The sequence below is a fragment of the Cyclopterus lumpus genome, chromosome 22, assembly GCF_009769545.1.
Source record: "Cyclopterus lumpus isolate fCycLum1 chromosome 22, fCycLum1.pri, whole genome shotgun sequence".
Classification (NCBI taxonomy): domain Eukaryota; kingdom Metazoa; phylum Chordata; class Actinopteri; order Perciformes; family Cyclopteridae; genus Cyclopterus; species Cyclopterus lumpus.
In genome coordinates this window covers 19,163,788-19,266,287 of record NC_046987.1, presented here as the reverse complement: position 1 = coordinate 19,266,287, position 102,500 = coordinate 19,163,788, and the positions used below count along the sequence as shown (strand labels likewise).

Below are 102,500 nucleotides of genomic sequence, written 5' to 3'. Positions count from 1 at the left end.
AGGCCGAGCGACAACACAACATGCACAACAACGTACACAACAACAACAACGAGCCCAAACATACATTATCAGACTCTGAAGCGGTGGATAATCTATAATGAGCACACTTTGAGCAGGGCGAGCACCCAGAAGGGGGGGGGGGGGGGGCAAGGGGGGCAAGGGTGCTGCATCTACTTTTGTGTTTTTCCGTTGCTAGGAGACAGCGGGCTATAACAGGCCTCCCCCTCCCCCCCCCCCCTCCTCCCGGCTGTCGCCAGAGGACGCGCTGTCATTTAATTTTAAGCGTGACGGGACGATTTGATTCTTTGGAGACACTCCAGCCCTCCGTTTACTAAAGTGGGCAGTAGCCTTCAGTCCAGTCGAAGGCCACTTCATGCAAACGGCAGCTTTGCATAAAAGTAAACAGAGCCGTGCCAAACATCTCCAACGGCAACGAGCGGGGAGGCCCACTGGATGTTTTTCTCCGGTCACTGACCTGCCGCATTTCTTGCAGGGGAACTCGCCCTCCTGGCCAGCTGGGGCTTTGATGGCCGCCGACGGGCTGCTTTTGCGTGCGTTGCCGCCGTCGTAGCGGGATTTGGAGGTGGGGGGCTGCGGCGGCTGCGGCGGCTGAGGGGGATGGACGACCCGGGACAGCAGCTGGTCCCTCCCAACGTCCTCCTGGCCTTTCATGAGCAGGACAGTCCCCGGCTGCACACACACACACAAACAGAGACAATAAAAGTGAGGGGTGCAGCTTAATCACGAAATAAACTGTCTCCGAGAGCAATTAGCAAAGTGACTCATGAGCCTGCAGCTACTTTATGAGCACCTTTTATGTGGGATACTATTAGAATGGCATGCACACATGTGGCAGTTAACACACACACACGCAGTTGAGAAAAACAAAAACACACACAACCAGGCACAACGACCCGTTATGTGTGCTAAACGGCGAAATGCAACGCGGTTAACGAGGCTAAAGGTTACTGACGGACATAACGGGGGTTACACAATCCAGGGAGGTGGACATGAGCCAAGTCCTCTCCCCTAAAAACAGCCAGCAGGGGGCAGCAGATCCAACACACCAACCCACCGGAGGGGGACAGACAGGAAGAGTTCAAAAGGTCAAACGTGTCCCCGATCAGGTCAAATGAGGATTTGAAGGATGTTCTTTAGCCTTTGACTCACTTTCTCCCCCACGCACGCGCTGCGCTTTGCCTTAAATTCATGTAAATGTAGGCGTGAAAACAAACTAATAATATTAAAAAAAATATATATAAAAAAAGACTGATGACTCCTATGATCAAAGTACTTTCATGGCTTTTGGGGAAATCGCTCTTTTTGAAGCAATAAAGAGAAAAGCACACCGTGTGGTGATTAAAATATAACCACCGCAGTATTAATTAAACACAATGAAAGTAATCCCTCCGGAGCGCTGACCTACTTTATGATTTTTGCATGGTTGTATTTTTTTTTTTAAATACCATTGTTATTAAATTTTTCATTGTATCCACAACATTAGATATTGTTTTTTAAAATGCGGTGAACCGGCTCCCACAGAGTGTAACATTTACTTTTTCTATTCAAGTTGAATTTATTTTTACTATATTTACACCAACAGGTGTCAGCAATACTTATTTGCTACGTAATACTTTACATTTTTCACTATATTAGTATTTCTAATGTAATCTTTGATCAATACTTGGCACAAAAATGTGGTTTCATCATGTCTTATCTTATTTTCTGGGGGTTTTTTTAGCCAAAAAGTGGTCAAATAGACCGGTTAAAGGTCTGAGAGCGTGTGATAGCAAATGTCACAGAGGACATACATATTTACTGTTCCGCAGACACAAATGAGACCCAGAATGATCCGTCAAGCTGCCAAACGTTACTGCTGACATTCATGATGAGGAGCTCAAAGTGTGTGTGTGTGTGTGTGTGTGTGTGTACGTGACTCATAAAGATGATGAAGCATTAACTGCACCTGACAAACACACACACAGCATTTCATGTTTCACTTTTACGACTGAAAAAGGCTTCAAGGGGGAGAGGACTGGTAGTAATCAGCATCTCAGGAAAACACCGGGTTTTGGAGAAGGTGTGTGTGTGTGTGTGTATGCGTGTGCGTGAGTGTGTGTGTGTGTGTGTGTGTGGGGGGAGGGGGGGTCATTTTATACGGTAACAAGCAAACATGGAGACGAGGATATTTCACTACATAGAAATAATATTTAAAACAACTTTAGAATTTAGAGCTGAAAACAAGCTGATCAGAATCAGAATCAGAATCAGAATCAGAATCCGTTTATTGCCAGGAATGTTTACACAAACGAGGAATTTTTTTTGGCGGAAGGTGCAACATTAGACATGACAAACAACAATCAACGCGACAGCAACAGTGCAATGTGTGTATTAACTTAAGTGTAAGATAAAGATAAAGTGCTCGGACAACAAATAACGTTAAAGTGTTTAGGTGTGTGTTTCAAGTGACATGTGTGTTTAAGTTAAATTGCATGTTAAAGTGACATGTGTGTGGAGGAGGAGGAGGAGAGAGGGAGGAGGAGGAGGAGGAGGAGCCTGAGGAGGGAAGAAGAAGGAGGAGAGAGAAGGAGGAAGAAGAAGAAGAAGAAGAAGAAGAAGAAGAAGAAGAAGAAGAAGGAGGAGGAGGAGGAAGGAGGGGGAAGAAGGAAGAGAGAGGAAGGAGGAAGAAGAGGAGACAAGTAAATAAAAAAAATAAAAATACTTATTTGCTTTCCCATCCGTTCCCATGCAGAACCCGGAAAAATTTTAAATTTCACACTCACATTCTCGGCGGGCTGCGGCGCGTGCGTCGTCGTCGTCGACGACCTGGCGGGGCCGACATCCTGTTTCCCGTCAGCTGACCCTTCCCACTTCCTGCTGTCCTCCTCCCTCTGCGGCTCCGTCCTGTGGTAGCCCTGCTGGCCCCGAGGGGAAGAAGCGTGTGAGAGACGAATGCAGAATAAGAACCGTCGAGTCTCTTGGACTTTAGTTTTGCTCTTTAACGGAAAAAAAACCCCTCAAAACGACATTGGTTATGTTCCCGTGGATGAAATTAATGACACTATCAACGCCGAAAGGTCAACGGAGATATTTCGAGCAGGCGTTATTTCTGAGCCGACACTTTGGTTTTTAGTTTCACATCTAAATAAAAACGCTGTTTGATCCGATGCGCCCCCCAGCCGTTCAGATCGGCCTGTTTCTTCCACTTGACAAAAAAAAAAAGGCCCCCGAAAGGCCCTGTGGTTCTTTCTGGGACACAGAGATATGCACAAATAAATAAAAAAAGAAAAGAAGCGTGTTCTGCTTTTTGTCAGGGTCTAAAATGGCGTTTTGGCTCGTGCGTCTTGATTTATTTTTCATACTTAATATTCATATTTTATGTTTACTCTGTAACCTTGCTTGCTGCTGAAACCACCACATTTCCCCCTGGGGATGAATAAAGTATCTACCTATCTATACATAGCTCTCACTTTCCAGTGCCCCTCCTGCAATGACTGCAACAGATTTGAGGGTGCGAAAAAAAAACTGCACACACACACACACACACACACACACACACACACACACCTGTATCTGCGGTACAGATACTCAACGTGGCACGTCACTGACCTTGTGGTCCGTCTCCTCCTCGGTGGTCTTGCTCTGAAGAGGCTCCACCTCGCCGTAGACCAGCATCCCGCTGCGGCCCATCTTGACGTGTTTCTTGTACGTGTAGTAAAACTCCACACACTGCGCCACTGACTTAGTGGTCACCTGTGAAGCACACACACACACACACACACACACACACACACACACACACACACACACACGCACTTTTAATGGAGTTTTCCTTTCCAACTCTACCTTTAAATGTATTTTATTTCGTGGAGAGAAGACGGAGCACCCTCAGAGGAGCGTTTTTCTTTATTCATCATGTTTTTATTCCATATATATATATATATATATATATATATATATATATATATATATATATATATATATATATCTCGAGTGTCCTTCATCTGTTTTGAGAAGCTTCATTGTTGCACAATGTCCTTTGGCCTCCGTCTCGATCAATGAAAAGCGGTGACGAAGGGAACAAAAATGAAATAGCTTTTTCGAAGTCTTGAAAAAATTAATAATTGTCTGGAAACATTGTTCAAGAGTGACTGGACTTCCTTTCTCAGCCCACCCCATTGTCAGGAAAAACACGGTGTGCAAATGTTTGTTCTTTTTGGGGGGGGGGAATGTTTCTCACATGGAACGGCGAGCGTTTATTTTCCTCGTTTTCTTTTCTTTTGGAGACCACGACATACCTGTTTCTGCACCATGAAGAAGTCCTTCTTGTGCGCGGCGATGCCTTTGTTGAACTGGCGTCGCTCGGCCGCGGTCCAGCTGTCGGATCCTGAGGGAGGGACATTTAAAGAGAGAGAGAGAGAGCCCTTTAAAAACCTTCAAGTGTCTGCTTGCAGACGATATTCTGAATGGGTGGAGACCCTGACAAGTTCAATCCCAGCCCCCACCCTTAAAACCACACGCACACACACACACACACGATAAACAATGGTGCCCCTGTCTTCTGCTTGGGATTAACCACATGCTGTAAACCCCCTCCTTCTCTCATCGCGTTGACCCTGACAATCCTCCACACACACACACACACACACACAGCAGCCCCGACACCCTCACTGGTGCAGCTGCCATGGCTCAGAGGCAAAGTCACTGGGAGATGGATAAATTATTTATTAAGAACGCAAACATCACGTTGGAGTTCACCAACTGCTGAAAATCAGGATTTTCTACTTTTATTATGTGCGTTTGTTTTTTTTCCATCAGATGAGGAGAAAAACATTTTCCGGCAATTTTCTGTGAGAATTTACTCGTCACCGTCACCATGTTGGTGCAGTAAATCTACAGATTATGTTCATATCATCTGGCAATCTCCAGAGAAATGGAAATTATTCATAACAGCCAATCAAATTAATCTTTCATCTCTTTGTTCATTTTTTGACTCCTTTTGTCCAATTTTATGACCCTCAAGAGTGTCGGGATGTGGAGAGAACCTGCAACCATAACTGTACAAAAAGCATGATTTAAGGAGGCGCTTGATTATTATAGTTGTATTGTGTTTAAAAAAATAATATTATACATCACCGTTATTGTCAATAACAATAATTGATTAATCATTTAATTGTTTGGTTTAGAAAATAAAATAAAATTGACCGGTGGGGTCTTCAAATTTCTTTTTTTTTGCCCGCTCGACAGCCTAAAAATTAAATAAAATCATCAATTTATCATCACAAAAACGTACAGAAAGTAAAACGTATTATTACAGGTAATGCCATTCTACCTAAATAGAGAAAAAAAAGAGCCCATTGGTGGACGACTTACCTGAGTAGTGGTAGCTCGCCAGATTGTGAGACTTGGGGAAAAGTGGATTCCTCAGCATCAGGAGGGCCAGAGCCGCCTGAGGAACGAAACGACACTTTAACAAGAAGCAGGAAGGAGGGGGGGGGGGCAAACACAATGCACCAGTGGCTTTCAGGTAACCAGGGGGAGAGAGGGAGAGAGAGAGAGAGAGAGAGAGAGAGAGAGAGAGAGAGAGAGAGAGAGAGAGAGAGAGAGAGAGAGAGAGAGAGAGAGAGAGAGAGAGAGAGAGAGATATAAGCATCATCGCTCTCGGGTGTCCGAAGAAGTCCGATTACACATCGCTGGCGTTGACTTTGTGCTCTTTGAGGTGCATGAATGTTGAAAGACGGCAGTTTGAGGCCGGACTGCTGCAGAGAGTGGGCGCATCAACACCCCCCACACACACATACACACACACTAGTGGTTTCCTTGACAACGATGGACCAGTGTTGGTCGCTATAGGGCCTGAAATCTCCAGCAGCAGCGGCGCCACAAAGCCCTCTGCTGTTGCTCCGCGAGTCAAACTCCGGCTTGTACGTCTTCAATAACGGAAGTATTGATTCGGGAATAACTCGTCTTTTAGATCCACTGTAGCTTCATCGGTATAAAACAGGACTTTAAACGTTATATTCTGGAAGATGAGACGACACCGGTCTCCAAACATGTTTTTTGCACTTGTAAAAAAAAAAGCTTCTACTCGACTTTGATATTTGCCTTCATGCGGTAAAACCCTTCGGGAGCTTTGTTTAGAAAAGTGATCCATCAATAAAGTGTATAATCGTTATTGGTATTATTGTTATCATTAAAGCTGCGACAGGAAATTAATTGGCAACCCTTTACATAGACGTATAATCGTTTGTCATCGTTGTTGTGCCTCGACATTAAAATAAACACACAAAACAAGATATTTATTCTCTTCGGGCTCTTTTGCGAAACAGTTTAAAAAAAAAAAAATTTCATATATTTTTATTATTATCCCAGCATCCCTCTGCTTCTTTTAAATAACAACACAAATTACTTTTGGTATTTCAATGGGGGGGGGGGGAGGGGGGAAGAGCCACTCGAGATGCTGCCTCATAACGTTCCCACAGTGCCCGCCATTTGGCCTCATGGGCACAAACATCACGAGGCCACGTTGTTCATGCGGCGGGCCTTTAATCGATGTTTTCGCATCGGCATGGCAACGGGATTTAAATAGACGTTTCATACAGAGGTCACTCGGCCGTATGTAAAAAAAACATGGTCTGACGGCGAGGCGATAGGTGCGAAGGCAGAGCCAAATCACACCATGAGCGAAGGCGGAGCCAAATCACACCATGAGCAAAAGGCGGAGCCAATCACACCATGAGCGAAGGCGGAGCCAAATCACACCATGAGCGAAGGCGGAGCCAAATCACACCATGAGCAAAAGGCGGAGCCAATCACACCATGAGCGAAGGCGGAGCCAAATCACACCATGAGCGAAGGCGGAGCCAAATCACACCATGAGCAAAAGGCGGAGCCAAATCACACCATGAGCGAAGGCGGAGTCAATCACACCATGAGCGAAGGCGGAGTCAATCACACCATGAGCGAAGGCGGAGTCAATCACACCATGAGCGAAGGCGGAGTCAATCACACCATGAGCGAAGGCGGAGTCAATCACACCATGAGCGAAGGCGGAGCCAATCACACCATGAGCGAAGGCGGAGCCAAATCACACCATGAGCGAAGGCGGAGCCAAATCACACCATGAGCAAAAGGCGGAGCCAATCACACCATGAGCAAAAGGCGGAGCCAAATCACACCATGAGCGAAGGCGGAGCCAAATCACACCATGAGCAAAAGGCGGAGCCAATCACACCATGAGCGAAGGCGGAGCCAAATCACACCATGAGCGAAGGCGGAGCCAAATCACACCATGAGCAAAAGGCGGAGCCAATCACACCATGAGCGAAGGCGGAGTCAATCACACCATGAGCGAAGGCGGAGTCAATCACACCATGAGCGAAGGCGGAGTCAATCACACCATGAGCGAAGGCGGAGCCAAATCACACCATGAGCGAAGGCGGAGCCAAATCACACCATGAGCGAAGGCGAAGTCTGACAATCAGCCCCTATACCCCAAATATTCACTTTATTATCGCACAAAAACAAACGAAAAGCAGATCTGAGAAGCGGGTAGAACGTTTTTGCTTGAAAAACTTGACAAATCCTTTAAAAAGGTTTAATGTACCGTCGATTGTCTCGGCGATTCACACCTGACTGACGGCGCGTGCGGCGCAGCGCAGCGCAGCGCACACTAACCAACCGAAGCGCGTCCCTATCTCGAGTCATCTCAGGCCACCGCGCTGGTTTCAGTACACAAAGCATACCGAGAGTCTGCAGATCGCATCGCTTCCCTTCGGTGATCATCGAGAGCGCAGACAAAGACATTCGATCACTGCATTTACAGACACCTGGAGAGTGGAAGGTATCGAGTTCAGGCAGGAAGTGGAGGGGAAGTGGAGAGGAAGTGGAGAGGATGCGAGTCGGCGCGCGGCAACAACCCCGATTGCTTTAAACGTGCTGCTGGTCTGTGAGATGTGAAGCTACACTTTGACTCCGGGTTGGATTTTTTAAAAATGTAATTACTATGGATACAAGGATGCACCGCTATGAATAATGATCCTCTTCTTTTTTCCAACACCACTAACTTGGAGCATTTGCACGTGTGCAAAAAAGAAAAAAGAAGAGTTACTGAGGTTTTATGAATCCCAATTAGGAAACTAAGCGTGACGATATGAAACACGAAGAAAGCAGGTTAGAAATAACAACCCAGTTACTTAAGTGCATATGAGCGATCTGGTGAATTGCCGTAATTTGTTTCAAAGGCTGAAGTCTTAATAATGGAAATAAAGAATATAATTATGTTCACAAGGCTTTACTTTTCATTAAAGACGGGAGTGCTTTTTGAAAGAACGAATAATTCTTCCATTTTTAAATGAATTATACGTTAACTTCAAAATCATTCTTTAAAAGATATAACATTAACTGACTATATGAACAATGTGTATGCATTGAGAATGTTACCACTCAAAAATAAGCAATTTGCACATCAGCAGATTTGATTGACAGCGTCCAAACGTGGCAATGACATCACCTTTTTTGTCCCGCTCGCTTCAAACCAGCGAGAAGAGCGAAAGAGGTTCAATCTCTTACAGAATACATAAAAACATCCAATTAAACGTGCAGCTCCTTTAAGTGCGTCTTTCCAAAATGGTAGACGTCTCAAAAATCTTTAAAAAAAAGAATCGTTCCGTTGTGCTCACCATTATCTCCCCTTTGCACTCGTACAGACAATGGTGGGCCAACTCTTGGTTGGTTCCTCCTCCACGCAGAACGCTGGAGCAGGCCAGGTGCATGAGGTCTTCCACTGCAAGACACACAGACCAGGATTGTGAGCACAGAAAGACGGTTCGGGGGGTCTCCGTTTGCGTTCAGCGGCGACACCATTTTATTTATAAAAAAAGGGGAGAGAATTAGAAATAGAAGAACATTTCATGCAGTGACAATTAAATTTATTTTACACACATTAAATGGCTTTTTTTTTATATCCCCGGAAAAATTAAAATGGCCTGCATCTCCTCACTCACGCATCTAAAACGCAATATAGGAAAAAGTTATTTGCCGCTGGAGACATCTTGAAATTGCCACAGCTTTGGGTCATGAATTATTCAAAGTGATAACCACAAAAAAAAAAAAGTAAAGAAATCCCTCCACAAAACAAGAAAATGCTAATCTAGAAAGTCTCCCTGATTTATAAACAAAAAAGACGACAACAAACTAATTCTTGGAACCTCACGGTGAATAATCAGCACATCCTGCTCCTGTCAAACCCGCAGTCTGCCTGGCTGGTATTTATACTTTCAGTTTAAAAAAAAAAAAAAAAAAAAAAAAGGTGATGCAACAACTGTGACACTACCTCTCTGCTGGAAGTCAGCTTTTTCCTCCCGCTCGCTCAGCGGAGCCCAGACCAGCGCCGCTCGATGATGATCCAGCTCCACGGCCGACCGCTGCCTCAGCTCCGGCACCTCCGCCTGGTACCGCGACCCGATGTTTATCCGTCTGGGAACAGGACGTCAACGTGAGCTCGGAAAGAAATGTGCGCGTTATATATATATATATTTTAAAAAAGACATCATATATCAATATCAAGATTAGAGCTCTCTGTTTTCATTTCCCTCTCGAGGTCACATTTTGATTACTTGGCTGTGATCTTTAAATAGCAACCGGGGGAGGGGGGGGGGGGGGGAGATTGTTGAGGCTCTCCGGCTCTCATTCCTCGCCCTGTTTTGATTCCTAGCGTGTTACTCAGCTCTCTTTTGTCCTCTCAGCAGAAATGGATCAAAATGCAAATTCCTTTTTTTCAATTTTCTTTTTTTTTTTTTAATTTAAAACAAGAGTGCACTTCTTGAATTCGCTGCAGCGAAAGTAAATGGATCCTCATCCGACTGTGGGCGCAAAAAAAGGTTTGCGTTGGAGTAGGAAAAGCAAAGGCTCCACAATTCAACAAATGCACGCATCTCTGCAACTGAAAGCAGACACCTCCGTGTTATAGTGCGCCGAAAAAGATCATGCTGCGTTCTGTACACGGACAAACTCTGTTCCAGCATGCCCCCTCCCACCCCTGCATTTCCAGTAGGCCTGCAGTATTTCCAGCTGAGTGTGTGTGTGTGTGTGTGTGTGTGTGTTCTGGCAGCCTCCATCAGGGGAAGGTGGGCTGCTAAAAGTTGAACTGCGATGGCTCTCGTGTGTTTCGGGAGTACAGCAGGAACGGCTGAAAGCATGATTTATGGGAAGCCTGGCTGGCTCGTCCCTGAGGGGTGGGGGTGGGGTGGGGGGGGACAGCTTGCACAATGCAACCGGCAAAAAACTGCTCCTCACTTTGTTGATGCAACTCCAAAAAACAACAACAACAGAGAAGTATTTCTGGGGTTGTGGTGCAACAAACAGATGCGTCAGAGGGCCATGGCCTCCTTTTCCTTCTCAGATTAGAAACTCGGGTACGTCTGGATTGTTTCCCCCAAGTAGCCAGATGACGAACTTTGAAAACAATTTTTTTTTTAAAAGCTGACTCGTCGTGTGACCCGGTGGGTTTCTGAGTTTGCATTTTCTTCCTCTTTTGCGCTCTCCTTTGCTCTCGCGCCTGCAGTTCAACCGAAGCCTGCGATTGGTCGGTACAACACATAACTGTATTTCCTCCTCCTCCTCCTCCTCAGCAAGCTCGCTGGAATCAGATTGTTTTTAATTAAGAATTGTGAGCCGATGTGTCGTACAACTTTATGACCAAGACGACATCCTGTTGTAGCATGTACTCTGATGCACTCGCTGCCATTAGCTTTCATTTGACAGCGAACATGGAGGCAGTTATATGACAGGATGCACTTCTACTGAGAGAGACATTAGACCGCGTGGTGAGATCAGAGGACGGCTTTAGTATTTCAAGAAGTCGGTGTTCTCCTTCAAGACATTTTCATGATTCATCCCGGTGTCACGTTTGAATAATTCATTGCGGAGCTACGACTCTGGCTTTGGTAATAATGCATGCTTTGAGTGCCCTCTGAAAATGACACACTGCAGCCCCCCCCCACGAAAAGGTGATATTTTGGGGATGTCGAGAGGGGAAATACTCACGGCTCTATGCTGACTGGAGTGGCCTCGCTCATAGCAGACAGAACCGGTGGCGTGATGTCACAGCTGTCTAAAAAAGAGCAGCAAAAGAAAATCCACTCATTATCAAATATATATATATATATATATATATATATATATATATATATATATATATATATATATATATATATATATATATATATATATATATATATATATATATATAAAAAGAGCTCAGAGCTAAGCAAACTAGAATATCTAGTCTGGCGTGATTCTAATATTTATACAGCAAATACATACACATAGATTGTTAATGCCAGACGCTTCTTAAAAAAATAGTGTGCCGAGCTTCATATTTGATGTCAACCTCGGGGAGGCCTCTGACTTACTGGAGCGCAACAGGCTGCGTGTTGCCGACTTGGGCGTCGCGGGAGGCGGCAGGCCCGGGCCGCCGGCCGCGACGGAGGACAGGAACGTGGAGAAGTAGAGGCCGGAGCCCTCGCGGACGGGGCTGAGGATGGGCGGTGGCGTGTAAGGTGGGATGAGACAGGACGAGAGCGGGTGTTCGGCGAGACGGACGGGGGACCGCAGGTGGCTCTGGTAGGGCAGGATGCTGCAGTAGACGGGGGGGGCGATGAACAAACCGGGTTTGGGCGGCGGGATGAAGAGGGGTTCCGGCCGCGGACGCCGCTTGGACTTCTTGCCCTCGTCGTCTTTCTCTCCTTCGGTTCTTCCATTCTGGCGGGGGGGGGGGGGTAGATTCAATCAAAGTGCATTGTGACACGTGGACCGACAAATACTCCACAACAACATGCACGCAGTTGTCTTCCTGTGCATTTATTCTGACAAATCCTAAAGAGAAAAAGAGAGAAAGAGAAAGAACAAGCCCCCCCCCCCCCGAGCCTCTACTGTACGGTACACAATGTACAGTATTGCAGCGCTAAACCCCGGATAATCTGCTTGATCTGGGACAGGGCAACCAGTTCACTAAATCTCCACCCCCGCCCCCCCACACCCCTCCGCAAATAAAACAGGGAAAGGGAGAAAAGTGTGGAGCACTGGAATGGGGGCAGGGGAGACACAGAGCATGATGGGGGGAAGGGAGAGTATGACGGCGGGGGCGATGTGGCACGAATGGGAGGAATTAAAAAGACCGAAAACCGAACGAGGAAGACGGTTGACACCAACGCACCGCCTTCCCCTTCTTTGTCAATTAATTCAAACGGTTTATGACATATAATGTCTTGTAAAAGTATGACAATCTACCCATAAATGCCATCAAAGAACACCAACAAGCAAAAGAAGCACCGATGAGTGAGTGTGTAGCTACCTGCTCCGAGCTCTCCGACAAAGGGTTCCTGAGCGAGCGTCTCCGCGTGACGATGACCGAGGGCTTGTGGCCGGGGTCCAGGGGGTGCGAGGGCCTGGGGGGCCAGTCGGAGGCCAGGGCGTCGTCGTCGTCGTCGTTGTCGTCCCTGTCCGGAGAGCAGGGTTCCTGCAGTCGCACCGGGACGGACACGGGGATGACGAGCGGCAGGAGGCTGTCGTCTCGAGGCCGCTTGGCGTTCAGACCCCTCGCTTCACTGGGACTCCACGGCCTGCGGGGCTCCTGGCGGTGGGGGGGGGTGAGGTGTTACAACGCGTCAAAATAATTGAATGAGAGGCGATCGCATTTTGCAGACAGTAAACTAGAGAAAATACCTTTTGGATTTCTTGTCAGACAAAACAATAGTCGGATTCATTGATAATAAAAATAATGGACATATATTACATCCTCTTGGAGGCGAAGCACCACAAATGGGGGGGGGGGGCTGATTTGAAGCAGTTACCAAAGACTCTGTCATCTGTTGCTGTTTGCAACACTTACTCACAAGCGAATCACATTAAGACCCAGCTGACACATTTTGAAATGCATCAACTTGTGTCATGTATACGGGGCAACAGGTGCAACATTATTATTGTAGCTTAGCTTTTCCAGCTTTGCACAATGTATCCAAACAAAAACAAAAAAGGTCCCTTTATGGTTAGGTATAGAAAAAAAAACCTTGTTCCTTACCTCACGCTAAAAACACAGAGCGTACATGAGGTCAACACTAAAATGGGAGTGTTAACAGATAGTCAATAAAGTATGAAACAAGCCTGGGAAGCAATTATTCCTAAATTGACAGGATCCCAAAACAAACAGTGAACTCTGAACATAAAAAAAAAACACGAGTCAGTCTTATCAAAAAAAGCATGTAACTCGACACAGTGCTCAAGTTAAAAAAGGAAACCGTGCCCCCTCTTTCCTTTGAGAAACCCTAATGAGTGGGGAACGAGCCGCCCTGGCGTGCTTTGGAGCAAAAAAAAAACAAAAAACTTCAAAAAGCCATCTGAACCACCGCTCCATTGAAGTCAGATGCATTCTGTCACTGCACAATGCATCTCCGTGGGCAGGGAGGCATGCGGCAGCAAGCGTGGCCACGCTGCATCTGTGCTGATTACCGCGGGTGGAAAACTCCAGTCCCTCCACCAGAGAGAGAGAGAGATTCTGCTGAGCACTGCAGGCAGGGCAACCCTGCACCCCTCCCTGTATAGAGGGGGAGGAGCGGAGGGGGGGGGGGGAGAGCAGCCGAGGCCAGGCTGGAGTTTCTCTCCTTTGATGGGATGGGGGGGGTGCAGGCATGTAACCAAACAGTGTCTGCGAGCGCATTGCACAATCGAGACATCCAGCACCCTTAACACAGAGGCGTACGGCCGAGGTGTTTCATCAGGTCCGTTCTCCGGTTCCTCTCGTGTACATATTTACCTAGCGACCGGATTCGACAATGGAAGGTCTTTGTTTCCACAACAGACTTTTTTTTCCAGCGGCACCTTGTTCCTCCCCGCGGTGTAAACGAACGTAAGGGCGTCGATTACATTTCGGGCTTCTCTTCTCTTCCACACGTTAATCACGAAAACGACACACACAAAGTTTCTGGCACAGCTTTTCTTAACTGCCCTGGCAGTTTTTGTTCCAGATTGCCGCTGTCGTTCAGGGGGGGGGGCTGTTGGGTCCCACTGCAATTATTACACTCGGATAACACTAGAAAAATAGTTTGGCAGAGATAATCAAAATTAAAGGCTCGCGGCTCGTAAGGGAGGAGTTGAGATATGAGCTGATATGCAATCATAGGGATTCAGAACACTCAGTCCTATTAAAAGGTTATCTCGCTCGAGAGGAAACAGCTGAGAAGCACATGGGAGCACAAAAGAACAAGAAAACAAGACAAGGAACAAAGAAAGAAAGAATGGTTCTCTTATATTCAGAGTACATACCTTCACTACATGCGACGGTAGAGACTCCATTTCCGAGGCCTTTTGAGCGAGAGTCTCCAGGTTGACCTCCTGGGACACCCTGCGTTTCCTCCGCGTGCTCTGGATGACGCCCGTCGGGGCGGCCTGGACGTCTCGGGCGCCGTTCTGGGAGCCCTGAGCCGGCACCGGGGCGGCGGCCCGCTCCGGGGAGACGGAGAGAAAAGGGTTGTCCGACGGCGCGCCGCCTTCCTTCGAGAGCCGCCGCGATTTGCGCCGCTGCGCTTGGGATTGAGTTTGGGGTTGTGACAGGACCTCGAGCTGGAGAATGGGCGGCAGCAGGTCGGAAGGCTGCTGGGGTTCCGGGGTGATGTCCTGGATGATCGGTTCCTGGAGGTTCGGGGGAGCTGGAGTCGAGGACTCCTGGGAGTGCACCGCCACGGGCTGTGGATGCGGGTGTGCATTTTGTGCGCCGGGGTAATAGTCGAGCACATGAGGGTTTTGTTGTTGCAACTGCTGATGTTGCATTTGCTGCTGAATTTGAAGCTGCTGCTGCTGCTGCTGTTGTTGCTGTATCTTTTGTTGCTGCTGCTGCTGCTCGTGCTGCATTTGTTGCTGCTGCTGAAGCTGTTGCTGCACATGCTGTTGATGCTGAATGATTTGTTGCTGCTGCAATTGTTGATGGTGCTGCTGCTGAATTTGCTGCTGGAGTATGTGATGTTGTTGTTGTTGTTGTTGTTGTTGCTGCTGCCGTTGTATTTGCTCTTGCTGCTGCAACTGGTGTGGGGGTTTCGCCTGAGTTGGGTAGTTCGGTGGGTTCGGTAGGGTCGTCCTGTTGCCTTGAAAGGTCTGGTAGTACGCTGGCAGGTGCTGCTTGGGCTGACCAAAGGCCAACTGGAAGGGCTGCAATACCGAGCTCCCTCCTGGGTGGGATGTGCTGTGCTGCTGGGTGTTCAGCGCCCCGGGCTTCAAGGTCTCCTGAAAGGCCTGCGACTGCTGCTGCTGCTCCCAGTCCAGTCCCCGAGCCTTAACGGCATACGCGTCGACTGCGGGGTTTGGCCCCAGCGGTTGCTTGTCCGCAGCTCTGCTCGGGGGCTGTTGGTGCGGCTGTAAGCCAGAAGTCTCGTGCATTGGCTTCGCGTACGCGTTCTGGGTCCTCGAGTCCGTTACGTTGACTCCCCCGATGTAATTAGCAAAGTTCTGTCCCCAGCTCGACACGGTATTCCAGGAGGCCGCCCTCTGCTGCTGGGACAGAGATGGCTGCTGCTGACTGGGCTCCTGGTGGGCCCATTTCATGGGCACAGTCTGCTGATAGTGACCCCTGTTCTGGTCACCTTTGTCTGGGCTGAAGATGACCGAGTTCATGTACATGTGAGGGGCTTCTGGATTGGAGGTCACGGTACTTGCAGCCTCGCTCTGTCCGGGGTCTGAGGCGGGGCCACCCGGGACGTAGTAGGACCCCTCGGGGTGTTGGGAAGTCTCCTTCATCGCAATGCTTTGATCGTTGAAAAACGTGATGCGTTTGCCGGTCCGTTTGGCGGTGGGTTTCTGCTGGGCAGGTACGCTCATGACGGGCATGAAGAAGCCGAGCCGGGTGAACGTTCTCAACCAAAACCAGCGAATCGATGCTCCGCTGGATCGCTATATAAAAAAAAACTACATTGACATCAGAGATAATCTTCTCTTCGTGGCCCACTCAAAGGTCGCGGGCCCGGGTCGAGCGGATCTGAAAGGAGTCCGATTGTTTTTCTCATTCACGGGCAACAACCTGTATAGAGAAAAATGAGAAAGAGGTCAAGCACCAGACTAAAGAGGTCCCCACATCACCCCCCCCCCCCCCCCCCACACACACACACACACACACACACACACACACACTACCCCTCGCCTCAGTCATGTAAAAAACCTGCAGTTTGCTTTTTTTTTAAACAATAGACCTCCTCTGAAAAGGTATCGTGTGTGAGAACAGAGGAGGTGAGGCCGAAGCGGTGTCATCATTCACTGAGCTCACGTGATGGGGAAACGGTGCAGCATTCAGGCCGCCGCGTATTCCAGTCGTATATATATATGTATATATATATATACATATATATACACACACACACACACACGACTGGAAGGTAGTTTATGGAGATCGCACACTCCAATAGTTCCCGGAAATATCACTGCGCCGCGTTTAGTGATGGACCTCGACATCCGAATTGGATGACACACATTCACTGACAAAAGGACTGTTGAAGGCCTGCTCAGCTGACCTGTAACATAAGCTCTCTTTTCTCCACCAACCTACAGGACTGGTTGAACGTGATGAAAACCTCTTTTTTTTTTTTTTTTACAACTGTGTGACTCATAAGAGGAGAAGGAAAAAGAGGGGGGGGGAAGAGACGCGTGCCCTTTGCACCGCGGCTGCAGACTCCAAAAAGGAAAAAGGCAATTGAAAGTGAGCAAGCATGACTCATGATGAAACGATCCATGAGAGGGAAATAAAAAAAATTAAAAAAAGTCAAAATGGCCTTGCAGGCTTTGATAGCTTTGCTTATTGACAATTGCCATGGTAACCCGTGGCGATTATCAAAACTATTATCGGACGCCGTGTTTTTTGGAGCAGAATTGTTGACACTGTGCAGTCTGCCAAGCACACAGATCCCGACTGTTTCTGTTAACATGTAAAACCCCGCTCCGTCTGTATACTATTCTTTTTTTAATTAAAGTGCAAACACGGGAACACATTAAGACTTTTTATTCGCTGCAAGAAAATGTAAACAAAATCAGCATAATCTGCAGGACAAAAACTAAAAACTAACATGTCATGCTGAAATGCACGCTAGATTCTCTACAACGTGGACATCTTCTGGCAACCTAGGAAGTGCATGATAATAGTCACCCTTTACTCTGGTGGCCTAGTAAAATACAGGCTTCCTAAAAATAGGACAGCTGCAGCTGTTCGGATCCTGCACTGGCTCAGGGGCATCGTTTGCTGAGGAAGCTGGATGAGCATGCTCTGCGACTGCGTGTGCAGTGTGTGTGTGTGTGTGTGTGTGTGTGTGTGTGTGTGTGCACCAGCAATGCCACGCGGAAGTTCCGCATGCCTATAGCCATGTTGTCAAAACGCATGAGACATCCTCCGTGAAAAAGGTGCACATAAAAGCACGCAGTCTCCTTGCAGAAAGAGCCACAGACAAACAACAACAACAACAACAACAACAAACTGCAGGAGCCAGCCTCTCTGTGCATTGAACACAGTGGACTCCATCCGAGGTGAGGGATCATCATCGTGACGCATCGCAAGTGCATCCGATAAAGAAAAGCAACACGTTTAATTGGCTTACGAATGCACCGCGAGCTCCATCAGCCGCCCTGATCCATCGCCCCGTTTCCCAATTTAAACCAGCCCGCGTGCAAAGACACGACACACATAGACACATATGGGAAGGAGAACATGCTGAGGACGCTTCCCCCCCCCCCCACACACACACACACATCACTTTCTGTGGTCAGCCAGCTCAGCGCTATTTCCAAGGAGCCCTTTGTTGCAGCCTACAGATGATCCAGTCAGTGATGCCATGTCGCGTCGCAACAAGCGGCCAACCGACGCGCTGGCCGCGTGCACGGCATTCGCGCGCACGAAACCAATGCCGCGGATCGATTCAACTTGTCAACAAGGTGGAGAGAGAGAGATAGAGGGAAGGGTGGGGGGGGGGGGGGGGGGGTGTAAACGCGTCACATGTTTCTGTGCAGTCGATCCGCGCCTGTTGCGACACGAAGAAAAAAAAAAACATCCTTCAGACGCGGCGCGAGGTAAACAAAAGTTGTGTGTGTGGGGCAACAATAACACGGCACTGTCGACAGCAACAACAGCAGCAGCAACGCTCACAGTCACCCGACACCGCGGCTCCAGCCCTGTCCGTCCCGATACTTACTGTGTTTGTCATGAGAGCGGCCACGAGCGGCAGCTCCGCCCGCAGGATCGCGCACTGGCAGCGGCGTGCGGCCAGCAGCAGCGGCGGCAGAGGCCCGCGCGCTACAGACACGCGACGATGACTGCATGCATCCCCCAAGGTTGACTCATGCTATGGCTGCTGACCTCACTCGCGAGTACTTTTTCCTCTTTCTCCCCTCCCTCCTCGCTGTAAAAAGTGAGGAGGAACAGAGGAGGGGGGGGGGGGGGGGGGGGGGGGGTCGATGCGTAAACAGCTGAGTCCTTCGGGAGCGCTAATGCGCGGAAACGTGGGCGCGATGCCGCCGCTGTCTGTTGCACATTATTGCATTGAGATTGCACACAACAACAACAACAACAACAACAACAACAACAAAAACTCACACTGGCAATGCGGCCTTTTTGCTGTGCATCGACTCTCTCTCTCTCTGTGTGTGTGTGTGTGAGTGTCTCTCTGCTCGTCTTGTGATTGTCTCCCCTCCTCTGCACAGCCACCAGCTCCATGGCCACACCCACTTCCATGCCCATAAAAGGCTTTCCTCTGACACGCAACGCGCTGTAATTTACGGGGCAAGATCCCCCCCCCCCTTCCTCCCTCTCAGTCCATGCGGGAAATTCCAACACACCAGGAGGACCTCGGAGATTAAGGAGAAGGACTACTTTCCTTCTTCACGTCCCCTTCTTCCTTCAAAGTCACACACTTGACCTCACTCACGGAATTCCTCTTGAAAAAAAAAAAAGAAGCATGCGCGGGTATGTGCGCGTGACACAGCAGGAAGAAAGCTATAAAAAAAAGGCCCCGTGAGAAGAAAGAAAGAATAACGGCGAGAACACGTTGTTGTTGTTTTCATGCTGCTGGTGGTATTTCCAATTAATTAATATTAATTAATTAATAATTGTTAGAAAAAGGCCTTCCTCAATTCGTACCACACTGGTTTTAGAAAGACATTTAAACCTGCAGATAAACAGCAAATCCTCCCATTGACCCAGATAACGTCTGCTATCTTTGAACTGACAATACAAGATATTGTTAAATAAACACAACATGTGTCACTGGTTATAGTTACAGACGGCCTTATCTGAGCGTGAACTGGCCTCATAATAAAATACAGAGTGAATCCTTAACCGGACCCCAAAATGTTGCAAGGTGACTGACTATACTAGGGTGACGTAATGTCAAACAAATACAAATGATGAATGAATGACTCTTGATGAATGGCCTTTTTTGCGTAAATAAATAAAAAGCAAATCGGGAACCAACCCATTGTTATGGTTGTTGGTGCCTTTCCTACCATGACAATGCATAGGGGGGAAAAAAAGAGCTCTTACACTGGGCGCTGCAGTCTCTCTCTCTCTCTCTCTCTCTCTCTCTCTCTCTCTCTCTCTCTCTCTCTCTCTCTCTCTCTCTCTCTCTCTCTCTCTCTCTCTCTCTCTCTCTCTCTCTCTCTCTCTCTCTCTCTCTCTCTCTCTCTCTCTCTCTCTCTCTCTCTCTCTCTCTCTCTCTCTCTCTCTCTCTCTCTCTCTCTCTCTCTCTCTCTCTCTCTCTCTCTCTCTCTCTCTCTCTCTCTCTCTCTCTCGGCCCTTAAAATAACGTGCAAAAAGGGCCTGAAAACATTCACCGATGTCGTTGACAAGAAGTCGAGTCAGACTGACATGTCTGCCGCTGATGACACTGCACTGGGAATTGGTGTGTGTGTGTGTGTGTGTGTGTGTGTGTGTACACACTGTGCAAAACAGCCTCTTTTTCTAGGCTGCACCAGTATGCTGATATACCAGTAGTTCTGGAAGGATTATTTGATTCACGTCGACTGTCAGATGAGTATATAGCGACCGATTGGATCATTTATTATAAACGTTTTTACTACAATTCTCTCTTGTTTTATTTAATTGTGAAGAGGATGCAATTTTTAAATTTCCCACCCATGGCCCCTTCATTTTTTTAGTCGGACGGAGCTCGCCGTGACGCCACTAAGCCAAATCATGAAGTAAGAGCCGCGACCGTTGGCGTCAAGTGGACTAACAAGTGGACACTAGCCCGACGGGAAAGTGTACTTACATGAAGCTCGGTCCCTCCATGGCGCACACGCCTTCATTCCCTTTGCGTTGACGATGTCGCGTTTGCAGCTACAAATAATGATTAAAAACAAACACTCCCCACTAAACTTTTTTTTTTTTTTTTTTGTTGCAAGATTCCTCCACAAAGCGTCACTTCCCAGTTTGAACCACTTTTTCTTCTTTTTTTTTTTTAAGCTAGCGATCGATACTGCAACCCCATCGGTGGGACCTGCCTGCGTTTTACCACCTCGGATGAGCAGCGGTCGGGTTGCATTGTCAGCATCGATCGTTGAAGTGTCGTCAGATTCGCTGTCAAATGGACTTAATAGCTGCACTCGAGTGCTGATGAGCTGGATTAACAATAAATAGGTGGCTCTGAAGGGCGCGTTCCGTTTCTGATTTGCTGTAGCTGCTGTAACGGCTCAACGGGGCGCTGCAAAGACGAGCGACGAACGGCGAGATGGTGAACCCCCCCCCCCCCATCCGCTATACCGGAACTTCGGGGGAACAATGGCGCATCTGCGTTTTAATACTATTTTTAGATCTTTTTAAACAAGTTACAGATAACTAGTTAATGGTGACTCATACATGACGTCGGTGGATGTTGTATTAAGCGTGCACTGAATGTAACGGGGCGCCTGTTGATTTGTATTAAATTAAATTAAATTGAAGATATATATATATATATGCGGTGGATGTCAGACGAGGACGTCTCTATCCTAATTAAAATGTGTTTAAAAAAATATATAAAAATAGATACAGAATCAAATATGAGACGCTAACTGACTCCAGCTACGGAAGATCGGTCTAACTGCCTGACGGAATTTTAACGTAGCCGGAAGTTGGTAACGGGGAACTATCTTGCCGTGCGCCGAGTGGGACCATCACGCTGCTGTGTTGACTTTCTGCTAACTAGCTCAGAGCGAATTCAGTAAAGTAAACACGGTGTTTTAAAAAAAAAATTAGTTGGCCATTTTCACGAGGTGCACGCACATTTTAATACCGAGACTTAAAACGCACTTAAAGCCTGACGTGTGTTGCCAGGTCCGGTTATACGAGTTAGATTTCAAGGCTAACGTTACTTTTCCAAGGATGCAGGTACAGAAGGTCGTCCTCAACTCACGACCGGGTAACGAAACGTACTATATATATATGTTATTAATTTAATAACAGAAGGTGGCGTTGTTCTCGTGTCTCGCGCTGCAACATTACGGCACACGTGTCGCTTTACGTTTAATCAAACTACTTATGTATGCGTAAAGGTAATGACGGGGCGCCGGTTCCTGGAAACTTCCGTCTCGAGGAGACGACTTTGGCACCTGACCTGAAAGATGGGGAGGTCCTTGTTCGGACGCTTTGCCTATCAGTCGACCCTTACATGGTATGAATCCTCCGGTCTGTGGCGTTGGTACAGTCAGAATGGACATCCATTTTTAGTTATTGCATCTGCTCGTGCATGAATAGATTCCAAGCTCAATAAATGTTTCAAAACAGAAACAAAGGTTAAGGGAAGCATTACAAAATATTTCCATCGCTCTCACTCGTCTTCATGCTTCTTTTTTTTTTGTTTGCTCCTCCAGCGATGCAGAATGAATGAAGACACCGGCGTTGATTACGTGACTCCATGGCAACTGTCTGAGTGTGTGGACGGCGGAGGCGTCGGCGTGGTCGAGTCCAGCCTCTGCAGCACCTGCAGCGAGGGAGACGTGGTCACTTCCTTCAACTGGCCTTGGCAGACCAACGCTGTCGTGAAAGGAAGTGCCTTGCAGAAGGTGTGTGTCAACAACATTGGGATGCAGATTTGGAAAATGCTTTTTGACCTGCATGTGACAAGCAAGCCTGCTACGAATAAATACCGAACGTGACGCTTTCCCTCCGTCTGTTGCAGGTTGATCCGCAGATGGTCGACGGGCGCTTGTCCTACTTTTTGGGTGCGGTTGGCATCACGGGCCTCACTGCTCTGTTGGGCGTAAGGGAGAAGGGTAATGTGACCAAAGGGGCCAATCAGACCATGGTGGTGAGCGGCGCGGCCGGGGCCTGTGGCTCCGTAGCCGGACAGGTAACTACAGCACAATGCAGCCTTTAATGTGGTGTAGTTATAGCTATCTGAGCTACTCGCAAAATGCACAGAAACATATACATTTTTGGATTTGTTTTGTTTAAAATGTAAGAAAGATAAAGGCAAGGTGGTTGGTGATAACCACATAAACCACACTGAAGGTGGCAGATCCAATCCGGCTCACCGTAAATAGAGATTAGATCACAAAGAAGAGGATGTGACTCGTATCGCTTCAACTCCGCTTTAATTGGTTTCCAGATCGGCAGGCTGGACGGCTGCGTGAGAGTGGTCGGGATCTGCGGTTCGGACGAGAAGTGCAAAGCTCTGGTGGACGAACTGGGCTTTTCTGCAGCCATCAACTACCGCCGAGAGGACGTCCCCACAAGGCTCAAGGAGTGCTGCCCCGATGGGATAGATGTGTACTTTGACAACGTGGGAGGTGCCATCAGTGATGCTGTAATCACACAGGTGCTGCTCTGCGTGTGCAGAACATGATCTAGTGGATGTTGTACTTGTACGTTGTGCAGAATCAGAAGCGCCCCCCCCCCTCCTGATCTCCAACAGCGAGTGTTTTGTGTCCCGAGAACTCGATCGTCACACATTTGACCTCCGACCCTCCTCTCAACTCCAGATGAACGCCGACAGCCATGTGGTCCTGTGTGGGCAGATCTCACAGTACAACAAGGACGTGCCGTATCCTCCGCCCCTGAGCGACGAGATAACGGAAACGCTGCGACGGCGGAACGTCACGCGGGAGCGATTTACGGTGCTCAACTACATGAACAAAGCCGAAGCGTCCCTCTGTGAACTCGGCCAGCTGGTTCAATCGGGCCAAATCAATGTAAGGAGGAAATGGATGACGATGCGTCGAGTATGTGGGCGTCCTTGTTCGTTGGCTAAATGGATACCTCTTCGCATCATTTAGTTGTGATTGTGCTTTCACTCCGCAGGTGCTGGAAACTGTCGTTAATGGCATTGAAAATATGGGAGGTATGTAAGCTTTAATTATTCCATGTTCCTTTTTATTATATGCCTTTCTTTTTTTTTTGTTAACTGGTCAGAAGTTGAATCATTTACATTTTTTTTGGTCATTTTCTTGCAGATGCATTTTGCTCCATGATGACAGGGGGAAACATTGGCAAGCAAATTATAAAGATATCGGAGTGAAAGAAAATCCTCCTGTTCTCACCTGGAAGGCGCCTTGGGGAAATTAAACCTCCAGTTTCTATCACTGCTATTAGCTCTAACTGAATAAACTCAAATGAGATATTGCATTAATTAGCCGATACCAGTCGATTGCAATTATGAACCATGAATGAAAAAAGTCACACAATCTTCGTTTGAAATTAATAAATGTAAAGAGCGCTCGGAGGTTATAACTCTGGAATTTTAATACTTGTTGATGTAGACTTTTGGATATTGGTGCTGCAGTTTAATAATGTAGAGGACAATATTGTAATATTACCTCATGATATTAACCGCCTTTCTAAATTGCAACAGTACAGTCATGGTTTTTAAATCTTCCAGTGGAGAAAACAACAATAATTAATAATGCCGCAATAAGAAATCAGCAGATGTTTTATTGTATGGAGCCCCAAAAAGACAAAATACTGTAAGTGTAATAATTAAAATGGAGTTTCAAAGGAAAAGAGTTGAAAAGAACAATGGAGAAAACTGTCAAGTTAGCTTTGAACTGAAAACACGTAGCAACTAGCTAGCAAGCTAATAATAATAATAACCCAAGTTAGCTAGCTAAGCTAACACTACTTTGAAGACGCTTCCACCTTTTTATAACGTCATTGTTATCCTAAAGTAATGTTACATTCCTATTATCTTCACAATGGAAACAATACTTTGGACTTCTATTGTGTAGATGTGATTTTTTTTTAAAACTAAATAAAATATCTTGAAGTAGCTTAACTAGCTAACGGTGTGCACTAGCCGGCTGGCTAAAGTGCTCGAGGAGTTTATCCTGAGCAGCAGAATGCACATAATTAACATCACAGGTTAAGTTTTAGGAAGAAAACCACTTTATTGCGTCGTCCCTGTGTAGACGTGACCTGATGTCTTCCTTTTCATCCTGTTAAACTTGTGATTGCAAAGCAGCATCAGCTTAAAGTTTAAGTCATTTTGTTTGCATGAGCTACAAAGACAAGAGCAAAGCTTTCGCACTACAGACGATAAACTTGTTTGGGAAGAGCTTTAACTGGCAGGAAAGACGACTTCATGTTTCAGTTAAGCTACGTGCCAATAGCAAACTCTTTAAATGTGTACCAACATCAAACAAAAAGAATGAATAGTGCAGCTGAAATATAAAGCCTATCTTTTTATTTATCAACGACAGCTTTTATTTTCTTATTCTGGTTCACTCCCTTTTTGTAACATCGTGTGACAACATGAAGACAAACGCAACGTATATGATTTACTGTAATGAACATTTTATTCCACGGCACTATAAACCATTAATAAAATAATTTTTAAAAAGTGGTTTGCTCTATTTTCAGTTTGTTACCAGAAAAACACGTGGCAGGGGTGTGAAATCATCAACTTTTCATTCATAGAAGAGGTTGAACACAGGAGGGGATGCAGAATAATTCAATAAAGTGAACAGTGGGGGTTGATGTGTTTTTCTCGTGAACATTCAAATCAGTGTACAGAACAATCACAACCAGATTCACAGTTAAACATAATGAGAGAGAATTGATAAACTATCGAAATTGTCTCATCCAGATATGGTATTGGTGCTTTTTTGCACACACACAAATAAAAAAATAAATAAAAACCTGTTCATGCATGATTGAGGGTGCAAGTGAAATGCAACTCGATATCGCCTCCTTGTGGACAGATTACAGATTACTCGTGAGAATCTTCCTGCAGCAACAGAAGTCCATCAATCATTATGTTGTACTTTTGGAAGGGCTCCCATACAAAAAAAAATGATTTGAGGAGTGGGAGGAAGTTATTAAACCATTGCCAGTAAGAGTAATTTAATCATTGTCTAGCAGCTGCACTAATATTAAACTGTGTGACTTATCACGGCACTGAGCATTTATTTAAATATATATATATATATATATATATATATATATATATATATATATATATATATATATATCTAAAAAGAAAAAATATATCTAAAATAAATATATATATATATATATATATATATATATATATATATGTCTTTTTTTAGATCAGTTTGGCACCTGCTACCTCCGACTAGAAAGGATTGAATTAAAAGTGCAACAGACACAGTTTTTTTTCACACAGTCACAAAAAAAGGATATTGGAGGGGGGAAATAAATACAGACAAACATTGTCTTTTTACACACAAAGCTGTCAAATTAACTTCCAACTCAAGGGATGCCCTTTACCAGTGCAGATATACATATATATATATAACATGAAAGGGGGGGGGAGGAGCCACCAATTCGAAAAAATAAAACTCAATTTCATTTCACCACATAACACACAGATTAAAAAAAAATTTTTTAGCCACCACATCTGGATTGTTTAACATGGATTTTGAAATTCACTGAGCTACGATGGGAGTATAAAAACATTGTCCTGAAATACTACTGGGACCAGCCTCTTGTTCAAGTGCTCACATTCCTGAGAAACAAACAGCTGCTTTCTGTCGTGGGAGAACCGGCGTGGCACTTCAGAACAACGGAGCCCAAAGACCGGCTGATGACCGACGACATGTAACGGACGGGAGGGGGTTTGAAAACGGGGGCGGGGGACAGGACCCCATGAAAGATCAGTTCAGGGGGACTAGGATCACTGGACACAATGGAGGAGCCCGCCCTCCGAGGCCCTCATCATTCGAGAAAACGACGACAACAAGCCCGACCCCGGGAAACGACAGTGTCTGAGGAGGCGGTTGTCGCGAGTTCTGTTGCGAGTCCGTCAACGCAGACGAGTCAGGAGGCACGACCGGTGATCCGACCCCGACGCCTCAACTTCCCTCGCCCACAAAAGACCGAGAGACCTTTTTAAGCTATAAAAGGTCAGTAGCAATAGCAAGACCAGCCCCGGCAGCATCACCTAATCACCATCGCATCCGGATCAAGCTCCATACAGGAGCCGTCACGTGAGGAACTGGGTGTTCTGGTTGAGGATGAACCCAAGAACATGCCCTTCAAATCTCTCAACATGGAGCCGATCATCCTCAGGCCCCCCCCCCCCCCACAGGAGGATACGGGGGTCTGCAAGTACGGACCCGACCTCGGGACTCAAAAACATCTTGCGTCTTCTAGGAGGAGCCGAGGACTGGAATCCAAACGTCCCCAAGAAATGGGTTGTAATGGGAAGATTCCAACGTTACCAGATTTCCCCAGCGGGCAACTTTCAGGCCTCTTGAGCAACGCGACAGCATCGGGATCCGTCGACAAGGTCAAGACCATAATGGCCTTTGGCTCATGCAACCGGGTCCAGAAGACGAAAGGAGACGGAGTGTGTAATGAATTTGTCTAAAAAGTACTAAATTTACCACTGAACAGTTATCCCTGCTCACCAGGGGGCCTCACTTGTATCGTCTCTAAGGGCACAAACAAGGATCTCCTTAAACAGACCACATTTTATATCCACATATATCACAGGAAAAATTAAACTAGCAGCTTTTTATGAGAATATGCCAACCACTGAACAAATACCATTTATACAAGAGTCCACATGGACCCCCCCCCCCCCCCTCTACAGGTACAATTACCAAAGGAAGTTAAGGTCCGATTTAAAATACATATAGAAAAAAAAAAAAAGGTTTTAAAAAAATCACCGCATACCATCTAAATCGCAAGGAGCAAGAAACTAAGGCCCTCGCAGGATGAATAATCAACAAGCATATTGTGATTAAACCGGCGCAGCGCCATAGTGATTATGAATAGGCAGCAATATTTTGTGGGATGTCGACAACTCGATGATTAATAAAAAAAAAATACGATTCGAAATGGGAGGAACCGATCTATTCGAATACCATCCCTATAATCCCCCCCATAAGAATCCTGCAAACATTATATGGAAAGAAATTCATGAACTTTAAAAGAAAAAACTATATTTGATGGGTGGCTCAATAGTATATTAAATCCTCTCTCAACCTTGCCTCCTAGTTACCTCAAGGATACCACTTTGTAGACATGGTGGAAAAAAAACTTCAGTCCAGAGAACTCTATTCTATTTACTATAAATATTGATAGTTTATATATTAACATTGAAATCACAGAGGGCACACAGGCCATTAAAATGTATTTCAATTCTTTAAGTTTGGAAGGAGCTCGTTTTTCGTATGACTATTAAAATGCAAATATAAAAAAAATAATAATAATATTTGGCAGTTGTGCGCAATGGAGTTCATATTTATTTAAAAACACTTTCAGTCCTCGACTACTTGTTCACAGATCAACTACATTGTTTGATTGATTTGTATTTTTCCTTAAAACCTTTAAAATATAATCGTCTAGGTGGTATTTTAAGTCACGCCGCGGGGCGGTTAGGAAAGCTTACAGCGTACAAAATGACGTCTTCTCTCATCCACATGTGTGTGTGTGTGTGTGTGTCGGAAGTTAAACACGAGGTCGGGTTATTTGTGAATGAAAATGATTTTCAGGAGGAAATAATTTCTTTCTTAATCCATCCTTTGGCAGTGGTGAAGTGGCATTAACTGTGGGTGCATTGGACTACTCCACTTAGCTCAGAGAGGCTATTTCACCCCCCAATGGATCCACGGTGTCGTTTCTTTTTACACTGTACACATTGCTATGAATGTGGCCAGAAATGTGCTCGACGGTGTTCTACAATAACATGCATATTAAGCAAACAATACCATCTATGAACAGGATAGTGAGTGGTGTACTGTGAAGTGGCTATTTGAAGGAGGAGGAGAGAAAGAAAGGAGGTGGGGGGGGGGGGGGGGCTGCCGTCTTGGGGGGAGGGGGTGGATAGAGACGGCAGAATATATATATATCTGTGAGTCAGGCTCGAGGGGGGAGTCGTGATGGCACAGTGGAATTACTGTCAAGAGGGAGAGACGCTCTTGCTGTTGTCGCGAACGGAAGGGGCGGGGCCTGTCCAGGCGCGGTAGACCAATAGCAGGCTGAGCGCCAGTGCCCACGTGCGCACCGGAGACAGGAAAAAGGCTATCAGGCCGTAGGTCTCCAGGAGGAAGTAGCAGGAGTGCGCCTGCCAAGTGAGCAGCAGCAGCATGAAGAGGTGAACCGCCAGAGTCCGCCAGCGGCAGCCCGGCCGCAGGAAGTGGGATCGGAAGGTGTTGCCGCGGCAACGGTGGTGGAGGCTCCAGCAGAGATAACAGGTGAGGGGCATGTTGAAGAATAGAAGCTGGCGGGAGGGAAATGACTCCGGTTAGATGCGATTAGTCCTCGATTAACAATTATTATTATGGTTAACGAGAAAATACAGAATTTAATATGAATGTGTAGTTATAAACCATGTTAATGTCAAATGTATGAGTAAAGTACGAGGCCGTTTTAAGACAAGACATATATTTTGTCTGTGATCAAACAAAAAAGGGATTTTCTTTTTAAATGTTGAAGAGATCAAAATATTCAGTATTTTACAAGAAAAAAGCAGCTAAAATTTGAAAAAAAAAAAGAAAAAAAAAAGCAGGTGATGGAATAGTAATAATGTATGTCATCGGAAAATATAAAGCAAAAAATAATATATTCATACAACCTTCAATAGATTATTTTTTGGGGGCTGTGACCACTGACATATTACCACCTTTCGCCTTCCTGTTAGAAAACGGTTGCCTGAATAAACAAATACGTGCTGAATAAAGTGTATTTTCTTACTTGAACGACTCCAACAACGTAAGTGAGGCTGCCCTCCAGGAAGTGTCCATCGACGAACACCCCGAAGGCGAAGCAGGCGCCACTGTGGCCATCTATCAGCTCTCCTATGAACCACGGACCTGTAAAAGGGAGAGAGGGAGCGAGGCGGAAAACGGCACAAGAATTAAATTACACAGGAACAGACGCAGAAGAAAACCAATATTGTAACTATGTCACATGGTAGATTTGAGTCTTGAATTTCAGAGGAGTGTGTAGATTAGCTAGAACAACATTATTCTAAAAATAGGAGGCACGTTCTGCCTGAAGCGCCAGACAAAGAGAGGGGGGAGGGGGGGGGACTCGTTGACCCACCTAAGGCTGTGCACAGGTTAAACAGCAGCAGAGAGTAGAAGAGGGAGTCCATCGTGCTGACCAGGTGGAGCGACATACATGCTTGAGAGGTCAAGCCTGGAGACGATAGACAAAGCAACAAATGCACGACTATGTGAAGAACAGTTGTTGTCATTTAAATAATTACGTACGCCTATATTTATTAAACAGAGTCTGATTATTGCACCGCTCACCTCTCCCAGAAGGAACAGGCAGGAACCTGAAGGCCAGCAGCACCCCGACGTTCAGCAGCACCGTGGCAACGAAGGCCGCTCGGGCCAGGACGTAGTGGTCTGTGAGGAGGATGAAGGACTGCGCGAAGCCGAAGCTCGGAGTCAGGTCGTCCTCCAGAGTAAAGTGCTGCTCTCGCACCGACGACCGGCCTGCCGAGTCCTGACTCGCACACAAGCGATGAGAGGTTTTAATACCGTAAGTGTAAAAAAGAAAAGAGCACATTTAAAGCACCAGAGAGCGATCGGTCAACTGAGTCGTACTCTCAGAACACTTTGATGGGGAGATAAACGAATGCTCTACTGACCTCCACTTTAACCCTGATGGTGTGCAGCCCAGTGAGGTAGAGAGACGGATCCCACAGCAGAACATAGAGGGGACCTCCAGCAGAGTGGCCGTTCCCCAGAGGTTCCCCGTCTACGCTCACATGCACCGCTGTGATCGGGGCCTCGGAGAAGGCCAAGATCCTGTTGAGAGCCACGGAAATTAATGTTTTCATGTTGAAAATTAGATAAAAAGGCAGTGTTATTGTGCCAACTTGTAAACAAAAAAACACTTTCTGATGAACTTCTGCCAAGCATATATATATATATATATAAAAAAAAGTATATAAATAAATATATATATATATATATATAAATAAATAAATAAATATATATATATAAATAAATATATATATATATATATAAATAAATATATATATATATATATATATATATATATATTATATACTCAAAGTAACAGCAGTTTATTCAACAGTGATGTAACAATAAACAATAAACATTGCAAGCTGGGTATAATACGCATCAGTGCCAGGTGCTCTCTAAAAATAAGTGTTGTGCATCATGTGCAGTAGATAGATGTTTATGGTTCAACAAACAGTCAACACACACTGAACACACACCGTATGTGTGTGGATCTGCGGATGCGACCCAGCGGCTCCAGTCCGGGATGCAGGTACTGTGCGTCCTTGGGGTTGGTGATGAGCACCGCGGGCCACTGCTCAAACCTCAGGTCAGCGAAGCTAAGCAGGTCGTGGTCTAAGGCCAGAACCCTGTACCTGGAGACAGATGTGGCACAGGGTTTGAAGGCCTTTTTAATACCACGTAAAGTGCGATTTATTACCTTTTTCACAGTATGAAAATGAAATGTTTTTTTTTTTACAACACTATTTCCTACTGATACAATGAATGGGTCACCTGGATTTGGATAAAAGGCTAAATCAAAAATGTATCAATACATTTAAGCTAATCCAAAAAAATAATATTTGTATCTATATAAATAAATACATAATCGTCTCATTCTAATAATTGTGGTTGCAGTTTTTATTATGGTAATGCCAAGAAATTGATATATCCTGAGATTATTATTATTGTATCATATAAAATCTCATACCATTACAAGTCTATTATATTAGAAAATATTTTGTGAATTAAATTAAAGACTCCTACCTTACCTTCTAAGGTCCTTTTTGGGGTGAACACAATTCAATGCTTTTTAGAACTGTGTGTGTGTGTGTGTGTGTGTGTAATATGTTGCGATCCTGTTGTTTTTCCGTACCTGCGGTTGTCCATCCAGTCGCCCAGCTCCAGCTCCAGGGTGCCTTGAGGATGTCGGCTGTGGAGGACGGGCATCAGACCGCCGAGTGTGTGCAGGTGGCCGCACAGATATGCAACTGCAGATCTAAAAAAGGCCCAAATGTCAGAGGACTGTGGCAACACCGCCGTAATATACCAACAAAATACTTTTGAGTGTTCCTGAAAATGCAAAAATAAAAAGGAATGTCAAAATGTCACGTCACTTGAATTTAAATATATTTAACACTTCTAACCGTTTGGTTTCCTCGTTCCAAAGATTGTGCGCTATAAATATGGTTTGCGTGTCAAAGGAGAAGCCCGTCGACTGTATTTCACACACCTTTAGCAGCTTTTTCTTACCTCATCACGTCCCGAACGCCCGGAGACGGGGAGACGACGGTGGAAGTGGTGTAGTGGCCAAACCAGATCGACTGGTTGCTCTTCAGACTCTCAACTCTGAACGTGTCCAGCAAGTCCATTTGAGTCTGTCACATATTGAGTAAAAATATATATATTACATATTTCCTTTGAAGACACATTTACAGCAGTTTATCATTTAAAGTATGAGGATATTACAGATTCAGTGAATGTTTATGTCTGTGTCACGAGAAGGCGATCGACAGTTGTACCTGGTTGAGAATACCAAAGAAGTTGTACGGCCTCTTGGGTCCTGGAGTCAGAGTGGCATCCGCACAGACAAAGGAGTAGTTGCCAAATGGTGTTTCGTGGACATAGTGGAAGGAGCCTACTTTCTGATTAGCAGAGTATTTCCTGGAGAAAAAAAAAAAAAAAAAGAGGCAATGTGAGCAACAAGATACAACTTTCTAGAATGGATCCAGCAGCTCCAATAGATCCCCGATAAACTTCCATGCAAATCAATAAATCAGGCTTGCATAGGAGACATAATTTGTCTGGCAGAGGACGACCACAACATTAAGAGAATTAAGGAGGTAAAAGATCAATCGGCATTAACGGAAGCAGCAATGCCACATAAGACATTTGTGTCAAGAGAGAAAAGCGAGTCAGCCTCTGTTCGTGCAGATTCGGCTTCTATTTTAGTCCTCAGGAAGCTCAAGACAGCTCGGATTATTGTCAATAAATAGTTCTGCAGCGACTCATGTTTCAGAGGCATTGAAGTTGCTCCGATTCCGACTTCGCGCTCGACTCGCTGGAAGACACGCAGGAGTCGACTGTGACTGGGTGTAAACCAGGCACTGTTGACCCATTCATACTGACCGGTAGTAGTTGTTGACGCTGTCCAGAGACATAATATTGAAGGCATCTGTCAGAAGAAATAAAAATTAAAAAAATGGTGAGATTAAGCAGAATACAATTGATAAAAAAGAGGTTACTGAATGTCTAATGAAGAAATTCCCAGTAGAACGACACACATTTATTTCCTTGCGTTACAGGAAGACATAGAACAACATCTGTTGTTTACGATAAAACCCACAAACAGTTAAACTGACATCAACAACTACGATCAATGAACGCAGAAAATCTCCAGACCCAATAACTAGCTCTCTCTCCCCCCCTGACAGTGACAACGTAAAGATATCTCCTTTCACATCTCATCTAATCGAAGAGCTCGCGAACCAATAACAGAGGCGGCAGTGAAGAGGAAGGGTGGTGGTGGTGGTGGTGTGTGTGTGTGGGGGGGGGGGGGGGGGGGGGGGGTGAGCGCGCCGCAGTTAATGGATTCTCCAGAAGAATCTTAATTGTTCTCCGTGACGTTTCTATTGGGAGAGGCCATTACGATGACAAAGTGCGGCGGTTAATCACCATGGTTTCCACGGATGTCTATCCACCTGGTGCGCTCCATCACGCGCGACCTCTTCAGGATGTTGTGGTAGGCCTGCCACTCCACCTCGTGCTGGAGGGAACCCACCTTGCTCTCGGTTTTGGCATCCGTCAGATCCCCTGTGGAGTGGGAAAAGATTCATCTGAGAAAAAAAAACATGGCCACACCCATAGCCTCATTACAGGACTCTCCAAGTGACTTTGGTTAAATATGGGGGGTGGCAGGTGTACCGTACCTGTTGCGAGCACTAGATCTGGTTTGATCACTTCGATTGTGTCAGTGCAAAACTTTTCAAAATCTGGAATGCGTCTCGGGTCATGAAAGCGGCTAATGTGAATGTCAGAGACCTTGAAGCAGACAAACAAACAGAATCAGGGATAAATAAATACATGTATGTTTTAATGGGTCTTAAATATGGCTTTTATATAGCCTTAGTGATTAGAGTTGTAAAAGAGAATGGTACAAAGTCTGACTACAATTTACAGTGTTGCTGAACCACCTTTTTTTTTTTTTTTTTTTAACCTGACAATGACCCAGTTCTGTGGTCACTGACCTCTTTCTGTCAATCATTCACAGAGAGTTCAGCAGGTGAATTACTACAGCTGGCTTTGCAAAAACCAAAAAAAAAAGGTAGGTAATCCCAGATTTATGTAAAATGTAAGACTCAAAAAATAAAAATAATTCAGAGAGCATCATCACCACCACCAAAAAACAAAGCTAGCCCACCTGTATAAACCAGAATATATTGTCCAACTCGCCGCCGGGGAATGGAGGAGACCTCCCTCTGGATTCGTCTCCGACAGTCGGGTGCCGGACGCTCCGTTTCGGGTGCCACGCCGTGTCATAGCTGTCCAGCACCCAGGAGGTGATGCACGCCAGGGCCAGTCCGAGGAGAACCAGCGCCCCGAACAGCTTCAGCATCCTCCCCCTGTAGCGACGAGAGAGGGGGCTAGCCGCCGCCGCCGTCGGTCCCCGCGCAGAAGAAGAACCAGCTAGCTAAACAAACCGGTTGGAAATCAACCACGGGGGGACGAGAATCACACGCAGATGCCGTGAACCGTCTCAGACCGTGTCTGTCGCTGCCATCGCGGCCGCGGGAGATGCATTGAGGCGCGCGGGCAAGGTGGGAGGGGAGGAGAGGGTTCACTCAGCTGCCCTTCTGGAGGCGGAGGAGGGAGCTCGGCAGGTTAGCCAGCTGCGAGCTAGCTAGCTACCAGCTACCGACGCGGCACACTGACGGGGTTGGATTGTGGGACGTCACCCGGAGAGAGAAAGAGAGTGTGTGTGTGAGTGTGTGGCGGCAGAGGTCTCACACTGACAGGAAAAAGAGAGTGTGAGAGGTGGAAGAGCGCTCAGTCTGACAGGAAGAAGAAAAAAAAATGCGTGTGTGTGCGGCGAGCTAGGTCTCACTCTGACAGGAAAAAGAGTGTGTGTGTGTGTGTGTGGCGTGCGAGCTCTCACTCTGACAGGAAGAAAAGAGCGTGTGTGCGGCGGGCTAGGTCTCACTCTGACCAGAAAAAGAGAGTCTGTGTGGCGTCAGAGCTCTCACTCTGACCAGAAAAAGAGAGTCTGTGTGGCGTGAGAGCTCTCACTCTGACAGGAAAGTGACGGTGCGTGTGTGTGTGTGTTTTGCGCAAGAGCTCTCATTCTGACAGGACAAAGAGCGTGTGTGAAGCGGAGGAGCGCTCACTCTGACAGGGTTATCCGGGCACTAAAATCGAAGGCAAAGGCAGCTGTCATCGCGAGGAGTTTCGAGAATGACGAAACGGCCCCAACCTGGCGGAGTGGTAGGTTTTTAAGGGATTAGTTGTTGTTTTTTTATGAGAAGAAATATATTTTTGAAATAAGTATTATATGTATGTTATTAATAAATCATTCATTAATATTGCAATCAAATTTGTTATCTTACTATACACACCATATCACATTTGTGAAAGTGTACACATACAGTATGGGATATATATATATATATATTACACTTTAAAACACGTTTGAATCGACTGATAGATAGAAAATGAACACACTGAAAAGTGGATTCTTGTTTTTTGTGTGTGTTTTTTTGTAATCTCTGTGAAGACGACGCCATCAGTTACATGCGCCATATTTAACTCAATGTCGCCACCTAGTGGTCTTTGTGAGAAGTCCCATATTTCTCTGTGTAATTATCTAAACAAAAACATTAAAACATTAAAAAACCTTCAGAGGGCATTTAGGAAACATGTCGCTTTGTCTATTTGATATAATATTCGACTAAATGTTAAAGCTGTGGGGGAAAAAAAACAACAAACAACCGATCTGTGACAGCGCGCGCGCGTCGCCTGCGAACGAGCTTCTTTTTTTTTTTTTTTTTTAAAGACTCCGATGCGCGCTCCCGGGGCTTGTTGCGAGGGGCGATCGGATCGGGCTCGCGCGCGCAGGAAGGCTGATGATCATCACAGAGAGAGAGAGAGAGAGAGGCGTCACGTCACGGATCCGCAGCGACCGATAGAGAGAGAGAGAGAGAGATGCTGAGGTGACAGGCAGAAGGAGAGAGAGAGAAAAAAGAAGGGGGGACGGCAGATCGCACTCGGACGTGTTTCTCCCACCGCTCTTTTAAAAAAAAAAATATATTTATTTATTATTTCTAACGACAAATAAAACTCTTCTTCATGGCCGGTTCGCCATTCCGCTCGACGTCGTCCCCGCCGCCCTCCGACGTGCAGGCTTTTTTGTAACCACACCCGGCTCTCCTTTTGGATCAAGGATCGGCAGCAAAAGACCACCCGAGGTAAGGATTCAGAAATCCGGAGGCCGACCCGTGCCCCCCCCCCCTCTCTCTTTTCCCTTTTCCCACCCACCTATAAACACCAGACTCGCATGCTCGCGCGCGCAACCTGCAACATATGCGTTGAGTTCGGTTTAACCTGCACACGCCGACATGCTTTACAGCGTTAACCTCCTCCACGGGGGGGGGTGGGGGGGGGGGGGGGGGGGCGAGATGAGGGTCGCGTGGCCCTGTGTGCACGGCCAATGTGCGTGGACGCGCCTGAGTAAATCTGCTCTCGCCGACCGGGTCCCGTCCACTGCGGGAGGGGGGTTCACGTTGGACCAGCGTGACAGCTGGCTTTCACGCATGCACGTAATAGTGCTGCAGCTTAGCTATACCTGTCACATCCCATTGGAAGCAAAGGACCAGAGGGTTGTCTTTAAAAAAATAATAATAATAATAATAATGTTATAAACTTGCATCTAAAGGATTTAGTGCACATTTAAAGCTGCTCTTTCGATAGCAGCCATTATGCCAGATACACTCACACTCGTCCTTCACAGATTCTTCAGGCTGGATCGGTTTCATCCGAGCTGGGACTGGCTGTGGAGGGCCTCCCCACGCTGGCTCCTCTCCAGGGCTGCAAACAGAGTGGTCGGACCAGACACTCATTCCATCCGGCAGCAGCCCAACAAAGCGTCTCTCCACTGAGCCGCACATCACTGGGATCAGGCAGAACATTAGGCACACGTTTTGATTTTTAACAGTTATTTCTAACTCGACAGCCATGTGGGTTGCTTTTTCTGGGTCAGTGCTTTCCCTGTCAATATTTACAGAGGAAACATCTCCAGGAGCAGGAGCTAGTGTGTGTGTGTGTGTGTGTGTTGGGGTGAAGGGTTTTCACTCATTGACATTTCATGATGCTTTACGAAGCCGTGGAAAAAAAAAAAGCTCCCAGCGGACCGATATATAAAGGGCAAGAGGCGACCACGAGCTGCAGTCAGCAGATGTAAAAAAAGAAAAGAGAAAAAAGGCACTGCAGCATCGTCGGCGTGGAGACGCAGGGGGTCAGGAAGGAAGTGTGATTCATCATGATGAGCCGGAGAGCCGGTTGTCATGTAGATGGGTTTAATTTCTGGTCCCAAGTCTGCTCCTCCATTTTTTTTTGTTTTCTTATTTATTCATTGATGGTGGTTCGTACGGAGTGGGAGGAGGAGGAAGAGGCTCTCTGTGAGGTGTGAGATTAGTCACAGTGTGAGGGAGGCCTGGCTTGTGCATTTAGGCGTGTGTGCAGTCACGCGATGTGTGTTCAACCTTGTGTTTTTGAGTATGTGTGTGTGTGTGTGTGTGTGGCGGAGAAGTGGCTTTTCGTGTGCAGTCTGTATATGGGCCTGATTGGCAGGTCGTATCTCCAGCTATTCGGACGCACATGGGCTTTTTTTTGGGTAAAAATAAAATAAAAAAAGAGCTATGTAGGAGATGGCTTAGACTAGACTTTTGACCTAAAAGAAGGAAGCAGAGACCTTTCTTCTCCATCTTCCACTTTTTTTCTGTCAGGAGGCTTAAGCGTTTCTCACATTCACAGTCTTAAGGCCGAGTAGAGGTTAAATGTCGCCTCTCCCAAACGACTCACTCGTCCTTTAAAAAGAAGAAAGGAATGCCTCATCGTGTTCTGATAGCGCCGACGTGACAGAACTCATATTTTTCTTTGTCCCTCATAAGAAGAAGGAAAACACTGGAACGTGGGGTGACCTTGAAGTTCGGACACCCGGCTCAAAGCAGAGGTTATTGAACAGCGAGTCTCCCTCATCCCTCATGTGGTCAGAAGGGCTTCGTACGGCGTCTGTCTTCTGAGGTTTCCACTGATCATATAACATCAAGAATCCCACAGGACAGAGCTCACTTTGGTTTCCATGCGTCTGAAAAAAGATTTGCACACGAGGAGAAAACGGGTTTAGTGACATAAAAAGACTTTTAAAGGAAGTTTGGTTCAGTTTTGGCCTAAAAAAAAAAAGAGTGATTTAATTCAATTTCTGTTCCTCGTGTCTCATCTGGGAATGGTCCAAAGTGAAATGTCTGAAACGGGAAACTTCCATCTATTCATGATCCCCAGAGGATGCATCTTATTGATCTCCTCATGTTTCCTCCAGCACCGCTGTGTGAATTTGAGTGAAATATTTGGATATATATATGATGTGGATTGCTATGAGATTTGGTGCACGCCTCCATGTTCTCCATACGATGGAGTATATACACTTTGGTCCTTTTTAGCAAGTGTCGTCAGGTCATAATTGTTGGTTTATTTGCCAATACCCATTCAGCCTCCACTGTTCCGTTAGCTAGCATGCTAACATGCCAAGCAGTGTCCTTGGTAAACATTAGCATGTTATTGTTATTCTGAGCATCGTGCTGACGTTAGCATTTAGCTCCAAGCACCGGTGTCCCTCAGGAGCAGAGCTGCTAGCATGGCGGCATATTCTAAGCACACGATCTTCATCAGTTTCTAAAGGAATTTACACATATTGTGCTTCTTTTTTTTGGAGTGTGTAACTCTCTTAATGTTTTTACTGGTTAATAAAAGGCTCGCTGTTCTCAAGGTCTCATCTGAAACTCCACTAGAATAACACGAGTTCAACTACATTGTTGCCCAAAGAAGGGAATATTCTATTATTTAAGAAATATCTTGATATTTGTTCATAGTCGCACACATCTAGACATTACGACAGTTCAGAGACTTTTTAGAGTAAAAATACGTCCGAAGAATGATGATTCCTCTCGCCCAACGGTCTCAGCCGTGTGTTCGAGTCCACCTCCCGGCTCTCAACCCCCGGGGTCACGTTTCATGCTCGTCGTTTCACTGTTCTCTAACCGCGCTTCGCTCCCTCTTCCATCTCCCAAACGTCGCCCTGGTGCATCATGGGATTGATTGCTCTCCTTGATGTTCGGGGATCATGCCCCGTAACCAAAATAGCAGGTTTGAAGGCCGGTTTGCGTGACCGTAGATGACAGAATGATGAGTCCAAGTCTATGTCATGGATGTCGTATAATACGTATATTAATACGGGAGCATACGCAACTTTTGCATGGGAAGCTCCATTTGATCCTCTCTGTACAGAACCACATGGCAATGAACGCATTGATAAGTGTGATAAGACACCCTTTAATAAGGGTTTGCAAGTTTAAACTAATGGCGTTATTATTATGAACAATTTACTAATGTTTTAATAAATAATAACAACGTTTGGGTCGCCAGGTAGCAAATAAATCTGCCAGTAGGACCGATGTCTTTTTAGCTCTTTTTAGTTACTCACCTTTTGGAAAAGAATTACGTTATTACCAATTTATTAACATATTTAACTGTGGACTCGATGCTCTCTTGGAGACACCATCTGGGGTTTATAGTTTATAACGGATCTAAAAAGTGTTAGTACATTATTTATTAACTATTAAACAAACCATTAAAAATGATTAGCCAACCTACAAACCTTTTATAACAGACTTTTCAAAAAGTGGTACCAATTTTATCTTTATCTTTATTTTAAGGACGATATTTGACTTGAATTTAGAATACAAGTAAAACTGAATGCTGCAAAACTCTTATTTGAAGCCAACAAATGAAACTTAATTCAGTTCAATAAGACGAACATCAAGAGTATTCCTACGAATAAATTATTATCATGATATAAAATAGTGATAACTAGAGCTGATGCAACATTAGCCGTCGTAAAACAGCCTCATTATATTTCTCTATACTTTCTCCATAAGACCTGGTCCTCGGTTGTTGACACAGAAGACAAACGGCTTTTTAAAAAGGATATCGAGATGAAGCCTTTTTGTAATTCAAGACTTTGGTGGGCCGAGTTCGTCTGCGGAGGCAGCTGCTGGCAGCAGGTGTGGCAGCTGCAGCGACGGTCCAGTATCACAATGCTCCAGCCATTAAGCCGGGGGGGCTTTAACTTTGTCTCTCAACTGGGGACACTTTCAAACGTTCACATGGTGCACACACACACACACACACACACACACACACACAAAAAACAGGCCTTTTTTGTATGTTTTAACTTTATAAAATCTCCTTGTTCAACACCCAAGAAACATGATCTCAAGATGATGCAGATGAGCGTCAATAACCGGATGTCCTTGAAAGTCGTCCCAATAATTTCTGTTTTGTGTGTCTTCCCTAGGGTTCTCCATCAAGGCCCCAAATGCCCGGCCCAGTTTGAGGTGTGGGGGGGTGGGGGGGGGGGGAAGCAGTGAGGACAGCGTCCCTGGTCCACAGACGGGATGAGCGGCGGAGTGGAGCAAGTGGACATCCTAAGCGTGCTCTCCCTGGTCAAGGAACGATGGAAAGTGGTAAGCGACCCCGTCACATTCAGCGACAATGGGGCGGTGTGTGTTTGTCCGGCCCCGTCGCCGACCGCCTCAGGCTCGGCCTCCGCGCCACAAACAACAACAACAACAACAACAACCCCGTTGTTCAATCCGACAATGCCTTCCCCGCGCGTGAGTCCCGCTTCCCTCGGTCCAACCTGTGTTACGGACAGGTCGGGGGCTGTGTGCCTCTCTCTGTCCAGGTAGGGCTGCTGCAGAACAGGAGATCCAAAAATAGCCTGTACGGCTGCGGCAGCGGCGGCGGCACCCCGGGGGATCAATGCCTCTCACTGCTGTGCCAGCCCCCGGGTGCCATGTGAGGCCGCTTATTCCTTACTGGCAACCCGGTAACACTTCCTGTCTTCTGAGGAGCGGAGTTACATAAGAACGCTGCAGCTAATCCCACGACTTTAGCTTCCTCTCGTGCGACACAAGACTGTGTGTGTGTGTGTGTGTGTGTGTGTGTGTGTGTGTGTGTGTGTGTGTGTGTGTGTGTGTGTGTGTGTGTGTGTGTGTGTGTGTGTGTGTGTGTGTGAGAGAGCATGGAGGACGGTGAAGGACACGTGGGAGAAATTAAAGCTCCGCTAGTACGGAGAGGCGAGAGTTAAAAGGTAGAACTGTTTGGGGGCATTTTGAAGGAGTGAAATGAAGAAGAAGGTTGATCGGTGGAAGCTCGGGTAGAACTGAAGCCATAAATCAATTTATTGATAAGACGGAAAAATTATCCGCAACTATTCTGATCTAAAAATGTCACCACAATACTTTCTGCTTCTCAAATGTTTCATTTCTTCTTTTGTGATGGTACACTGAATGTTTTGGATGGTTTATGATATGGACAACTTTCTTTTTTTTCTGGCATTAAACATGTCAAACCATTCATAATAATAATACTAATAGAAAATAGTCGTCGAATTAATCTGAAATAAAGATAACGTTTTTTTGTTGCAGCACCTACTGTTAACCAAAAATGGAAGTTTCACAAAACAGCATGGTAGTTTTCTTAAACAATACAATCTGGATATTCTCATTCAAACTCATTTTGCAGGAGCTTCTTATAACATTTCAACATTTTAATTTGTTTAATGCAATGACAGTAAGAAGTACATAAAAAGATTTTTTGTTCTAACGCGGCGTTCCATCGTCTTCCTCTAGGCGAAGAAGATTGGCGGCGGCGGGTTCGGGGAGATCTACGAGGCGGTGGACCTGCTGACGCGGGTCAGCGTGGCCCTGAAGGTGGAGTCGGCCCAGCAGCCCAAACAGGTGCTCAAGATGGAGGTCGCCGTGCTCAAGAAGCTCCAGGGTGAGTGAGTCGGAATAAGAATACGATTCGGTGGATTCGGTTACGTTTCTGGAATCGATTGACCCCCGACCCTGGCCCCCGTTGACCTATTGAAAACCGGACAGAAGCACACCAATCCAGGAAATATGATGCTCGTAGAACATACAGGGACGTTCTTAGTGCATTGATAGCAGGGGATACTCTTCTATAATATATATATATATGCAGTGCAACACACAGCGTTTAGATTCGCTGCACATGTTCTTCATCTCGTGGTTTAGGAGTCTTGAATGCAAGATGGCAGTGACAGAGTGCGACAGGAAGTACATGTTAGTGTACCCGGACACTCCCAACGTCTCACAGCAGAGACACGAGAGAGCTCCTCCATGAGGGGGGGGGGGGGGTTGTGTAGTTTTACTCCGATCTCTTTTTTGCCTCCCCTCTCCCTTCCTGCCTTTTGACCACGACGCCTTTTTATTTATTTATTTATTCTCTCTCTCTCGTTCTCAACCTCCCGAGAAGAAAATCAATGCACTGGGATCATGTTTGCCGTCTAATGGCCGCGGCCTCGGGGCGCCGCGGGTTTGTTGCTTCCTGAGGGAACCGGCATGTAACTTGAGACGGGCCGAACTCCAGCCTTCCCCCCCCCTTCCCCCACCCCCCAAACATTGCTGACACTCGCCCAGCTGTGAAGAGTAAACATCAACCCAGGGCCTTATAAGAAGTCTCATATCGAGCTAATAATAGCTTAATCTTTCGTGTTTCATTTTCTTTCTTTTGATTGGATCGTTTTTCGGGAACGTCGGGGAGGAAAGTACATCGATCTTAAAAAAAAAAAAAAAAGTAGCGTTTTTAAACACGGAAGGTCGTGATGGAAACGGTTTGCATGCGCTGCGAGTTGATGGGTTCTGGGGTGCGGCCGCAGCCCGGCTGCCAGTGCAGCAATGTCCTTTCATAGCACACACACACACACACACACACACACACACACACACACACACACACACACACACAGACACAGACACAGACACAGACACAGACACAGACACAGACACACACACACAGACACAGACACAAGGCAAATTCATGCACATGGTGTTGGGTGCTATAGCCTATAAATCAGTGGGGTAGTCGTATGGTGATGCTGTAGAGGGCTGTGGGGAATATGAGCACGCACGTCATCATGATTCACACAGTATGAGTAACCTCATCTCCTCCTCCTCCTCCTCCTCCTCCTCCTCCTGAAACTCTTCTTTCCTCTTTCGTCTCTCAGGTAAAGACCACGTGTGTCGCTTCGTGGGATGCGGCCGCAACGACCGCTTCAACTACGTGGTGATGGAGCTTCAGGTCGGTCTAAATGCAGAAGGCTGGGTGCCTCATGAGCATGCTGACTTTCTAACTGATTTCCCAGCCGTACGAATCATTGAAAAACAATTGTGATGATTGATGAATTGTTCAAGTAAATCTATCAAACGTTTGCTTTTAGAGCTGCGGCAATAGAGACTAATTGATTAGTCAAACGAAACAAGTGAAATAGCCTTAAATCTTTTCTAATGACCGATTAATTTCTAATGCAAAAAAAGGCAGAAAATTGTAAATTGCCTGCTTTCTTTTATTTTTCTTAATGAATTAATTATTAAACTGAATACACTTGGGTTTCAGACTGCCACAACGAGACGTTTAAAGACATCCATCTTGGACTTTCAGAAACTGCAGATAAATAGATAAAATAATCATTGGTTGCATCCCTAATTTGCTTGTTGTAGTTTCTAAAACTAGGAATTACAACTTTCCTCTGTTTTGTATAATTGTAAATGGAATATTTTTTTTGGGGGGGGGGGGGTTTAGAATTAACGTTGCCATCCCATCCTGTTTCCATGTTTAAAAATATGTAAATCCATTATCTGGGCTTGGTACAGTATGTTGGTGCACCGCACCATCTGTTTTAATTATAGATGAGCGGTCCAGCTGAATTTATATATTTCTTTCTCACTGTTTTCTGTCCACTCAACAGATTCGGCTGCCACTTTCAAACATTTCAACCAGTGAAACTTTTAATATTTCTATTCCTGTAAATCCGTCTTTTTTTCCCTATATTTTTGTGACATGTTTAAGACACACAGAGGTCCCCCCCCCCCGCTGTGTGTCATCGGACTAACTCGTACATGCGCTCTCTCAGGGTCGCAACCTGGCTGACCTGAGGAGGAGCATGACCCGGGGCACCTTCAGCATCAGCACCACCCTGCGCCTGGGGCGACAGATGCTGGAGGCCATCGAGAGCATCCACTCGGTGGGCTTCCTGCATCGCGACATCAAACCGGTGAGTCGGCGGCCTGCTTCTTATTTTCATTACTGCATATATTCCCCCCCCCGACACATTTATTTGTATTATTCCGTTAACCGTCGCTTCCTTGTTTTACCGCCGCAGTCCAATTTCGCAATGGGCCGCTTCCCGAGCACCTGTCGGACCTGCTACATGCTGGACTTTGGTTTGGCTCGTCAGTTCACCAACTCCTGCCAGGAGGTCCGACCCGTAAGTGTCAAATGTCCTCCTCCGCTACCGAGCTTGAAGCTGCACTGGTCAATGCCGATGACATCGGGCCGGGTGATAATTCAGTATGATTCGTAATGATTTCAGTGATGAAAACATGCAGAAACACATCGAGGATACACAATTACGTTGTCTAAATTGAAAAAAAAAACAAGCACATACAAACTCAAATTTCTCATAAAATTGTATCAATCTCACTCAAATCAAACTATTTCCACATACGATGTATTTATGTTATAGTCAGTCACTTGAAACGGTTTGAAACACTTTGCTCTAAATAAAAATAGAAAATATTTTAGTGTTTCACTCTCACAAAAATATCATGTGATAGAATGCCAAGAAACAGTGAGAGGTTTGGTGAAAATACAACTAGTTTATTTTCATTTCGATGTTATTTTTTGGCTGAAAATCTACAATTCAAATACATCTATATCAGCATTTAATGCTCGTTTCTGTCTTTGTTTGTCAGCCCCGGCCAGTGGCGGGGTTCAGGGGAACGGTCCGCTACGCATCGGTCAATGCACACAAGAATAAGGTCAGTGATGCTGTCCATTGAAGTGCTTTGTACAAACCTTCTCTTTATTTGTCAGGATTTGACCATTTGAATATGATTGATTTTTAATATTAACTCAACCCCCTCCCCGATGTAACTCTGCAGGAGATGGGTCGCCACGACGACCTGTGGTCTCTCTTCTACATGCTGGTGGAGTTTCTGGTCGGTCAGTTGCCGTGGAGGAAGATCAAGGACAAAGTGAGGACGACCAACAGTCGCTGATGTCCTTCACGGAAGCTAAACAGCCTTGTCCGTGCAGCTGTAGATGATGAGATGTGACAGGTGTGTGTGTGTGTGTGTGTGTGTGTGTGTTTGCTCCCAGGAACACGTGGGGAAGCTGAAGGACACCTACGACCATCGTCTGATGCTCAAACACCTGCCGGCAGAGTTTGGCGTGTTCTTGGAGCACATCTCCAGCCTCGACTACTTCACGAAGCCGGACTACCAGGTGACACATGGCTCTAATTTTGATTTTTGAGGAATTAATTAATATGTGCAGCATGTTTCGACAACCGTTTGATTGATGAAATTGTGCAACGCGCGATCTAGAAAATGTCTTCGCAAGTCGATGTGTGAGGTTTATTTTTTAAATACAATGTGTTCACTTGGTGTCGTTGCAGCTGCTGATGTCGGTGTTTGACAACAGCATGAAAACCTACAACGTTGTGGAGAATGACCCTTATGACTGGGAGCGCACCAGCTCCGATGGCACTCTGACAATCATCGCCGTTGCCACGACGCCGCAGCATCACACCCGCCTCACCCCGGCACACATGGGGTACGTTTGATTCAAATATTCTTTAGCTTATATATGTAAGTATGGAACGTATAGCTGTGGTTACAATTCCACACTTCATAGCCTCAAAAACAATCTTCTTTTCTTGACTCAGTATGGCAAATGCCTCCCTGATCCCCGGCGACCTGATGAGGGAAAACACAGAAGAGGTTCTGCAGGACGAGCAGCTCAGCGACGCGGAGAACAACCCAGCTCCGGACCGCCTGCCGGGCTCTCCACTCCACCCGCACCGCAACCAGGAGGCTGACGTCTGGGAGGAGCTGGACCGCAACCGCAACCGCATCCGGACGGCAGTCTGGAAGGTAGCCTAGTTCCATCACCTCAAGCGCTCTCGGGGAATCGACACCTTCATTTAAATATGCCAGTTTATTCATTTGTTTTCCACTGCTTTCCAAAGGCGACGACGGAGGAGGAGCACAGCAACAACCAGGGCAACCAGGGACACCAGAGCCCCTATCCTGGGCCAAGCCTGGGTTCCCCGGTCAAACTGCAATCTGAGGTGGTGGCTTCAGACCGCGACGGCCCCCTGCTGAGGAAGCTCCGCAACATTCACAGTTTCGAGCTGGAGAGGAGGGTTGCCCTCGATGCCAAGTCCAGTCCGGAGTGCTTCCTGGAGGCCTGGTATGTGTCTCTAGTAACCGATCTGCGTTAACATCTCAAATGTTCCCTGAGGTTAGAACACAGTGTTTGCATCCGTCTTGTGTCTGCGCAGCTCAGGGAAGCAGCCGCTTGGCGCCCAGCACCAGGAGAAGGAGGCCGACGGTGACGCAGTCATCCCAGTAACTCACGGTCAAGCCGAACCCGTCGGGGAGCATCCCGAGAGGGTCTGGCACTATGATGAGGAGTTCTTGTCTGGTGGTGGTTCTCCTAAGCCAGCCTCCTGTGGGTCTCTGGAGCACGGGGAGGGGGCGGCCAGCAGCGGGGGCTTCGTGGCCCTCAATCTGAGCTCTGGGAGGCAGGACATTGACTCGAGGGAGTGGGTAATGGTGGAGCGGCCCAGTGACTCTCCGGGAGCCAAGGTTACCAACAGCCCCTCGGCGGAGGACGAGGAGCCAGAGGGGCTCCGGCCAGGGTCTCCTGGATGGGAGCGGGGCTACCCGAGCGCTAACCCTGGCAAAGCTCAACAAGAAAGCACGGCTTCCTCCAAGGGAAGTGCAAAAGGGGACAAGTTGGAGCTCAGCGTGGGCCTTGTAGGGGCTCTGCCCCCCGTCACTCCTACCAGCCCAGCTGAAGCTCTGGCTGAGGGCGTTCTCACTCAGGTAAGCCCCTTTCACCTGAAGGCCATCTCACAACATGGCATACATGATACTGACTGTAGTCAAAGCTGTACAGAGTCAGACTTCTAGCTTCAAGTTCCACCAGCGGCATCTTGTTTTAAAGCTAGATGTTACTGCTCAATGTTTTCTGGCTTATTACGCTTGTTTATTGTTAGTAAAAAATATATATTTGTGTCACAACTGCAGACCTTTTTTTTAAAAATCAGATCACAGCATGGGGGGGGGAAGAAAAGAGAGCTTATGGCTTTTGAAATGCACATTGATTTGCGTTAAATATCATGCAGAATTTTGTATCTTATTTGCAGACATTTGCTATGTGTTTGGTTGGTTTTCTTTACTTCGCAAATTCAATAATTTGATTGCAAAACATGGTTTTGGTTTTCTTTAGTTTAAATTACTTTTTTTGCTCCTTTTTTTTAAATTATTTTTTTATAACCTTCAATCAGCCCTTCGAAAAATCATCATAAACCGCCTTGAACCTGTTTTTGAACAGCTTGTTTACACTACAGGAGGAATAACCTTCCCCCCTCATTCTCTCCTACAACCAGAACAACTGCCTCCAAGTTGATAATGTATACGGCCTTCCCAAAATCTACCCACCTTCCTGCCTAAAATCATCCCCGTGTATTTATAATCCCCCCCCACCACCTCACCAGTCGCTTTACCCGTTCAAAACAACTCCACATCGGGCTCCCCACCTGCTTGTCCTGCCTCAAAGCACTTCCGCCATACCTTCTCCATCTTCTCAGTCCCTCACCAGTCTCACGACCCCTCCTCTCTCCACTTCCCATGTCTCTCCTCCCACCTCTTCCAGCTCCCCACCTCTCCTCCATCCCTGCCCGAGGAGGTCGCGATCCGGACATGCGGCCCCGCCCCTCTGCGCTCTCCCAGCCCTCACACACTCCTCGCCACCTTGTCGGACCCGTTGCACCTGCGCCACCCGCCGGGCATGAGGCGCAGCCAGTCCGTCGACCCGCAGCGGCAGGAGCGCCCCTCGTCTTCCTCCTCCTGCCACGCCTCCCTGCCGCTACCACCAAACCCCGCCCCCGGCACCCGCTCGCCCACTCGCAGGAAACTGCCGGCCATCCCGGCGGGTGCCGCCAACGCCAAGTTCCCCTCCGTCATACGCATCACCCGTGCCCAGCTTCAGCAGGTGATGAGCCCATCGCGATCTCCTAAAAGCCTCCATTCAGCCTCCTCCTACGTCAGTAGCAATCCCTCCCCGGCTGTCGACATTTTATTATTTTGTTCTTTCTTTTTTGTTGTTGTTTAAGTTGCTTATTTTTGTCTTTCTTTGTTTTCCGTTGGCTTGCTTATTGTTGTTGTTGTTGTCAGGCAGCTCTCTCCATAAAACCATGAGGGTGGGGGGGGGGGGCATTGTGTGCAGGCCAGACAAGAGCATGGGTCAGATGTGTCCTTGTGTCTGGACATGTGTCCTTGTGATCTGAATAGAGGGGGCGTGTGTTTGTCTGATTGTGGCATGTGTGTTTTTTGGAATGTCGAGTCATGACTTCAGGTTGCATGGTCTCTTTTGTTTCAGATCGTCTTTGTCCTCTCTATCTTTCTCTTTCTCTCTCTCTCCCTGTATTTGTTCCTCACCCTCTCTTCGCTGAAGCCCCCTGCGAAGTTGCGTGAACGTTTCCTGTCCTACTTGCTGGTTTAGTACTCACAGCTTGACTGACACTGCCATAGCACTTGTGTGTGTTTCGGTCTGATAATGGTAGCTATGGTATTGCATGCTGTTGCCAACCTAATCACCATTTATTACCCCACATTATAAAATACTTTCTCTTTTCACACATCTGCATCAGGCTCTTGCTACAGAACTACAGCACAACTCGACATGTTGTAGTCTATCAGCAACAGGCTCTTGACAATGAGAATATTATTCCCACTCTTAGTATGGTTGATCTTTTTTTAAATAACACCCCTGTGTCTTTCTCTTCCCTCCCGTCTCTCCACCTCCCCCCCCCCTCCCTCCTCCCCCCTCCCCCCCCCCCCCCCCCCCCAGTTGACAGCTCAGCGTCCCTCTGGGCTGTCCTTCCAGTCAGGATCAGACAGTGCGCCACAGTGCCTCCTGCTGGAGAGGCGTAGTGAGGCTGAAGCTGAGGCTCAGCTGGTCCAGGAGCGCACAGCAGACATCAGCTCCCCTCAGGACCATGTCCTCACCCATCCAGGGACACCCACAGACCCCCTGGCTGAGGTGCTGGTCAATGGAGACATCCACACCAAAGCTCAAAGCCCTGTTTCAAACCGCGTGTCTTCCCCACGCTCCCCACGCTCTCCTCGCTCGGTTCCCCTGCGCTCGCCTTCCTCTCCACGCTCGCCACACTCCCCTTGCTCTCCTCGCTCTCCTTGCTCCCCTCGCTCTCCTCGCAGCCCTGTGTTTGCCAATGGCCACCTCTCCCCTCCTGGTAACAGCCAAAGGGATTTAAGTAACGGAGCGTTCCCCAGGCTGAAAGACCCCGAGAAGGATTCTGGCCCGACCCTCTGTGCCACAGAGCCTCTGCTAAGGGGGGAGGTTAGTAGAGAAGTGAACCATGCCCCAGATCAGACCAACGGACCAGTGTCCTCCTCCCCGGTTGCCCCCCGTAAGGACCCCAGCCGGAGGCACAGTCGCATCCCAGTCCTGGAGCCCTCCAGCCTGCTGGAGCTCCCTCCTGCAGGGTCTGCTAAGGAGAAACTCCTGCAGAAGAAAGCTAACCACCCGGGCCCGGCCCCCTCTCCCACCGCCTCGCCGTCACTCTCAGATAGGCGCGGCCCCATGGTGGCCTCCCTCGCTCGGGACCCGCTGTCCTCCACCTCTGACCGCTCTCAGGACGACGACTCTCTCATGGGCTCCCGTTCGGACCGCCAGGGAGACGACGCTCCTTCCCTCTCCTCCTCCTCCAGCCCTTTGTCCCGCAAGAGCAGGATCCCTCGTCCCGTCCATTCAGCTTCTTCGGCTGAGCAGCTGGCCGCCCAATTCCTGCCGCGCCCGCCGCCCGGGAAGCCACCGGGCCGCTCCACAGCGGAGGGCAGGTAATTTGGTCGAATTTCATCTTTTGCTTTTGAGAATCAACATTTAAAATTGTACTTGCTTTCTTGTAGATAGCGAGAGTCTGTATGCTAAATATGAAACCAGAGCCAGCATGGGTATTAGCCTAGTTTGGCACTGGTTTCCAGTCTTTATGCTAATGACCCTCTAATATCCCCCTGTTTTCTGGTCCGCTTTGAAATGCATGACTCGGCTGTTATTTATTACCCACTTTAGGCTTCGGCGTTTCCGCATCCGAGCCGGCAGCAACAGCGACTCGGACCTCCTGACGTGCCTCGCTCAGCTGATGCACGGCTCCCGGGGATCCCCGCTTCACCATCGCTCCTCGGCCCAGCACGGGGGCTCCAGGACGGGCATCTGCAGCCTGACGAGCTCCCCGCACCACCACCGCAGCTCCAGCGCCTCCCCGCGCAGCTCCTCCTCCCTGCAGCGCTCCGTCAGCTCCTCGCCATCCCGCCACGATTACCGAGGAGGAGGAGGAGGGGGAGGAGGGGGAGGAGGAGGAGGAGGAGGAGGGGGCGGCTGCCTCGGCCGCAGCCGCTCGCCTCCCAGCTTCTCGGGCTCGCCTCCTCCCCGCCGCTTCCACACTCACCACCAGGATACGTGCTGCAGCCGCCAAGCTCGCACCGGCCCCTTCCACCTGTCCAGGGGGAAAGCCTGTAGCCGAGAGGGCAAGTGCTCCAGCAAGCTGAGCAGATAGTTGCCCTCCTCCCATGTTGCGCTGCCACGGCAGAGGATGGAACGACTCTTATTGTGATAGGGTAGACCGCAGTGTCCTTCCTGTATAGGTTTCCCCTTTTTTTGTTTTCTTCGCTGTCAGTCGGAACCTTACACTCGCTGTTTCCCCACAGTTCCCGTTCACTTCCTCCTATTTGCACACGGGTGTATTCATTTATGTTACCCAGCTTTAAAAAAGGGGCACTCCGGCCATTTAGTACCGCACTTTCCATAAAAGTCGTTGGACTGAGAGACAGATTTAAAAAAAAAAAGAACGATTAAAGAATCTGTGCGAACAGAAACGGAGACGTCCCCACTTTTAGTCCGTTAAGCGCCAACAAATGTTGGTTCCTCCATTTCCCAGAATGCAACTCAAGAGCATAAGATGCCAACTTTCTGTTAAAGTGCGTCGCCCAGTCTGAATAGTCCTCTTTGTGACGAGGCAGCTGAACCTCACTTGGAAGTGGAGTGCCCCCTTTTTAAGGGAACTTATTAGACCATCGATATTGACATGGCGGGGTCCTCCATTTTCTTTACATCATCATGTTGTAGAGTTAAATAGTGCAGCTGCTAATGCAGCCGGTACTGTGATATGTAAATCAATAGCAAGTCAGGCCTGTTTTATTTATCTTCATGCATCCCTTACCACGATATAACAGTATACTTATTTATCCCCGGTGTTGAAGCACTTGGATGATGCTGATGGAAATGTCAGTCTAGCTGAATCACAACTAAATTAAATATTAGCCTTGGGGGGGTTGACTCGGTTGTCTCCCCTGCATTCGGAGATTGCAGGCAGGGTATGATATTTACTTTTAAGGTGAATGCAAAAAAGCCAGAATTTGTGTGTACAGTTGTATTTATTGAGATGTTTATTTTGATGCTTCGCGAAACGCTTTTCGACTCCCACCCTCCTCCTCCTCCTCCTCCTCCTCCTCCTCCTCCTCCCCCTCCTCCTCCTCCTCCTCCGTGTGACTGTGGATGTGTGGTTTCGTGTCACCCCCTTGTCTTTCTTTTTTTTATACAATCAATCACGTCGAGTGCGTGAGGACGCACGCCTTTTTGTGCCTACCGTGTTGCCGTGAGAGGGAATCCAAACGTCCCGATTGGCTGAAGGCTTTACAGGTTGTGGTAGATGGTAGCGGACGTAAGCTTAAGCAAACGCAAAGGTATACGTTACTGACGAGTAATGTTCAGACACAGATGTTTGTCTCAGCGTGTGCCTTGGCACTTTGGGCAGCTTAAGACAACAAAAAAACAACAACAACAACAACAAAAGGAGCCAAAAACAGCGGTTTTGAAAACGACTTCCCCCCTTTTCACCGGTATTCTTTCAATGTAGAAAAAGGTAGCAACACAACAAATGTTTGTTAAATCAAACCTGCAATTTGAGCAACAGTACTTGAGTAGCTATTTGTAATCACACACACACACACACACACACACACATACACACACAAAAGAGGAAATAGTTCAAGTGCAACCTGTCTTTGCTGCGCTGTGTGTGTGTACATAGCACACAGGTCAGTGTTGGAGATGCAACATTTTAAAAAAACCTTGAAAGAAATGTGAATTTCAGACCTCAAACAACATCGTTTGGCCATATATGTACGTATATATATATTTCTCGCACCAAAATGATGTTCCATGCTTCCCATGTGCAGGAATGATTCTTTATTTTATTTTATTTTTTTGTTCCTCAGAACCGCAGAATGTCTTTTTTTTTAATATATATACGATGACAAGAATCTGAGTATTGTTTGTGTTTTGATTTTAGTTTAGGATTCCTCACTGAGACTCTGTCACAGCTCCAGCTCCCAAGCTGCGTACCACTTATTTTTTATATTAGTTTTCTGGAGCTTCCTGCACTGACCCCCCCCCCCTTCTTGGTATTTATTTCTGGAATATGACACCCCGTATTTAATTTAATTTTTTTATCAGCGCAATTGACAAAAAGAATTAACCAGAAAAAGAAAAGACTATGCTGAGTTTTAAGCACTTGTATATCGTACAGGGAGACGCACCAGTTGATGATATAGCGGCTGCAAATATTGCCAAATATTTTGAATATGGGGGGCGTATAGTGATTTTGAATGGGCACGTGGCTTTGTAAATGTATAAAGTATACAGATATAATACCTAACACCTGCAGCTATGATGACTCCTCCTGAAGGCAGACAGCGTTCAGTCAGTCAGCCGCCTTAATGTCTCCTCTCTGCCCCTCCGTGCGTAGCGAGGGATGACTGAGCCTTGTCTGTGTTGGACATCGTTGCACCATTCGTGCAGCATTCGAGGTGCGTTTGTATTTGTGATAATTGTATGCACTCTACATGTTTCGCAATCAAAATCTTTGACTCCTCCCTCATTTCTAACTCACTATTTTAAAGATATTTCAAGCTTTTCAAAATTGTGTGCAAACAAGTTGTGCAAACTTTTAATATAAACCTGTAAATGAAGTAATTTTATTTAAAATACAATAATTATTGTAAACACCCATGACTTTTACTCTTAACAGGCTTTTCAGTGAAAAAGGGGGAAGGGGCAGACATTAAACGGTGCTGCTGGTTCTAAAAGATAATCAGATTTTAATCATTATTGCACATGCGTGGTGTGAAGTTGTTAGTACTAGTGTTACCCTCCAGATGAGATTTTTGTTGTTGTTGTCACTTTTTAAAGTGGCCTGCTCATAGAAAAAGTGTCATTTTTATAGTAGCTTGCTGGGTGTTAACAGACACCCAGAGGCCAACGGAACGAACACAGCTGTTTTATTTTATTTTGAAAGGTAAGATGGAAACTAATTAAAGCTTTTGGTCCTCATGGCATAACATTGAATTCCTTGTTAGTAACTTATAAATACTTGACGACAAATATTTATTGTGACATATGCTAATTTCCCCATCCATCATTTTGACTTTAATTGTCAGGATTTTTTTTTTAATGGTTGATATTTTGTGTTGTACTGTTTTGTCATGTTTTTTTTGTTGTTGAAAATTTAACTGTACAGTCTCAAGGAAAGAATGTAACACGTGGGAGTTTTGCATTGTATATAACTGTAATTATTTATGTTCATTCTATCATTTGTATCATATCAACAACGCCTTGTACAGTGCTTTTTTTTCGTTTTTGTTTTTAAATTATTTTGTATTTTATTTTTATAAACTGGTTATAAATAAAATACTCATTCCGCATGCAGACAGAATCTTGTGAAAGGTTTCTGTTTTTTTTTTAATGCTGAAACGTTGGCCGCTGGACAAGGACATAAAGGGTATAATAGTCAGCTGTTTAGTTTTTTTAATTAATTTACTGCAACTGTTAAATAGTTAAAATATCAGATTAAGATGCAAAATTAATAAAAAAGATTCAACCAAAATACCTCAACATGGCATAATTTCAACAACAAAAAGGATCTTGCATGTCTTATGTACATTTTGTTGTCAATTTATTCATTTATTAAGCCCAATTTGCATCAAGGGACAGAAAAAAAACTCATTTTTTAACGTAAAAATGGAAGAGCATTATGCCCAAAAAGATGAGGCACATTTTCAGGTTTGACCTGTGCAAAAAGTCTTCATTTCTAAATGAGTTTTACATTTCTTGAGGGTAAAACCTTTGTATAATCTTCAAGGAAACCTCTCTAATCTTATCCCTAATACGTAATATGTGGGCAATGAACACACCTTTTATCCAAGGGACATTCTTGGCCACGTTACTCCACTAAACAAACATCACCATGAACAAACAGATGCCTCCAGCTTTAGATAAGAGGACACGTCCCCAGGGAGAGACCTCTGAGTAACCAAAGATTACATTTATTTTCTACTTTTTTTAACAATTTAAATGGATTAAGACATCTGTCTTGTTCTGTAGTTACAAGGGTGCTGGAATAATGAACTTTTTTCTTTGACAGGCATGTCATTAATATGATATCACTACTTTTTAAGGCACATAAGTTACATCTGTTTAAGTTCAGAGACGTTATGCTTTTTTAAATACATCAATAATTGAAATTGCTGGTTTCACCTGTAAATAATTTTTCAAGAATAAAGTTGTCTCACCTGCCAGTTTGCTTAATATAATATTATGCTATATATAATATTTCTACCATCTCAAAATCAGCTCCCATTGGCTGCACACGTTGGCTCGGCATACGTCGTACGCGCATGCGTACGCGCTAACCCCGCCCCCTTCCCCCTCCCTCCCCTCAGTCCTTCAGCCGCGCAGAATGGCGGCTCTTTTGGAATCTCTCCTGTGGAAGAAAGTGGACCTTAAAACGGTCTTGGACTGGCTGAGGAACGACGAGGTACGTCCGCAACGACCACGAGCCTCGTGCGCGAGACACGTTATACGCCCTCGCCCTCGTGTCACGAAGTTTTAAGAGATGACACGGCGCACAACTGATTGTAAACAAAACTTTTAGCCGTCGGGAGAGAGAGAGCTAGCGAGCTAGCTTAGCTTTGGTACGGATGGGACTTCAGACGAGCCGCTACGTGGTCGACTATCTTTCCAGAACATGTAGTTTTAAAACGGGAGTTTACCGTCGTAGTGTGGCTCCGGTTGTAGTTCGTGTTACTACCGGAAGAAGGCTGCGGATGTGATGCATTGTTAGCTAATGTTGGGTCAACAGGCTACTTTCTGCAGAAATGACCTGGAGCTGACCAGCAAAGCATGCATGTCGTTACCTGTACGTTGGGTTCTTCGTGCACGAAATAAAGGGTGTTAATATTTTCAGTTATTTTAGTTTTTATTAAGTATGTATATCGGTCACAGTGCATTGTTTTGCCACACGTGTGTGTCTCTTGTCAACAGGAAGGTGAGAGGCTGGCATTCAGAGGACCCGAGGTGACAGTTCACAAACAAGAGTTCGTCTCATTCCTTCTGAACTTCCTGAGGGAGCAGAGCAGACAAGCACTAACTCATGGCCCCGCCACTCCGGCCAAGACCCCGAGACCCGGTGCACAGACTCAGTCCTTCACTGACAGGAGGAGTTGCCGGTCCGCCGGTGGTGCGGCAGGTTCTCGGAGCGCCAGCCGGGTCCAGCTGTTTTCCCCTTCCCCCTCGAGGTCACCCGGGTCTGAGCAGGATGCTGCCGGGCAGTCGGGGTCCCACTCTCTGAGTGGAGTCGACGCCTTCAGCAGCCCCTCCTTCGCCGCAGGATGGAGCCCCGCCTCCAGGCCTTCAGGCTCCGAACGCCGGGCTAGCCAGAGGGTCAGTCTGGGGGACTACATGGTTTCTCCTCCCGACCTCCAGAAAAGCCCCAGCTCCCAGTCGCAGAAGGGTCGAAGGAAAAGCGCTGGCAACATGGCAGTAGGGGGACAAGGGAAACATGGAGGATGGAGGGGAGGACATCACAGTGATGAGATTGGACGATGGGAAAGTGGAGGGAAAAGGTCAGGTAGAGGAGGAGGAGGAGGAGGAGGAGGGAACAGTAGGATAAGCGAGCAGGTTTCACCGCCATCGGTGGGGCAGCTCAACTTCAACAACTTGGAGGACTTCCCTCCTGTTGGATCACCCATTTCACCTGCGTAAGTCCAACCAACTCTTAGGTTAAACAAAAGTCAACCCTGACTCATCATTTTATTTTTTATTTTTTTTTAGATTTGTCTAACGGTTTCCATTAACCTCCAGGGTATCCAAACCATCGAGAAGAATAAACCCAACGCCAGTCAGCGCAGAACGGCCTCACTCCAAACCAAAGGCCTGCTTCACCTCCACCCCATTCAGTGAATCTTCTAGTCCCTCGTTAGGTGGTGAGAGTCTCGATGGGTCGATGACGGTGGGCAGTCCTCTGAGCCTGCAGGAAGAGAGGGAGCTACTAAAGAGAGAAAAGTAAGTGTTCTACGTATATGTACCAATATATATATATATATATATATATACTTTCTTTTTTTTCTCATTCATTATTAAAGCCAGCCTCTGCTGTTTTGGGCTCCGCTACAGCGTTGCTTCAGTCTGTCGTTTCATAATCGGAAACTTCTGGTTATTAGGACAAAGCGTGCTCAGCAGGTTGCCGCTCCTCCGCTGTCCTCTCTGGAGCCTTGCACCCCCACCAAGTTGGGGCTTCGGACGGGATCTAAAGTTACACCAGATCTGCAGACGCCCAGTCCCGAACCATCCAAAGTCACCTTCTCTTTGGAACTGGATCTCCTGGCAGAGCTGTACTGTACCTGCATTTCCGGTTAGTGACCACAAGGTGGCGGTAATGTGCTACGTGGGAGGGAAAAACTGTAAATGTATTTAAAAATATATATATAACACTTAATATAATGAAGATGTTTAGAAGGAGTGTAGCACAAATAAATTGCACAAAATATATGATTTAAGAAGTCAGACCTAAACTATATGCTTTAGGAGTAAGTAGACACATGTATCTACGATGTAAGATTCTAAAGATCCAAAGTTTGAAGAAGTATTTGTTTTCCAGAAAACCTGGTGCCGAACATCTTCCTGGAGCTTTTCTTTGTGGTGCAGTTGCTAACATCTCAGTCACCTCCGACTCATGATGATGACAAACAGGGAAGTTTGTGTGCAGTGAATTCAGGTTAGTGAATTAATATTTTTGTTACTTTAGCATCAAAATATTAGGATTTTTTAAAAACTTTTTGTTTGAACTAAAATGTATATTGAACCCCCTTTTTTTTGTTTGTTTTTTTAAAACCCATTTTCAGAAATTTTGGAGAGATGTTACCTGAGACAAGTACACAACTGTGTGTATTTTGCGGTGAAGGTTCTGGAGAATCAGTTTCAGTGAGTTGTTTCATATCACACGGACTTCGTGAATTTGCCACATTACACTAGCAGGAATATATATATATATATATATATATATATATATATATATATATATATATATGCTTATCCGTCTCCGTCAGTTGATTCCTAAATGTGTATTCTGGTCAGGTTGGTAGCTCAATTGGACAAGTGTACCTTGCGCCTGCTGGCAGAGAACGAGCGGGTGGCGTCTTTCTCTCCGGATCTCAGGCAGCACCTGACTCAGGCCCAGGAGGGAAGCACAGCCAAGGTAACACACCGCTCTGTATGGTGCTGCCATACAGGCTTATTAGTGGCTGAGTGTCACTGAATATGATACAATATTGGTATCAATAAAAACATTTAAGATGACACCTGTTTTCAGATATTTATATTTTTATTAGATGGTGTTATTAGTGTTTAGAGCTGGTTGAATAACTGATTTGTCGATCTGCGTAACATCAATCTGCACTTTTTATTATAATTGATATATTTTTTGAGTCGTACTTTACTTATTTAGTTGAATATCTTTTGGTTTTGGTATGTTTTTTTTGTGGCTCTTAAAAAAAAAAAAAAAAAATAGAAATAATAGTAGTTATTGCTATGTCAAAGTCAGCTTTATTGTCACTTCTTCCATTTGTGCAAACATACAGAAGATCTGAAAGTACGTTTCTCTCGTCCAACATAAAATGAATGTAGTAATAATAACAATAATAATATAGTTACAGCCCTATAAATGTTTCATCAATATATTGCATGTGCCACAATATGTGTGTGTGTGTGTGTATATGAAACTCTTCTTGTATAGTTAACATGTTTTTATTCCTCCATGTGTTCCAGCTCTCTCCTTCAGTCTCCACTTTCATCCACTCGGTCTCATTCCAGCCTGCGACCGACAACCGGTCCAACTTCATCAGTGACAAGGCCTTCCACACCTTTAAGAAACAAAGGTATATCGTCACAGTGTGTTTTCATTCTGTTGCACAGCTGCCCTCTCGGCACATGTCCAGTAAAATGAGTTCATTATTGCAACCGGGGCTTCGGGCTCGGCACTACAAGAAACCGCTGAATTAGACTTTTAAACACATTTTTTTATCATCACTGTTTTTTTCATTTTTATGTTTTTTTTCTTTCTCAGAGATATATTTTACGAGGTGTTACGAGAATGGGAGGACTTCCACAAAGATCAGGGGTGGAACTTTGACGCTGCTCTCGGCGGCAGGATAAGGCAAGTCCAATCGACTCGTGTTGTTGTTACTATTGTTATTGTTATTTACATGTCTGTCCAATGCATCTATCTGATCTATTACTTTATTCTTCTTTTTAGAGGAATGATGAGTCAACTGACCGCTGCAGGAAACCATTCACATTTCGCTCGTCTGTTCCTGAAGCAGCTTGTTCAGGTAGACCGGCACCTCCTTCTCACCTAAACTGTAGTTCTTAAATACTTTTCATTATGTCAAATGAGCTTTTTATCTACAGTGATAACATTTCTCCTTTTTTAAAACAGAAGAGTGGCACATTGGTACACTAAATAAATCCAGCTGTGTGTTTTTTTTTTTGTAGATGTGTAAAGGCCCCCGTGTGAACGGCTCTCCTGGAGATACTCCCGACGCGGACCTGCTCGGCATGCTGGGAGCCGACAGCCTCGGGCGTCTGAAGCGTCTCGAGGAGCGTCTCATTCAGCCTCAGGGAGTCGTCGGGCCCTGCCCGCCACCGTCCTTTCCTGGTCACCAGGAGTTCTTCAGGGACTTCCTGCAGACGGCGAGTTGGTAAGCAAACATCATAAATATAGAATTGACACCTGGCCTTTTTTAATTTAGAGCTACTTAACTTAACAAGCCAGTTAGGGTCCAATCTCACGTTTAATTAGTTTTTTTTTCATCCTCTAATTATTAACCATCCAACGTTTGCATATAGATAATAACTCATTGTGTCCTTTTTTTCATAACGGCGGTAATTTTCCCACAACATATTGTTTCCCAGCTGCCAGCTGACCCAGCACTTGCAGGACAGCCTGTGTCAGCAGCTCCTCCAGCTGGACGAGGTGTCCATCCTGAGTCCTCCGGCTTCCATCGCGGAGGTACAGGAGGAGGGAGACGGGGACATGGAGCAGCAGGTATGCCCTCTGAGTCAGACAATGGGATGCTATTGGGTGCCCTGTTAGTTTGGAGCAAGCTGACATACCAGATTCAGAGAATCTGACCAACATGCTGTTAATTATTCTAAAAGACTTCGTCTGTCCGTTCCATCCCCCTCGTCAGGATGAAAAGCAGCGGTTCACCTCGGTGCTGCTCCTCGCGCGTCTTCTGGCGAAGTTTCTGGGATTCATTTCCTTTCTGCCGTACCAAACATCGGAGAGACCCTCCAGGGAGATACAGGACACCGCTTTAGCCCTGCGGAGCAAGGTGAAGGGAACTAAATAATGACGCTCCTCTAAGTGTGCACGTTGTGTCTCATTCACGGAACTCTAAAATGCCCTCAATGATGTTAAATGTGCATATTAATTTCATTAAATCCCTCAGAGTGTTCCGGTGCTGGATGTGTGCGCCGTGCTGGGTAACAGCATGAAGAGGAGGCGCACCGTCCTGACTGTGCCCTGGCTGGTGGAGTTCCTCTCCATGATGGACTTCGTCGGTCCCCTCCTGCTCTGCTATAGAACGGCATTGGGCAAACTGCTGCTCCTGTACAGGTCTGCACATTTGTCCCATTAAACGTTTGTTAAAGAAGGGGCCAGCCATTGTAAAATAACGATTAATTCACCTCCAAGAAGCACTCCTCTGATACTGTATTTATACTTTTCTAGGCATACTTATGTGCTTAAATTGTAGCTACAGTAGACGTGCACACTGAAAATCACTAACCTGACATTACCGGACATTTCTATATCAGAAACACGTCATAAGAATCGAGGCGAGACGTGAGCGGCGGGTCGACTAATCCGCACCGACTCTTCAAGTAAATGTCTCTCGTCGGCCTTCAACATGCTGACTGACGGCAGACGTTCACCGAACCGGAGAGGTTTTCATCTCCGCTCCACGGGAGGAAGTTCACAGTGTATTTGTAGCGAGTGAGGGGAATCCGCCTGTAGTTTAACAAGCAGCCCTGATCAATCAATACAGATTGAGTTAATACTTTCAGAACACATTTGCAGCAGGATATTTTTAAAACGGCTGTCTGTGCAGATTACGCGTCACTAAACGCAACAAAAATGTACTTAAAGTGTAAAAAAAAACATGCGTCTCACAGAGACGGTGTGGATTGATGCATTTAATATAATAGGAGCAGATCTGACGACTGTCAAAAATGCTCTTAGTGGAGATTGGGTGTAATATAATATATATATATATTTTTTTTATTTTTGTTGTTGTTTGACCTTTTATTTCCTTCCTGGTTACTTCTTGTGTGCTTGTAGGCGAATGCTGCTGGGCCGATGTGGAGAAATGTGTTACCTGAACAAGCTGCTCATGGTGTCTGTGTTGGGTTGGCTTTTCCAGGTGAGGCTCGACCTGTGGATCACGATCCTTCGAGTTTGTAAAAACTCACTGCAGCCGAGAGGGGAAACCTGAAGAGTGCACTTTTGTGTTTGTCTGATATTCCCGTTTTCAAAATGGTAAACTCTCATTGTAGATCCCGGTGATTCCTGAGGATATTTTCTTCACCAATGAGTTCACTGAGGTGGCCAAGCTGGACGACGGAGGCACCACGAGTGCTGCGGGCCTCGTGAGTCAAATATTCATTTCAGTAGCTGTTTGTGTCCCCCCCCCCCCCCCGCTGCTTTTTGTTTTTTTCCCATTTACATCGAGGCGTCTCTTGATCTTTTGTAGGACTGTATTCTCCTGGTGGATCAGCAGCTGCTCTACACGTGTTGTCCATTTCTTGGTGAGTGGAATGTGGAAAGATGTCTTTAAGGGCACGATACCATTTTGTAGTTAAGAGTTAAGAGTCTTCTCTCCAGAAGAGGTAAAAGCCTGTTAATAGTTCAGCTCATATTTGGCGTGTTTTCTACAAGTGAGCCGTAAAGCAAATTTAAAGCGCTTATTAACAATGTGTTTTGATGTTCTTCCTCGTTTCCATCGGTCCAGGTGAGTTCCGTAAGCTCCTCGCTGCCTTTGTGTCCGGAAGCGCCGCCAAGAGCGGAGGAATTATCCGCAAGATCACTCCCACGTCTGCCGAGCTCAAGGACCCAGCGACCGCCAACAGGTCGCAGCAGAAGCTACAGGTGAGTCCACAGGAGAGAGCATGCGGCGAAGGGACTATAGGTGATGACCCCCCCCCCCCCCGAGTATTAAAACCCACTTAAATGTGACCCAGGTGGATCTGGAGCAAGCCTTCTTTCACAACCAGCCTCCGTCGTTGCGTCGCACCGTGGAGTTCGTGGCCGAGAGAGTCGGATCCAACGCCGTCAAGCACATGAAGTTAGTGTCACTGGACGGTTGGGGGTGAGGGGAAGTGCACAGGAGCACATTTCTAAATGAACCGTTTCTTTTCCATTTTTCCATTTTTTTCTTCTTCAGGGCCACATTAGTGAGCGAGTTGGTGGAGCGAGGGGAGAAGATGCTGCGAGATGGTCTGAAGTCGCCCAACTCAAATCCTTCCAAGCTGAACGACTCCATCTGTGCTCAGCTGTGCGTCGCAGGGTTGGAGGCCCTGGCAAAAGCCACCAGGTATGAGCAACTTATGCATGCATGCATAAGTGGATTGTTGGAAGTAGGGTTGCTCAACTGCGTGGTAATCTCAATGTGGTTTTGCAGATTTTGCAGCGAGAAGAGTCCAGAGGCCGTACGGATTCTGCTCCCCGATGAGACGTCCCCCGCTGTATGTCCCGTTTTTAAAATCACTCTGCAAAAAAGGATTCCTAACAAGGTTTTGATTTTTCCATACAAACTAAACTTGTGTTTGTTTGTTGTTGTTGTTGTTGTTGTTTTTTGACTCGCTCTACAGGTCCTGACCACATCTGAAAACATCACCAAACGTCTTGCAACAGAAAAGGCCTGCAGCTGGCTCTCCGCCAACATCACAGGTAGCTGCTTGTGTTTTTACATGTTTTCACTGTTAAAATCATGGGCGCTCTAAATAGATTTTTTTTTACATTTTCCAACACACGGGGGCAATCTTTTAGATTATTTTGTATTATTATTTGTAATAATTCCCTACTTGACTGTAGAGAGGTACCAAGCCAACGTTTTTCTCTGGATTCTGACACCAGGACAGTCCGATCCAATCTTTTATCACACATCACACAAGTCATTAATATTTAAGGCAGCAGGAGGCCAGGGATCGCCGTGACTGAATGAATGTACCTGATGGCAGAAACACGCACATTGACAAAAAATGTATTCGCAACCCGATCTGCTTTTACACGGTCGCGCAGGGGCCAGACATTCTCTGCGTTTCGGTGTCAGTGGATCCACATTTTGATATCACTGCAAATTGATTTTTCATGCCACAATGAATAATAGCTGCTGGCTTTCATAAAGACGGGAGAAAGCATTTAGTTATCTAAAGTAAAACACTGTTACATGCCTTGGTTCCAATGTAAAACTAAAAAATATTCCCTTTTTTTATTTTATTTTTGCAAGCACTACAATTGCACTGGACTGAATATATTCTCTAAGGGCTTATTTTTTTTTAATTTCTTGTTACTGTATGAAGTGAACATGCACAAACTCTGGAATTATCCAGAACCTTAAAGCTCTCGGGCGTTGCTGAGATCTCGTTGCATAACATCAATGACATTGTAGATGAAAGGGAAACCAGCGATGCGATTTGAGGTTCCCTCAGGACGCCCATCTAAGATGTTTCTCTCTGTTTTCTCCCCAGCCCTGATAAGACGAGAGTGGAAGAGCAGGTGTGATCGCGTGATGAAGGCTGTGGGGGGGGTCCCGGTGGCACCGGACTCGCGGGAAGCGGAGGGGGGTGCCACGCTTGAGCCGGTCACCAAGGAGGAGCCGTCGACTACTCCCAAGAGGAAACAAGGAAGCGAGAGAGCGACGTCCTGCCCTCCGCACTGCAACCACAGCGCGTCACTGCCCTCTGACATCATCATCGAGATGAAGGTATTTTATTGCACGAGAGGAAATGCAGATGCATGTTGGGGGGGGCGGGGGAGTCGCACTGCACAAATGGTCCGCTTTGATTTTTGGAGGTTTTTCCTTGATGTTTACTCATGAATAACTTGCATCTTCAGAGAATTGGCTCACCATTTTACTGGAGTGAAAGTGAAAATTCTGAATTTTCCTCCAGGAGTTGCTGAGCATCGCGGTCGGCCCCCGGACCGACGGCGAGCTGCTCACCGGCTCTCTGGTGCAAACGCTGCTCCAGAGAGTGGTGGACACACTGGCCTGCAGAAAGGTACACAAAGCAACGCGGGTGCAAACGAAACAACAACAACGTGTGTGGGATTTAATGATTTCTGCCAGTCGTCGTCGTCACACCGTTGTTCTTTTCCTCTTCTCGTAGTTCTCAACTGTGGTGTCGGAGCAGATGCTGCTGAACGCTACTGTCCTGCTGGCCTGCAAACTGGGTAAGAGAGTCGGTGAAGGATAGACGTGTAATACCAGGGGGAACGATGAGTTCACTGTTTAACTATAAAGTGGTCAATCGCAACGTCAAAGTCTAGTAGCCGCGTAACAGACTTGCGTACCTTTTGCTTGTTTCTGCTCAGTGTCTGCAGAGCTGCCCGTGCTGCCTCCGTCGGGGGCCAGCGGAGGGGAAGGGGTCGCTGTGGGTGCTGGTTCAGGATCAGAGCCTCCTGTCAGAGCGCTGCTGGAGCAGCTTGCCGAGCTGTGGCGAGGAGACTGCTGTGCCTCCGCCCCCCTCCACCTGCTTTTCACCCCGCTCACTTTCACCGCGGTGCTGAAGGCCAGCGACACTGAGGTTTGTCCGACTGATGCACACGTGTATTAATAATGCTTTCTACCTTTTTTTATATGTTGATAGGATATTTCTCTCAAATACCTCACTACGTACTGCATGTGCATGGCCATCTATACACCTGTAAGCATTACACATTAAGCAACAGGTGTTGCGAAACACTTCAAATTATGTCATCGTCTGTGTTCAAAGCATAATATATGAATCTTTAAAAAGTGATCTGACATCGTTATGGCATGTTTTGCCCCAGATTTATTTTACATATTGAGCTCAACATTAGATTTTTTTTTTTTTTTTTTTTTTGTGATATCATTTTCAAGAAAGGATGTGCACACTACACATAGATGCACAGGCATATAATCATACAAAGTAAAGTATAAATAAAATATATTAATATAATTCAACATTAGAGTTTTCTCCGTTTTTGAGATGAGTTATTTTCATTATTTTTTTATTTCCTATTGCAGGTATTTTACATTATTTATCATGACAACTTGTGGACTGCTGATTGTAGAGAGACAGACAAAAATAGAATATATGCAACAAAAACCTTTATGCCATCAGCATGCTCCAACATGTCACATCTCTTTTGATGACGTTAAAAAAAAGGTTAAATTTCACGAAACATGACCCTAATTTCTTTTGAAAGTGGCTCGACCCTTTTGGAACACATTTCTTTGTCTCTTTTCTTAGTGGAAGAACTACCTGTTTCTGGTGAGGAAGCTGGTTGACAGACGAGTCTTGAGCGAGGAAGAGGTCGCATCTCATTGGAGGAAGCTAACAAACTTGGCCTTGCCAGCGGTGAGCGGTTTCGCTGCATTCTCGTCGTCTTATTATTCCTCAGGAAAATTAATTATCTTTGCCGGCGATTTGACCCCTTTCAACTCTTTCCTCTCGCTCACTTTATCCTTTCGTTTCCGTGTCCATTTTTTTTTTTTAGGAGCAGATAGAGAATTTCCAGCTGCAGTCGCAGAGTATTAAACCCCCGTCGCCTCTGGCGGAGTTGCAGAGCCACTTGGACATGCTGCAGGTCTCACAACAGACGGTAGAGGGAGCTACATGACAACAATAATACCACCCGGCATATCCCGCTGCATCTTTTTCTGTTACACCTGTGTTTCATGTCACGACTTGTCGGTGTCAGGAGAGAAAAAGAGAGACCGATCTGGGGGACTTTTTTTTAGTGTTGACCTTTTTTTCTTTTCTCAAATTGCCACTGCACAGCTCTTCAAAGTCGGCCTCAGCACAGGCTTTTGCAAGCTCCAGACTTTTTTTGTTCTCCACATGTGAAGTGACAGCAGCCTTTTAGTGAATCCCTCTGCTCTTTTGCTAAGGTGCCAGTGAGAACCAGAGAGCCCTGCCTGTAAGAAGTAGCTCGGGGACCTACGCCATTTCACACCTTTTTTAGTTTTGTTTCTTTTTTAGATCTGTTAAACTTTCCCCGCAAGCAATCCTGGTATATGATTGTGTCCGAAGGGAAAAACTAGTACAGTAGATGAAAACATTTTCAAACAGTCGAGATTTGGCAGAGACATAAGACGGGTCGGCATCAAACTGCCTAAGTGACTCAAACTGAGTTGCTTCAGTGTCACCTTTTTAAAGACACGGTAAATCATTAAAATATGCAATTACCAATTGTTTTTTTTTTAATGTAAAATATTCAACCAGACGAGTTGTAGATTTTAAAGAAACACTTGGTAATAAAATGGGAGGTGCAGGGACAAAGTCTTCATTTTAGTATAGCACTTTCACACACTGCCTTTGACCGCCACGACTAGTGATTGCATGTTTGTTACATGAACGCGAGGCTGCGTTTGTGATTGTTTTTTTTAGTTCATGTTGAACGAACGCCGTATTCCCTGCTTTAAATCGAAATATTTTTTATGTTGCCTTTTTAAAAAATATAATAATAATAAAGAAGTATTCTGCTTTAAATGTTTTTTTATTTGTGTCATTGTCATTGTCATACAGATTTGTATTATTTCTAACGGCTGGGGAAATGTATCGCTGACATAATCCACTAATCGGATTATAATTATCAGACAACAAAACAAAGTATAATCTCCAGTGTAACACTTTAAATAGTGGAATTAAATAACAAAACAAAAAGAGGGCGGGGGATTTGAATGTCTGGGAGGGGGTGTGTCCAGCAACATCGCCCCGCCCCTTTCTGTCCAGCAGGAAGTTAAACTTCGGTTTGAGAGTTTAAACGCCCGTTGAGACGCGGCGCGCGCGGTTGAACCCGCGGCCAGCCGTTAAAGACATGACGTGAACGGCTGGACGGTTGGACGGATTTTAACGGGATTTTACGTTAATATGCAAGAAGACGGGAGCCGCTAATTTCACGCCAGCTCCGAGTTAACGTTAGTTCGACTGTTGGAGAAGTTTTTTTTTTTTTTTTTTTTTTGTTCGCCATCATGGCAAACGTTAAAGTTGCCGTTCGAGTCCGCCCTCTCAACGCGAGGTAAGTCGCCCGACGTTAATTGCGTTCTTCTCTCCAATTAGCGCTAAATTTACCGTGGTTCCGAGTATTTTAGTCGCCTCCGCATCTCAATTCATAAGAGACCTGTTGTTGTGGCCGGCAATGAGACTTTCGCTGTGGCTTAAATACCCGTACTTACACGCTATTACGCTTCTTGTGTCGCCTTTTGTATAAAGTTCGCTGGTTAACATTAAACTAGCTAGCTAGTTAGCTGGTTAACGCTAACTAAGCTAACAGCTCGGCGCAGTGGTGCACATGGAGGGTCATAACAACTGTGGCTGTCAGTACTGTTGTCTGACTAAGCAGCTCGTGTGGTGCTGACTAATGTACAGAAAAAAGATGGAGCTAGTTGAGATTAGTTAACTTTACTCAACAACCATTAAGATAATTGGTACACTTTAAAAAAAAAAGTATATGTATGTATGTATGTATATGTATGTATGTATATATATATATATATATGTGTGTATATATGTATATGTATATATATGTGTGTGTATATGTATATATATGTGTATGTATATGTATATGTATATATATATATATGTATATATGTATGTATGTATATATATGTATGTATATATATATGTATGTATATGTATGTATATATGTATGTATGTATGTTGATTTATTCAAAACACCTTCGCTATCTCTTTATGTATGGCTGCCCCTTGTTTTAAGCAGTACTGGTTAAGTTTTTTTAAATACAAATCAAGCACGTGTAAATGGTGTTTTCCTATTGTTTTTTTCATTTCATAATCTGTAACAAAGGTCAACAAATGCTGTTCAGCCATGTGGTTTATGTGCTTCTTAATGTATTCTGTTGTATCAACCAGCTAATGAACTCTGTAGTCCTACTTCTACACACATTTCGATACACAAAACTGACTTAATTCTAATTTGCTTTATTATACTTTTAAGCTATTCCCATCGTTAAGTGAGAGGCATTTATGGGAAAAACTTTTTTATAGTGCTGTTTAAGTTGTAACTCAGGGGGGTTGTAAAGTTACTTGGCTCCACTGAAGCGCCCCTGAACATTAACAGGTAACTTGCTATATCTGGGCCTGGGCATATAGTACATATAGAGTATAGTAGTACATTGAGTTAAATTGAACTCCTGCAGGATGTGTTGTAGGGGTGCTTACTACAGTACCATAACAAAGCATTATTCAACCTATGAAGGGTTGGACAATGATCCTTTCAACCAGTCTTCCTGGCATTTTTGCATAACAAAAGCATTTCTAATAAATAATCTTCACTGTCCTGCAAATCTCTGCATCCTGATTCTGTCGGTCTCACTTTCCTCTTTTCTGAAGGATGTATTTCCTTACTTCTTATGTCTGAATGAGCGTCTGCTGAGAGACAGAGATAATATTAACACCAGAGTGGTCAGCTACATTTGAAGTGTGTTGCCTTTTTTGATTGTTGGGCTCATGTGTTAAAAAAATAAAAATTGGTCGTCTTGGGTTTCCATCAACACACATTTTTATGAGGTTTACTATTTTTCCACTACCAACCCTCCTCATCCTTCATGCTACTCGTGAGATTTGAAGGGTTGGTGGTTTTTGGGTTGGGCCACTGCTGGGGTTGTCAAAATGAGTCATGGTGAAGCACGATTCCAACAGCGTCCTCGTCTACCCCTAACCCACCGCATAGCAGGAGCGTTTTGCACTACAGGCAGCCTCCGCCATCATTATCGCTCCTGGAGATCGAAACATTCTCTCAGCTCCATGTTGCGATTACTTCCAGTTGCACGTGTGTTGCATCAGATGTGCTCGGTCCAGCTGCTGGAGCAGGCAAAGCTGGGTTGACCTTGTTTTACACATATGCAAGGACACACACGCACGCACGTGCACGCACGCACACATTCAGTGTCAAGTCTCCGGAGTGTGTGATTGTCCGTTTTCATTTGAATCTGAAACTGGTCGTTGGCGATTTCATGGCTCACACACACACACAATGATTCATTGTGTTTAACTGTCATGTGACGGCCTCAAGTCAAGTGGTCTAAATTGATCTGAACACCCTTTCAATTGCATCTGCATCGGCAAAAAGATTTAAAACCAATTTGAATCTGTCTGCAGGGTGTTGAGTCCAAAGTGAAACCTTTTGTTACGTTTGGAGTCTCCCATTTGAGCAGGAGACACTGATTAATACCGATGGCGTGCCCCTGGACCCCCTCTTCTCTATTGGAAAGCATGTCTTAACGGATTCTCCGATCCGATCGCTCTCACTTCTCCTAAAGATTTGTCACGCCTCTTTATGTAATGTGGATGTTTACAGAGTTGACTGTTGTCTTCTTCTTGCTCACAGGGAGAGGGCGGACGAAGGACGGCTAGCAGTTCAGGTGGAGGACAAGCTTCTACGGGTCAAAAATGTTAAGGTGAGTATTTTTTGGTGTGAAGATGTCCCAACCGCTGCATTATATATATCCAATATTGTTATTATTTGCCTATCTTCTGTTGGTAGGACCGGGTGAATTGAGAGTAGTGTGTCCAGGGTATCCATCACAGCAACAGGATGTTTACAGCCTTGAATCAGCCATTTCCTGCTTGATGTTACTGTTGTTTATTATATTGTGTTGCGCTCACACATACACACTGATTGAGAGACTCTTTCTGTCAAACACGTGCACGCTGACATGCTGCAACCCAATATAAACAGCAACAGCAGACTGAATTCCTTTCATTATTTTTAGATGATGTAAACCTCACAAAGAATAAACTACTGTAAATCAGATTTCATGTATAATAGCTTTGATGTAAAGTTAGGGTTTTTTACCGGGACTTTTACCGGGAGCAGTGTGAAAAGTTGTTTTTATAATGTATTTAAGCTGAAAACGCTAGATTTTGGTTTGCTTTTTGTTTTGGTTAATAGTTTAGGTTTCAAGGACACATTTGGAAATAATTATTGTGTGAGTTACACATTCTTGTAAGACGATACTTTCTCTAATTTACCAACCTGCTGCGTCGGCTTGCCTCATTGGTCGAGCTGCATTGCCTGCAGAGCGCATGGTGGTGTCGCACCACATTTTTCCTTGTGTTTGCTTTCGCTCACATTGATGTGAAACAACTTTGTGTGCTTGTAGTGTTTACTATGCGTCTTGTTGATTTCAAAAGACTCATTGATATATATCAAAATGTCCATCTCTAATGTCAACAAGCAAACATAGAAAAGATAAAAGGTCAGTTTGCACCTCAAACTGAAAACTTGAATTTACTTAGAACCTAGTCACATGTATACAAAGACCTTTTTTTACAGTCTGATGTATAGAGGGAAGTTGGGTGGGGGAGGAGAAAATCTGTTACAAATGATGTGAAGGAGACAAACCACATATGGCCTCTCTCTGCCATGGAAAAGGATCAAGGCCCTTGCTCATGGGCTCATTGGAGCCTCATGGGAATAATTATTTATGGCAAGTGGGACAGTTTTTGAAGATCCAAGACAGAAATAATTAAAAAAAAAGGATTTTTAAAGCACAATAAACATAAAGCTAAGTAACAAACCGCAAGTAATGCATGCTATAAAGAGCTACTGAACTTGATTAAAGGGTGTGAAACAATAAATAGACTTCAATAGAAGTTATTATCAGTGGTTGGAGCCGAATTATGCTCTCTGGCAAACAAAAATGATACCCAGCGATTAGTGTTGCCTCATGCTGCAGTCGGAGAAAGGAAAAAGGCTATTTACACGATGGCTGGGTGGATTCATCGTTTGGATAACGAAGGAGTTAATTGACTGACTGCTTGGTGACAAAATAACGTGTTTTCCAGCCCTCTCCTTGGCATGAATCTGCCACTGAAGTGTACTTGAGCAAGGCATTTAACCTTTCCCAGCTCCAACGATGCTGATTTAGCAATTATAGTAACATAATAATCTCTTATGGTAAATATGGTCAATGTCAAGAGTCTTTGTGCTATTAAACAAGCGCTTTGTGATTGAATACTTTGACTTTGATAATGTGATGGTGTCCACATACAACCTAACTAAGTGGAAGCTGTTTAACGTGCACGTATCACATGCACGCCCCCACTGCTCGCAAAACTTGTTTACCCAGAATGAATTCTTCTATATGCAAATAGATGAGGTGTGTTTTAGGTACAGTGGATAGACCTGATGAGATTTATAACCCTATGTATATATTTAAAAAAATAATACATTGATTGCCACAAATGGAAGGTGACAGCGTAACAATCAGAGGGCGTTCTCCTCAAAGTCAGGAGCGCTCAGGTGAGACGATCTGATTCAGGAGAATCGTTTAGATGCACTTCTGTTTTTCCAGACTGCTGCGATGTCTTTCCTCAGTTCAGGATTCACACGCAGTAAACAAAAAAAAAGGTGTTTACTGTTAATGCAGTGAGGCGATCACCGAACCGGAGAACTGATTGCGTTCTTTTTAATGAACGGAAACCGCTCGCTTGCAATTCCACCCGCAGAGCAGTTCAATAAGCAATATTTTCTCGTCATTAAATGTAAGCAGGTTAGGGATGCCACCTCGTCAACGGGTAGTTTGTTTAAAGCTTCTTCTTTTTTTTCCATCCTTAATAACTTATTTCTGAGATATTCCTGTTTTTATTTATTGTACTTACCAAATTAAGTAATTGTGCTGCATTTCCTGCCTTGTTCTGCTAGGATGTTGACTGTTATGAGATACTTTAAAAATAATCCCTGTGTGCTTTCTTTCCCTTCTGCTTTCCTCCCTGAAGCTGGATGGACGTAGCGACGGGGCTGTAGATTCCAGGGAGAAGCTTCTGGAGTTTTGTTTTGACTACTGCTACTGGTCGGTGGACCCGGCAGAGCCTCACTATGCCTCGCAGGAAGAGGTAACGACCTACAACTTGACCTTAACTCTTAACAAGAGAGACTATTGAACTATTACAAAATTCCCATAATTTTCACATTTACACGCTATAATGGGGGCATAGCCTCAATAATGACCGAAGGGGGCCCCTCCACCGCACGTTACAACACCGGCCTCAAACCCAACTGCTCTGTGAGGTCGTTATCTTCGAGGAAAGATGGCAAAATAAACATTGCTTTGACAGATTCTCTTTCAGATGGGGACATGAGTGCATTGTGAAAGGAGAACCAGAACCAATAGGGTTCTCCTGGGGGTTTACGTTGCATTTTCTTAATCTGACTGTTTTCTTGAATGATGCAGTCAGTAATAATTATGAGTGAAATTATTCTCCGCTTTATGTCCTTTTCTAATGGATGGGTATACGTGCGAACAGTTTGACACGTAGCCATCTGTGCAGCCCTACCTTAAGTTGTTTCTGGCCTCAATGCCATGTTATATTTCCTCTTGAGTGTGTGCCAATCCAGACCTCTGTACCAAGTAAAGAGCCCAGAGGAAACTCAGTCCTTCTAGACAAACCACAACAAGACGTGTGTGTGTGTGTGTTGTGTGCGTGTGTATTTGTGTTGTGCATGTTTTTACACAGATGGCCACTCGTGGGATATGATATCAGCTCCATCTGTTACCCAGAAGTCTCTTTGCCTCGGACATGGCATGGCTAGAGTCGGCTTGCTTTTCATGTCCTGGCTCTGATTGGGCTATTAGATATCTTTGTGTTGCTTTTGATTGGAGGGTGTAGCTGGAACCTGAGACGGGCTCCAGATCAAGAGGAAGTGGTCCCCAAGTCCAGGACAGGAAATCTCTCCAAAACATATTCATATAGAGTTTTTTTTCTTTTCTTTCTTGTTATTAATTTAGTTTTTAATTTGTTTTTCGTTGTTCAACACGATAGCTGCGCCCTTAGCGTTACAGTCACTTTTTCTTCTCCTCTGCCACTCCCTCACTGCCGGTCGCTCCTCTTGTCAGAGATGCCTTTGTATGTGTTTGAGAAAGAGCCGGCTGTGATGACGGCCTACACACGGCTCACAGCAACAAACAACACAGCACTTTCTTCTTCTTCTTTTTTTTTAATTCCTCTCTCGCTGGCTCTGGCTGCCTGCTTTCCTCAGCAGAATTGTGTCCAGTCACAGTGGCCTGGTTGCCACAAGACATTCCTCTGTTGTCCCCGGGGGGGGGTGAAAGGACAGAGGATTTAAATCTGACCTTTTTTCCTGCCCCAGAATGCAAAGAATTGCCTCTTTAAACAAAGAATCTCGTAGAGGACCATGTCAGCCGTTAACGGATCGCATCACACTTGAATTTATTTGAATATACGGCATTTCTCTGGCGGATGCGCTTGATTTTTAAAAAAGCAAGTGTTTGTGTTTTGTAGGGCGGCGAGCCAGATTAATGGATCACAGTGGCAGGTGGACACTATAATTCAAGAGCCACTCTTAACTATTTTACCAGACAAATTGCTTTTTTTTTAATAGTTTTTTTTAGTCTAAGTGGCAGTGTTGAAGAGGCAGATTTGTTATTCACAACCCAAATTGTACAGCAACGTTGGGACTTAGTGTTAATTTGCCACACTGTGTTGAGTCGCCTCATTTCATGCGGCACCATTACGTTTAGGCGGAGATCCAACCGCACATATTTTTGAGTTGATGCCAGCACTGGATTTTCTCACGGTTTCTACTTTCAAAAATATCTTTTTATCATGCTTTTTGTTTTGTTGATCTGAGACACGGGGAACATGGAACTTAACTCTTGCTATCCTAACACACCCAGCGCCACTCAAGAGCCTGGCCGCCCAGCCCCCTTTCTGTCAGTGATGCGTGTACATGTCCATGTAAAGCAGATACCTGTGAGGCTACCTGGTTACAGCAGACAGAGCAGACGGTCATGTGGTATCTAACGATGTGTTGTGGGTGCGGACGGGGTTGCATTCTTGTCGCTGGAAGCTCCCCCGCGAGAACAAAACATTAAGTTGTATCTTTTTGAGTGCAAAAAAGTTTCTGGTAGAAAGTTGAGCAGAGAGGAAGGTGTAGGGCTCAGCCAGGTGAGAAGGAGTAAGAGTTTTGGAAGAGAAACATAATCTATAATGGGAGCCAACTGTTGGGACCGTTTGTCTAAATGCTGGCCTTTTTGTTTTTGTTTTGGGGCTGTATATCGAGCTAATAAATAACTTTTTCCACTATTTATTACCACAAACCCCTCGGCTTGTTTATTGCTTCTGACGGTAAAAGAAACATGGCGGAGGAAAGTGAGAAAGCAGCAGAGGATTGAGACGAGAGAAACTGATTAGGCTCAAAGAGAGAGTGCAAAATGTGAATTCCTCGGGTAGAGGAGGAGCAGGAGGAGGAGGGGAATGGGCTGGGGAGCCTCTGCAGCCCCCCAAGCTCGCGCCTGCCAAACTCACAGCTGCCTCGCTAAGTAATTTTTCACAGTTAAATCTCAGCGCAAAGACGTCACTGCTGAGGATTAATCTCAGAGCACAGCGCTGGTTTTTTATTGCCAAAGGGAGTCGGCTCGCTGTTTTGTCCCCTATTCTGTGTGTGTGTGTGTGTGTGTGTGTGTGTTTGTGAGATTTGATTATGCTCACAGTGTTTTCTAGGTCTGTGTGTCAGTGGTACGACAGACTGGAGAGAGAGAGAGAGAGAGAGAGAGAGAGAGAGAATAGCCTCTCTGTGGAGGAGAAGAATCCTCCAAACACACACATGTGCATTCGCTCCCCCTCAACGCAGCCCGGCCTGGTTTGAATTAACCACAAACGGGTCACCACACGACACATGCGCTCGAGACAGAAATACGAGAGCTCCACTATATGGATACAGGAAAAGCACCTGTGATTTTAATTATTGACTTACTGCTTTTTATCAGTGAAGACGGGAGGACAAAGGGAGTCGTTGCAAAAGAGACTGAAAGTGGTTAGATGGATGGATGTTAGAAAAGTGTATTTAACTCCTTAAAAGAAGAGTTGAGTCTGCACATAATTAGGGCTTGGACTGGAAATGTTTTAACCTCTCGAGATCACAAACATGCTTAAAACACACCAAACCTTTTTGGAAAAATGTTTTTTTTTCTTTCTCAAAACGAATAACAATACAAACAAAATCCCCCCCAAAAATCAATGCCCGTAATTAAACTGAAAGACCCACGTTACGCAGCGCTACGTCGTCTATCTCCGATAAGAATGGAGAAATACACCTCGTCTTTGCCATCAGTGATAAGAAACCACCTTTCGATGACCTCCAATTTGTTTTTGTGTTATATTTTTATAGGAAGGAGGTTTTTATGTCCCGTTTGACCAGATCTCAGAAGAATGTGTATACAACATGACACATTTTGATAGATTTGATATTTTATGGAGTAACTAATGGGTGTGGGCCCTCACATAACACTCAAATAGTGTAAGAATAGTAGTTGAGTGCTTGCTAATCTATCGTAATACTGCTCCAGTGTATCCCCCCCCCCTATATGGTACCACTGGACCCTATGGATATCACACACAGCTCCCATCCGTCTGAAGTCATTTCCAGCGTGACATGCAGCTCCACTCTTTGGCTTTTTTTGAGGGGGTGGGGGGGAGCAGCAAATCCCCAAAGTCTCTCCAGATATGGTGCTGTGTATTTGTTTTTAAGTCCGGCCTTTTGAGAGCGTGTAGACTGATGAATGGAGAGACTTCTGCTATCATTTTCTTTCACTTTCCAGATTTCGGTTTCTCTTTTTTTTCTCCCCTCTATCCTTCATTCCCGTGCGGAGGAAAGTCCTGAGTAATGGAGAGCATGCCTTGCTCATCGCCGTCTCTCCCTCCTCCCTCTCTTTGCCCTCCCCAAACTAATTTGACCTACAAATTCCGTCCTGTGACAAACGAGAGCGTTGTTGAACTCAAACGGCTTCCTCTAAGTCTCTTCTTTTCTGCTCATGATTCGGTGTCCTCTCTACACATGTATCCCTCTTTCGCCTCGGGATTCTCTAACCCACGTTTCTAGCAGGAAGTCGGGACATGGATCTCCATTTTAACAGTTGTTTGTATAACCCAGTTGCAAAGCGTGGGACGTGAACCCAGGGACCCCCCTCGCCTCTTCCCTGCAGCTGTCCGTCGCTGGACGTGGAGGAGAGTGGAGGGGAATCGTTGTACAGCAGTTGATAGTCGTGTTTGGGAGAAAGTCGCATCTCCTTTTTGCACATGTTTCACTTCCAGTCTTAGTTTTTTTTTTGCATCGAGCTCAGAGAGGTCCTCCCCAGTGAGAGCCGTTGCATCAAAACCTGGCAAAAGCAATGAGAAGCTAACGTTTTTTTTTAAAAATGTGGCAAAGCGCTTCGCTGTGCTTGTCTGGCCTTTTGCCATCACCCCTGACAACATGTTACACACGTTTTCTCTCTCTCACACACTCGTGCACACTACACATTAATACTTCTCCAGGGTTTAGTGTAGAGCAGGCCACATAAATCCAGACCAGAAATTGGCCTTTTCCACAGCCAGTGATTACAGCACTTGCCTCATTACAGAGGCATTACATCATTACTTTTTCACTCTCGTCAGCCGGTCCTTTTTCGTGCTGTCCTTCTCTTTCACTATTGCCGCTGTTTTTCCAACATTTCTCACCCACTTTGCTGCTTTTCTCTCCTCTTTTTTTTTTCCCCCACCAACAACTAGGCTGCCACTTTGGTTTCTAGTTTCTATTACGGTGCAGATGTCTGGCATGAAGACCTTGTTTTCCTCAGAGAGGTTAGTTAGAAGTACATGACATTTCAACAAGAAGGATTTGACAAGATAACGGCGTCGGTTTGTATGTCACCACTTTAATTCATGTGGCAGAATAACCTGCTCTCTTTCTATCTCCTGACATTGCGTCGCTTGAAATATGAATCTTCGTGGGAGACTGGCGATTGTTTTGTGTGCTGTGTTTACAGATGAGAGTATTTTCCAGCCAAATATCTCTGTTAATGCATCCCTGCATGCCTTTTTTTTTTTTTTAAATGAGGAAATGCTGTACATATGGCAGCAGCCCCGTGACATGCTATACAATAACATCTCTTTTCTCTGAATGCTGTTTTTCTACTTGATTATATGGTTTGTATCGGAGAGAGGCAAAGATGGAAGAAAGTGGGTGACTTGTGCAAAAGGTCATGTTTGAATTATAACCTCGTATACACACACAGCAGTATATGTCACTCATGTAGATCTGACCCTTCTAACTAAAGCGTTTTCTAATTCTTCCGTTTCTCTGTTTTGACCGGATGAGTTTGACCTTCACTTCCTGCAGAAGAATGACATCTATATTCTGCTTTTCCTCTTTACATTGTTAGATTTATTTTGTACTTTTTCTCAGAGAGGGAAGCAGACTCTGACGCTTTTGTCCTTGTTGTGGACGTTGTTTCCTCTTAAGTGGCTGAGACACACACACACACACACACACACACACACGTGCAGCGGTGTGCTGATGACTGTTGCCTTCCTGTTAATGTAGGTGTTGGGTCCGTCCCCTTGTGTGTGTTTTGAGGCGACCAACCAGCCTGCACGCTTACTCTGGCTCTGGCCCAGTCCCTTTTTTTTTTTTTATCTCCAGGCTGTTTTTCCTCCTGCTTCATTTGATCCTGGAGTACATTTCCATTCCCACAATGCAATCTGCCTCCTAACTCAACTGCTTTGTTCATCCAAAAATACCTCCCCAATGCTGCAGGGGAAAAAAAACTGTGAAAGTAGGTTGTGGCCTTCATGTCCATTTGGGCCGTTCGAGCACAACGTCACAAAATACACACTTCTGCTATTGTTGGTGAGAGAGTGATGACAAACAATAGCATTGTTTTATGACCGACACAACCTGACCTAGACAAACACACACACACACACACAGTTTGAATTCTCTCAACAGGTTTATGCTTCTTATTGTGGTTTTGTTCTGCGGTTATTTAAAGTGTTTTTTCGGATGTTTTGATAAAACGAAGTAGAAACAGAGAAAACCAAAGAGTCAAGTCCAGAGACGGAGCGCGCGGTCTGGTCCAAGGGAAGTTCCTGGTCTTTGTTGCTGAGCCTGGAGGGACCCTCAGCCCTGTCGCAGCACGCAAAGAGTGAATTTAAGAGGGGTCACTTTTAACAAGGGCTGTATTGATTCTCTGTCTTTGATGGAGGAGAGGCTGTCTGTCTGTTTCTGAATAGTAGGATGAGCACAAGACTTCTGTTTTGTCTTCATGTAAAAGCCTCCTTTCAGCCGAGAGGCAGGGGGCTACTCTAGGTGGTCTGGACTCCACGGGGCGGCACACTTTACTATTTATTGGTGTAAAAGAGTAACTTTTCTTTTCTTCTTCTAGAAAATTGTTGGTTAAAATTCAGGTTTTCTCTGTCCAGGTTTATGTATGTAAATAAAGGTAACAGCAGTTGGTTAGTTATTATTATTTTAGTTAATCCAAAATGAATCGGCAATATTTGTCGTTTTTTTTATGAATTCAGTCACACTTTCAGCAAAAATAACCCAAACAATCTTTGTTTCCAAGTCCTGAAACGTGAGCATTTCATGTCTTCATGTTTAATGGTAAATGTTTTATCTTTGGGTTTTTAAACTAAACTAGAAAACATTCTTCTGATTCATCAATAATTAATATACTTAGTTGCAGTCTTTCACACGGTTTTAAAAGGTATTCCATCCGGAGGAATGATGTCGTGTCGGATGTCTTTACCGCAGTGCCTTCTGGGTGATTTATAAGGTCATTGAGTAAGACGGCACTTTTACTAGTTACACGTGGCGGGTTGTCTGCACATTGTTGCCTAGGCTACGGGACAGTACTTTTAAAAAATAAAAGATGTGTCTGTTAAGCTGCAGCTGAAAGCTATTTTCTGTGTTGATAAATCTGTATGGTTCTTCTTTTTTGGTAAATAGGTTAGACTTTTAAACTGTCAGGAAGCGATGAAAAATGTTTCCAGAGCCACAACTGCATCTTCAAACGTCTTGTTTTGTCTGCCCGGCAGTCCAAAAGACAAAGACACTCAATTTACAATGATGTATATACGTGTAAAGGAGAGAAGTTGCACACAAAAACCCAGCATAGAGTGTTTGGTATTTTCTTAAAAATGAATTACCTGCTTTCCTTTTCAGCACTAAGAAATAAGAGAAATGTGAAATGATGCCAGTAATCTGAATGCATGAAAAGCAGCGCGTACGTTTGCTGATTTTCTTAGTCTTCTATGAAAAATTGATTTGAATATATTTTGGTTTTGGACAGACGTCGTCTTGGACTCTGGGAATTTTGTTATGGACATTTACCCAAAGTTTTAAAGGCTAAACACCAAATCGATTAATCAGCAAAAATAATCTGCAGACTAATTAATAAGTAGAATAATAGTTAGTAGCCCTTACATGGACAAACTGGTGTTTCAACTGCATATTCTCAGGCTTTTGAAAGCAAAGTGACTAAATAACATAAGTCTCTGTACCAACCTCGGCTGTTGATCTTCTCACTGCTTTTTGCTTCATCAGCTGCGGTGAGATAAGACACATTGTTCCTGTGTTTGATCTGTGGTGGTCGTGGTAGCTTTGAGATTATTCTGTGTACTTACCCACCGGTATCCGTGGTCCAGGCCTGAGGATACCCCTCACTGATCCCCCAGGTGTGTTATGCTTCTGGGGAGAATGTGCTGCGTCTCAGTACGATCGAGATCAAGTTGCTGCACGTGTGTTGCCTTTGGACTGAGCCGGTGGGGTCCACATGATGAAGCTTCATGCTGTTCATCAGTATTGAACAATGGATCATCGCTCTACGTCTTAACCGGGAACACATGCACACACGTCTGTAAAGATTCCTTGAGTAACTCCATAACTAAAGTATAATTTAAGGCCACTAAATTATAATAACTTACCCAGCGACTACAGCTAACTATTGCACATTTACATTGAGGTGGGAACTGGGATGTTGATCAATGTGAATACATAAATGATGGATGCAAATTATCTTTAACAAGTCTTCATTTTTAAATAAATTATCGGGAAACCAGGATGTAATATGGCACCTAAATGCACTACATTGCGTTAGTTTTGACGGATATTATTCTTGCATGCAATTCAAGTAATAAAATGGACACCAATTAGTTATTCTGTCTATTTTTCTCTCTTTTATATTTACTAATTGCTTCTTAAGTATTTGATCAGATTCCTTTATTAATTGGTAGAATCCTCGATTACTCTTCACTTCTCATCACGAGATGCTCGACTGCCCAAAACCGGTTTGCTGACGCTGACACGGAGCACTTAATATGCAATGTGAATTGGCTCCACATTCGCCCGCTGGCACCAGTGAAAGTGGTTTGACTCTGGTTTCAGTTCTCCATTTGGCACCATTCGTCAACAGCCCCCCAAAATGATCCAGAGGGGATTCAACACCCTTCTGAATTACAATTGTCATTCACTGCAGGACTGTTGTATTGGACTCCATCAGTAGTACATAATAATAATAATAATAATAATAATAATAGGCTGACAACTCAGTGCATATTCCAGTAAATGTATATCTTAATTGATAGGAATGCATCATTTAACAAAATAGTACAACTACCTTGTCTATAACACTGACTTTGATAATATCCTCATCTCTATATGGCAATTAAAACACGCAGCACTTTAATACTTTATACAAAACTAATGTGATAAATATGCCGTCGTGACTGATCGGTGACGAGCATCATGAGTTGCTGTATGATATTGCGGTGATAGTTTTGTTATTGGTTACATTTCATATACGCTATCCAGCATGGGCTTCATCCTAGTTAACGTTTTCATAAACACGATAAGTGTTCGTGATAATAATCTCCAGGCTCCGGCTCTCGGATGCATGCGGAGAAAAGGAAAACGAGAGGCCTCAGCTGATTGTTTTCAGTGGGACTCTCCCTGATCCCGTGTCTTTATTTTGTTGACTCAGTCACTCCACAAAGTCTTTTTACCCTCGCGTTTAATTTAATTTAAGTTGTTTAGCCCGAGTATTAGCGGACCTCCCTGCTCCTTACCCAAACACCTCGGCAGGAGGCAACATTACCTCCCCGCCACTGGCCCGGTGCCACGGCATTGTTATCCTGAAACCCTGGTTTAAGTCTACACTTGAGATCAAGGCCTTCGGCTTACGCCGTGTGCACCCCGTCAGCCCGCGAGAGCGCCAACTTTACTCGTGAAACAAGCCTTCGTATGCGTTTGCAGGCATTTCCAATCCTCCTGAAAACACTCGTATTGTTAACATGTATATTTGAAGTCCTTAATCAGCACCCTTGTTAATTATCCAGGAATTTGACTCCACCCATTTAGTTACAGACCTCTGTGAGTCAGTCTTTCTTTGTGTATTTGTGATTTCAGGGTGTGTGTTTAATGTTCCTCAGGTGTTCCAGGACCTGGGTGTGTCGGTGCTGTCCGGAGCCTCAGAGGGCTACAACGTGTGTCTGTTTGCATACGGACAAACTGGATCTGGAAAGACCTACACCATGATGGGGACCCCGGTGAGCAGGAAATCACTGCATGGCGTTTGTGTACATACTCACCAGGCAACGCAAAGTATAAAACCCCAAATCATGCTGCACGTGTACAATAAGCAACATTCATTGTTTTGTTTTTTTCTTCTGTGTGATGTCAGGACTCCATCGGCTTGACCCCTCGCATCTGTCAGGTATGTCCCTGGATTGTGTGATTTCAATGTGGAGAGCGAGCACACTGGTGATTCAAGTACTTGCGTGTCGGTTGTTGTCGTGTGAAGTCATTTGCATTTCTCCGTTCCTTGCAGGGTCTCTTTAGGTCTGAAGACACTTTCCCCGATGAGCAAAACTCAAGCAGGGTGGAGATCAGGTATTGTGTTATGAATGCCCGACTGTGTGTGTGTGTGTGTGTGTGTGTGTGTGTGTGAGACTGTCTTTCAGTTGTTGTTTTTATCACCGCAATTTTAATTTGGTTTCTGATGTTGACATTCACATTACACGGGTACTTACGGGACAATTATGCTGCAAAGCTGCAGGCAAAACAATGCAAATCAAAAAACTAAATGTCCTTGTCGACGTCGGAGGCATCCTCCACTTCTCGAAGGCATCCTCCACTTCTCGAAGGCAATGCTAATTTCACAAAAGCAGATATTATGCGTTATGTAATTACCATAGCAGACTGTGTGGACCAGCACAAACCCAGACCGTGTAACCATGACGATGACCTGGTTCACATTAAGCCAGGGTGTCCTGATGGCAGCCTGTTGTCTCATCCCTCCGGCTCTGCAGCTTTCTGGAGATCTATAACGAGCGTGTGCGAGACCTGCTCAGCGGAGGAGAGCAGAAGAAGAGAGCCTCCCTGAGAGTTCGAGAGCACCCTGAGAAAGGACCCTATGTACAAGGTTAGTGTTCAGCTACCTTCCACCTTCTTTTGTGAAGCGGAAGACGGCAAAGACGTACCGTGCATCCCAGGGTTGAACTCGAGAGGCAGCCTTTCTTTGCTATTTCAGTGAGAATAGGAGACTGAACTCTTGGCCCCAAAACAAAGTTATGTTTTCTTTTATTTTTTATCAACTTTACTTGTTTACTATTTCTGCATATATCTACGTATGCGTCTATACTCGAAACAAACCTGTGCAGAAAAGCTAGAGAGCTAAGAGTATGTACAACGACATTTAAATGAATTATAATTTTAATGTTTTTATCCAAAACATGACCCTGCATTCCCAGGTGTGTGTATATATATATATATATATATATATATATATATGCTCAAAAATCAACAGATCATTTAAGATTTTTGTCTTTTTCTCTCCGTCTTGCCGATCTAGAGGCTTCAAATGATCATTATTGGGGTGCTTTTTACTGATATTAAAATAAGATAACATCCGTCTCAGACATACAGTGACACTTTGCATATTTAAATCGTATGATCATTCTTAAGGGTTTCCTAATACACCAATTGTTAAGTGTCCAATGACCAAATGATTAAAGGAACTGAGCAACGGATAATTTATTCGAAGACTTAAGTCACTGGTATGTGTTCAGGGAGGGACTTTTGATGTCTTCATAGTCTCTTGATCCGATGCAGACTTGTCCGTCTTGGCTCTAAACCCAGACTCTTCTTTTAGCTTGTCTTACTCTCTCTCTCTCTCTTTCTCTCTCTCTCTTTCCCCCCTCAGTCTCCTCATCCCCCCCCCCCCCCCCCTCTTTCCTTCTCTCATCCGCCCGCGTCTCTGTTTAAACATCCAGTCATTGTCAGTATCTGGAGAAATCCCAGTGGACCAAAGGAAGTGAAGTCATTTCCTTGTGGTTCCAAGGAGAGCACAAGGAAATGACAGCTTTTACTTCTTGTCCATCAAACAGTGTTTCACTGTCACTCTCATTCTTTTGAAATAACAATAAACATTTATGTAGAATTTTCCTATTAGAACCAGAATAAGTAACCCCGTGTTGTAGCACCATGCAGCTCCTTTGGTGATCTGTGTGTGTGCATGTGTTTAACAGCCTCTTAAAATTCATGATTCACACGTTCAACTATGTGCAAACGACGATGAGACACTTTTCCTGTTTGTGTTTTCAAAAAGAATGAATGATTCTTCACTAACAATGTTAGCTTTGTGTTTTGTTTATTTTTTCCTCAGAGCTATCTCTACACTATGTTTTACAAAAAAGTGTCAGATGATCAATGTTTTATTTATTTGACCAATTCTACCTTGTTGCTCTGGCAGTCATACAAAAGAACCTAAATAAATAAATCTTTAGAAGATTCTGTAACAGGACATCTATTTTTCTAATTCCCAGCTGTTGTATATATATAACAAAGTAGCTGGTCTTATTCTTAAAGAATACCAAGTTTCACACAAATTAAGATTTTACAGTCGATATAAAGCTTAACTGCTCTCGGTTTATTTGCTTTATATTTCTCTCCAATCAGACCTGTCCCAGCACGTGGTCTCGGACTGCAAGCAGGCCATGGACCTTTTGGAGGAAGGCATCGCCAACCGAATCACCGCGGCAACACACAACCACGATGCCAGCAGCCGCTCCCACGCCATCTTCACCATCCAGTACACGCAGGTCATCATCTCTCAGCTACGCTCAATCTGTTAATCAGTCCCATCTGCTAATTATCCTCTTTCTTACTTGTGCCAGTTATATATTCAGTCAGTATCTATTTTCAAGTGCAATGTTTATCATTACTTGCACATTCCTGTCTGATTACTCTTGTCTTTTTTTTTTTTTTTCCAAAGGCAAACCTAGAAAATAACCTTCCTTCAGAAACCGTCAGCAAGATCAACCTGGTGGACTTGGCTGGGAGGTGAAACCGTCATTTCCTTACTGCCCCCTAGTGGAGTTTGGCTACTGCCCGAAGTCAAATAGTTTCTTTATTGGATAATCTGTGTTTTTAATCATTGCAAATGACGTGAACCTCATGTTGTTGTTTTTATGTTGTGTCTGACAGCGAGCGAGCAGACTACCACTACTGCAGGGACAGACTGACGGAGGGCTCCAACATCAACAAGTCGCTCGTCACTTTGGGCATCGTCATATCTGCTCTTGGTAAACGGAGACAGTCGAAAATTATAATCTAATATCCTGTTTACCTTTCCACATCTTGTTGATCCTCGCTGTGTTCCCTTCTTTTCCCGAAACACTCTTCGTAAATCCATCAACCCTTTTCTTTGTACGTCTTCTTCAAACTGCCTCCGCAGCCCAGAACTCCCAGATGTCCAGCAGCTGTCAGAGTATCAACAGCATGGCCTCTGAGGGCGATGGCAGCACGGTGGGAAGCCACAGCAGCTCCCTGTCTGGAGGAGGAGGAGGAGGAGGAGGGGGAGGAGGAGGAGGGGGGAGGAGGCACTGCTTCATCCCCTACAGAGACTCAGTCCTGACCTGGCTTCTGAAAGACAGCCTGGGCGGCAACTCCAAGACCATCATGATTGCAAGTCAGTGGAACAGATAGCAGAAAAGACGAGGGCTGGGATTATGTACTTTTTTTTTTATTAACTACAAATTGCACCCGTTTATATCTATGAGCTTTTAACTGAAAATATAAAGTTAAATGGTTTGCAATCATGAGCGGTTTTAATCAGCGGCTTGAAACAAAACGGTGATAAAGATAAATGTCTGCTACATTTAAAAAAATCTCTTTAAATCTCTCTCATATAACTTTTTTTTGTGATGTGTGTGTGTGTGTGTTTTTTATTGTGTGTTTGTGTTGCAGCTGTCTCGCCCTCCGCTAACAGTTACAACGAGACCCTTAGCACCCTGCGCTATGCCGCCCATGCCAAAAATATTGTCAACAAGCCTCGGGTTAATGAGGTCAGTGGCCGTTTGGAGTCCAATGCCAAGACTTCACGTTTGATCCACATGATTTTTAGGAGGTTGATGTGTGTGTGTGTGTGTGTGTGTGTGTGTGTGTGTGTGTAGGATGCCAGTGTTCGGCTGATCCGGGAACTGAGAGAGGAGATTGACAGGCTGAAGAGCATGCTGCTCAGCTTTGAAATGGTATGGGCACCTTTTATCATTAAAGCTAACGCTCCCTGGGGTACACCCTATGCCACCCGCGCCCCCCCCCCCCCCCCCCCAGAGAAAGAAAAATCCCTCTTAGTGCTGTACGGCTTTGAATGGAAGAGATCTCCACATTACATGTTTTTGTAGCAAAGGCTTAATACAGTGCTTTGTGACGTTTTTTTTAATCCCCCGGGTGGTAAAGATTGTGTGATTTGCATTGTAACGCATGTCACAATTTTTCTTTTGCACAGTGTTTTTTGACTGATCAATTTTCACCCTCCTTGATTGACAGCAGCGTAATCCCAGTCCATCCCTGAGCGACGAGAGGGATGGAAATCTTTCTGACATCGTGCTACAGAACGAACTAAAGGTAACACGGGCTGGACACACACACACACACACGTAAATGTGCATGATATAGACTTAAAACGTCAGTTCATACATGTTACGTGAAACAACTTCCCAACTTCTCCCTTTCCGTATCTAAATAGCTTTTTCCCTATCAATGGTAGATAAATAAATAAAACAAACCATAAACAAGATTCCATTCACCCCTGTTGTATTGGCATGGCAGCAGAGGACATCATAAACCTGTGTAAGAAAATAAGTACATATCTTATCGTATTTACCACCCTGGTTTCGACCTTCCTTCATCCACGTCTCCTCCTCAGGTGGAGCAGCTGACGAAGGACTGGACGGAGGGCTGGAGAGACAAGAAGGAGCTGCTGAAGCAGTACAGCGTGGACATCAACCGAGACCGGGCCGGATTCCTCATCAACTCCCTCCAACCGCACCTGGTCACCCTCGATGGAGACGTCCTCAGCACCGGGGTCGTCTTCTATCACCTCAGGGTACGACGATGATGAGATAGAAGCGCTGTGTTTCATGCGGCGTAATGCTTTCTTGTATTTTGGTATAGTTTAATTGTCCCGTCTTCTATTCAATTCTGTTACTGCTTTTTTGTTGTAAATATTGGAATACACAATTGTTGAGGATTGCAATTCCCATTTCAAGCGTAGCGCTCAATATCCATATTGATGGTGTCATTCATGTTGGTTGTATTGTATTGGATGGTGTTAAGTATGAGCTTTCACTCTGTCTCGTTCTTTGTACATTTCTTTTCATCCCCGGCGACGCATCGCTCATTTGAACTGATATTCTTTGCATTTTGCTCGACTTTTTTCCAACTCTCAAGTTACTGATTCGTCAGCTGTCTCGATTAAACCGATCTCTTTTTTTTCCTACTAGATTCTTCCTCCTCCTCACACTATTTCTCTTTGTTCTGCTAGAAAAACTCTTGAGAAAAGGTGCGTTTCTACTGTCTTTTTCTTTTCTCTCTACCCTCCAACCGTCCTGTCGATCTCCCATCTCTCTGCGTCTGTGTGTCTTCCACAATGCATAAAGCTCCGGTGGATAAGAGGCTCTTAGTTCTGAGGCTAGGACTCAGGGGAGCTTAGGCTGTCCTGATTCTGACAATGACAAGCATACCCTCAGGCCTGACAATTACACTTTCCTGCATGTGAAGAGCCGAGGCCACCTGGGAACGCATGTGGTCTTGACACTATATAAGAAAGCCTTTAATCCCATTTAGATAAGACTTCAAAGTAAACAAATTATATGTTTTTCTGTCGGCTAAGTGAGGATTAGAAGTGAAAGGACAATAGTTCTCTTAAGATCATGGAGTAACATTATTGTCATTCTATCCGCTATACGACCAGCTAATATCCAGAATGCACAAAAGATGTTTTTTGTTTATGTAGATTTTAAATACAGCTGTCATGTTTACAAAAATGCCTCCTTTTTCTTTTTAACAGGAAGGAGTTACCCACATAGGACCTCAGGAACAGTTTGAAAAACCACAAATAGGTATTAATTATTCATTGTTCTCCATGTTTCCTCATCCAGCTGCACATATTTCACAATATCTTTTATTGGCTGTTTGTACATTATGAGAGTGTATTATCCCAGAGTATACACACAGCAAACTGTGCAGCTTTAGACAAAACATACAGTACAACACATGGCAGAATGCATGATAAAATATTACACTGTATATCATGAAATGGACTGTTTACTTTTAATTAAATGCTGCGCTGAATGTATTTAGAAGTACGGTGGCCGCGCAGCTTTCTAACTCTGTACGTGCGATCGTGTTCCTAGTTCTGCAGGGCGGTGCCAGCTGTGAGGTTGAAAACCACGGAGGTGTGGTGACGCTCAGGCCGCTGCCGGGTTGCGTCTGTCTGCTCAACGAGCGAGAAGTCGCCGAGCCCTGCAGGCTGGCTCAAGGTCAGCGCCTCCTGTCCTCGACTAACCTTGTTCACACCGTCTTGTTCCCACTGCATGCTGCAGTCAAACTTAAATAACAAAGAGAAGAAAAAAAGGTTGTAGCCTGTTTTTTAAAGATTCGAGTGTTGCTGATATGCAGGCATGAATATAGCTTTTGTTTTACTGGTAGTTTGACGCGTATCTGGTAGTTCTTTCTTTTTTTTTTAATATATCCTGAGGCAACTGTCACTTTCATGCCTTTTTTTAAAGCTTAGTTTGAGTACAACAATAGAAAGAGAAAGTTATGATATTGTATAATAAATGCCAGGGGGGGAAAAAGCATAAAGTCATGTGATTGTTGCACTGTATGTATGTATGTATATGTGTATATGTGTATATATGTGTGTGTGTGTGTGTATATATATATATATATATATATATATATATATATATATATATATATATATATATATATATGTGTATGTATATATATATATATATATATATATATATATATATACACACATACACACACACACACACACACACACATATGTTATACATTAACATATATATATATATATATATATATATATATATATATATATATATATATATATATATATATATGTGTGTTATACATTAACGTGTGTGTGTTAATGTATAATTAAATACTCACAATGAACAGAATATATTTGATTATTGGCAATTAAAAATATGCACACACACACTTAAAGGTGAAAAGATAGATTCTTCCCAAGGGTAAACGTATAGACTCGTATACACCCGCCCCCACTCCTCCACTGCACCGCGTACACCCAGAATGAGGACAGCTCGTGATAAAGGAGATGTCTCTCGGTCTCCAGGGACGGTGATCACCTTGGGAGGAGTGCACAAGTTCCGCTTCAACCACCCAGCCGAGGCAGCCGTCCTCCGGGAACGCAGACGTGTGAGTGCCGCCCGGCTGAAAAATGAAAACGAAGCCGTCGGTTATGACGACGGTGGTGATAATATTGATGATGAGCAGATACACGAGATGCTGTAATTGACATACTGTTGAATCTAGCGATGCACAATATTGCTTCAGATCGTTGAGCACAGCTGATGTTTTTTTTCCGGTAAATATTAAAGTTGTTTCTTCTCTAAAATGTCCGCAGGCCAGTGAAGGTGGCATGACCTGCACCTACATCGACCTTTGCCCCGCGACCCCTGACCACAGGTAAACACTGCCACCAAAAATATATTCACATAAAACTATATTCACCCAGGGCGATGAGGCCAAAAACGTCTGTCACGATATCAGTGATTAATATATAAAAATATATATCACAATATAGCAGGTTTTCTGTTAATTCAATAAAATCAGTCTATATGAAATCGCCACCTGGTTTTGTATACTTTGCTTTGTGTACTTTTGTATGAATTAAATACTTGACACTTGAACTTTAGTATAAAATAATCAGATTTTCAGAGGAATTAGATATCCTTATATAGATGTATCGTCCTGCCCTATATTCATCCCTCTGTGTATACTGTGTGTTGTGCACAGAGAGCTTTTTTTTCCGCCAACATGCAGCATCCATATTTTATAATTAGGTACATGCGTTGTCATATTCATGTTGCAGAAATAGGGCAACGCTACATGCGTCTTCCTGTTCAGTTGTCGAGATGACATGTGTTTCTAGTAGCCCCCTCCCTCCTGAACAATCCCAGTTAGCTGTTTACAGGACGGGCTCAGCCGTTGCTTGGTTACCGAGACGCTGAACTGAAAACCCACAACAGTTGCATTCACATCAAACCCGCCACCACCTAACCGCTATATTCTAGAAATTTAAATTGTACCGAGGTGAGGTGAAAATGATTTATTTTACTTTCTGGTTTTCTCTTTGCATCACAGTTGCCCTTTTAAAAAAAAAAAAAAAAAAAAAAGTACTTTTTTTTACACTGTATCCATGTATCTGTTTTACAGTGTCGACGATGTGAAGCTCCAAGGCCAGCCGGGTGCATGTCTCTCCCCCAGTGACCAGCCGACTGCGAGGCAGCGTCTGGAGGAGCAGCAGCGCTACGTGGAGAGCTTGCGACAGGAGATTCAGGCTGAACAAAGGAAGGCTGAGAGAGAGCTGGAGAGGGAGCAGGCCCACCTCCAACAGCAGCACACTGAGAGTACGTCGTCTTTCCATTTCCACACCAAAAAACGTTATCTCTCATGTCAACTTTACAAATCCAAGTCAACATTATAGATGGTTTTATTTAACATTGGATAAGCTCTTCAGAATGAGTTGAAATATGAATAAATGTTGTGCATTTGTAAAATATCCATACCTAAATGATTCCCTCCTTTTTTTTAAAAATCCTAACCCAACAGTCCAGCAGTGGATTACGCAGGAGAAACGCCACCTAACGACTGTAGAGCTGAGAATCACCCACGAGTCCGGCGTTCAGACGGACCGCATCCCCTCAACCCTCCCGGAGCGAGAGGCAAGTCGTGTGTCTGAGGATCAGGAAGGTCGCGCAGTGGTGGATCAGCCATCCCGGGTGGTACGGGCCAGGAAGAAGGCGGTGCAGGAGGAGCTGCTCAAGCACCACGCCCTCTGCCGATCCGAGAGTCGCATCCGTCGGAGGCAGTTGCACTACCAGCTGGAGAGAATTGCCCGCAAGCGGCATCTGTTGGAAGCCAAGAGGGAATTGCAGCAGCTGGAAAGGGCCCTGCCTCCAGGACCAGACAGCCCAGAGTCTCCTGATCTGGGCTCCCCTCCAAAGCTCAGAGGAAGATCGTTTGTTCCTCGCAGACACTCGTTCTCGGCAGATCTTCTGTCCCGGCTGTACCCACAGAACACTCCTATCTTCAGGTAAGCACATAGACACACGTCTGCAGAGTTAATAGGGCAGGAAGCGTAGAAAATATATATTCATGTGTGAATGAGAAGGCGTGTCCAACATTTGACTGGTACTGTTGATATCTTCTTCTTCAATTTAGATCCTTTTCTTTCTCTCTCTCCGATAGACACTTCCTCAAAAGGAACAGATCCACAGAACTGACGTCGAATTCCTTCACAGCCTCCATTTCCATCGGCAGCAGGAAGTGGGTTTCAGATGAGTGTATTCCTCGGGAGAGAACCCAGAGTTGTTCCGGTTCGCTCTCCTCGGGACAAAGTCAAGGCAGCCGGAGAAGAGTAAACTCCTCTGAAAACCTCAGAGCGACGGCCAAAGAGGAGCCCCAAGCTCAGCCCTTCCGGGAACGACCAGAAAGAAAACCTCTGCTGCCAAACCGAGAACTGTCTTTCAAGAACAGATCGGATCAGAACTCTTCGGTTACTCTGAAGTCACCGCTCGGAACGACTCTGCAGCCAGTCTGCAAAGAGATTATACAAGGAACCACAACGTGCACAATCAGTTCTCAGATTGTCCCTTGCACGAATGAGACGAATCAACCCCGTGCAGGTAACAACGGACTGGAAACCATTAGGAAGACTTTCGCTTCTTCTGTTGGGCCCAGGCTAAAAACAGCTCTGTCCAAAGTGTTCAGGAAACCACCATCAAGTGTGAGTGGAGGACGAAACCCCAAACCTCTGGGGAGGATGGCAAGCAAATTTCACTGGAGACAAAGAAGAGGCCGCAGCCTTAAAGACGCCAAGATGAACCAAAGCCAATGTGCTGTTAAAGCAGCCGTCTCGTGCGAGGAGCTCGACCAAAGGACCGCGCTTGAGGACCTGAAACAGAAGCGCTGGCATAGTGCCGAGGCACTGATGAGCAAGACCAGCAGATGGGTAGAGAGACAGCGGGGATTGAAGGGATGGGAGGAAGAGCCAGAGGACGGAGATGACGTAAGGTCAGACTGCGAGAGCCTTTTCTCTGTCGACTCTCTGTCCTCTGCTTATGTGACGGCCCTCGCCAAGCAGCTGAGACGCGAGGAAGCGGCTCAGAGCGAAGCCGAGAGCGAAGGCAGTCAAATATCTGAAGACTCCTTGGCTGTGGAGAGCGGTGGGAAATACTCAACAGCGGAGAAACTTAGCCAGACTTACTCATCGGTGACAGAACGCTCCCGTTCACCCATGCGGCACCACGGAACAGCAGAGATCAGTTTAGACTGGGACGGCAGTCAGAAACCTCAGGTAATCCCAGTTGAGACGCACTGGAACCAGCAAGGTTCAAGAGACAGTGGTGCCACAACGACGCCTCCTTCCCACAAGTCATTAGCAGCAGATTCCAGAGACAAATTGACAGAGGACTTTGGGAAAATGCAATTTGGCCCACGCTCCCTGAGCAGCTGCAGCGTGAGGGAGCCCGACAATGCGCTGGCGCTCGCCGACGCCTGGTCCTCCGCAGGCGTTCCCAGGACTCACTGGGATTCTCTGCCTTTCCAAAGAATAATAATGTTCAGAGGCGTACAGAGCAGCAGCGCGACGAGTCCAATCGGCATGAACCTCTCGGACTGTCGGAGTGGACGTAGCTCTTCATCCACCAGCACCGAGGGCGTAAACGGTTCAACGGGTACATCAGAACTATTAGATTCTCAGGTTCTAACACCAGAGGAAGCCCTGAAGCAAGTAGGATGTTGTGTGGAGCAAGCGGAACCAACAGGGAACGCTGTTATGTATTCTCCCGACTGCATCAAGGGTCCAGCACGCTTACTGAACGTAGAACCTCAAACCGCTTGCGTGTCACCCGCTGAGATCTACTGCACTGAACAACAAGCCCCACAACTGAAATTGCTTCAGGTGTTAACGGATGCACCTGACATGGCGGTCGTTTACACCGCAATGTCCTCTGACACTAACATATGCACGTCGGGTTGTCAGTCAGTAATGCAGCTCTCTAATACTAGCCAAGGTCAAGTATTAAAATGTATGTCTGACCCTGTAAGTGTCCTCAACCCGTCTACTGGAGAGGAAGTACCATGCGGTCTGGATGGTGCGACAGAAAAGTTGAAAGATATGAACCAATATGAGTTTGGGAACGGCGAACATTTATCTTGTACGCGGGACAACATGTCGGATGAGGCTGAAACCAAAGGAGCTCTGATTGAGCAGTGCATTGCACTACAGCAGGAGCTCGTTAAATCGGCTTTTAAAAACACCAGGAAGAGGAACCAAGACCAGCAGGATGTGTTCACGGGCAGCTCGAAGATTCCAAAAAGGAGCAACGGCAGAGACATGGTAACTTTCTGCTTTGCGGCAGTTGACAATCGGGAAGATATTTGTCCCGGTGACTCAAAAGGAGAACGATCTGCCGTGGACGCTGACGGCTCCCGATTTGAGTCCGTTTGTGACGACGGTGGCATCAGACGAGACGCGGTGGCTTCAGAGGCGTTGCCAGTTTCTGATCCCATGAGAAGGCGACTTGGACAGATCTTTGAGGACTCTGAATGTGGTGACAGTGGATCCTCTGCAGGAGAGAGGAAAGTACTTGGAAAGGGAGATGTAACAATAGAGGAAGCGGCTGCAGAAACAAAAGAGGGCGAATTGCCATTTGATGAACCCAGAAAACATCAAGAAAGTAGAAAACACATATGCAAGTCGGATGCCATTTGTAGCGCCATTGACCTGAGAATCTCAGAAGTGGTCAAAGAGCACGTGACATTGATTGACAGGAAGGGCAGGAGTCAAAGCATGTTTGCCTTGTCGTCCTCCGCGTGTCATTTCAGCTGTAAGAGCGATGAAATGGGACGGCAAGAACAAAAGTTGATGGATGAAATGAGCGAACAGGGAAAAAAAGGAGAAATCCTTGAAGCACGCCTTGCACCTGAAAGGATGAAGCCTGAAAACAAAGTGGACGCCAGTGAACACCTGGCATCCGATCTGTCAGCTGAATTAGGAACCAGCCACGAGAGCGACGCGCTTCAATCCGCTGACGTTACACAGAAGATGGAGCGCGTGCATAACTTTTCTGCCAAAAACAACAACAACGTCCAAACAAATATGACACTCTACAACAGAGAGTCTGAGCACTCCACTGGCAACGCCACTTTGTCCTCGATTCCTGGTTCCTCCATTGATCCTAAAGGAAAGGCCGTGGTGAACGATGCTTCGTGTCAAGAAACAAATGGTTCATGTAAGCAAAAAGTAACTTTGCACCTTAACGCCGTCATCCACGATGCGTGCTTGAGTGAAGTGGACACGCGGAGCTCTCTGGACGCCCAAGTACCCAGAGAAACGCCTCCCACCCTGGGTGACGCAACAGAAAACCGTGGCTGTAAACGTGAAGAGGACGTCGGCGTGGAAGCCGCATCTAACGCTCAAGATGATGAAGATTGTTCGCCCGGGCAGAACTTCCAAAATAGTCCTCGCACATCTGGTGCCACACAATTATTATCCGATGGAGGAAGATGGAGTATTTCATCTAAAAAGGCCAAGGCAAAGAGGTTGAGGAAGACTAAGATCCAGACTCATCCCATGTCCTCCATCGAGTCCTCTCCCAAGTCATCGGATGAGGACGAGGAGAACGACGCGACCACCCGAGTGCATCACGGCCGGCTCTCGTCGAAGTGGGTGAAGCTCGGCGCTCTGAGTAACGGCAAACAAGAAGTCAGACCGGTCGGGAGTGAAGATGCAGATGTGTCGGTGAGCACATCTAAGATGAAGAGTAGAAGTGAAGTCAAAGCGAGTAGAGATTACGCCCCGAAAAGACACTCCTTAGGAGTTATGTCGCAAAGGACAAATGTAGAAGATATCGTCTTGTGTGCAAAGAAAAGCGAACCGCAGCGGGACTCCCCGATGCATTTCGCCTCCAGCGACATCAACCCTTTCGTTCACCAGCGGCAAGGCGAGGACTCAAACCCACAGTGCTACAAGAACCCCGCGTTCGGGAGTGCCGCAGACCTGTCCTGCAAATCTCCACTTTTGAACAGCGCCGAGAAGCAGATAACGAGATGCTGCAGCGTCGACAACGGTTTGAACGGGCAGAACTCGCCCTTCTGTTCCCATCTGAGCACTTACGCCACCAGCAAGGGGCTCTCCAGTACGCTCAGCAGTATGGACGACGACGAGGAACAAGGGAACAAAACCTCTCGGCTCTCGAGTCGACAAGCGTCTGTCGGTCATTTAGAAAATCTGACGGCGACCGACGGTTCTTTAAGCAACAGCTGTGGCTCCAGTCGGATGAATGAAGTTATGCTTGCGTACACGTCTGAGAAAGAGTCCCAGGGAAGCAAAGTACCAGCTCAAAGGAGGAGGACTTGCGAGTATGGCACTCAAACTGAGCACGGCCTTCAGACGGTAACCGGCAGTGGTGCTCCACAGAGGAGAGAGCGGCACAAAAGGAGTAACACTGATGTACCCGCTACACAGAAAGCCAGAGTGGGAATAAAAGAGTCTCCGACGTGGGCCAGTATGGAGAGCATGTCGGCTCACCTCTCAAAGCTGATTGGCAGCACCTCGGACCTGCTGGGGGACGTCCAGGAAATGAGAACGGGCGAAGTCTCCAAGTCCAGTCCGAATCGCAGCGTCCACGCGTCGAACGTCGGCGTCTCTCACAGCGAGTCTGGCGACGACACGCAGAGGGACTGCTCAACGCAAACGGCCGTCGACGTCGGCATCCAGACGTCGGGGTCTTCGGCGCCGGCCGCGGAGGGAGTCGCCGCTCATCGAACGCCCGGCGAAAGGTCCAACTCGCACGAGGTCAATGTGATCGTCAAAGTGATCGGTTCTGAGGTTGTCGACGTGTCCCGAGACAAGACCGCGCACCGCCTGAGTACAGATGACCAGATGCAGAGCAGGCCTGACCTGAGCTTCAACACCTCTGCCTCCCAATCGGAGAACAAAGCACCTCCCGTGAAGACGCCGGGCGAATGTCAACGACACGTAAGATCTGCTTCTTCGCGATGCTCGAAGCAAAGCACGCTCGAGCCGCCGCCGGGTCACAAAAGTGTTCCGACATCCGAAGTCTCTCGCAGGTCGTCGCAAAGCGGCCACCGAGAAAAGCCCCGTCCCTTTTTAAGAAGCGACCCGACGCTCTGTTTAAAGAAACGAGCGACGTACACGGACCGCGCGTCCTCTCCCATTCGTACTGTGGGAACAAGTTTACGCGTGAAGCCGAGAGGAAACTGCGAGTCTGAGAGCGACCGCCTCGCCGCGTCTTCTAGCAAACGATCCGCTCGCGCAACCGCCTCAGAGGACGAGCAAAGACGCGATTGTGACGCGTCCTCTCGTGCATCAGAATCCGTATCACTTGAGAAGGTGAGTGAAATGAGTTGCTCTGTGAGCGTTGGTGCATCACTGGGTAGATACACAGACACTGATGTTGCCTATCGCGACTCCAAACGCCAGAGTTCCTCTCAGCAGTGGAGGACTTCTCCTTCAACAAATGGTTTCACTATGCGGAGCCACATCTCTCCCATCTTAAGACCAGCTGACGTGCACAAACCGCAGGCTAAAGCCACACATGGAACAACGTCAAGCTATTCCCGGCGTGCAGTGGATTCTGTAGATCGTTGCGTTGACTCGCACAATCCATCCCCGGTGAGCAACGGGACAGTTGAGCTCCAAGAGGACGACGCGGTGTCACTGGCGCTCAGCGAGTGCAACACGGACGTCCTGATGAACATCGAACCCGTCACCGGCACGGCGTCCCCGTCTCAACGCTGCCGAGCGGCCCCGGAGGACCTGCCCATGCACAACAAGTTCACCAACTGGTCGGGCGTCAACCTTCAGCGACCGAAACACCCCAACAAGCCGGGCACACATGACGACGACGACGACGAGTGGGGCGAGACGGAGAGTTCCGGCTCGATCGTGGAGTCCGACAGACGGGCCAGAGAGATCGAGAGGCTGCGACAGGAGAGGGAGCAGGTGATGGCAACGGTCAGCCTCAACGTGAACCCGAGGCCGCTGACTGTGGAGCTGACGGAGGCCAAGCTCCACTACGGCCTCGGGGAGACGGACACACTGTTAAAGATGCTGTCCCCGAGGACCAGAGGCCGGCTGGAGGCGCCGACCGCCGCGTCTACAAAACAGCGGCTGTACGATAAGTGAGGATACGAATGATCTTTATTTGGATATGATGCAATTTGTCTTTCTGATTATGGTTTGGTTTTATTAATGTAAATACTGACGCAAAGAGAAAGATGAACAAGCAAACCTTCATGTCTCAGTGCATCGGTGTTTAAACACAAAGACAAAGTTTCCTACTTTTAGATTAGAATGTAACTTGACCTTGAACGATCTCTTTTTGTATTTATTGTGTTTCTTTTGAATCCCTCCTCTCAGACACCGCAGGAGCATTGAGGGTTTGAGGCAGGAGAGGGAGGAGCGTCTCCAGACTCACCAGAGAGCTCGGAGTCTGAGTCCCGGCCAACATCCTCGCTCATCTCCACAAGAGGCGGGTTCCTCCTCCGAGGTGTCTGCCGCCACACCCGGTGGGCGTAAAGAGTACCTCCAACAGCTCCGCCAAGAGGTGATCGATGGCACCAGGTAAGACTTCATACCCGTGTTAGCCCTACACTTTAAACATGAATGAGTTTTCACTGAATTATCCAAATGACAGAGTACCAGACCCCCGAAGAGGAGAAGGCCGCTGTCCATCCGACATCGAGCAGCTGTTGCGGGACTACGGCCGAGCCCGAGAGGAGGCCAGGACGGAGATCGCAAAGGCAAGAGAGCGACTGCGAGAAAGGACCGAGCAGGAGAAGAAGAGGCTCCAGCAGCAGTCCCTGTCTCAGGAAGTCACGGTCAGTTCTTTATTTTTCAATAAATCAATTCGTTATTTGTTCTCAGCAAAAGATAACTTTCGTGAAATAGTTTTTTTTTCTTCTGACCAACATTTAAAAAAGGAAAATTCTTTAAATTTGACTTTTAATCCATACGACACATACATTTTTTTATTTTTTTTATCTACGACACCACTGAATCATCTTACTAGTGTCTCCCGTTTCCCCGTGTGGTCAGGAGGACCTGAGACATCGGACAAGAATCAGCAGCAGCACTTTGTGCACCGGGTCCAGCCTGAGTCTTTCCTCCGGACCGACGTCGGGGTACAACAGCGGAAACACGCTGCAGCGCGGCAACAGACCGCTCCTGACTGGACAGGTCAATAGATTTGAATAACTGAAATGGAAATCCAGCAATGTGTGTGTGTGTATATTCGGTGTGTGACTTGTGTCGTCGTTACCGTTTCCCTCCAGATCCCAGGGTTCCAGGACGAGGGGCCGAAGGTCAGGACGCGTCCGCCTGTATCTGGTCCTCAAAGTGTGAAGTCCCAGAGAGCCTGGCTGTCTGCCCACGGTGAGGACCGCACTTTATAATTTCAAATATAATATAAAATATTGCCTATCGCGACTCCAACGCGACATTCTCTTTGTTGACATCGCATGTTAATATCTAATGCGTTTTGCTAGACGTCCGCCTCGAGCCTCCTGTCGCCTCGTTCGAGCCCCTGATGACTTCCTCTCCGTCGCCCTCAACTCGCGGGCGTCAACGCACCGCCTCCTTCGGCTCCTCCTCTTCCATATCCACGACCTATCAGGACATCACGTCTAGTCTCCTCGGCCGCGCTCTGGCTGAGGTAACGCAGACCTAGAGTCTAGAGCTCAGATACAGAAAACATACATACAGTTTTCAGCCTTTAATTGCCATTGTTATAGTTTTTGTTCTATACCTTCAAACATTTGTATCGGGTTGAATTGCAAATGTCTTTGTCGACAGGTGCGACTGGCTTCTTCTGGGGATTTGAGCAACCTGCTAATGAGCAAGACCACAGCAGGCTGGAGGTGAGCTCAGTCCTTCTCTTGAATAAACTCATCCAAAAATCATCTCCCCCCTCAAGCCACTGTGTCACTGTCTGAGATCAATGAGCTGCAAAGTGACACGTTAACTTAAAAAAAAACACATGATCACATTATATCATTAATTTGCTAATGCTGTCGGTTTTTCTTTTAGTTACCAGGGAGAAGAGCGAGGCGTACGGGCTTACTACAAGCCCTCCTCCAGCCCGTCGGTCCATGGGTTCCTTGGAGCCGGGGAGCTGGACAGACCTCTGGACGGTCTGTGGACCGCAATCTGCCGGCTGTCCAAGAGCCACATGTACAACCGGTCCGTCCGTTCTGTGTGGACGCGACCACTAGATGACAGCACTCAGCTGGGTGAGGCCAACGCGTCCTCCTCACATGGTTTCTTTACGCCACCTGTGGTGGAAGTTTTAGTCAAGAGCTGTACTTTTTTTTTTTTTTTCTCCATCAAAATGTAGTCACTACTTTTATAAATTTTGATTTTACGTAATAACATAATGCATATTTATGGATTAAACTACTCAACTGGATATAAAATAGTTGAATTTAGTTCCAAAAGTAATACTTTATTCTAGTTTTCTACATTTAACATTTTAATTGTTCATACTTTTAGGTACATTTAGCTTGTTTCTCGCATCCTACGTAACATTTTTGGATGCAGTTGGAGTATTTTTACATCGTAAGAATCTGACTGCCTTCTCCACCATGTTGGTACACGGTTGCTGGAGTGCGAGACGGTGCGTGCTAATAATGTTGACTTTAGCAGACCTGAAACATTAAAATAATTTATAATTATTATTTGCAACGGCAGCTTTGCGTGTTTGGAAGAGTTTACCTTGCAAATATTACTTGTATTGTTGCAAGAATATAAACAGAGGAAAAAGCATTTCTATTTTTTTTGTCATTTCTGCAAAACTATTTATACTTTTGCAAGGATACTGCAAATGTATTTTGCTTCAAATGATGAGTCTGCATTCACCAGCTATGTATAGTACAGTAGAGTACACATTCATCACTGATGGCTTGTTGTGTTTTAGTGCACCACCAACTCCACTCTCACACCTGCAGCACGAGGCATTTAATACCTTCGCAACATCATCGGGCCTCACATGTTCATTGTATTATGTAAAATGTTCCTTTTATTTCCAGGTTTTCATCTGACACATTGTCTTTTTGTTGTCTAGTTTACGTACTAACGGATCCGTCCACCTGCCACCTCAGCCAGCCGCGGGACTTCTGCTGCATCAGCACCGAGTCCAGACAGGTACGAGCGCAGCTGCAGAATCAACCACCCGGTCCACGGTGATCACTGCTCGTACGCGGTTCGCCGAGCATCATTTTTTTTCCAGCGTGCTCGTTCACAAAGAACATTTTCCATTTGCTGTCAGATTTTAGTGCTGCAGTTAAACCAGGATCAGACGGTGCTTTTTAAATGAATTCCCACAATTTATGATGAACGGCGTTTGTCATCCACGAAATGTAAACCGCGTACTATTTTTTTCGACACTACCTCGTGAACAACGGCGAGCGTAAACAACCCCGACCTCGATGCGGCGTGGGAGAAAACCTGCTCGGTTATCGCTGATCAAAAGGCGGCGGCGCCTGTTTTTTAAATTTTTTAAATTTCTTTTTCTTTCGCCCCTCCGCCTCAGGCCGGCTTGTGCGTGCTGGCCATGCAGTCCGTGTTCGAGGAGTCTCTGCCTCGTCCCAGCGTGGATGCCGTCCGCGGGGAGATGATGCCCAGTTGCTGGATCCTGCAGCCGATTAGACGCGGCGGACGGGACGCCACCAGGGTCGTCTACCTGCTACAGGTGAGAATAACGTCTCATACATCGTAGTGTTACTGCCACTACGGTAATGGTCAGTTTATTTTTTAATTCCACCTTGAAACGTCTTCTCCAGGTGGACTTGGGAACTCCGTCCTTCCCTCACCGACTGTCGAACACCGTCGCCAGAAGACACGCGGCCGTCATCGCCGATCTCGACGTTTTACTCGCCGAATCCACGGGAGTCATGGCGACGCATCAGCAGTGAGCACTTGGACTGAACTGTCTCCTGCACGGAGTTGGTCTGTCCTTTTGAATTTGCACCTGAAATTCATTTACTTGACTTTTTTATTTTATTTTTTATTCTAAGAGCACTGTTCTATTATTTCCCAGTAACAAAGATGAAGCTTTTTCTTTTTTTATATATATATATATATATATATATATATATATATATATAAAGATATTTTTTGATAAAATATTGAGACTGTATTTTTATATTTGCGATGTACATGAATACATGTAACAATCATAATCCTATTGTACCAAAGATGAAGTCCAAGGGAATGACTTGCTGTGACACATTTAGTGTTCTGCGTTTAGGTTTAAACGGCTTAATAATTAATTATCCTCGACCGCAAAGCGATCCCACGTTATCGCTTCATCAACGTGACGAAACGGGTTTAAAATAAATTGAGTCGCCGCCATTTAAGTCCATTAATATTGCTTTCTATATTGTTATGTGGACAGACAAATATGTCAACGTCAACAAGGTCAACATCACAGCTGGAAAACCTTGTTTTTTTAAAAATAAAATAAAATTTAAAGAGTCCCATCAACAGATAATAAAAGTTGCATTGATTTGATGTGTATTTACTACACAAGTGTGTTTACGTTCTATCTATCTATGATGGATGGATAAATAGATGCAGCCAGCTCTGTTGTCACGGTGACGGGTTATACAAGAGGCAGTAACACTTTGTTCCATATCTGGGTCAAGCAGGTTTTTTTGCAAATATTTGCATGTAAATGCTTCGTTTCATCCTACTTGGATAGATAATGAGGGGGGGGGGGGGGGGGGGGGGGTTGCCAAATATGATTATAACATTAAAGCTGGAACACTGAGATACATGGGGGAGTATTTGAAGGTCAGTTGAGTTTATTTCATTGTTGTCCTGACGAGATGAACCAAGTCCAAACATTTGAAGGAAACATTTGTAAACACAGTTTAACCCCCGATTGGTTCGGCGTGTGTGTGTGTGTGTGTGTGTGTGTACACGTCTTTCCTCATTCACTGCTTATTCTAACCACCCAAAAACCTTGATAAGATGAAGAAAAGGTCAAATATATGTGAGGGGACTGTATGGGGGTTACACTTTGAATTTAATTCCAGGCTCTCTTTGCAATTTACATGTGTGTTAATTGCATAAATTGTCACAATTTAAATACTTTTTTAAAGGTTAAGAGGAAATATGAAGAACCACGGGGGGGGGGAGGGAGGAAGTAAAATAAGGTTCCTCTACTCCCGATAACCTTTGTGCAGTCCCCGCTGGATCGGTAATGTGTTGCGTTGAAGGAATCTTGAGGATGATTAGGCTCCGCCTCCTCCGCCGTTATTTGTAATGTCATCTGAAACCAGGAACCCAAACCTTTTTTAAAAAAAACCTTTTGTAGCAGAACAGGGATTTTAGGATAGAAAAAGTTGCCAAAGTGTCCTTGAGCAAGATGTTCTCACCTGTTCCTCAAGTGTGTGTGTGGTATTTATTTGTGTTCCTCTTGCGGTCTGTTTTTAAAATGCCATTCAATGTGTTTTCTATTTTCTATTTAAACGCGCGTGTGTGTGTGTTCACGGCCGCTTGCACGAAATCGTTAATGCATTTATTGAGAAGTGACTTTGTTTTTTTGTTGAAGCTATGCAGGCGCTGATCAAAGGACTGCGCTCCACATATGAAGCCATATTATTTACAGTAGTCGGATTGAGATTTAAAGACGTTTCCGGGGTAACCAAAGAAGACACAGATACGGTGTGAAGGAACATACACAACTTTTTGTACTGATTTTTCCTTTTTTTTAAAAATATGTTTCTATATATTTGTACATGTTCCTTTTTCTTTCTTTTTTTTGTAAGAAAGCATTGTTATTTATGTTTTGATGACGTGTTGTAAGTATTTTATTATAAACACCCTGCTTCCCGATGCTAATGAGATGTTATGTGGCCCGTGTGTTCGGCCGTTTTTTATATGAATACAATACATATTTAAAAGTGAATTGTGTGTTTTTGCATTTTTTTTTGTCATCTCTGGTCCCAGAATTATTCTTAATCCTCAATTATCATTTGCAATTAGACTAAATATGCTTGGGAATTGAACCTCCGTGTCTAAATGTGTCTGAAGAACAAGAGAGTATTGAAAACAGTCGAGTACCAAAAGCTCAGATTTATATCTTCTTTTACTTTCTTAACTTTTCTGTAAGGAACAAAAGTATATTTTTTCTTTGTTTTGGTCTCTAAACCCACAAACACCCTTCAATGAGCCTCTTTTTTTAATACGGGTTTATTTGTATTTACATGTATCTTCTCTGTGATGCACCTTCACATAACACTTTACCAAATGAAGCACTCTTTGGGCTCATAGACATGAATTTAAACAATGCTTTATATTCAATTCAGTTTATTTTGTATAGCCCAAAATCACAAATTACAAATTTGCCTCAGAGGGCTTTACAATCTGTACACATACGACATCCCTGTCCCAGGACCTCACATCGGATCAGGAAAAACTCCCCAAAAATAACCTTTCACAGGGAAAAAAGGGAAGAAACCTTCAGGAGAGCAACAGAGGAGGATCCCTCTCCCCGGATGGACAGAAGCAATAGATGTC

At 45.5% G+C, this 102,500-nt stretch overlaps 7 protein-coding genes across 13 annotated transcripts in view; 5 read left to right on the top strand and 2 right to left on the bottom strand.

Moving 5' to 3' along the window:
• The window catches only part of mideasb (mitotic deacetylase associated SANT domain protein b), a 21,960-nt gene extending 1,231 nt beyond the window's left edge, over nt 1-20,729 (bottom strand). The window contains exons 1-13 of one of the 4 annotated variants that reach the window (XM_034563194.1): nt 18,620-18,824; nt 18,219-18,425; nt 14,323-16,066; nt 12,356-12,634; nt 11,415-11,763; nt 11,047-11,113; nt 9,335-9,477; nt 8,682-8,785; nt 5,374-5,449; nt 4,299-4,387; nt 3,610-3,753; nt 2,784-2,918; nt 476-690 (exon numbers count right to left, since the gene is read on the bottom strand). In XM_034563194.1, the coding sequence (XP_034419085.1) occupies nt 476-690; nt 2,784-2,918; nt 3,610-3,753; nt 4,299-4,387; nt 5,374-5,449; nt 8,682-8,785; nt 9,335-9,477; nt 11,047-11,113; nt 11,415-11,763; nt 12,356-12,634; nt 14,323-15,876 (3,155 nt within the window). In that variant the 5' untranslated portion in view covers nt 15,877-16,066; nt 18,219-18,425; nt 18,620-18,824. Of the gene's footprint in view, nt 1-475; nt 691-2,783; nt 2,919-3,609; nt 3,754-4,298; nt 4,388-5,373; nt 5,450-8,681; nt 8,786-9,334; nt 9,478-11,046; nt 11,114-11,414; nt 11,764-12,355; nt 12,635-14,322; nt 16,067-18,218; nt 18,426-18,619; nt 18,825-20,291 lie in introns of those variants that run through there. The other 3 variants (XM_034563193.1, XM_034563196.1, XM_034563195.1) reach the window with 3 other exon arrangements.
• On the top strand, nt 19,873-24,836 carry ptgr2 (prostaglandin reductase 2). 2 transcript variants are annotated; one of them, XM_034563198.1, is made up of 8 exons: nt 19,873-19,922; nt 21,553-21,671; nt 21,871-22,062; nt 22,179-22,349; nt 22,608-22,817; nt 22,981-23,190; nt 23,300-23,339; nt 23,452-24,836. In XM_034563198.1, exons 1-8 carry the CDS (start codon nt 19,889-19,891, stop codon nt 23,514-23,516), a joined length of 1,041 nt encoding a protein of 346 aa, XP_034419089.1. In that variant the 5' UTR covers nt 19,873-19,888; the 3' UTR covers nt 23,517-24,836. The 2 variants fall into 2 exon arrangements, with proteins under 2 accessions (XP_034419089.1, XP_034419088.1); XM_034563197.1 differs by lacking the exon at nt 19,873-19,922 and adding an exon at nt 20,734-21,419.
• Nucleotides 24,837-27,685: 2,849 nt separating this feature from the next.
• Nucleotides 27,686-34,054, bottom strand: tmem62 (transmembrane protein 62). 2 transcript variants are annotated; one of them, XM_034563048.1, is made up of 13 exons: nt 33,860-34,054; nt 33,369-33,480; nt 33,115-33,252; nt 32,569-32,614; nt 31,962-32,103; nt 31,693-31,817; nt 31,316-31,438; nt 30,660-30,815; nt 30,063-30,222; nt 29,719-29,917; nt 29,507-29,602; nt 29,156-29,274; nt 27,686-28,682 (listed from the first exon to the last, which is right to left on the bottom strand). In XM_034563048.1, the coding sequence occupies exons 1-13, from the start codon at nt 34,052-34,054 to the stop codon at nt 28,362-28,364; spliced, it is 1,932 nt and encodes a 643-aa protein (XP_034418939.1). In that variant the 3' UTR covers nt 27,686-28,361. The 2 variants fall into 2 exon arrangements, with proteins under 2 accessions (XP_034418939.1, XP_034418940.1); XM_034563049.1 differs by lacking the exon at nt 33,860-34,054 and having other exon boundaries at nt 33,115-33,275; nt 33,369-33,482.
• A 6,059-nt stretch (nt 34,055-40,113) lies between these two features.
• Nucleotides 40,114-53,659, top strand: ttbk2a (tau tubulin kinase 2a). 2 transcript variants are annotated; one of them, XM_034563045.1, is made up of 15 exons: nt 40,114-40,232; nt 41,403-41,550; nt 42,803-42,876; nt 43,709-43,849; nt 43,958-44,062; nt 44,550-44,615; nt 44,739-44,831; nt 44,956-45,081; nt 45,254-45,411; nt 45,524-45,731; nt 45,827-46,050; nt 46,142-46,688; nt 47,521-47,859; nt 48,718-49,727; nt 49,960-53,659. In XM_034563045.1, the coding sequence occupies exons 1-15, from the start codon at nt 40,164-40,166 to the stop codon at nt 50,441-50,443; spliced, it is 3,792 nt and encodes a 1,263-aa protein (XP_034418936.1). In that variant the 5' UTR covers nt 40,114-40,163; the 3' UTR covers nt 50,444-53,659. The 2 variants fall into 2 exon arrangements, with proteins under 2 accessions (XP_034418936.1, XP_034418938.1); XM_034563047.1 differs by lacking the exon at nt 47,521-47,859.
• Nucleotides 53,660-54,655: 996 nt separating this feature from the next.
• cdan1 (codanin 1) lies at nt 54,656-66,018 on the top strand. The gene is made up of 28 exons (XM_034563640.1): nt 54,656-54,760; nt 55,267-55,982; nt 56,086-56,286; nt 56,445-56,635; nt 56,882-56,998; nt 57,126-57,204; nt 57,358-57,478; nt 58,048-58,157; nt 58,346-58,435; nt 58,535-58,610; nt 58,774-58,979; nt 59,194-59,326; nt 59,472-59,615; nt 59,733-59,899; nt 60,623-60,704; nt 60,838-60,930; nt 61,035-61,089; nt 61,293-61,429; nt 61,522-61,625; nt 61,725-61,874; nt 61,962-62,025; nt 62,152-62,230; nt 63,031-63,266; nt 63,454-63,561; nt 63,670-63,733; nt 63,875-64,086; nt 64,777-64,884; nt 65,024-66,018. The coding sequence occupies exons 1-28, from the start codon at nt 54,683-54,685 to the stop codon at nt 65,144-65,146; spliced, it is 4,044 nt and encodes a 1,347-aa protein (XP_034419531.1). The 5' UTR covers nt 54,656-54,682; the 3' UTR covers nt 65,147-66,018.
• A 274-nt stretch (nt 66,019-66,292) lies between these two features.
• Nucleotides 66,293-84,184, top strand: LOC117751618 (stAR-related lipid transfer protein 9-like; the record flags this gene model as incomplete). Its single annotated transcript, XM_034563549.1, has 11 exons — nt 66,293-66,547; nt 68,879-68,948; nt 71,272-71,388; nt 80,764-80,880; nt 81,015-81,047; nt 81,162-81,223; nt 81,643-81,755; nt 83,291-83,433; nt 83,607-83,674; nt 83,819-83,916; nt 84,069-84,184. Coding segments are annotated over exons 1-11 (984 nt in total), but the record flags the coding sequence as incomplete, so codon positions are not given.
• An 8-nt stretch (nt 84,185-84,192) lies between these two features.
• On the top strand, nt 84,193-100,691 carry stard9 (StAR-related lipid transfer (START) domain containing 9). The gene is made up of 22 exons (XM_034562604.1): nt 84,193-84,302; nt 84,581-84,678; nt 84,787-84,864; nt 85,163-85,240; nt 85,542-85,721; nt 86,685-86,736; nt 87,031-87,156; nt 88,002-88,084; nt 88,293-88,354; nt 89,105-89,298; nt 89,501-89,984; nt 90,140-96,100; nt 96,339-96,542; nt 96,616-96,799; nt 97,017-97,157; nt 97,253-97,352; nt 97,466-97,632; nt 97,773-97,837; nt 98,007-98,209; nt 99,040-99,119; nt 99,508-99,666; nt 99,758-100,691. The coding sequence occupies exons 1-22, from the start codon at nt 84,293-84,295 to the stop codon at nt 99,887-99,889; spliced, it is 8,841 nt and encodes a 2,946-aa protein (XP_034418495.1). The 5' UTR covers nt 84,193-84,292; the 3' UTR covers nt 99,890-100,691.
• The last annotated feature ends 1,809 nt before the right edge of the window (nt 100,692-102,500 follow it).

Excerpts from the sequence above, each read along its gene's own strand:
- cdan1 (XM_034563640.1), top strand. The coding sequence starts at position 54,683 with ATGGCGGCTCTTTTGGAATCTCTCCTGTGGAAGAAAGTGGACCTTAAA. Across the intron at positions 56,999-57,125 it reads TTTGTGTGCAGTGAATTCAG|AAATTTTGGAGAGATGTTAC; the intron begins GTTAGTGAATTA and ends ACCCATTTTCAG. Across the intron at positions 57,205-57,357 it reads GTTCTGGAGAATCAGTTTCA|GTTGGTAGCTCAATTGGACA; the intron begins GTGAGTTGTTTC and ends TATTCTGGTCAG.
- ttbk2a (XM_034563045.1), top strand. The coding sequence starts at position 40,164 with ATGAGCGGCGGAGTGGAGCAAGTGGACATCCTAAGCGTGCTCTCCCTG. Across the intron at positions 44,063-44,549 it reads CCTGCCAGGAGGTCCGACCC|CCCCGGCCAGTGGCGGGGTT; the intron begins GTAAGTGTCAAA and ends TTTGTTTGTCAG. Across the intron at positions 45,082-45,253 it reads TCACGAAGCCGGACTACCAG|CTGCTGATGTCGGTGTTTGA; the intron begins GTGACACATGGC and ends GTGTCGTTGCAG.
- ptgr2 (XM_034563197.1), top strand. The coding sequence starts at position 21,383 with ATGCAGGTACAGAAGGTCGTCCTCAACTCACGACCGG. Across the intron at positions 21,420-21,552 it reads CGTCCTCAACTCACGACCGG|GTAATGACGGGGCGCCGGTT; the intron begins GTAACGAAACGT and ends GTATGCGTAAAG. Across the intron at positions 23,340-23,451 it reads TGGCATTGAAAATATGGGAG|ATGCATTTTGCTCCATGATG; the intron begins GTATGTAAGCTT and ends ATTTTCTTGCAG.
- tmem62 (XM_034563048.1), bottom strand. The coding sequence starts at position 34,054 with ATGCTGAAGCTGTTCGGGGCGCTGGTTCTCCTCGGACTGGCCCTGGCG. Across the intron at positions 31,818-31,961 it reads TCTTTGGTATTCTCAACCAG|ACTCAAATGGACTTGCTGGA; the intron begins GTACAACTGTCG and ends AATATGTGACAG. Across the intron at positions 30,223-30,659 it reads CGCAGATCCACACACATACG|GATCTTGGCCTTCTCCGAGG; the intron begins GTGTGTGTTCAG and ends GGCTCTCAACAG.
- stard9 (XM_034562604.1), top strand. Across the intron at positions 97,633-97,772 it reads TCGGCCGCGCTCTGGCTGAG|GTGCGACTGGCTTCTTCTGG; the intron begins GTAACGCAGACC and ends CTTTGTCGACAG. Across the intron at positions 99,667-99,757 it reads GGGTCGTCTACCTGCTACAG|GTGGACTTGGGAACTCCGTC; the intron begins GTGAGAATAACG and ends CGTCTTCTCCAG.